At 43.9% G+C, this 144,179-nt stretch overlaps 1 protein-coding gene across 1 annotated transcript; it reads left to right on the plus strand.

The window, feature by feature from the left end:
- Positions 1–2,438: 2,438 nt before the first annotated feature.
- Positions 2,439–112,103, plus strand: LOC149329874 (uncharacterized). Its single transcript, XM_089559672.1, has 7 exons — positions 2,439–2,765; positions 28,696–28,858; positions 90,516–90,964; positions 92,149–92,429; positions 97,300–97,457; positions 107,861–108,576; positions 110,770–112,103. Exons 3-6 carry the CDS (start codon positions 90,596–90,598, stop codon positions 108,367–108,369), a joined length of 1,317 nt encoding a protein of 438 aa, XP_089415798.1. The 5' UTR covers positions 2,439–2,765; positions 28,696–28,858; positions 90,516–90,595; the 3' UTR covers positions 108,370–108,576; positions 110,770–112,103.
- The last annotated feature ends 32,076 nt before the right edge of the window (positions 112,104–144,179 follow it).

Genomic DNA, 144,179 nt, shown 5'->3' on the forward strand with positions numbered 1-144,179 from the left:
TTTACGCCAAATTATACGCTTTGAAGCCATTAGCCCGAAGCCCACCATATTTTCCGCGTGCCTTATGTTTCGGCATCCTTATTAAACAGCAGCGCGGTCGATTCGAACCCATAGTCGGCCACCGCAATTCGGAGGAAGCGGCTCTGACCCACACTTCTGTGCTAGGTCTGGTAAAGATTAAAAACAGTGCGGAAGCGTTCAAGACTTGAGCGCAGATGAAAAAAAAATAAGAAACCATGTTGTTGTGTGACAGATTTTGGCGCACACTGAAAGAAACCTAGTTGGTGGAAATTCATTGTAGCCCTTCACCAAGGACCGCCCAATTGAAAATGCGTAGTCTTTGTCTATGATGCTGAGTAAATGTTTAAAAAGGATTTTATGAGTGTAACATATAGCATGAATGTGAGAGTTACAAACCAGGAATGTTATCCATAAGGCATAACATAAATTCCTAAAACATCTCATTTAGGGTACCTAAATATATCAGCAGTTACCTTCATTACGTCGATTTCAAGATGGGGACACAATTCAAAATACCCTTCTTTAAATTTTTGCAGCAAATCTTGATCCCCAGCAATAAACGGGAATTGTGACAAATTCTTAAGTGCAGAGAGGTTAATGAAGATGAACGGCTTTCACGTCATCGTGTTTCTGGGCTGCTGTTGGTGGGGCCATGAAGGTGGCGTTGCGCTTTTAGCACTCAGTAAAGCATGAAAAACAAAGAAGTTTCTTGGAAACTTTTGGGTAACGCTTGTCCTGGTAGCTTCTGTGCAGTGCCAGGCTATTCCTAGAACTTAACAGTACAGCTCACCGGCCTGTTAATAGCACAGTACCAGGCCTTCGCGCTCACGGTAAAGCGAACTCTATTTCATCTTTAACGGTTCTGTGCAGGCACCAATTCGTGTCTTATTGAATTCATCGTGCCTTTATAACGAACAGTCGTTTCCTTGTCTCTTCCAGGTCCTGCAATCACAGTTAATGCTTAGCTTAAGGAAGGATCCGTAGCAAATACCTAATTGGGCGTGCAGAGTCCCAGATTCACACTTCAGGTAAACGGTGCAGAAACCACAAACGGGACAAGAAAGACGATGACCGAAGACCATCAGGACGTTTATTTGAAAGAAACTGCTTTTTGAAAAATGGAAAGCCTCTCCAGCTCACTCCACTGTCCGTGGCTACTTCAAATGGGACGCCAGGAAAGAGAGAGAGAAGAAGTGAAGGACAGAAGAGAGTGAAAGTAGAAGACGGCAGACAGAAAGAAGCACAGTAGCGGAAGACTATTGATTATTTTCTTCCACGTGGTGTTATTTGTTATTTCACGCACATGGACATCGTGCAGCAGACAAGCCCATACATTTCGCTTCCAGCGAAACGCGGCTGCCAGGGGGGCTGTCGCGCTGTCAGAGGAGCTGTCGAACGGTCAGAGTTTTCAGTCAGGCAACAAATGGTTTTTAGTTTCTGCAGCTTGCGCTAAACATATAACTGCCATCAAGTGGTTTATCAAACGGAAGTTTTGCTCACGCTACACGTTTTAGATGTAATTTTATATCTTCTAATTGCAGCATCTAAATACCAATGAGGGAAGCTTAATGCAGTTCGCATAGAAACCAGACGAAACAGAATACCCCGGTAACAAGGATAACTCTACCGTCGGCAGTGAACTGAAGGCGGGATTTCCTAACCTCCTACAACGAGAAAGGGTGATTCAAAATGAAGTTATTGAATGGGTCACGTTGCCAAAAGCCACCGATAGCCTAAGTGAAGAGTGAAAAAGCTGCTGAAAACGTTCACCACTGCGCGCGCTGTCTCGTTGCCAAAAGATGAACTCAGATATTCAACGGCGGCTCTAGGGAACAAAAAATAAGGAAGAAAGGAGAACCACAGAAGAAAAGGCATCTGCAAAAACAACCACGCCAATATGTAGTAAAGGGAACCTGAATCGCTTATCCCATCGGCTCATAACATACGGAGGGTATCAAGCTATTCAACAGTCGGCGCGCTGAGGAAACGCTGCGCTTTGCCGAGAAACCTAATCAGAATCAAAGATATATCAAAGTTCAGTCACCTTATTATGGTTCGTACAGTGAATGATAGATCGCTTTTCCGAACCCAAAGGCTAAGATCTTCAGCCGCCAGCGCGATGAACACCTTCAAGAAAAGGCGTCCGCTTTTTCCCGGAACACGAGTGTCGAACGCGACTGGCGCTGGCGCGTCGTTCGACTGGCGTGGAACCGGCAGAAGTGTTGCTTTGCCGCTCCGCGCACCGGCACTGAGGGATACGGAAAGAGAGAGGAGACAGAGGGCGCCACGGTAGCGGCGAGCGCGGCGCCCCCGAGGAGCTCTTCCCGATTCGGGACGTATCGGTGCGGCGAGAGAGGGAAAGAGGGAAAGGCGTACTCATGCCCTCCAGCCAGTTGTTCGCTGGCGCTAGAACGGATAAGTCGGCGGCCTTGCGCGGCCTAACTGTTCGGAGAGCCCTCATCACACGCGCTCGCGCGCGCAGGGCAGCGACGCAAAGTTTCGACGCCGCGCACTCGCAGACAGTGAGCATCAAACATTTTGCGGGAAAGCTTCCTCCTGTCATCAGGGGCTACGGTGGCTTTTACCGAATACTTGTTGCTGGTTGTTGCGCTCGGGAACTGGATTGTGCGTTTGGATTTAGGGCCTGTGAGATAGTGACGTGAATTATGTCATCTGTTCCGTGACACATGTGCATCAATGTACCGGTGATAAATGTAAGCCACTTGTGGAGACTGCAGCGTCAGGTGAGTTGCTCGATATCGGGTGGTATTGAAATATCGAATGCAATCAGTCGTCTTCCTAGTCAAACCGCGGACAGAGCACATTAATCTTTTTCACTTGCCAATCCGTACGTTAATATTATCTCTAGAGTGTTCAGCAATTTTTTTAGCGGTCATGGTGTGGCCGCTTTCTTTGTTGTAGCAGAAAAAAGTGCAGATAATCTTTACAACATTCGAATAAGTGGAAAACACAGATTTTTGGCACGTAGAAGACGACGATGAGCGGGCAGTGCAGAAGGACGGAGCGCTCCCGCTATGTGAACAGACAACGCGAGATTGGGCGCTCCGACATTGGATTTTGCTCAGGGTTGCTACCCGTCGGATAAGTGCTTTTATTCCTGAATGATAGTTTCTGGTTGCTGTTTTTATTCTCATGAAATTGAAGTCCAGTGAAATTGGAATGCAGAAGCAATCCCTCGCTGTGAAAGGCGCCACAATTCCTTGCATGCCCTGGCTCGAGCTTGCACTAAGAGTTTAATTATAGCTCGCTGGCGATGAGCACTTTTTCAACTATACTTGTTTAAAGAGCAATCTTTAGTTTATCGGTTTGGAAAGAAAGTAGACACCAGATGAAAACCGAATTTTTCTTTCGCGGTTAGACTTTTTAAATCTGGAATCTGATCGTGCCACTTGTGTCAGACAGATATTGTAACTTTTTGCGCTAACCAACCGCCCTAAACATTTGTGACATTGAGAAAAGTCATTGAATTCTCAAGAATTTCTTTTTTAAGCTCGAGCTTGCACTGCCAGTTTAATTATAGCTTGCTAGTGATGCGCACCATTTGAACTATACTTGTTTAAAGAGCAGTCTTGAGTCTATCGGTTTCGGAAAAACGTACACACCGGATGAAAACTGAATTTTGCTTTCGCTGTTAAACTATTTAGATCTGGAATCTGATCCTGCCACTTGTGTCAGATAGATATTGTAACTTCTCGCGCTAAGCACTGGACCTAAATATCTGCGACTTGAGCTAATTCATTGCATTCTAAAGAATTTCTGTTTCAAGAGTTTAAAAGAATTTAATTTTCCAAATGTTAGAAATTGCTATGTGAGGCGCAGAGAACGATTGTTGCACTAATTACGATTGTGCAGGGTACTCATCATCTACCATGTCTGGTAATTACTTACGTTGAAAAATAAATCATTGTGTTTCTATACTAGAGACCGACGAGAATGCAATGTGCTGCACGTGGCTAAACTAGCAACGTTGCATCTCTAGTCAAATATCTATACAACTATTTTTTTTTCTGTAATTAACTTTTCTTGGATGAAAATTTTCCTCGGATTGACTTTATATTTGCGCAGCACTGACTGTCTTGTAAATATTGAGGTATTGAAAATAGTACGAAAACTAAATCGGCCTATCCCAACTAGTGACCTGAGACCAGAAGCATTAGAAGAAATTAGCTACGAGTATTCTAATGAGGCAGAACGCATTTGGCAGGTAATTTAGGGTCATGAGTAAAAGCTCGCAAATATTGCTCAGAGAGGAAGATATGCAACTGTTGCATCGTGCTGGGAGGCCCCTCCGGTTCGAAAACTTTGGGTCAACGAAAAAACAGTGAATTGAAATGGAGTACGGAGCAGCAAACCAAATTGAATCGAATATCGAAGGGGTGACGTTGTGAGGACCGGAAGAGGGCAGAGTTTGTTTATGAACCAAAGCGTGTTACGACACTCGTGTTGAAATAAAGAAAAGGAAAAAAAACATGGCCCGGAGATGCAATGGTCGGGCGGATGACTGCTGTTCCTATAGGGTAACGGAGTGTATTTTGAGAGGGAGAACGTACGAAGAGTGCAGTGGCTGGATGAAGGAAGGAAGAATTCGGGGAGAAGGCTGGCGCAAGTGGCGTAGGACAGAGGACAGGTCAATGCCAGAAGCGTTTGCCCTGCAGCGAAAGTAGTTGTGATGATGATTATGATGATTGCTGTTGTCATATTCGCGCTTCTATCCATATCCAGAAAGCTTGGACAAGAGCATTTCGCAACAAGGAATACTTCATGAACGAAATTTTTTTCAACATATACGATTTCCCAATAAGAATAAATTTATAAGCAGATCTTCAATAGTGTTGCTTACAATTTTATTCCTTATTAACGTCATTGTTGCCGTCACAAACATCCCCTACGCATCCTCTAGGGCACCGTTAACTACTCGATGCGAACAATGTACAAACTTTAAAAGAAAGATTTTGCCACTCATCGCAAGAATGGATCAATACCTTCAATATTTCCACAACAGTACCCTACAACATTCAAAATTTTAGTCCAAGACATTTGGACTTGTGCTTGGGAAGGAGAAGGTTTCCAAACTCATTTCTTATTTATTTATTTATTAAGCATGAAATGCTTTTAGCTCCCGTTGTCGGCATTGTGGTGACGTCACGCCGAGACCGAGAGCCATCATCCGGGCACTGAATTCCACTCATCCGGGCTCTGAAACGAGAACATCCGGGCACCGTACGAGACTTAACGAGATTTAACGAGACTCTCTAAGCCCTCCTACAGGGCCGGCATACAAGCGCCGGTTGCTCTCCAAACGAGTCACAAAAAATAACTGCTGCCAGTTTCTTCTCAATGTTTATCAAGATATCAGTCGAGCTGTGCATTTGATAATGCACGGAATTGTAATTTTCGATTTGTAATAACGCGTGGAAAAAGCACATACATGCCACAATACACTTCGTTGTCATACCTGATCTCTTAGGGGCTTTGAGAGAAGGCCGCTTAGAGAAAGAGGGCGAGAAGGGCTTTCGGTGGAAAACTTTCGCTCCCTCCCCAAGGTTTGGCGCTGCGGTCCCACACTCACGCATGTAAAAGACCGGCCGCTTGGCCTTCAAGCCCTTTCCCCCTCTGGCAGGCAGATGTATACACGCTCGCGGAGTATTCGAACGCGCTGCATATACATTCTTGTCAGGCCTGCGTCTCGTCGTGTCCGCGTACGCTTCTGCATCGTCCTGGACTTCAATGCCGCCACCGTCACAGCTGCTTAAGCCGAGCAATGGAGCCTGTGTTAGGCCCGTAAACATTTCATGCTTACTCTACTCCCGGTTACGGGAGAGGCGCATTTTTTTATTCAAGGTACCTACAGCGCCTTGAGAGGCATTATTGTAGGGGGGGGGGAGGTAAGTACATTAACAGTAAAATTCAATACAGCACAAGAGAACAAAACAGAAAGAAAAGTTACAGAAAAATGTTAAGAAATTCCAAAAAGATAAAAGCATTCTGATTGCACCCGAGACGCAGAACCAACACTGATAACAGCATAATCACAATACCGCATGGTCAATTGCGGCCTGGAAATTCTCGCTCTCAAACATTTCATTAGGCAGCAGGTTCCAGTCACTTATTGTGTTGGGAAAAAATGAATATTTAAATGTATTATTCCAGCAGTTATACCCTCTAATTTTCATGGTATTGTCCCTTGTACTCGAAACGTAGTGAGGTTGCCTTAAATAGAAGCTTTTATTAATTCCTGTTTTATTATTGTGAATGTCGTACGAAACTTTATTCTAAAAACTTTTTTTCGGTGGGATATTAACTTCCAACCAAGAGCTTCCCGAAGTTCATAACTTCTAACCTTAAAGTTATAATTCCCAGTTACGAACCTTGCTGCCCGCTTTTGAACTCGTTCTAGCTTGTCTTTTATAATATTTGTGAACGGGTCCCAACATACGCATCCATATTCGAGAATTGGCCTGACATTCGTAACGTACAATGTTTCTTTTAGGCGTAGAGTTGTATGTGTAAAGTTTCTTTTAAAAAGGTTGAGAACGCGGGAAGCTTTGGCAGTTATCGCATCGACGTGTGCGGTCCAATCCAACTTCGCTGTAAATGTGATACCGAGATAATTTACTCTGTCCTTTGTCTGTACAACAGATTGATTTAGATTATAGTTGCCCCATATCTTCTTTTTTTGTTTGTGAACTGCATGAGCGAACATTTACTGGCGTTGAGAGTCATCTTCCATTTGTCACACCACGCACATACCTTGTCAAGGTCAGACTGCAACAGAATGGTATCATTTGCGCACGTGACAGAACGGTAAACAACACAGTCATCGGCGTACAGCCTTACACGGGAGCACAGTTCAATCGGCAAATCATTTACAAAAACAAGAAATAACAAAGGCCCAAGTACCGAGCCTTGCGGCACACCCGATAAAACCTGAACAGACTGCGAAGTGACACCGTTTATAAGTACCCGCTGTTGCCATGCATACAAAAAATCTTGAATCCATCCAAGAAGTCTACAAGGTATACCTAAATATGACACCTTTGTTAAGAGCAGAGAATGCGAAACCACGTCAAAACCCTTGCGGAAATCAAGAAAAACTGCGTCCATTTGAACACCCCTATCTATACCTTCCGCGACATCATGGATGAACTCAGTGAGCTGAGTTGTACACGATAGGCCCGAACGGAAACCATGTTGAGCGGTAGTGAAGAAATCATTACCATTAAGGTGCTTCATAAGACCAGAATATATCATATGCTCCAGTGTTTTACAAGAAACAGAGGTGAGGGACACCGGTCTGTAATTACATATATTTGCGCGATCACCATCTGTATGTATTGGCGTTACATTCGCAAGTTTCCAGTCATTTAGGAGTTTTTTATAATCCAGGGATTTATTGAATATTGTGACAAAAAATGGAGCTATTTCTATTGCACATAGCTTCAAAATATGATTAGATATATCGTCTGGCCCGTGAGCAGAATGGGAATTTAGATTAGACAGTAGCGCCATCACACCCGTCTCAGTTATCATTACATCTTCCATTTCCGGCAAGTGTGTGAAATTTTGCGTGACTAGATTGAGATCTGCTTGATCACTGACAAATACTGAGTGAAAATACGCATTAAAAATTTCAGCTTTACTCAAGTCGTCTGCTACAACGCTGTTATTGTGCACCAAAGACGGAATTCCAATGTTATCTTTTTTAGTATTTTTAATATGCTTCCACACTTGTTTTGGATTAACTCTTATCTTTTCCGATGAAGACGATAGATAAAGACGCTTAGCACTTTTAAGTTATGTCTTAAGCGAACACGTCAATAACTTCAGTTTTGTGAATAAGGAGGGGCTCTTAGTTTTACGATATTTCTTATACAGTGTGTCCTTTCTTCTGATGGATCTACGTAACTTCCTTGAAATCCAAGGCTTGTCAGCCCGTAGCTTCACTGATACAGTCTTAGAAGGAACGTACGCTGTAATCAAGTAGAGAAGCTTGTCTTAAATGCGATCCACAAGCCATCCACGTCACACGTTTCGCTATAACTGAGAAACAAAGGGAAGTAATTTACTAAAGCATTATTTACAGCATCGTAGTTCCCTCTCTCGTACAGAAATATTTTTCTTGAACGCCCTTTCTGAAATTCGGGTTTCTTGCAAAAAACAGTGGCGGCAACAGCTTCATGATCGCTTATTCCCGGTGCCACTGTAACAGATTCAACTGTACCATTTTGGTTGCTAAAAAGCAAATCCAAGACATTTGCACTAGTTGTGCATAAGCGAGTCGGAAAATCCACAAATTGAAAGAGCCCATAGTTCCGGATCATCTCATAAAAGGCTGAGTGTAGCGCTGATCTACTTTGTTCGACAGGAAGCCGGTTGATCCATACTACATCAGGCATGTTAAAATCGCCTCCCAGAATAATCATATCTGATGATAAGCTTGACAGCGATCTCGATACACTGCGAAATATTTCCGGGTTGTTTGAACTAGGTGGCCTGTAGAATGATCCTACGGCAAGGCTCTTCCCATTTGACAAAATTATTTTGCAACACACAGATTCTGCACCATCATGAACACACCTGATTGGTACACTTTGGATGTACAATGCATGCTTATGTGCAGTGAGGGCGCATAAGTGATACCAACGATTCTGCATTTGGGATTTTGCAAAAATTACTAGAATTAATATGGCATGGTCAGTACTGTGGTCAGTAATTTCGGCATAGCAGGGAATCAGTCGATTCACAGTGATTTAGAACAAATGAAAAACCTCAAGGTTTCCTTAGCTCTCATGGGCCTTGATTGCACTCAGTGAGCGAGCAGGCAACTTTTAGTGAACGTTCCCGCACCGAAGCAGTGGTTTAATTATTCAGCAGGGAACAACTTTATCGTCCAATAATGCCACGTGCACTGCCACTCACATGATCATTTGTGTTTACAGTATGAGGTTGTTAGACTGAGTTCAGTCTTTTTATCCCATCTCTCCAAACTTTGCACGTATCAAGTTTCCAGGTCATGGCTATTTCGCCAATCTCTTCTCAGCCTTCTTCGACTGGGTTTTTTCAGTTCGCGTAAGTTTCCCAACTAGCACTTCTCCCAAAGCCTAGGCTTGACGAAACTTATGGCTTGGAATGAAAAAAAAAACACTTTCGATCAAAAGCGATGCCGCAGGCAAATGACACGAACTAGCGGCTTCTACGATTGAAAACGCCTCCGCCACACAATCCCCGCAAATTGCAAAACTAGCAGTGATACTGCCGAGACCTTTTTGACGTTCTCTAGATCAAATTACTTTCACCGTGCCACCTCTTTGCTCATAGTGTTATTGATTTTCGAAGGAGGGCTTTACAAAATGAGAATACTAGCCAGCCTCAAAAGCCGGTTCAGATGAAAAGCCGGGTTGTCGAATAGGAGCTCTTTTAGAAACAGCAAAATAAATTCAATACGTCCAGGACATTGACTGTTTTGCGGCGCAAACTTCTTGCGTGTGGCTTTTCTGTTTTCCTTAGCTGCAGAGACCAAGAAAAAATTCTGATAGTCCCGTCATGCTTTCTAGTTCGTCCTGGTATTGCACAAATGGAAACCTTTCCGTCACGCTCCGTATATATAAAAAAAACGACCTGTTTTCGTGCGCACGGTCTGGCTCTTCATCTTCACTGCTTGTTGTCCTAAGGTCGATCACTTGCTCTTGTATTTGCTCCCGCGGGAATCGACGAAAGGAGAATTCAATTAGGCGACCCTTAGTGTGCTTACCAAACTTACGTCGTCAGGTTTTTAACCTCCGATTCCTTTTGCTATCCCTCCCCGATTGTTGTTCCTTTCATCCAGCGCATTTTGCTGACAAGTTCAATGAGCGAAACTGGCAGAGTATTCGGACGTTTAGCGTTTGTAGCGTAGTTTATTGCTTTCTGCTTCTTTCAGGTCATAGTAGAGAAAAACAAATCCTGCGTTGCCAAGGAGACCTTCGTAACTTAGCGTGTAAAAAGCGGGAGAGCTGACAGAGGCATTCCGAAATCATATCTTGGCATCGCCATTCATCAGAATAGTTACGCAATATGTCGGAATTGTGCTGGGCACGCCCTGTGTCCGCTTACCACGTCTTAGTCCATAACTTTGTGATTTTTTTTTGCTGTTCAGTTTACGCTCTTTACTGTAATATTGCTACAAATATGAACATAGCTTAGTTCTGTGGCAAGTATAGTGTGACAGATAGTTTTCAGACTTACTTATGTGCTATAGACTTTTACGTTTCATTCCGACCACATATGCACGCACATTATATACATAAAGCTAAATTCACGTTCCTGAAATCTGCGAGATCCTCTTCATCGAATATCCCGAGGAGTAGACGGCATCTGTACTGCGCCTTCTTCGATATTTGGTAGCCTGAAACGCATGAGCAGCATTACGGTTACTCACCGTGCGTTCCAGAGCTACTTATTATTGTGAAAACATTTGATCTCCCATCTGCGCGAAAGCCGGCGTCCGACACCTTCCGGGGCAGGAAATTCCATGCTTTGCATGATGTCGGCAGTAGATTATGAGATAGCTACGGCTACAGCAAATAAAAATAAAATTTCTTCCGAAAGTGTGGAGATTTCAACAAAGGACATTCACATTGCAAGGCAAGCACGCTACACATAGACTATAAAATCTCGTTAGTGCATCGCGAATAAAGATGAGGATAGCGTATGGGTTTCCTTACGACTGTATGCTAACCAGTAGGTGTGTCATTGGATTCAGTTTTTGTTTTATGGGGTTTAACGTCCCGTAGCACAGGCTATGAGGAACACCATAGTGAAGGGCTCGGCAAATTTCGACCACCTGGGTTTCTTAGTGTGCACTAATAAGGGAGTAGTTACTCATTGACATCCACCCGAGGAAAGCTATACAGCTTTCTCATAAACTTCGCACTTAAAGAAAAATTCGTCCTAGGCCGGGGTTCGAACCCGGGACCACCGCTTCACCGGAGCAGTCGCTCTACCAATTGAGCTAACCTGGACGGCAAGCTTATGGTAGGGCGAGAGCGAATTGATCAATAACTCGAAGTGGGAACAGTGTTGACCAAATATTTAGGGGAATCCCCCAAGGTGGAGTAGATTTGTAATAGGGAGTAATTACTCATTACTCATAGTGTGCACTAACATCGCACAGCACACGGGCCTCCAGGATTTCGCCTCCTACGAAATTCGACCGCAGCGGCCGTAATCGAACACGTGTCTTTCGGGTCAGCAGTCGAGCGCCATAACAACTGAGCCACTGCGGTGGCTCCAGGTGGTTCCAGGTGTGTCATTAAAAAGGAAATTTCATTGATCCATGCAACAGAGCTCACAACGACACGGAGCTTTTGTATTCAAAGCACTTAACAAATTTTAAGTGCTCTCCGTACTTTTTTTATACCTTTCCTTGCAAGTAGAGAATGATTCAGGTGTACATCCAGAAGGTTGCATCGTTGGAACCGGGAGAGCTCGGGTAATTTGTTAACGGTGTTCTAACTAGGTTTCCGCGCAAAATTTTTGCTTCGACGCCTAGCCACTCGGCATGCTTTGACGGCAAACTACTGGAAAATAGGTGACAAATATTTTAAATTAACCTTTCGCGGAACGAAACAGCGCTCTGACAGATATTACATTCCGTTCTAAGAATGCAGGGCGTTAAGCTGCCGATTACCGTTTACGCCATTGATCACTATACAAAGGTGGCTAAGTGGGCATAGAAGAAATGGATGGTAATATTGTCAGTTGTCTAAACCGCAACCTGTCTCTCACAAACAGAGAATAGTAGTGTTCAACATCTACGCCAAGCGACTAATCTGACAGTTGATACAATAAAGCGAATATATGCGCGACCGGGGAACCGATTTCATTGTCTTTTACGGCAGCCGATGCTTTAACTTCTGAATTTTTAAACGATAAGGCTTCGCACCACACTATGATGAACGCTGAGGCTACTTTACTACTTATTCTGGATGCATCCTGCGAATTCACGCTGCAGTGCTCCCATTGATCGCTTTCATTTCTTTCTTTCTCATTTGCCTCTTTTAACCACCTTCCTACTTGTGCGGCAGCCAACCCAGCACTGCCTGTTTAACCTCCCTGCCTTTTCTTTCTTCTGTCCACCCCACAATGGATGGTGGCTCAGTGCTAAGAGCGCTCCGCTCCTCAATCCGAGGACGCATGTTTAATCCCTGCTGCTGTTGACGCGTGTCGACGATGAAGAAATGCCTCAACATCGTGAAACATTGTGATGTTAGCTCAAGCTGAAATCCTTGGGTGGTCGACATCACTCCGAAGCTCTCCACTATGTCATCCTTGAGAGGCCGTATGTCTCCTTGTGACATAAGATTACATAGCGCACAACAAAGAAGGGACACAAGACGAGCACTAATGTGCCACTCCGACCGAAGAATCTTGCAGACCCGTTTCGCCTGACTAGTAGAAAAAGGAAATACCCCAAAACAGCGCATGGACATCATAAAGTGCCGGGCCTGCAAGTCTCTTCGATCGGAGAGGCAGATTAGCGCTCGTGTTGTGTCCCTTCTTTGTTGTGCGCTATGGAACCTCCTATCGATTACTCACTAACCCGAACCCTAACCCTTCTCTTTGTGACGTTAACCCCACGTAATCATGACGGCCATCGTCTGCCTCATTACGCCACTGCAGAACAAAAGCTTCTCTCATATCGCTTCAGTTAACCTTGATCCTGCGTCGGCTGCAGCCACGCTATCCCAGCGAATTTGTCGCATCCGCCAATTTAACTTTATGCCGCCTCCTGCTGCTCTTGCATTGTCTAGGTATTCACTCCGTTACCCTTAACGACCATCGCTTATCTCGCCTTCGCATTACAGGCCCTGCCCCAGCCCTTTTCTTCTTTATTTCCATCCACCATTTCATATACATGATTGTTTCTCTGTCTGTCTCTAACCCCTTTCAAGACTGTTTATTCGCGTGCCTTGTGCGGTCCCTAGGTTAACTCCGCAAAATGCACCGCTCACCAATGCTGCAGACAACGGACAATTTGCCGGTCCCAGTTGAATCGTAACTTCTGGAGTACGGAAAGCTGGGTTATGGTTCTGAACTGCCATACTGAAAAAACAAACAGCGCGAATTGCGACAGACGAGAAGAGGCGAGACAAGCACCGCGCTGACTAACAACTCTTAATCAGCGTTAGTTGTTACTCAGCGCTCTGTGTTTCTCGCCTCTCCTCGTACGTCATCTTTCGCGCTGTTTTTTTTTTTGTTTTTTCAATATGGAATCGAAAGTTTGTGAGGCAGGGGCACAAAAAGAATTTCGTGACATCGTCATTTCCAGCTTTGCACGTTATCGCAGCACCTGTAGCGCAGAATTCTTGTTGAAGCTGTGAAAAAATTTCCCTAATCTGGTGCCCTTTCGCCGGGCATCTACGTGGGCTGCACTTGACGTCAAATGCATCATGACACAGTCCAAGAATAGCTGTGGCTCTGTAGGTGAGAGCAGGTAATAAGAGTATTACAAAAACGTGCCGGTTTGCGAAGTGCTTCCGGTCTCAATAAAGGTGTCCCGTATGACATCGGTGCCACACAGATACAAGAATCATAAGTAGGTGGATGCTTCAACATTTACCCTCTTGATACGCGGCTGCCGGGGGCAGTGTGGAACCCGCGAATTTGTGCTAAGCACCAGATTATCACACCTACTCAGTGGTAACCAATTGTAATTTCTGGCCAGTTGGTGAGCGATGACGTGAGAAACTTCGCGCAAACCATGATGCCCAATCCATCTCACGGTCTTGGATGATCACTCTCTACAGAATGGTGCTTCCATTAAAGTTTATTTTTTTTTAGTTGTAGACCGGTGGCTTCCCGCCTTTGTGTACGACAAAAAGGATGCGCTTTATGCTGGAAGGACGCGCTGCACTCTCTCCTCGCTTGTGGAGTGCGTGTCCGGTCTGGGCACCCTGAATATTTGAGATCGACAGGGACTTTCTTCTGATTAACAGGAGGAACTCTGAAACTACAGAGCTTTAAATAAAACATCACACTACGCCCTGAAATAAATAGAATAGCGCAAGCGCACCCGGTAGCGGACCTTGGCGAGATGACACAAAGATAGGGCAACAATTGTAGGGAGAAGGTACTTTAGCGAGACTGGTCTCTGCTTATTCTCGGATGAACGCTTTTCAGCTTGTTGAAACGTAGAGTCCTTATTATCGCTTCCTCCCGTGTTTTGCGCTGTGGTTAATTTCGGTTTATCCATTAAAGATATCTACTGTTATCGGATGAGGATATGGTTATAGCAAGTGATAAACATCGAATTTCGATACCCGGGGTAACACCGCAAGCACCAGCAATGTCAATGAGGCAAAACAAAATATTAGCTGTTTTTACATTTAATTCAAAGCGTCCACCTAGTTACCGGTTCGTTAGCCATTGCCGACTGCCCAGAAAACGATAGGCGGAGAGCCTTTCAGTATTAGCCTGAAGGCTAAAATAACTAACTTTGCGATAAAGCTTTACATAAGATTCAGAATTACGTGGCTTCATAGGGGGCTCTATACTCGGCCCGTTGCTACTCAATGCGTACATAAATGACATCGTTAACATTTCGACAGCGGGCGAGGCGTTGCTGTACGCTGACGATAAAAGTATTTTTTTTAGGATAGCGCCTTGAAGAACTTGAGGCCACATCAAGCATGTGGCTGCATAAGCTTAGTTTATGGGTACCTGCAAACAAGCTTGAAATTAATAAAAACAAAGGAAAATACATCGCCTTTTCTGCAGAAAAGAAGCCTGTTGTCGTCAGTGTAAATATCCCCTATACTAATGCATAGCTTGAGCGTGTAGGTAGTCATTAATACTAGGATACTACTTTTCAGACGAACCTAACATGGTCTTACCATAGGGAAGGCATAAGATTGGTTTGGTTTATGGGGTTTAACGTCCCAAAGCGACTCAGGCTATGAGGGACGTCGTAGTGAAGGGCTGCGGAAATTTTGACCACCTGGCGTTTTTTAATGTGCAGTGACATCGCACAGTGCACGGCCCTCTAGGATTTCGCCTCCATCAAAATTCGACCTCCACGGCAGCGATTGAACCGCGTCCTTCGAGACAGCAGCCGAGCTCCAAAACCACACAGCCATGGCGGCGGCGGAAGGCATAAAAATTAAAGCAGAGAGGTGCATTTGAAAGTTAAGCTGCCTTCGAAACCTGTCAATCTCAAAAAACAGCTTTTTTTCGTAACCTGCACATTCACACTTTAATTTCTGTTCCTAAGTTGGTGAACTGGATTTAAGACTGATAACGACCGACCATCAGCAATGCATTGAAGGGAAATAGAGCATTATATAAAGGATATTTAGGCTCTGTAACGCTCATGGCAACATATAGTGTCCTAACTTTTCACGATATATACGGACAAAAACTATCTGTGTACATATTTTCTCAGCAATCAAGCATTTCCATCATACTTGTTACTCATTATATAGTAGAGATAGTGACCATAATTTGCGTAGTACTTCCTTAGCGGTAAAAAACCATGAATAAATTATGCTTAACAGATGCTTGATTAACAACCATGAAATTATGCAATAATTTCCCAGTTATCCTCGAGATCGCTAGAATATGTGGAAACTTGTGAACTTTCAAATGCAGATTAACCTCTTTTCACTTCAAACAAAGAGGCAAATACAAATCACTGGCCAAGATATGTACTTGCAATGTTGTTGTGTTCTGATTTTTTTGCTTTGTATACAGTGTCAAAAATAACACGTATTTATTTTTACACGTGCTTCATGTTTATATTTTGTACGGTGATGATTATTTTTCCTACTTGCACACGCAGTTCCTATATGTATTTTGTACCCGCTGCTGTTACGCCCAGTGGGGCCAGGGCCTCGTCAGGAGACTAATTTCCTCCTTTTAGATTGCCCGACGGACAGTACCATGCATTTTACATAAAATAAATAAATAAATACATGATAGGGGCAACTTTCAGTTGATCAACGAACTAAGTTAACGGCAGCAGAGCTAATATCAAGAGAAAACAATTGACTCGTGAGGCCTGTGTAAATAAGTGATAAGCTAACAGTAGGTCTCTTAAGGAAAAAAGAGCATTTTACGGGGAGAGAACATAGCAAGGCTGGCCGAAAGTTAACTACGAAGATTTGATTTGAAATTTATGTTTGAATCAAGCCCTCCACCGTGCTGTCACCACCTGCCACTCCGTAACTCACCTCCTGCGGCGCGTGGTCACTCGGCGTTCAGGTCTCCACGAGGCTCATGCGTGCCGAGTTGCCCGCGCGCTGGCCCTCAACAAGGTCTTGTACTTTGCACCCTACGTTTCCTTCACTCAGACTCAACTTAACGCTCTTGAGACTGCCCTTGTGTGCCTCTACAAGGCAGCTCTCAACCTCCCTATCACTACCTCTACTGCAAAGATCTTTGCAACAGGCCTCTTTCATCCTCTCCGTTCTCTGCTCTCTCTCCATCATGACTCGCAGATTGCCCGGCTTTCTCTTACCCGTCAGGGTCAGTGGTTACTGACTCAAGCGGGTATCTCGCCCATTCCCTGCGCCCCGTTTACCTCTCCTATTCCCACCCCGGCTCCCAATCTTCGGATCCTCCCCCTTCCGTCCAACATGTCCCCCGTTCTGCACGCCGGCCGTCGTCATGCGGCCGCACAGCACCATTCCCCTCTCTTTGATACCCAGGGTGTAGCTTACACGGATGCCTCCTTCGTGGCTCCTCGAGGTTCCTGCGGCTACGCCCTGTACCACCCCCACCTCCCCGCTCCTGAAACTCACACCAGCCGGCCGTTTCTACGCCCTCCGGATGCATTGTCCCTCGAGGTCCTCGCCATTGCGCATGCCCTCCAGTCATTTGCCCTCCTTCCCTCTCTTCAAGAGTACACAGTCTATTCAGACTCACAAGCCGCTATACACCACATACAGAAACGCACCCTAACCCCTTCTCTTCAACAGGAGGTCGAACGAGCGGTCTCCGCTTTGCAGCCTTCCATCGTTTTCCTCCGCTGGGTCCCTGGGCATTCAGGGATTGACGGCAATGAGCTGGCTCATCAGCTCGCCCGTGACACACTTTTCCGGGCACCGTTGATCCCCTGGCCCAAGCCCTCGGAGGGCGGTGGGAGACTCACCCTTCGCCGCACCATAAAAGAGGTCTACCTCGAGCTCCGCCTCGACAAACGCCTTTACCCTCCCCCTCATCCATCACTCACAGTGCCGGAGGCTCGCCTTCTTCGGCACGTTCAAATGAATGCAATCATCACCCCGTCTCGCCTCTTTCTCTATCGCTATCGATCGGACCCTTCCTGTCCCAACTGCCCCTGTATCTATGCGGACCTTGCCCATTGCCTCTTCTATTGCCCGGCTACTCAGCAGTCGGGTTCCTACCCCCCACCTTCTTTATCTATCACCACCTGGCTCGACTGGCTTGGCGCTGAAGGGGAGGAAGAACAGCGACTTCTGGTCGCCCAGGCGGTCGATATGCTCGGCCTGTAAATTTTGGCCGAATAAACGTCTTCTACTACTACTACTACTATGTTTGAATAGCGGGTCCGTGGCTGGCAAAGGGTAAATTGAAGAGCATTATGAGAGGTCCTAGCCCTACACACGCATCAATCGATATGATCATATTAATGATGGCAATGGCTTGAAAACACGCGAAACTGCAATTCGGTTTTTGGGATGTGATTGAACCTGCAGTGTTCGATACGCTTTTCAGTACTATCTTTTTGTCTTAGAGTGGTCGATTTCCAGCTCATGTGGCGATCGAAGACCACCACACATTGACTCTTTTGCTCTTTTTATTTTGCTAAGTAATTCTTCCCTTTTGCGCCACGGGCGAAAAGGAAGTTCATCCTCATCGACTTCTTTATCAAGCTCTTTTAACTCGCAGTTTGGAAATGATGGATGTCTTTCGTCTTCGATTCAGCAACCTTGCACATTTGTTCTAAAGCACAAAGAGCCGGACCGAACGGGGTTTCTTAAAGGGGCGCTTCAGAAGTAATGATGAGAAATTTAAGGCGTTCGGTTGGGCCTCAGGCCTCAGATTAAGTGGTGGTTCGTTCCAAAGAGGGGCTGAAACAAAAAAATAAACACTCAATTCTTTTGACGAAAGTTAAACAGACCACCGAATGACAGAAATTGTAGGGAGGGGTGCCCAAAGTCTATCGCGTACTCCTGTTCGTACTCATTGTCTCTCTCTTGCAGGAGTTTAAAACTTTTCTAAATGCACTTCGTGCTCTGCCGCCAGCATTACAGCCAGCGCCATAGGTGCGGTGGTGCTCACCGGCTTAGAGCTCTGTGAGTACATTTAGAAAAGCATTTACTGAATGGAAGCCCGCAATGGGAAGGTTATGATCTCTTCTTTGTCCGCGCTGTTAGGTTTCGGCCCTTCAGTAACCTATACTGGACGGTGTTCTTGAAGAGCTGTGGCGATACACGATACATGCAGCTTCGCTCATGTATAATCCACTTTCTTGTGGTCCCGATACAGTCTTCAAAAAGATGAGTTAATCGTGACCTATGGTAACGTAGATGAACAATATGGCCAGGTTTGGCGCTCTAGACAAGTCGTAAATGACGTGATTGTCCATAACATAAGAGTAGCGTAAAACCAGGATGACGGCCAAAAGAGGAGAGAACACACACCCACAACACAGGCGCTAACTTCCGACTGACAAAGAAAGCCAAAACCAACCAAGTGAACGGAACCTGAGCAAAAGTAGCGCATGCGTTGACCTAATAGAAAAAAATAAATCGAAAAAAGATGCGACAAAAAATGGGAGATCACGGATGTTTTCAAACCAAGAAGGCCAGCTCTCGTTTAGACAAGGAAATTGACGGTGCACAAACACAGTTGTCTTGTAAGGCAGCAATCTGGGAAGCTTCCACAATTTCGCGAGTTAGCTTATCTCTACTCTTGGCAACGACTCAGCATTTATCCAAAAAAGGCACGCACTTGCAATATTTGCAATGGAAAGCTAGATTGCTGCCGGTATATAATAACAACATGAAGACATAAACCTGCAGCAATCTAGCTTTCTATTGCAAAGATTGCAAGTGCGTGCCTTTTTTGGATAAATTCTCAGTCGTTGCCGTTCTCAGTCGCAGAGATAAGCTAACTCGCGAAATTGTGGAAGCTGCACAGATTGCTGCCTTACAAAATAACTGTGTTAGTACACCGTCCATTTCCTCGTTTAAACGAGAGCTTGCCTTCTTCGGTTCAAAACATCCGTGATCTCCCATTTTTTATCGCATCTTTTTAGGATCTATTTTTTCTCTTAGGTCAGCGCATGCGCTATTTTTGCTCAGGTTCCGTTCACTTGGTTGGTCTTGGCTTTCTTCATCAGTCGGAAGTTAGCGCCTTTGTTGTGGGTGTGTGTTCTCTCCCCTTTTGTCCGTCGTTCTGGTTTTGCGCTACCCTTGTGTAATGGATCATTACCGACTTGCCCAAATTTCCACCCTGGAGACGTAATTGTGCTGTCCGGTGCCCGGTTCGAGCGGTCTAGACGAGTCTGTGGACTACTCCACAGCGGACTATAATGCATTACAACAAAGGGTCACTAAAGTGACGGGTAAAAAATTAAATAGAAGGAACAGTATACACAAAGAAAAAATAGGATTAAAAAGCCAAATGAGAGTTTACTAATTATAAGAAGTTGTAAAAATTAAACTGTAAGGAAGCTAAGGAAAGGTGATTAGTTTGAACACGCAATCAATCAAGTGGAGATTTTGTGATTAAAATCATTCTAACGACGACACTACTCATTATTAAAATGTATTTACCAGGTCACTGCTCGTCTGATGCATGACTTGAGCAAAATGGCGACTTGGCTGTCAAATGTGCCATTCTCACATTTCTTGCTGTGGAAAGCATTCTTTTAAGCCAACGCTCTAATATTTAACTGAATGTTTCCCGTTGGTGGTGAGGTTAACTTTAGCCACAGCGGGGGTCTTGTGAGTGATCACCATGCCGGTCGGAGTGTTGCGTACCTCTCGGGGCTGAACACACACCATTCACAACCGTTGACTTAATAAATGCCTTGTCAATCATAAAATGCGATCATTGGCTGGAGGGTAGTGACGTTGTCACAAAGGAACATTTCCGCTGGCTGAATGGAAGAGGCGTATCCAGAGCAAACCAATCCCACTGGCTTGATAAAGTGACGTCATCATGCTGGAGCATTTCCATTGGCTGGAGGAAAGCGACGTCACCTCCGGCAATGACACCAAGAGCCACTAATGATATCCCATTGCCAAGGCATAATGAAAATAGAAGTGCCCGTGAAATTTTTATTCATTATATCCCTCCATAAAGACATGGATGGATGGACACGGTGATGTCACTAGAAACTTCATTGTCTTACCGCCTATCAGTGATTGGCATTCTGTATAATCAGCGTGGTGCGAAGTTGTGAGATCATACGTGGCGTCACCCTAAAAAAAAAACTAAAGAAACAGTCCTATGGATTCCTCCGCCGTACCTTAAAAGCTACAGCGGTTATTCTCTTCGCTACTGAATCTCAAAACTTTTAGCCTAAAACAACAAGCGGAGAAAACAAAGGTTACAAGAAAGCCGGGGAAAGGAAAGTTGTAAACAGCCAACTGGTACCTTTAGCAGTTAAGTCACTAAAACTCTGTCTTTTTATTTTTAACAACCAGCCCCGACAGGCGCCTCAGAGTTCTTCAAGAAAATAATGTGGAGCGTTTGACGCTTATGTAACCTTGGCGCTGAGGATTTTATCGTGTAATTAAGGTCAGGAGCGGCTCAAGCTGGCAGCGCTTAAATTAAATATGTGAAGCTGCATGTAATGAAACACCTGCAAATAACCTCATTTCTCCATAATCACGTGCGCTACTTGAAAGGTTTTTTTATGTTGTCAAGTGTTTCATCGCTCTTGCTGGGCCAATGTCATGCCGACCTGTCTTTCTTATGTGTATTTTGCGCATTACGTAACTAACCGTTCCAGAAGGTTATGCAGAGAATGGAAGGGGTGTATGAATCAATCAATCAAACTTTATTATCAAAAAGATTAAGAATGACATTTGCGTGCAGTAAAACCAGACAACTCAAACTCAAAAGGTTTTTTTTACTTAATGCGGTAACTACAAAATACTGCAAATTAAGACACTCTGAGGAAAAGAATTTCAACTCAACAGTAAAAAATGTAAGCAGTCCTACCCAGCGATGAGAGGATTTAACAATAAAAAAAAAATAATGGAGAAGAAGCTGTGTAATGAAATGCTTGCAATACCACGAGCGTAGTATGCGTATCCCATGACTTCCGCATAGGCCAACTGGTAATTCTAAAGCGCCGAATTTAGTAAATTAGAACATGTCACAAACGCGTCAAAAAGCGAAAAATAAAATTTATGCTATAAAGAAATTATGCTCTTCTTTGAGGCACTTCGGGTAGAACAAGAGGTTTTTTTAGTAAGGATTTTTTGGGGAGGCAAGTTTTTCGATTCTGAGTAATTTTTCTATTCGCGAAAGACATGAGAGCGCAAAACGGGGACACGGACGAGGAAGGGAACAGGACGAGCGCTTTGTATACTTTTTTTTAGTTCTAGGTGTTAACAGTTCCTACATTCGCCGCTGGCTGACGCAAAATACCAGCAACATTAAGTTGATGAAACCAACTTTCTCTGCTGAGGAAATAAAAAAACGGTAAAAAAAATATACCTTGAACTATGTATGCTAAATATTGACAAAGAAAAGACATCTGAAAAAAGCAACGTGGTATTGTGCAAGGAAACCATTTGTGCCAGTGAAAACAGAAATACAGAAACTAGTTGAGGAGCCGTCAAACCAAAAAACACAAATTTCGTGGTGAAGAACAATGTTGATAACTCTGAAAGGGAAGGGAGAAGTTCACGAAATCATCAAGACAATGGAACAGAATTTCTCTGCGGAAATTAACCCCAAGATAAAGTAGTGAACATCTAATTTCCTCGCAGTAACTTCCCTTCTAGTTTCCTGATTTAACCTGAAACTTTTAATCCGTTTTGATCCGCTTCTGTCTCCTTTCAGTTTCCGGTACCCGCTCCGTTTCGGACAGACAGTCTCCCTTCATTTGTGAAAGGCCTAACTCCCAAAGTCGTAAAACCAGACGCGCATGGCTCAAACACGAACACAAAAGACGGGAAGCATAGGTCCGCACAATTCAGCCCCAACTGCGCAGAGAGCGTGAGAGCAGCTTGGTGCAATCAAGCATGGTCCACGCTTTCGTAGTTCGCTAAATTGGATTCACGTTGACGAAGCCATGTCGCCGGCACATAGAAGCTACCAAGTTTCGTGAATAGTACTCATCTAACTATGCGATAAAAGGTTGGCTGAACATTTTGATGCCAGAACAAATGAGAGCACTTTGAAAAGGACCAGGTCGCCTCTCAGCTACTTGCGTGAATGTATTTGGAGCATGTCCTTGTTTATCTTATGTTCTGCATCTATCCTGCCTGTTTGAGTCTTTGCTATCCAGACAGGAACTCTCTCCGGGGGCACCGGTGAACAAAAGTTTGAAATGCATTAAAAAAAAAGAAAGGAGAACAGGGCCGGAAGCAAGTCTTCTTATCTCCCTGGAATACAGTGCACTCTCTAGAGGGATTCAGGCAACCTATGGGGGTTCAAGTTGCGTGGGTGTGCCCTGCAAGTCCTGCAGGGAAAAAAAAATATTCGCGAAGAGGTTTTCTAGCGAAGGGAATTCATTATTCAAATACTGAAAGCCCAGTTGCTTCCAGTGCTTTTAGTGCCATTTCCTGAGCCGCGCCTTTTTTTTCGCTTATGTTTTATCAGCTACCGACATAGCTGAAAGCACAAAGGAGCGGCTCGATATGTGACGATCACTTCTGAAATCTAAATGGCATGCTGTCCCAATAAAACAAGAAAATTATATAAATCAATGTGGCTGGCATCTTGCAGCCCGTACCTGTCCTCCAAAAATAGTACGATCAAAACTTTAAGAGATATGTACCTGTGACATGTAATCATTCATAGGATCGTTAGTGCAGCATTGCCATTTCAGGAGCGCTAAAATTGGGACAAAGACTGAAGGACGATGAACATAAACGAGCGCTACTTGAAAAAAAAAATTGTGTTGTGACCCTAAAGCTGTTTTGACAAATCCCACATTGTGAGTAGGCTAACATAACTGCATCAGCAAGACCTTAAATTCCGATCTAAGACTCATACTCAACCTTAAAACAAAGACGCAGTCTCAGCATATGGTGTTGAAATTGCCAGCTATGTTATTCTCTCCTCGTAGCCACGGAAATTTAAAACGGTCCTCACAACCATTCCTCTACGGTATATAACACATTTACAGCATTGACAGTATTCCCAGAAGCAGGTGGAAGATATCTGTGGAACATTCCCACCATACCGTACGCTGGTAGAGTGAGAAAATTGTTCACGGTTCAAAACCTCTCAAGTGCTTCGTAATTGCTTGTTATGCGTGCACATCGTTTTTGCATTAATCTTGCAAGCGTACGAATAAAAAAGAATCGACTACTAAATGCTCCAAGAACGACATATGGACGCCGAATATTATTTTTCTTTATAAACAGTGGAATCCACATGTAGGAGAAGTCCAATACCCTTTCTAATGTTTCCATGGAATTTTTGGTATGCGGGATTCCAGAAACATTTATTGCCTAATCTACTATCGGTGGGCAACACCTGGCAGCCACAGTAAGCACTTTACTAACCTAGTGTAGTGAAGTAGTGACGACAGCAGGCATAATAAAGACCGATGATGGCTTGGCAGCCAAATTGCTGCTTCGTCTGATCTTATCCTTGAAAGAAAAAAGAAAACAAACTATCCGACCATAATACCAGCACGTACAGCATTGCGGTCGTCCGGACTAAAATGGTCGAAGCAGTCAGCCACGCATCTCTTAACATAACTCCGAAGTTTCCGCACAAGGCGTTAGCATCATCGTAAAATTACGAACATTTAAGAAAACGCGCTGCCTAAGCCCAAACATTCGTAAACGACGTTAGTACTGTGTGTTCAGCACCTAGTGTCAGCAAACACCGTTTTCACTTCAAGTTGTTCAACTAGACCTCGCATTCTACCCTTGTAGCCATTCTTGTTAGCTTAACTGGCAGACCGACCTCGCTTGATAGGTAATGGTTCCGGATGCAGTCTCTGAAAAAGGAAGAATATTTCTCCATCTACAAAGTATTCGCGAAGCCCCATAGATTTTCTTTTTACCCCATTTCGTCATTTGGGAGGACGGTAAAGATTAATTGCTCCATTATTCTAAAAGAGTGTGCTACGTTAAGGAAACATAACCTAGATAACTAATTTGAATCGAAGAGAGAAGGACCAGGCCCTATGCTGACCACAGTAAAGGAAGGAAAGTATTTTTTTCAAATTAAAGACAACAGGCTATGCGTCAGTGTTGTTCTTTTTGCGCAAGTTTAGCTAGATGTCTTCTGGCAACTCTTTCGCCAAAGGCGGGATTAAATACGCCAACACAGTGCCCTAGGTTCCTGAGTTTTGTAATTTTGTTGGAAAGCTGTGATTGCTTAGATCAATCGTAACGATAGAAGCAGAATTTGGTCCCTTTGCATAGTTTTTTTAAAACTTTTTTATCTATATTTACAATCAAAAAATCATTTCATGGTCGAAAAGAGCGGTGAACAGTGGCCTAGAGAAAATTGTAGGGAGTTCAGAAATATTTCAACGAGAACTGTGGAACCAAACCTGAAACGGCACGCCTTACGTGATGTAGACTTCAACCTACAGATTCCGGGCGCAGTGTGACAGCTGTTTCGGCGAAAGTTGGCCCTTTCGTTAACGATAACAAAGCGTTTCTCGCGAAGCCTATACAAGCTTAAAGATCCGAACCCATATCTCTAATTCTTCAAGTCTCTCATACCATGTTTGCGTCGAGCTGTCGAGCCCAGTACGCTTCATGCGTTAGATGGACGGACGACTACTCTACGAGTCCCCTTCGAATCATGGTTGCGGGTTCCGGTTGCTCTTGCTGGAGCAGCAACGCCATCCCGTAGCGGCGTTCGGAGTCGATTCACTTCCAAAGCTTCGAAATGCTACATCGGCGGCAAAACTGTTCCGCTGCCACTAGAACTTCCGTTTCGTGCCTAATTCGCGCCTTTTTTTAACTTTAGTACTATGTCACTGGAACTTACATCAGCGCTCGCTTTCTATGCACAATTTGGTCTTAATAAAGACTAAGGACATGTTTAATTGTACGTCTTTTACAGGATTTTACGATGTCTACCCCACCGCTCCCCCAATTTATCGAAAAAAGAAAAATGCGTGGGCAGTTACATGGACGTTTTAGGGCCTTGATAGGAGTGGAGTGAAACACTACAGTGTTATTTCATGGTCGCCGGTTGCGACGAGCGACGTTGTGCTGGTTTTTCTTTTCCCTTGGCGCGGAAGTGTTGCGTCAATGGCAGAGCAGCATTTTTTTAGGTACTAGGCTTAATACTTCTTTGAGTTGATCTTTCTGAATTTTTGCCATCTTTTGCTTATACTAAGGTTTTTCAACTACAGCAGCGCTTTCTTTTCAAAGTTCTCAGTTTTAAAATTACTATATTTTTTTTTGCCTAAAGTAGCAATTCGAATACACCGCGCAAGGGATTCCGTTTATATATGGAAAGCTGTCTTGTGCGTTTAGTCTGATTAATTCTACTGTCCGCTTGTTAAGCAGTCAAGATGCATGCACAAAAACCGCACACGTATGAAAAATGGACAATAAACTTGAGGTGTAAGAAAACAGTGCGTTCACCGCTGAAATAAAGCATTATAAATTCAAAGTTTAACTACTTCTTTGGAATCGCTAAGTGGTATATTACGCGAATGAAATGAAATTAAGATGAAAATTCTATTTTGCGTGTGCAGGCCATCTTTGACAACTACAGAACTTTGAGTCAGGACCTTAATAAGTTATACGTGGTTGAAATTTTAGGCTAACTGCGGAGCGGTTTATTGTAAACAAATTAATGTTCTTGGACGATGTAGCAGCGTCATAATACTGAAATCCTCGCAGCGTATCTTTCAAGACCAAATGCTCGAAAGAGAGAATATATTGCCCAATTTATGACACTTCCTTCATATTATATGCCAAAGAAGTGCACTAAGTAGTGAGGAGTAAATGCTGCCCTGAAGGCTAAACATTTTGAACGAAGTCTGAATGTATCGCACCTTATTATTAGTTGTTACTTTAGGATTCACAATTTCCAGCTTACTGCCAACTTCGTACTCTATCTTTTAGGCGCATGCTCACACTAAAAAGACACATATAAATCAGAAAATCTTGTTTTCTTTTGTGATGTTCAGTTGAAACGACGTCCTTTTCCTTAGACTGCATGAATCTTCTAATGTGTATGTGTACGGTGTGCCTGATTCCTAGCTTAAATGATTCCAAACGGCAGCAATAAATTGAAACAACACTCAGTAGCCTGCGGCGCAAGCTGGGTTTCGCGACGGTCCCAATAGACTTCGTATGCCCTCTATTGTTTGGCACCCATTCTCAAATCGTTAAGCTCCATGACTTTCAACGACCGCCGCGGTGGCTCAGTGGTTATGGTGCTCGGCTGGTGACCCGAAAGACGCGGGTTCGATCCCGGTCGTGGCGGCCGAATTTCGATGAAGGCGAAATTCTAGAGGCCCGTGTGCCGTGCGATGTCAGTGTACGTTAATGAACTCCAGGTGATCAAAATTTCCAGAGCCCTTCACTACGGCGTCCCTCATAGCCTGAGTCGCTTTGGGACGTTAAACCACACAAACCAAACCAAACCAAACCAAACCAAATCGTTAAGGTGGCTGCGGCGAGCCTGAGTGCCAGCTGTTCGCATTTTTATTCCCTGCCCAACAATAAGCCAGAAGGCCTTTTTTCCATTGGGTCAATTTTCAGAAAATAATATTTAACAATTGTTTCTGTAGAGAACTGTCATGAAAGTTCAGATTGCTTGTCCGCAAACATTCGGATATGTGCACGTTGAGAACGAATTTCTCGTCCTGTTTGTTTCTGATACAAAACAATGTAAGCCACTACTTCCCATTCCAGTGCCTAAACTACAAAAGTCAGAAAAAAAGCAGTAAACAAGTATTTTTCGAAAATAATGATTTTCCTTTAATAAATATATGTAAAGAATGAAAAGTTTTAAAAGTCATGTAATAATTATGCACCGAGAGCCAGAGGCCTTTTAGCCGCCGCGATGGCTCAGTGGTTATGGTGCTCGGCTGCTGACCCGAAAGACGCGGGTTCGATCCCGGCCACGGCGGTTGAATTTCTTTGAAGGAGAAATTCTACAGGCCCGTGTACTGTGCGATGTCAGTGCACGTTAAAGAACCCCAGGCGGTCGAAATTTCCGGAGCCCTCCACTACGGCGTCTCTCATAGCCTTAGTCGCTTTGGGACGTTAAACTCCATAAACCATAAACCAAACCAGAGGCCTTAAAATGGGGAGTAGTTACAAGTAAGTCAAACCGTTGATGCAGTAGTACGCATTGTTGTTTTTCTTGCCTCAAACTCCGAGTAAACACTTCAATGCAAGCAGACATAGCTTCACAGTGTCCCTAAGGCCAGCGTTAAAAGAACGTGTGCCTTCTTTCAAAACTGCGTTCCTCTCATTCTGACAACTCCAGTCTGTGCGACATCTTTAAACGACGCAAGCTAACAAGACACAAAAATGGCATTCCAAGTATTCTATTCTGAGCCTAAAGTTGCCGCTCAGGGTATCGACGCCACTCCGAAAGCGACTTGGTACTGACGTGTGCGTCCTTCTGAAAACACACAAATGTCGAACTACAACGGACATATAGAAAAATGCCAACAAGAAGCCCTTGCAGAGCTATTTCAGGACGCTGTCTCCTTTTCCTGGCATTTTCCTTACAGGCTGCAACTGTAGTCTGAACGTTCCCTGAGGCCTCGTACCAGAAAGGTTGTCCACTTCTGTTGTTTGGTGGGCGACATCTGTTCTTGGCAGTCGTGACGGGTGACAGCGAGCTAGTAGTAGAAGAGGGACGTGAGAACCTTACGCTCCTTAAAAGCACTGAACCGTTACCACTTCCCGAGAAAGGTTTCTGAGGAAGAAAACTGAGAACTAGAGTGGTGTAACGCCTCGTTTGCCGATACTTGAAATGGTTCCTTTGGGGAAGTGTCATTCTGTCCAAAGTGCTATGGTCCGAGTGTTCGTTGCTCTCGAAAGCACGACTCCTTGAGAAAGTTATTACCAAGGACCGTGGAAATCGAGGCAAAATATTTTCTCATCGTAATCATCAACGGCGCTGAAGGAAATTAGAGGACTGATGCAATAGCGAAATTTCGCATCGAAAGCTACGAGAAGGTTGTGCGAAAGAAATAAAAGGGAGGGGGGGGGGGCGAATTAAACAGAAGTTTAATCTTGGAGTGATACTTTTTATTACAATAGGCAGCCCTTTGCAGCAAGCTAACATCGATGGCGATGAAATCAACATTCTTAGAGAAAATAAACATAACAAACCATCTCCGTCCAACAGCAGGGTACAATGCCAGATTTCTTCATTGAAAAAAACAAAACAAAACAATCCTCTAACATGCGGACAAGGTTTCTCTGATTACGAGAAAATGTACCAATGGTCTTAACATTCAGTGCAGGAATAGAAATAAACAGCCTCTTCTCTCTGTGCATTATTCGCCCCCAGAACCTGTTGGGGACCTGCTGAAGCAAACCCAGCTCGGCTGACATGCCGGAGGTGACGTACTCAAGCCATCATCGCACACATTCGCCCACTGCTTCCAGATCTGCACACAGGCGCCGGCCGGTGAAGCTCTCAGGGACCACTCAAGAGTAAAGGAGTCCTTAAGGTGAATTTTCGCTTTGACTGTGCCTTAGTGTTTATTTGTGGAAATTATTAAGCATTTGACAATGCTGCTCCTATTCTTTTTTCGCAGCGATAACACTGGCTGCTAGCTAGGCATGTTACCCCTCTCCCGATTCTCAACTTGGGGCGATAGCTTTGAGAGGGTAGCTCGACAAATCAAGAGTGAAAACCTCTCAGTGAGAAATCATAGTATTTTATGGATTCTTACATCGAAATCATCGCTATAGGCTATTCCACCTTATTTTATTATTGCACAAACGCCACCTGACAGTACAGATGGCGACCTGTATCACCGTAGAGTCCCGCCGCTACCAGTGATATTTTTGGTTCTGCTACCAGTTGTGTTACCATTTATGCTGCCTGTGGCCGCACGACTGCTAGTGCTTGTAAAGGTACACAATTTATCTGCACTGTCAGTGTTAAACAACGAACACTGGTACTTGTATTGTCTGTTGCGCTGATGCTCTTACTTAATCTAAAACTGCTCATCTTTTTTTGTGCGCATATTACTTGTATTAATAATTTTCTTACGACAACTGGCGCTAAAATTTAGTCGCATTGTTGGCACAGCTGTTTTGAGCCGTACTATTACTACCGCTACTAAAGTTCAATTTTCTCGGCCTTGCTCTATCGAAACTATTGCGGTATTTGAAAGCAGAGCAAAGACATAACGAAAGTCTACTGGAAAGGCCTTAAACGTCATCTGAAAACTACTGCAGGTATTCTAAACGCGAGGGTGTTGAGGATCTCGTGTCGAACAAAATCCGGCGCCAATGTGAGCGTCGTTGACCGAGAGCGAAGAACCCACAAAAAATCTGCAGAGAACCAACCTAGGAGGTAGGTGGCCCACCCAGGTCACGTGACCGTTCGGCGCCATTACAACCTGCCAACCGGATTATGAGAAAGCTGGCCGCCGTGTCAGGTGGGAGTTAAATTAATGGTTGGTCGGTCGGGAAGAGCAACCTTGAGAAGAGCAACGCTGTGCCCTCCCAGACAGCAGCATGAACTCTCAGTCCAGTCCTTGAAAATCGAGGAACCTATCAATATGTAGAAAGCATTGTTTATTTTTCAACCATTACACCGGAGAGACATTGCTCTGTACACTGCTTCAACAACACACATGATATCCATACAACAGATGTTTAAAGGTGCAGTGAAGAGGAATCTGAACTCGTCTTTTTGCCGCGGGAACTCAATCCACACGTTCCGAGCACTCTTAGAAGCATCGACTAATTGCCCTGCGTGGTCGATTTCCCTAATTAAATCAGATTAACGTCCGACTCCCGCCTTTATTTTTTGAATTCTCCCCGTACAGTGGGCGGAGTCGACCAATGCGTGGAGTGCCTTTCAGCCAGCTCTGTGGAGGCTTTGCTTTCGCTTTATTTTGTTCTTTAGGTTTCCGGGAATAAATAGCTTCATTCGCAGATAATATAGCCGCAAAATAAGCGCGCAGAAATAAAAATACGCGCGAACTAATTGCTACTATGGGTCACTACGTATTACTCCGCCGATGGCAGAGCGGCAAGCCGCCTCAGGACTGGGCGAAAGGCACTCCACGCGTTGGTTGACTCCGCCCATCGTACGGGGAGAATTCAAATAAAAAAACGGGAGCCGAACGTTAATTTAATTTAATCAGGAAAATCGGCCACAGAGGACAGTAAATCGAAGTTTCTAAGAATGCTAGGAACGTGTAGATCGAGTTCCCGCGGCAAAAAGACGAGTTCAGATTCCTCTTCAGTGCACCTTTAAGAGTCACTTGAGATTCGTTGTCAAGCCGCGCAGCAGCGATTCACATTGAGCACCAATGGTCTTAAAGGCGGAATCGAAGGCCACAAATGGCGGCCGTTCTAGTGCCGCCACCTGAAGTGAACAGATTGAACGGCACTCTGTTAACAGTATATAAACGTAGAGGCATTTCTTTTATCCTGAATAGTATCTAACATCAACATTTGCTCGTCCTTGCTGTAAGCGGTATTGGATGAACTACATCGTTAGGCACTTCGAGATAGTGTTTTGAATGAGGGACCTCATATCTTACATACCACTTTCTCGGAAATAGCACTTGTATAACGATCGTGCCACCCCATTCCATAGTTCAATCAATAAAAACATGAAACATGCTTTTTTCTGCTTGAAATTTTGAGTTGTTCGGTTTGACCAAGCCAACAAAAAAATATGTTGACGATCCTCTTATTTTTCGCGGCAGTGCTGAGGCTCAAAGGCTTCAATTCTTCGAAGCAGGTTTGCTGCAGATTTCGATCCAATTCTCGAAAGTGACTTAGTGGGCTGCCTGATATAAAGGTATAAAATCAATAATCTGGCTTCTCCTACGCTTCCTCGATTTCTGTAGAGCAGTTTCACGAGAAGACATGCTTCGGAAGGTTTTCCTTTGGCTTCGTCACTCAAGAACAAGGACCGATGTGTCAAACAGTGAAGCCTCACACGGGGCTTCACTCTGCGTTGGTGTAGCAGCTTAAGGAGTGTTGCAGAGAACGTATGCCTCGTGTCGTTGCCGAGGAAAGGCGTTTGCCCTGCTTTCTGCCATTCGCATTATGTGTTTACTCCCGGCGGCGGCTTAATCAAGGAGGTGGTGTAATGTCAAACGGTGTCATGTCAGGCGGTGTCACGTCAAACACGAACCTGTCAGATTTTCGCACTCACCGAGGGTGGCAAATGGTACACCTGACACCTAAGTATGAATATGCTGTTCGTAATCAAGGGAACTGAATAGACTGATCAGTTGAAGTACTTGCATTCATGTTTCTCAAAATGAAGTCATTTTACGCCCCAAGTAAAGTGCGGGTAATTTTCTTACGCCTAAACTTTGCGCGAAAGTAAGTATTCTTTCAGAGTACTTGAGGATAGTTAGATTTTAAATAAGGTGTTCCTCCTTGTTTTTCCGAGAAAAATTTCTTCTTTGTTCTTTTCCTGGGTACTATACATTTTTTAGACCAGGTGGTAACGAAATACCTTCGGCAACATACAGTTTGTTTACACCGTTACCAAAGTAATCAGTCCACCCTGCAATATTGTTGAGAGAATAAGTTGCCTTCGGTAAGTCGCTGCGCGCTGACAGAGGTCACCAACAGGCCTGAGGTAGCAGTTAAGCTCTCCAAATATACCTATGTAGCTGCTTCATGAAAGAGGAATATCCAGCCATTTTCACGAATCCAATATGAGGAAGGCTTTCATTGGAAGCGCTCACATTCCTACCGGGCCAGGACGGGATCCATTTACCGATCACAAAAAAGGCAGACCTCAATCGCCCCCGAACGGAACGCGGAAGCACTGCGAATGGTTCCGCTCATGCCGGAAGCAGTGAGGTGATGACGAGCAAAAATTACCCAGGAAGAGAGCTGCACCGATAGCACGATTGTATCGCCGGAGAGCAGACACCCTCATCCCATGAGAGATTGGTGGCTCCGCTGCTTACTCAGTGTTTACAACGGCAATTTTTGCTCTTTTGAGAGAGAGTATTATTTCGGGTCCGTCTCGTCGTGTCTGTTCTTTCATTTCTTTAATGCAGTTGTCTCTGGACAGGGTTGCCAACAACGCTTCAGCGTGGCTCGTCTTATCGAAATTCCATTCCTTCTTCAATATGTCTTCATTACTTTTGATGTTCCTGCCTGCGCCAATGCATTTGCCATTCTTGAGTTAGAAACAACTTTCTGGAACACTGATTGCGAAACGTACCTAGCCACATGCATCTGGCTTTAGTTCTTAACTTTTGCTGTTTTCATCCTAATTTCGGCTTTTGAGCCCGCAATTTCTATTATTACAGATTAATTTTACTGTGGAGATCATGACTCAGCTATTACCACCGACTAAGCGCAGAAACAAAAGGCAGAATCATCGGAAGTTGCACACCTTTTGTAGGTACGAATTGCGCACAAAAGACACACACAGGAAAACACACGAGAGAGACTGAAAGAGCGCAAACTATCAACTGGTGTTTATTAGATTCAGTGCCGCTTTATAGGCAGTGTGCACACGTGCCTACAAAGAGGGGAAGGAGAGGATAAGGAGGCAAATCAAACCCTGCGCGACAAACCATCAGAAACGCTCCAAAAAATTCCTTTCCGCGTTGTACAGTGAAACGGATGTGTCACTCACACAGTTATCACCTCTTGCCTTGATATGATATGCCTCTAGAAGTTCACGGGAAACTTTGTCCTTGCTCTTGCCCAGAATTCTGATACTTTTTAGCAGTGGCTCACAACCGTTGCATGCAATGCAATGAGCAGGCAAATTAGCTCCTTCTTTGTTCCTAATTGAACGCTGATGCTCCCCTGCGCGTTCATTCACGCAGCGTCCTGTCTGGCCCACATACACGCGACCACACTTGAGCGGGATGAGATACACAACGCCCGTGGCGCATTTCACAAATTGTGCCGCATGCTTTATCTCGCATGCTCTTCGTCGAGCGCCTTCCGCGCTGATCCTTGGGCACAACCCGGCGAGCACAACCCGCCGAAAACACCACAGGGACGCCATGCCTATTCGCCACTTTTTTTATGTTTTGGGCCACCTTGTGTATATACGGGACGACCGTAGTCTTTCTTCGTGGTAATCGCTCGTCGTTGTTGGCGCGGTTTCCTTTTTTTACCTTCCGAAGAAGGTTCTCGGCCACAGCTGAGATGACCTCGCAGGGGAAGCCGGCTGAAAGCAGCCTTTTTATCTGATTATGGAAGCTGATTATGGAAGCTAGCTATTCGTACCTACAACAGTATGCAACAACTCGCCCAACAAGAAGTTCTTCTTAATTGCACACCTTTGTGACAGTAGAAAAAAAATTGGCTGGAGGCTTAGCTTGGTTAAGCCTGGCTGATTGCGAAAGCAGTAACACGTGGCTGCGCTTGGTTCTGCTGGTCGTTTCGTTTCTCGAATTCACGCGTAGCAGACTCGAAGTCGCCAACTCTTATCTCTTGTTCTTCACGTCTCTGAGCCTCGATGTCACCGTCTCGAATCACCACAATGCTCTGCTCTTTCTTCTTGGCTGTATGCTGCAATCTTCTTTTAGCAAGCCGCTCTTCTTTCTGTTCCGGCGTTTCTTCCGCACGGCGTTTTCTTCTCGTGTGATTATATCGCTTCGCACTACTCATAGATTCTTCATCGGCATTAAGTAAATTATTTAATTATTTAATTAATTAATTAAATTAATGAGCCTCCATCGATGAGACGAGTTGGGCCCCCAGCTCTCCTCTTGTCGTGACGTCACGCGGTCACGTGGTAGTGCGCCGCAGCTGCGCCGGAGCGAAGGATGAACCTCCATCGATGGCAGAAAAGCGCAAGCAGTATTGCTTTCACAATAAAAATAAAGTTAGACTAAAGTTTTAGGAGAGATGATGGCTTTGTGATGGTTAGTGCTGGGAAGCATTTAATTGTTATTGCTCTGTTACGATTTCCACCCACCTCAACGCTATGTACCACTGTGAATATCTGGCTGCTGCCGTGGCATTTGTTGAGAATTCGCAGGTACATTGAGGTGTGCACATGTGAACTCAACATTTATACTCGCTTATGACTTTTAAGGCTTATCTAAAAGAGCTGGAAAATGTTTGTCTCGGCTGCAGAGCGACTGTAACCGTCCACAGGGTAACCGATAAAATCCCTGTGGGGAAGGATATCAGGCAGGAAGACACTCCTTGTCGCTGCGATTAGCACTGTGTTTCTAGGGGATATTCGGACAACTGCGCTCGGTAAGGTTGGCAGTAATAGTTAGTGAGAATACGTCAGTAATCTCTGACCTGCTGGTGGCTTTTGGCTGCAAGGTAACTCGGGAGATAAATTGCACAACTCAATTGAAGTCCTAGCCATGAAGAAGAAAACTCTGTGTCTAAGTATTAAACTAAAAGAACTAATCATCAGCAGCCTGGCAAAGGAAGAGCGGTTTACGACAGGCGGTGTAGCTTTGAGGACATTATGTTAATCAGCTACTCAAGGTAGGCACATCTGAAGTGTTATGAAAGAGATTTTCTCGCTATAGTAAGTTAATGTGGTTTCGCAAAGAACACCCGCAGTGCCCAGATATTCACTGTAATTTATTCATTGCATTATCATTATCAGCCTGACTGCTCCCACTGCAGAGCAAAGGGCCTCTCCAATATCTCACCAAATAACTCTGTCCTGTCAGGGTTATGGCCATTCTATCCCCGCAAACTTTTCTAGCGAAAGCTACACTACTATAGCTGCGAAGCATTTCTCCGTGAGCCCCCGAATGACCTTGAAACCACCTTGAGATGAGACATGGCTAGTGTTGCTATGCACCTGACCATGTGTGGTCCACTTAGTGGGCCACCTTTGCCCTTTAACTTTGGCAGTGAATTCTGACCATAAACTTTGAAAAACGACACACATTATGCCGCGAGCGTCAGAGCGACCTTGAAAAGGCCTTGAGATAAATTATGGTTGCACATCGGCCTTGTCATGTGTGGTGAACGTTGCTAGAAGGGTGCTAGAAAAATTGACATTCGAATTTGACCATGATGGTGCCCTTTGACCTTGACCTCTGACTTTTCAAGTTTTTGGTAGAGGGCGGTAGGAATCCACCTGGAAATCATGCGGTGTCACGTGTTTCAATTTATAGTAGTGACGTCAGGGTATGACTATATAAACCGGAGCTGTGCGCTCTGGTTTCGTTCCTTAAAAAATCGGTAAGCAGAGTTTAAGTACTTGTATTTTTAAGTCTCATCCACCCACCAAACTTTCTGTCGCCCTGTGCTATGGTTGATGGCTCTTATAATCCAGTCCTTTACTCGTAAGGACCAGCAATTATCATGCCTTCGCATTAAATGCCCTGCCGAAGCCGATTCCTTCTTCTTGACTTCGACAAGGATATTATTAACTCCTGTTTTATCCCTAACCAAATCTGCACCGTTCCTGTCGCCTAACGTTATACCTCTCAATTTCGTTTCCATAGCTTGCTGCGCTGAACTCAACTTCGCTTAAACCCTTTCCGTTATCCTGCACGTTTCTGCCCCGTAGACGAGACGTTTCCCCGTAGACGTTTCTGCCCCGTAGACGGAAGATACAGGTGTTGTATCCTTTTTTCTTGGGTGATATTAGAGGGAATGCAATGGAAAGATATTCATTCCATCGAATGCTAAATGCGCCAATTTTGAGCATTACCTGGTTCCAATTTTTCGTGAACTGAACTTCTTGCATAGCTCGTGCGTTGCTGCTCATATTGAGCGCTACATTACTGTCCGCAGATGCAGGCTACAGGTGTAAAATAGGTCAGCGTTACAAATGGGGTGGACCCAACTTGCAGGTACTCACAGGTCATTAACCGCAACTTACCAGTGTTCGTGAAGAGTAAAGAAAAATGCATGAATCTCGCCGCTACTTAAGTAAGCGGAAGAAATTTGGAGGCGAGCGAAGATCGTAGAAACTGAATTGACGAAAGAAGCGGACAACGGAGAGGAAAATGACAGATAATACATCAACATACAAGAAGAGTGACGACAGGGTTAGAGTAAACATGTTAGAACGACGTTCTAGTTTAAATCTCAGTGAGAAAATGGGCACCGGGTGGGCATGTAACGGTAAGGGTAGATAATCGATCATGTCTTATGGTAAAAGGTGGGTTCCTAGCGAAAGAAAAATGTAGAAGCTGGCGGGATATAGTAAGGCGGGTTGATGAGATGAGGTAGCGTGCGATGTTAAGCTGGGTACTGGGATCGCAGGATATATTTAATTGTAGGAATGAGCAAGATTTCTTTATTCTGCAGTAAACCTAGTTACGCTGGTTATGATGATGACTTTTTTCCAGTTGCTTTACTGCTCATTTTTGGACGTGAGCGCAGATTGCGACTTGCAACTCCTGGCCGCTAACAATAAAGGTAGATTTCGTTGGGCGAGAAAGAAGTTTTATTCTTTTCCTGTTGTCGGAATCTGAATCCGCTTACTATACGCTGCATGGGCACGTCGCTGCCTTGCAGTGGCCAGATATAGTTTCCTGCGCAAGAGTCGTAATAATTACAAACGGTTGCACTAAAAGCATAAGCTAGCTCGGTTCTTCGGAGACGCATCCATCATCTATGGGCCGCTTGCGCTTAGTGAGAGGAGGACGCGACTGCAACACTCCATCATCGGCTAGCTTTGACGTCGATGGGCCAGACACGACTGCAGAGTCCGCCCACGGTTCTTTTTGATGCTCGCGGGCATAGACTTCTGTTACCTGCGGTAATGCTCGGTCGTGCCCTAGTGACAAGCAGGTGTACGTGTTCGCACGGCTGTCTCTTTCTTTCTGCAAAGACGGGGATTGGCTCAATTCAACGCCCACGAACGCCGGCAACTTGCAGGGAGCTATCTGTCTAATACGAGCTACTCCCCTTCGCTTTTCAGTGTTACACCTCGTCCTTCTCACCTCCATCTCTTCCTTTTTCCTGCTCATCTTCTTTCGGGCTTCGACGGTATGAAAGGAGCGGCGACTAGTTCAAACGGCAGTCCGGTTTCTGTAGTTTACGGTGCAGGCCTTTTGATATTAGTGGCAGCAGCTTTCACGCTGGCTAACATTCGTTTTCGGAACTGCTCGTCTGAGGCGCGCACATATTTGCAATCTGTGGGAAACAAACCTTGTGTACCGACGTGCAGAGTTAGCGTTGGTCGTTGTGCTTTCTGTCTTAGTTCAGCGTGGTCACCCAGGGGGTGCGTCTAAAGGAGGGGCTTTTAAGCACGACCCTGCTTTTTTTCGCATCTGCTGCTTTGTGGTAACAACTTGGATGTCTCTGGCACTTGCCGTACGCCGGCAAATACAGCCGGCTGTTGATTATTGACGGCCTTAACGGATGAGCTGCGTATAGAAGCTTTGCCAACTAGCAAGCTAAATATCGGTCTGCTCCTTTACGCTCTTTTTGTGAATGCCATGACGTGTCTGTGAGAATGACACGATATCCATGCAGGCGTTTGTATCGGTGGTTATTGCAACTTTTCTGTCCAGACTGCCGGCTAGCCACTAGTCAATTAAACCAATGTGAATGTATTTCCGGTTGCGAACATTATAGGCTGTTATCGGCAAAGTTTTCTTTAGGAGAACCGCAAAACTGACTAAAAAGCGAACAGCAATCGCCGGCCTATTCTGATCTGCTGGTTGTAAATGTACAAAATGAGTTTAGGGTTGCATCTGTGTGTAATGTTCCGAAAAAAATTGTTTCGGGGGCTTTTAGAATTTAATTTGAGGGTCAGTTTGCGGCAATAACGAGAACCAGCACTTCAGAATTGTGCCAGCGCGGGACATTCAGTGGGAGTGCGATTCTATGGAGTTTACCACAAAAATATATACATATAAATGTCGACTTCGTTACAGGCTTTCGGATTTTAAAATGAGGCCAAACTTTTTGAAGCACCAATTTGACAGCGCCGACTTCAAAATAGTTCTGTTAGCTATTCTTGCTGCGCTCCTTCTATAACCACTTCTTTGCAAGTAAATTTGGAAGAAACATTTATGACCGAAATATTGGCACATATACATCAGCCTTCTAGAAGCACTTGCAGGGAGGATATTTTCTGCATGCAAAGCTTTACAGGCGAAATGGTTCGAGCGAAAAACACTTCCGCTACGGCGTTTCATTAGGCGAGGTTTGCTCGGCCCTTTCGTAAGTTAGGCTTTTGTCAAAGTTAGTACATTCGCCAAAGTAGTTCGTTGCAGCATTCCCCATGCTCCAAAGCAATCAAACTCGAACTTCCAAGCTTCATCTCGTTTCTTTCCGCACCCACTTCCGACAACCGCAGGAAACCAAATCGCTCAGCTTTTTACATTCGGTCCGTGAACAATTTTCAGGCTCAAACCATGCGCAGAACTGAGACCCAAACTCAGCGCACGCAATACAAGGCCGTGTGAATTTTCTTCGTTCAAATACCGCGCAGAACTTGTGCCGGAGCAATCTTCTAAAAACTGTTGCTATAATAAACATACGCACAATCTACAGACAGGCTTCCTGTTCATAGACTATTCGGCTTTCTGGCGCCTTTAACCCCGAGTGAGACTGCAAAAGTTTCAAGCTTTGCAGGGAAAACAACTTTTTCGTAAGTTAAGTTGTTTTTCAGAGCGCGGAAAATAAATGGAAAACAGAAAAAAGCACCTGTTCACATCCTCAAATACTTCAAATTTATCTCAGCATTGGGAGAAGCCGCGGTGGAAGGAAATAAGGAAGTGGTCGGGAAAAAATTACGTTAGCTCAGCTTGAGAGCAAGCAGGTCTTACGTGAAAGTACGCTACGTCGTTGCAGAGGTATGCTTATAATATTCTTCTATGTACCAAGCGTGCCCCTAGCAACAACCCACCACTAAATAAGACACCCCCCCACACACACTTTCCCCATTCACTAAATCGGTGGGGAATAGTACAGTGGTTACAAAGATCTCTTAGTTGAGCGTAACTTACAGCGAGTCGAATGAAAAAAGTAAGGATCCTGAAAAAAATGATGGGACCTAGCACGTACAGTTGAAGGAACTACTTCTGAAGAAAATGAGGTAAAACTAAGTTGCACTAAGCTTTCAGGATATTTTATTAGCGTATGCCGTACAGGCGCAGGCGCTTCAAAACGCTGCCTGCTCAACACTTTGGTGAGAAAATATAACGTTAAGCTTTTGGGCGCCTTTATTACACCAGTATTTGAAGCCAACAAAGAACTTTCATTTCACTTGTCAAAGTGATCAAACCTTTTCTGTCATTCTCATTTGTGTACACTAACCATTTCAACAGAACAGAACATGACATCGTACAGTCTACTCGTGATATGCCTGAACCCAAGAAGCTGCGCAGTATTGCGTGTTTCACAACCTGCGTAGTAATAAAATTCTCGCGAAGAGCAGCGAATTACACCATTGTGCACACCCTCAGGTTGAATCGACCCCGTATGTTTTAGGAGATGCTGACTGTTGAAGGTTTTCATCCGGACCTGATTGAGAATAACGTTATAATGATTAGTGTGGTCGTTAGTAGTTATTAGTAATTATGTATTTATTGCTGAACACATCTCATAGATTTCAAACGCCCGCGAATAGATGCACAGCACTGCACCTACCAGCCTCTGTAACAGCTCCCACATAAAGACTCACGTGAAGCTGGCCAACTGGTAAGCTGTTCTCTCGACAGCAGGTGCATACGACAGTTTTTATTCACGGCACATTGCGCCGACGTGGCAGCTATTCGCTAAAGAAAAAAAAAACAAGAAACTACGCGCATCGTGAATTAATGGTGTTTCAGAAAACGAAATTTGATCCCTGCATATGCGCAAGACTTCAACGTGAAAAAAGTTAAATCACCGAAATCTTTCGCTAGCGTTCAAATAGCGTCTGTCGTCGGCAGGCGCACATCTGCTGAAAACTGTTTCTCAACTGCTCTTAGGTGTGTTTACGCAACACAAAGTTAGTCTTAGGCTTGGTTGAAAAAAAAAAGTGAAAAGAGCGAACTCCTGTCCAGCTTCGTTTCATCCATGGGATCTGCGACAACCTCGGAACCTTTACTTCCAACTGTCACCGGCATCTGTATTAGCGGGCGCACCTTTCGTATTGCGAATGATTTTATACCTGCTGTCGCTGACAGGGGCTCGAACACTTACTTACATACACACGAAAAATACACAACTCTTGCAAAAGTACTTCTCTTTGAACCTCCTGTTAGGGCTTAAGGTGGCTAAATTCAAAAGTTACGAAACAGGGGAAATGATGTTTATTCATATCTCTTATATATATTGTAGTGTGTTCTGTTCTGTTAACATTCACAGCTTTTATGTTCGCTCATTAATATTACTTCTCTGGACGCTTGTGGTTTCTTTTGTATGTTGTGTACTGCTTGTGTTTGTGTTATGTATGTTGAACTGTATATCGCCAGACGAAGCGGTTTCTATGAACTGGTGAAAATGAGTAGCCAGTTTATGTAAATAAACAAAGAAGTTGAGGAATGGCGCCTTGACAAAACAGCTTTTGGTTGGTATCTGTGAAGACAGTTGTTAGTGCATGGAACTCGTACAGCTTCTAGGAAATGCTCCTTCAAGAGAAACGGCCGGACGAGGTTGTGAATAAATTAAGCGCGCGCTCAGATTTTTCCACACCTTAACAGCACAGTGAGGGAACGGACGAAGAGAAAAAAAAAAAACGAAAGCTTGAGAGAGGCAGTGCGTAATATAAAGATAGATGTGCAGCATTCGCCCTTATATTACTCACTCCCTCTCTCAAGCTTTCGTTTTTTTTTTCTCTCTCTGTCGTAGCATTCTCTGCTTCTGGAGTGACGCCTGGAAAAAGGCCATCGCGGTGGCTCAGTGGTTATGGTGCTTGGCTGCTGACCCGAAAGAAGCGGGGTCGATCCCGGCCGCGCCGGTCGAATTTCGATGGAGGCGAAAGTCTAGAGACCCGTGTACTGTGGATGTCAGTGACCCTTCACTACGGCGTCCCTCATAGCCTGAGTCGCTTTGGGACGTTAAACCCCCATAAACCAAACCATACCAATAGCATTCACGATCCAAGTCGTGAATACAAAGCGCAAAGCTGATAGCAAATACAGTAGTCAAAAGAACCGAAGGAATAAAGGGAAGTCCATGCATTAACATACCCAAAAAAACTGTACAAAAGCATTTTTGAGCAGGAAACCTTATATGAATGCAATTTTTCATATAATGTAAGGTTTCACTGCAACAATCATAATTTGTACCATAATCCACACCTTCGTTTTTTTTTTCAACCCGCGACTGCCATTCTTCCGCGTCAAGACCATCGAGCAAAGTTAAACGCGTCATCTGTCGTACTTGTCACTTTGCGAGATCATTCATTACCCGCACTATCAAAGACTGGAACGACTTAACTTCACAGACTGCAACCGAAACTAATTTACCTACATTCCAAGAGCATTTTCGTTCATCCGTTGCCATCTGGGATTTTTCATTTTGATTTTTTTCCCTCCAAACCATCTTGCGCTGCCTGTAATGCGCCCTAATACTGTTGAGCCATTGATGTATATTATTTCTTCTTGACGTTTTCGATCGATGTCCGTATTTCTATTTTTATGTTCGCCCTTTTTGTGTATCATTTCATGCCTTTTTTCCCCGTTGTTTCTTCATTTCTTTTTCTTTCTGCAATATCAATTTTCATTTCCTTTTGTGAATATGCTTGCACTTTTATTCTGCGCAGTTTATCTCCATTCCTCTTTGCCTTTTGTAATCCCTATTATGTATTCGTGTTTTACGCCTCAAGCAATACCCTCTAACGGATGGCCCTTCCTGAAAGAATAAATAAACAAATAAATAAATCCGCAACTCACCCAACGGCAGTCGTGCATTTTTTATTAACGTATTTGCCATCGTCAAAAGCGTTCCCTATTGGTTTTCTATGGCAGTCTTAACTGTTAGATGCGTCCGATGGAAACATTTTAAAAGAAAGTCTCTGCTACATATCAGATGAATGGATCATTACCATCAGTATTTCCATAACGGTACCTTACAATCTGCCAAATTTTGAAATTTTTGTGCGAGAATCTTGGACATGTTCGCGCGACATAACAAACTCTCTACAAAAGTTTTCATTGAAACTTGAAGTAAACTTTAGTGACACAAATGCCTACGAACTACAGAAATAAAGAATGATGGCGACATAGACGACAGTGGTGCATTTCCTGTTCCAGAAGTCAAAGCTGCGCAGTCATTTTTAAATCAAGTGACTCCTCGTTAATTTATATGCATACAAGTTTTTTTCGACTGGGAAATTGTTTGCCGCTCTATTTTTTGTTGGCTTATACCCGACATTACTTTTTACATGTGCCGGAAGGGCCCCAACCGTGAGACAATTATAGAGTTCCAAGGCAGCCTACGTCCCGGTGTATTTTTTTGCTAATGTGCTATTTTAGCCCGCTCTGCAATATCAGCACGAAATGAGAGGCTGACAAGCTCCGTTTGAGTTTCTCCTCAGAGACTTTGCACAGGAAATATTTGTCTGCATAAGTGAGCAAGAAGACCATTGCTACCTTTCAAAGAAATCACAATAATGAAAAAGTTATTCAGGCCAGCTCCACTGAACATTTCTCAGGCAGAATTAACTTCTATAACGCCGGCTTCTAATCCGCATTTTCCACGAAAATTGGAACCTCTTAATTCACGAAGTCGGCCTCATTGAAATAGCTTTTCGAAGCTCTTTTTTCTTCCTATATAGAAAAGAGCAGCGAAATTTGAAATTGAATAAGTCCCCATTTCGTGTTTTTAATGTCATTTTTTTCTTTCCTGCCACGGTAGAATAAAGAAAGAAAAAGTTTTAATGCAAAAACAATAATCAGAAGCTGTTTACCGAGTTCTTCGGCCAGAGCTTTATAAAAGCTGTTATCGTCATCCCTATTATCACAACGTCACTTATTTTAAAAGCGCTATTATAAACCACCTAGGTACGTGCTCCTGGCAGCATTTTTTTACTGAGCTTCTGCGGCAGATTAAATTGCTTTAGGCTCCAAAGCAGTCTCAAGTTGCGGTTATGATGTGGGCGGCTCATGGGGAATTTGAAAGCCGGAGTAACTTACGTAGCTTAAATATTTCTCTGCCCTGTCAAGATTAATTGAGAAAAAGAGGTAAAGGGGGCTAGCTTCGGTGTCATGCGTGCACTTGCACGTGTTATGATTGACTAAATTACGGAGGTGTCTTGTATGCAGGGTGTCATGCCAGCCGTGACCTAGCGTTAAAAGAAGAAAACAGTAAAGTGCGTCTAGTTCATAACCGGAAGGGTATGCGTTGAAAGTTTACTTGATGGCACTAAACACGTAAACAGGAACTCTTAATGGTTAAAGACATTACCTTTTTAGACGGCAACCTTGATGTATACGTGGTTTGCACCCTCAAGAAGCTGAAACAATTGTAAACATTCCTTTTTGTAACCGGTGCTTAGGACACACAGAGCATTATTGGTGACTGGCGCTTTTGATCTAGTTTCTGTGGCCCTATTCGACCACCAGGATCCTCACAGACTTCTCCTCACAGATAATCAGGCTTTCCTAGGCTCACGGGAGACAAAAAACTCATATTACGCAATGTTGAAATGAGTTGTATAGTTACAATGGTCTTTTAATGCGTGAAACGTTGGTTAAAAACTTTTGTCCAGTCACTCTTGAAGAAAAGTTTTAGCTCGTCGTCGTCTGGGTGAAGCTTAATGTTGATATCTTACTGCGGATTATGTTTATTTCCCCGTAAAAACTTAAACCTTCTCATACATCTAATATAAAGCCCTTTACAAAACCGCATTAGAAACTGTCGAGCAAGACCTACTGATTTTTTCGAATATTTCTTTCTCTTACATCCAAGAGTCACTCTATCCCTATATATGACGGCGCGACAACAGTGCTTTCAAGCAGTTTACAGAGTGTAAAAAAACTTTTCTCGCTCGTCGTCGGGAGTTAGTGAGGGCATAAAATGCTTTGCAGTACTGCTGCTGCTTGTCTAAGATTCGTTATGAATGGATTAGTTACAAATTCATTACGGTGCGAGATGCAATGCGGAATGAGTCTCGTCCAGGTCACGCTGTGCCAAAACAAACTGCGATGTCCTTCTGCCGCCCACCTCGTAAAAGAGCGGAACCAGCTACAGGTGCGGGTACTCATGATTCAATGGCTGAAGCACGTAGTCAAGCGTAACCACATCATCCGCAAGCACTGCTCGGGCGTGAGAGTAGGCACTCCCAGGAGCAACCCTATGCACCACCCCAACCCTCTTTTTTTATGAGTGTTCTGTGTGTTACTGTTCGCTTGTAATAAACAAAGCAGCGATGATGACGTGAAATCTCTGTAGCACACAGACTCTTCCAGCCCTACAGCAATCAACCCGATCTAAACCTTGATAACAGCTTTCATAAGCTCGTGCCTGCGCGCTTCCGCTCAAGGCTCACCTCTTTCTTTCGCGTGTGCTAAGCTCATAACCATCCCAGCTGAAAGTTTCGAAATGGTCGTTTAATGTGTTCTCTCCGGTTCGCCGCGGTTCCAGGATGATGGCCAAGTAGGTTTGTTCATAATGGGAGCTAAAAGCATTAAATATTTGAGTCCCGACACTGATTAGACATCCTTGCCATATTTTCTCGCCTTCCACGTGGATTGAAAACACTCGCAACAGCAGTTTGTTTCCGTTAGTTCCTTCATAATAACGTACCTCATCGATACTTATATCTCGAAGTGGCTTGCTCTTGTTTTTTCTGACACAGAGGCTCTGTGAGGAAGACGTGCATTGAATACGGTCACAAAAATATATCTAGAGATATAGTTCGATAGAACTGAACTCCGATAAGATTATCTTCAAGAAGACGGTTGCATTAGCAAAGGAGTTTTCACGCAGCCAAAATGACAGGAGAGGATGGCGCACTACGCGATGCATTTTTGTCTTCATAAATGTCAAAAATAAACCTTTCTAAAAAACATTCTTTTCCGTAAAGCTATTAGACATTGGAACGATTTGCTGAGGATTGTACTTGCATTGAGCATAATTTAAAAAAACGCCCTTTTTTTTTGCAGCCGACGGCCCTTTCAGTAGTTTTTGGAAAATCTTTCTTGGTCGCTTTAGTTTAACAGTTCAGTAAGATCTTCTCTTTTACATTTTTTTAACGCTGCAGAAATGACCACTATATTTGGCCAGAAAGCTTCCTCCATAAAATAGTTATTTTATTGTAACTGTTCATGAAAATTTATGAATCAATGAATGAATCAATTAGTGAATTAATGAATCAATGAATCAATCAGTGAATCAATCAATCAATGTCGCGTTTTGCAAGAATTTCTTCCATAAATTTATTGTGCTTGAGTTTTGTACCGATTTTGTCCCCATTCGACAATAGCTAAATAGTCACCAACCGCTAGAGAGCGGTCGGAGCTTGATTATAGTTAGGAGCAACTTGATGAGACAAAAGTTTATATAAACCTCAACACCTGGGAGCGCTTTGTACAAAAGAACAGGTGGTAGCTCAGGGCTTTCATATGAAGAATTTTGCCTAATATCACGGAGGTACCTCTCTCATATTCAGCCGCCGCGGTGGCTCAGCGGTTATGGTGCTCGGCTGCTGTCCCAAAAGACGCGGGTTCGATCCCGGCCGCGGCGGCTAGAATTTCTTTGGAGGAGAAATTCTAGAGGCCCGTGTACTGTGCGATGTCAGTGCACGTGAAAGAACCCCAGGTGGTCGAAATTTCCGGAGCCCTCCACTACGGCGTCTCTCATAGCCTTAGTCGCTTTGGGACGTCAAACCCCATAAACCAAACCAAACCATCTCTCATATTCAAAAAACGTTATTGAACAAACAATATCTATCCCGTAGTACGTCAACGTTTTATTCAATCCAGGCTGTTCGGTGAGTGCGCATGTCACCTCACATCTTTCTTTTTGTTTTCCATCTGGCGTTAAGCACCTGAAAGCAAGCGATATAAGTCGATAAGGTGGAATCCGTTTCGCAGATGACTCCACGGCCGCCATGTATGACATAAAATCCTATCGACTTCAGCAAAAGAAGAACAGAACTTAAGACATGTTCGTTTCAGAAAGCCCGTATATTAAGTTGCTTGCCCATTCTGAATGGTCAACAAATAAGCCTGGAGAAGCCTGGAGAAACGCAGCGAATTAACAAGGACACAAAGGAGAGAGGTCAGTTATTGTGGCCGGCTTTGTTTTTCTCACAATTACCACACCTTTTTTAATTGCTTTATGCCTGAAGTTAGATTTCTCCGTGAAAAAATACTCAACAAAGTATCTACAGTACACTGCTAGAAAAAACAAAAGTCCTAGTAATATGTGGCCTGTCGTCTTTCTTCGGGTCTTCTATTTAGAGCGGTCGTACTGAGCCCATGTCCTTTTCTAACCCTCGCTTTGGGAGTGCATCTACTCGTCTCAAGTCCGCTAATCTGTGGATACAATGTGTGGCAATATTTTTTTTATATATGTTGTTTTGTCAAAGGCAGACTATCTATAGTTCCCATTGAGCAGCAGGGATATGGCGCGTAAAGATGCGTGACTTGCTTTTTATTTCAATGGGACCTCAAGTTATACGCTGGCAATATTGAACCTGTCGCTCTGCTTGGAAAGAAACGCGAGGTAACGGCAATCGAGCATAATGTTACATATATTTATTCCCACTTTTTAATTCACTATCGTTGTAGAGTTTCTTTATGCACTTCGTCGTTACTTTATTTTTGTACTTTCATTTTAAGCGAAGGTCAACACCTATGTCACTGCCTTAGGGTCCACGCGTCGACATGAACGCTTTCAATCAATATGTTCGATCGTTACTGTCGTCGCCAGACAATGCTGCACAACAGCAGCAATAATAGCAATTATCTTTCATGAAAGGCCATCCTGAAAGGCTTGCTTGAAATCCTGATGAATGGAGACAAAATTAGCTCTTTTTTCTCCGAAAGAACTTCTCTGCGTCGCAATCTCAGGACAGCCTTGCGTATATTTCAGCACCACGCCTTAGTAGTGACCTTTAGGTAGTGTATTTCTCTTTCTGTTTCCTCCCAGCTAGCAGGAAAGTGCAAAGCTTATATGTTGGCGCTAAAATTTAATTTTTGACGTAGACAGAACAAAACGAAAAGAATAAGTGTTTGTGAGAGATAAGGGGAGCAACTTATTATTGCTGTACTAAACATTCCAACTCTTAGCCCGTACTCGAGAACCTGTAACCACTTTGTACACCTTTTTCTGCTTCACAGCACCCCAACAAAAAGGAAAGTGGTGCACTTCAACAGACGCTGGCGCATTATCTATTCAAGTGCGCAACTACTGAGTAGGCTATTTTGTGCTTCATCGCACGTGGTTTTCGATGAATAAATGAAGCAAAGAATTGGCATCTTGGTTCTGGGCAAATGCTTAATCTTTTTCAAACTTGATCTCGGATGTAAATCAAATATTCTATAACGTTTCCTCGAGCCATAGTTTGCCTAGACAAAGGAATTATCAAAGTGCCACGAAATAAGTGTAAGACTTTAAACCGCGGACTACTTCTTTTCCGCGCTTTGCTTTTACTCTCCCGCCATGTTATTACTAATGTTTTCTTGCTTTAATCGCCGAGACAATGCGTTCTGACCTTTAATATTCTAGCTAGTGCTTTAACATTCCCGAATGAACACGCGACTCTCTTTCCCATCTCTTCTCTCCAACCTGTTCACGTAACATACATGTGGATAATGAGTGCGCTGTTGCCCATCAGTTCGCAAAGCTAGAAAAGAAGCAGTTCTTTCTCATACGCTTCTTGAGACGTCGAATTTGCTGTTATTGTCCAATGTAGGTAATGCATACATTGAGAAGAGTAAAGAACATGGGCATAGAAACGCACCATATAAATCGTTATCGGAGCGAATATACGTTTAACGAAAGCGCAAGTCAATATTTACGTTAGCTACATTTCGACGACCTCCATGCTCGTGGTGATGTTCTTCCAGCGCTCATTTTCCTTTTTATGCAACGTCTTATATTGCGGAAGCTGCTGCTGATCGACGCACTGTAATACCTCGGTCGCCTGAACTCAGAAATGGCCTACCTCTTTAACCCGCGTAAAATAAAATAGAGGAACGCTTAAGGCAATTACTGCGCTGTGGCGAAGAACTTTTGGGGAGAATATAGTGCTGGCGGAGTCGTCTCCATATTTTGCTCATGGCTTCCTTGCTTATGTCAACGTAACGCTCCTGTCATCTGGAGCAGTGGTTTAAGTCGTACCTCGTGTGACATGCGTGCCTTGTTTGAGAGAGTATGCGGACATATTAAGACGAAAAAAAATGAGCTGTAGGGTTCTATTTGTAGGCTCTCGCTATGGTTGTAGCATCTATCTTCGTTCACTTTTTTATACCTCCGTTCTCCTTGTGCTTATACCAAGTATTATAATTCCATGTAGTGCACAATAAAATAAAAAAGGTCTAAATATTTTCAAGCACTTCTAGGATGAGCAATGGACAGCGTTTGTGCAGTGCTAATTCGTGAGAGCTCCAACATTGTGCCCATTTGTTAAAATTACCACTGGCGGCCACGACGTTTTCAGTTGTGATGTACCGTACTCTAAGAAACAAGAAACAAAGTAGAACAGCGGTTAGCCTTTTGAGGGCAACAGGGGCTGCAGGACGCATAGCCTTATAGAATACCAACCAATACTGCCCTGGGCAGCAATTAAAAGGGATATCCAGCACAGGGTTTCTTCACCGGATTAACTTCTTGTCGCACGGAGTAAGTGCTGCAGTCGGTACCATTTTCACATTGTTTGCAATCAGAGTAATACTTCACACTTTATGACACAGTTTACATCAGAAAATGGCCTATATTCGACTGCGACTTAGATGAAAATTCTCGCCGCAAGATGAAACCATCTGGGCGATTTTCGCATTAACGCTACTTGTATCACCATGCTGGAGGAGCCATGATCGTGCAAACCTGAAGTTTCGCGCATCTATACTCCGTTTCAAAGATTGCAGGCAAGCTGCGAAGGCTACGAAAGCAGTACGCCTGCAAAACTATTTTGCTCCGCCATGATCATCCGTTCATCTCAAACCTGAGCATTCATTGCAGCCAGGAAGTCATTACACATGGATATACCCGTAAGAGCTAAAGTAGAATCCCAAGCTGTATTTTGAGAATGCCCCTTAAGCTATGTTTTTTTTTCCTGCCCAGAAAAATCTTGAAAGTCCTAAGTGTCACGTCGTTTCGATTCTTGTATGCTTCCTGCGTCTTGTTTTACGTTCCAAACCGGACAATCTTTTCTAAGGTTGCTGCATACGAAAATTGCAAGTGATGTATTCGCAGTGACTTTATGTAGGTGTATTAATTAAGGTACTTGGCATAGGCAATCGTCTACTGAACGCAAGGTCTTGGGTTCGTTCCCGGCCACGGCTGTCGTATTTGAATGGAGGCAAAATATAGAGACCCTTGTGTTGCGCGATTACAACGACCGTTCATGAGCTCTAGGTTGTCCAAATTAACATTGAGCCCTCCACTACGGCGTCCCTCTTAGTGTGGGTAGCTGTGGGACATTAAAACCCCACAATCCACAATCCAAAATGCATGATCCTTACCCAATTAAAAATAAAGAAAAAGTACAAAAACCAGTTCTGTTTCCTTCCTTCTTTCTTTATTTTAGAATGCTTCCCTTACATTCGCTGCTTTGATTTTTCCAGTTTCATGCATCCTTCCTGCCCCTCTGCTGCGGCATGCCACCGCGTATAGTGCCACATAAGAAGTGCATGTTTTTCCAGTGAGGTGGAAAATAACTCCCCAATGCTCGTGTTTCCTTTGCAACAAAAACCTCCATTTTGTTTATGCAATTTGCAGCTTATTTCATTTTCATCGGTATTAGCCCATCAGTCTCAAAAACAAAAAAGAAATAATAGGAACGGACAACACAGCATGTACTAACGCGCCGCCCTCAGAAACAGGGCTTCTAGTAAAACTAAAGAGAACAAAAATTCATTTTCGGCTACACAGCTTTATACGACACATTACCTAATGGATGCAAACTGGGTCAACACAACTGCAGCATACAATAGCGCCTAGCAATCTGACATTTAAAGAAAGCTCCGGGGCCCTAGCTGTCGCGTAACACGAGGATTCTCCTTTCATTCGCGACTGTGGCAATGCAAGTCCAGACCTCGCTGACATTCAGAAATGAATAGCGAGACGTTTCAGTGCTGGTGGCAAGACCATGGGAACAAAAGAAGAATCGCATTTCTCCAGTATTCCTCATACTGGGCAGTCAGTTCTTTACCCTTCTATTTCCAAGATGCCTGACAAGCTAAACCGCGTGAAAGCGGCAAAAGAGCTAGAAATCTTTTACCCGCATGTGGCAATGCAAGTTCAGACCTCGCTGACATTCAGATGAGGATATAGGATTTCTAGCTCTTCTGTCGCTTTCACACAGTTTTTTTTGTCAGGCATCTTGGAAATTGAAGGGTAAAGAGCTGGATGCCCAGTATAAGGAATTATTGGAGAAATAAGATTCTTCTTTTGTTCCCTTGATTTTGCCACCGGCGCTGAAACGTCTCGTTATTCATTTACTCAGCGGTAGCGTTTTAGGTAATTGGTTAGCCATGTTTGGATCGTGAAAGCGCTCAAAAGGACAAGGACGCAGAAAGAGACGGGCGCACAGGTGTGCTGTGTACCCGTCTCTTTCTGTGTCCTTCTCTTCTGGAGCGTTGTCACTATCTGTTCAATGGCATTTAGGCCTGAAATTAGTCTCATTAAACGTTCACCCATCAGAAGCTGATCTTCGGGTGCACTCTAGTCTTTGCTCCCGGTACCAAGTGCTCAAAACACATCGCCAGAATTCTGGCACTTATTTGAAAGCACCTTCAACATTGGGAAATACTCACACCCATCAGAAATTTAAATTCAGCCCTCAAACATTGGGCTTATGATAAATTATTAAGGAATGGGACACCCGCTCCCTCCTGCCGCCTGCTCGCCTATCACTCAGCCCTCAATAAGGGACCAAGTTGGGCTTGAAACGTTGGCTTACAATAAATTATTGGTTGCTGTGAGTACTGCTCACCTTTTATTTCAAATCAACCCGAAGGACTTGCGGTGTTCAAAAATTTTGTCGTTCAGAGCACCTTCAAAATTCAATATACGCTGGAAATGTCACTTACCAAGCTCTCAGCACATTCAGAGGAAAGGAAACGGCGCAGTATCTGTCTCGCATATCTCGGCGGACACCTGAACCGTGCCAAAAGGGAAGAGAGGAAGGTTGGAGTGAAAAACAAATAGAGAAAGAGGTGGCGTAGTGGAGGGCTCCTGAATAATTTTGACCACCTGGGGATCTTTAACGTGCACTGACATCGCACAGCACACCGGTGCTTTTGCGTTCCGCCTCCATCAAAACTCGGCCGCCGCGGCAAAACGCATCTGCAGGAATCACCCCCCCCCCCCCCCGCTCTCCCCTCTTTAAAGAGAAAATGAAATGTCCTGATTGGTGCCACTTTTTTCATCCGAAATTTCTACAGCGCAAATCTATCTGACTCGTTACTTTTTAGCGTCAACCAATTCAGCACTTTTTGAAAATTTCGCGATATTCAAGGATTCAAATCTATATAGGCTGTAGTAAAGCATGCCAAGTGTTTTATGCGAAGCATATTAACGTAGGTTTCGGGCCTTCGCGCGACGCCCGGCGGTAGCCACCATTGACCTTGAAGTGAGATCACATGATGTGACGTCACGTGATGACGTCACACCGGCTGCAGATGGGGCCTCGTATCGCGCCGTCGGACGTCGCCCGGCGGAGGCCTCCACGCTTCGGTTCGCGCCATCGCGCGCGAGGCGGCGGCGGCGCCACCATCGCTGCATCACGTGATATGTGACGTCACGCCAGGGATGAAGCGGCGCGCGCCCGCCGTCGCGTCAGTCTCTGTGCCCGCAACCGCGCCAGCGTCTTTGCGCCGGGCGTGTATGCGGTCAAGATGCCTCCAAACGCTAAGGACGTTAAACGTGCAAACCAAGAGTCATGCATTTACGGACCATAAGAGTGTGTTTGTCGGGCTGCAAAGAATAAAGTACGGCGATTAACCTAAAACCACGTCTCCGTTACTTAGCCCCATCCACACTGAGGCAGCTGCTTAACATGCTTCGCATCCACTGGGCTTAACCTTGATAAGCCTCCAATTTTTGCACTAGCATTTAAAATAGCGACGTAATCGACGATTGAATTTAGCGCTTCTCCTCCATGCACCGGAAACGTGCAGGAAAACTCAGCGTGACGTCACGGAAGGTATGACTTCAAATTACCGCTGTCATCAACCACACCCTGCCCTGACTCGTTAGACGCTGCCAAACAACTCTCGGCAGGGTTCGCCTTTGGTGGCGTTGGTTTTTTTTCTTTCAAAGCTGGCGTTTGTGCGTTGGAAATGCACCGATATCTTCGATGACGTCATCATGCGCCCCCCACTTGGTGTTTTGCGCTGCGGAGAAGCTTGAAGGTCGTTCGAATTTTAATCGGTGATTACTTCACCATTTCAAGTGCTAGCTCAAAAAGACTTCGCATGCTTTACCTGCAGTTTTCACACATTCAACCCTCTTAAGCTCGTTGATTTCTAAAACCTATGCAGTTTCCCTTTAAGCGAAATTCCTTCTGTGACCACCTAAGCCGGCCTCATTTTATCTACTTAGAAGTGCTTGTTCCATAATCGCGCACCGTTATAGAGCACACAAACACCCTCTATTCATTCTGCATCATCACTCTACACATTAAGGTAAATGAACGTTTACCCCTTCAATTTTCTTCTACTTTCTACCAGTGCAAGCGAGGCCCTACCTTCGTTCAGCGCGCCACCATTGGCTGAGGCGCACAAAAGAAGCTTTTAGGTTTCAGCGTTGCGCTTCAAAAGAAGAGCAGTGCCGGCTTTGAAATGCGCCTGAAACAAGACCAGCTTTGTGGAAGATGCGTCTGCTGCGCAGACTGGCCTTTCAGCGGCTGTTTTTTTTTTGTTTTGTTAACATACCTAGAGCAAAGGAGGAAGGCGGATCGGTCTACTCTGTGTGCAGGGCAACCCTGTATTTCAATTTGTGGATGCGTGCACACGCTTTTGAAAATCGTCCAGGTGTTCACGCTGTGCTCGCATCGTGTTTGCGCTCCCGCATGTTTTCGCCCGACGTCTAAAAGCCCTGACGGCCCCCCGGGCTCAAAGTTTACAGACCAGAGGAAAATACACTGCTCCTTATGTATATTTGCAGGTCCACGTACAGGCGCCAGCGTTGGGCCGTAACCTGAGTGTAGCTTATTTTATTAGCGCATTTCCTTTTGTTGAGAGGTGCTTCGGCACGCCAGCGCACTCTGTGTGCGGCAGGAATGTTCTACCTTCTCGCATAAAATTTTTTAAAATTAAAAAAAATTAAGATACTTCTAAGGAAATGTTGAAGATATTGGTCCATTCGTAGGAGTGTAGGAAAATGATTCTTTAAAAGTGTTTCCATCGATTGCATAGAACAGCCAAGACTGCGGTAAAGAACCAACGGGGAACGCCTTTAATAAGAGCAAAAAACGTTATTAAAAAATTTTTCAAGAGTGCCGTGGAGTAATCTGCGGATATAATAATCGTTATAGTGAAATCTTATATTATATGAAAAGAATTGACTTCATAAAGGGGTTGTCGCTCAAAAAGTGCTTTTGTTCAGAATTGTTGGGTATGGCGCCCTTAACAGAACGGTTTTAAACAACTCAAGCAGCGCAAATTGCTACAGTTATGTTCTCTGAGGTCGCTTTCATGTAACTTCGTTGATGGGCCCGTTACGTCACCACACTGGCGCTCTCGTTTTGGCGGACATAAAGGGTCTTTCTTCGGCGTCCTCGCGTTAGCAGCCTTGAATGCGCTACATATTTTACTTATAAGAGACGCTTGTTGGTTTCGCAATAACTATTTTATCCAATTAGCATGCTCTAAGCTCTTCTACTCATCTTGAGGCTCTACCTTACCCTCTATATGCGCATGAGTTAATGTAAACTGCACTCTCCGAGAGCTTAATGTTGGCACTGCAAACTCCGGATACTTTCAACGCTTTTAAAAATAATTATATTGGAACATAATCGCGAGTAAGCCGCTAAAGCAAGTCATCAGAGGTGTCTGATTACTGTCAGAGAGGTCTTCAGTGGCCCTTTAATGGAACGGGCAACGAACAGTACAAAATTAACAACGCAGGAGAGGACAAACTTAAGAAACAAATCTCGTAAAAAAGACGAAACGCAAGTCAAACAAAGTAAAAACAACAGAACAGCGTCTAAATATATTAGCATTTCACCTGTTTTTACCAAGAGTTGACGTCAGAACGGGTTACGCAGCAACCTATTCTCCACTTTTTTTCATAGCGGAAACTTCAGATAATCCGCACCACTTGCACTTCTGTCACGAAAAGAAAGTTTTGCCGGTCTTTCATTAACGTTAACTACGTCTGACATTCTTCTAAGCTCTAGGGTTACTTGCCGTAGTTTTGCACGCTTTGATTGTAATTGCGTGCGTTTTGTAGCCACCCTTTTTCTCCATCTAAGCTCATTTTTTTTTCATTCCTTCGCGCGTGCAGACACCTGCCAACTTTCATCGTCATCTTTGCCTGTCTGTTGTTGCTTTAGTAAGTTCGCTTTCGTTATCGCATATATGCATAATCTAATTTCGCACCGTGTTTACGTGATGTTTTAATCTCACAACGATCAAATGATCACTTCAAGTGCTCAGGACAGAAATTCCTTACGGCGTTTTCCGGAAAACATAATTCAAAATTCGTTGATGGTGAAAGACGGCCTTTACCAAGTGCCTTGTGTGGAGTCCACACTGGCCACATTGTTCCCGTACCAGCATGTGCACAAGCCCTGGCGCTATCATCTTCACCCTACTTGCATCGTCCCACTCGCGCTTTCAAGTACCCCTGTTGGTCACCATACTGGCGATCAGATCCTAATCAATGTATAGGCCTTGTAGCGTTCCCAGTTAATCCGACGAGTATGGGCGCAAGCGATAATGGCGCTGAGAACCTAAGCGAATGGCGTTGAAAGATAGCCGGAATCTTGCACTGGGGCAGGTTTGTTATCTCGACTCCCTCTAGAGTCCATTTTTTTTTTCTTCCATTTCACTCACTCATCCGAAAGTATAGGTCGATATGGCTGGGCATTTCGCTAATGACGAATAGGGGACAGGGAGAATTCCGTCACTTGAGCCAGTCACGAAGGTCAGAAAAAGAAAAATACAACACAATTGTGAAGGAGTCCTAGTGCATGAGCCCCGAAGTTGTCAAATTGCGCAAGCCTTCACGACTATGTCGTAAGGCGCCTCAAACCACGCTGAAACGTTGGCGCCAGCTTTCGACACAGCTTGAACATGTCCCAGACACACAGATAGCTTTGTCCCGCGGTAAACTTCGGGGTCATTATGAAGCCGCGGTCCAGAAGAAAAGCTGAAGTCTTCTTTCTGCGTACTTTTGAGCTTCCTGACAGCAAACGATGCGATTTCTGCACAGAACATTGCATTGAAATATTTTTCTTCTACTAAAATAAAGCTTTTAACGACAACAGCGAAAAGGTATCCGTGGTCCCCGTATTGAAATAAATGGCACTCTAGCCTAGACGCTGGGGTCCGAGTCTAGTTTGTTCTTAACGATGTTTTCCCTTTTACCACTTCTGTTGCCCCTGGTTGCTTTTTTTTTTTCTCATGTTCGTGTTTCGCTTTTTTTTCTCTATTTTCGTGTCTGATGTTATTTTAACTCCGTTTTGTATAAATTTCGTGTTCCTTTCTTGTATTTGACTTGTAGCGCGTTCTTGTACCGATATTACGGTTTTTTCCATCTGTATATACCTTTTTTTTCGATTTGCCCCCCTCACCCAATGCTCTTCGGGGCCTGTGAGGTACAAATAAATAAATAAATCAATAAAAGAACTAGCAACTCTACGCAGTTTCCTTGCGAAATAGGCCGGTCAGAGTGGTACCTGCGTTCTCGTTGTTAATGTTTTCTTTCTTATAATAGCTTCGATTTCACTATAGACCTCCATTATTAGAACGGGCCTATTTAAAGATATGGGGCTACTTCAACTTAACATCGGTGTGCTTACGGTGTCACAAAGAACGAGGGGTGTAATTTCCGAAGGTAGTTACTCTCTCGTTTCTATCACTATCTATTATCTTTCAGCTCAATAATCCCCTTTGGCTGCCCCAGTTGGAGGTGGCCGCCTAGAAGTCTTCTCAACCTCCTCGTCTTTTCATTTTTTATCCTTTTTTTATCCTTTCCTTTTTACCTGTCCTGTCCTCTGTGGTCTACTTGAATTTCGCAACGCAGAATAAACGTCAGTTCCAACTTCGTGTTCGTGTTGAGTTATTGTCTTGGGACGATCTCTTACTGTACTAGAGTTTTAAACACTGTGTAGCACCTAATAACCAAACTCGACACTGTATAATACTACAGACTACTAAAGACTTATCCGACACGAATTTCGGGCGGGAAAATAACAGAAAAATCTTAACTCCGCCACCGCAATACAAAAAAGTCTGCATACCGTTGTCCATTTAATAAAAACAAAAGAAAAAATGAAATGTTTGAAGCCCTGGCCGCATTAATAAATCTTGTTGCGTGCAGTTATTGTGCATCGATCTCTAAAGGGCCTTACGAACCGTAATATCAATTACCAGAGGCAGCAATCCGTGCCACAGCTGGAAAAACGGTTTTGCGCAATCAGCGTTACGCTCGCGATAAATCGGGCGATTGTATTAAAATGATAAAAATAAATGAGCAGGCAAAATTGCCGCTGGCGGGATTTCCTGGAGCCGATCAAGAACACACGTTCGAAGCTGCGGAGAGTAATGATATGAATAACGAAGAAAGTTGTATGGAGATAATATTCATAAAAGGGAAACGTACGGCTGCTTTGAAAAATGACCCAGAGAAACATAGAGAGGGCTCTTTTATAGATACCCCAATGCGTCACACCTGCTGGGTTGAATCGGGTTCATAGCTGCGAATTTTTTTAGCAATTAAATACCATCTCAGAGCCAACTGCCCGTATTATACTAAAAAAGATGACAAAAACAAGCCTGTCCGGAATCATGCTAGCCTTTTTCGCATTACGTATTTCTTTTCCCTGAGCCTTAACATGCACTCTCTCATGCGTGGCAAGAAGCTCCAGCAAAGTACACCATGCGTTTAGGTGCATAAAGACTTAATTATTAAGCCTTGCAAGTGCAGCAATCTCGTTATCCACGCTGCGCGCGAAATGAAATACCTGGTGATTTTTTGCGCAGTTAGTTGCCGCGAGACGCTAATGACCTTAACAGAGCATAAGGCAGACGTGCAGTCTTCTTTGATCGCTCTCTTCTCGTTGCGAATTCAGTAATTACTTCCTTAGGATGTGTCGAAATCTTGTCACAGGTTGCCGTCAGCGTTTGTGTAACGAAAAACTGCTTTTTTTGCTTTTTAAAAGTTTCCTTCTTCGAGGACGCATACCAGCGGGAACGAGTGGTTATTACGGCATGTAGTGCAAAAGACACGCTTAGAATGAAGTTGACTCTGCGAAGTTTTTTCTCAAAACGGCGAGGTCTGCTAAGGTACTCTTTCAAGTGGAAATACAACAAAAGCAGAAATTGAGACAACGCCATTGTTCAGTGTTTTTTTTTTATTTTTGAAGACACAGCTAACTCTCAACATCGGGGACTAAGATGTATAGTTGAGCATCAATAAATTGCATATGTTAAGGACCGTCGCATTATGAATTGCAGTCACACTGCCAACAAACTTTCAGAGGGACGAGCTCGAAAGTAAAATTGGAGTGTTCACCACACAATGTTTCGCGTACGCCCTTTCAAAATCCGCTCGTAAGTGTACGGCGCTACACTTTCAAAATGTAAACTCAGTGCCTCATGAAAGACGGATTTGCAAAGACGCTTGTTCTTGATAACAGCAAAGGCCCACTTGGATGAACGAGAAAGACAGACTGGTGCCTCGTGAATGGAAGAAGAATACAGAATTTCGCAGTTAACCACTCCATAAAGAGAGCATTAAGGATAAACGCCAGAGTTCTATTCCCTGTCCTGGAGAAGATGGAGAAGCTTTGCATGGTGGCAAAGTGCTTTTATCGAGGCCACACGTCTGAAAAAAAGGAGGCATTGTGACCCTGTGGCAGCATGCGTAAAGGCAGCATGTGAAGAGTCCTCTTCCGGCTGTGGTACGGTAGTGTTTGATACGATGCGGTATCATAAAGTGGCGTATGGTATGGTGCGATGGGGTTTGGTATGGCATCGCATGATATCGTATTAAGACGAAAGCCTTTAATAGCTCATCGTTGTCCGTCCGTCCCTCCGCGAAAACTGTCACTATATCTGTCAATCATCCTGATGACGTCCTCAGCGGTGTTATACGCCGTAACCAAAAATCACTGAATTCATCGTGCCATAGTATATCGTAACAATTAATTAGTAATTAACCATTAATAAGTGATCACTCATTAGTCATTCCCAAGACGTCACTTGATGGAATTCAGCGAAGATACACCAGCAGAATGATTCAGCCAAATGCATCAGTAGAATTATTCAGCCAGTAACGTGAGCAGAAGAACTGGCAACAAAAGCGTGGTCCTTCATTCGCAAACAGCGTGCAATCAGCAACAGAGGCAGTAAAACCGGCGCGAAAAGGCTTTCGCTTCACGCACTTTAGATCGTCAATGTGCCCCCTTAATTTTTGTATTGTATGATATGGTATGGTATGGTATGGTATGGTATGGTATGGTATGGTATGGTATGGTATGGTATGGTAGGATATGGTAGTGTATGGTAGGGTATGGAAGGGTATGGTAGGGTATGGTAGGGTATGGTAGGGTATGGTAGGGTATGGTAGGGTATGGTATGATATGGTATGGTATGGTATGGTATGATATGGTATTGTACTGTTCGCTAAAGTATGATAAGATATAATATGTGGAGTCTGAAGTTCTGGAGATGCACAGGGGTTTCTTGAGACACATAGTGAAGGGTTCCGGATTAATTTACGTCCGTCAGGTTTTTTTAATGCCAGTAGACATCGCTCAGTACACAGCTCTTTTTGCTTTACGTCACCGTTAGCATTCAGTCGCCGCGGCGAGGGCCCGCTTCCATGAACGCGAGCCTCTAAGTCCAGTTGAACGCCATGTCGACTAAGCCACGTCGCTTGGTAACAATTTCCTTTTGTGCAGGAACAAATAAACCAGCAAGATGATCATCCTCTGAGTCACAGAGAGTGCGAGTGCAGGTAGAATACAAATAATTTCAGTAACAGGCGCCTGCTTGTACGTTTTCCCCTGTGCTGTCGGAAGCCGATGGTCTTAATGTAAAATCGTCCACAGACCTTTTTAGAGTTCAAAAACTCTATGCCACCTGCGCTCCGTAGCGTGAAGAGCGACGTCTAGTGGACGCGCCTGGTTCGATATAACGGATCCTTTAGCATCGTCTGAGCATGTGACATGCGCTATCTCGAACCAGGCGCCGCCGCTTGACGTCGCTCTGCGCGCTGCGGAGCGCAGACGGCACGCAGTTCCAGCGCACTAGACAGCAATGTGGACTAGTGCACGAGGAAATTAACAGCAACATAAAACAACCGTAGTGGCAAAGGAAACCGCCGAACCATATATAATCAACACAAGAAGAAAACGGCGCTTTTGACCCTTGTGTTTGTTTTTATCATGCAAAAAAATTAATCTTTCAAAAATAGCCAGAATGCTTCCACAAAGTAATTTACTAAACTCTGGTCTTCAAATTTTTGACTGCTGCTTTCAAATATGATAAATAGTAGCTGAAGTAAGGGCCTAGCGAACACGGAATAGAAAGAGACGGTAATGTGCCACATGGACTTTAATTATTCGCAGCGATGGAGAAATGTCGTTTCTGCCAAGTGGACAAATCGAAAATTTATTGAGTTTTAGATAACAGAGCAGTGAAAGCATACACAGGCAAAGAAATACACAGCCATTAGTAGCAGCTCTCGGCGAGGCATACTGGTGCAGTACCGGTTTTCAGATGACACGCGTATTTGGTGCCTACCCCAGGACAAGGTGACGGTGACGGACCAGGTGGCCTCGGTTAAGGTGGCGCAGTGCACCCTCAACGCTTAATGCTCCGTCGTAACAAAGTTACTTTACACTCTCTCTCTTTCCAATTTAGGTAACTCTGTTTTCTATTTGTTGAAAAGATAAGCTTTGTGCTACGGGTTCTTCTGGGTTTCCAAGCGACCGCTTTTAAACAGCCCACTTACACGTAAATATTGCATTGTAGCACTTCACATTAGTGAAACATCGGGATTATCACAGAAGCAGCGCAGCCTTTAACAGGAGTAGAGACTGACCGGAAGTGAAGCTGAAATTGTTTTCATACAGCTTGGCTTGTAAAGCCAAGAGCTGCGTTGAATATCTTTATAAAAAAACTGCAGAATGGTGGCACGACAAAAATACGTTTTGGGTCGGAGGTTTAGTAATGATAACAACGTTTGAAACAACCTTAACACTAGCCAGAAAAGCTACGAGAGTTCCTGGCCATGGCTTAGCGCCCCTACTGAAAGAGCCTTGGACTGCAAATTAGGCAGTGTTTACATGTACTCCTCACGTACGTGGGATATTTTCAAGCCTCTTGATTAGTTTTATCAAGCACGGAAGCATAGTAACCTTTAACTCTGTGACAGATAAAATGATACAGCTCTGAAGGGTACGTGCCTAAAAGACTCATTGGTTGAGGAATTAAGCAAACAAGGGAAGGGGTATGAGGGGCTCGTTATAAATATGAAAGAATGCCAACAGCCACAGAAACCAAGGTTAGGTTACTTGTAAACATAAATACCCCCGAAAGCAGAAGACTTGACGGCCGTCGCCGTAGCTCAGAGGTAGAGCACCGGACGCGTAATTCGGAGGTCGTGGGTTCGGATCCCACCGGCGGCAGTGGTTGTTTTTTCTTCTGCTTTTCTAATCAATTAGTTTTAAGCGATAACATGTTCAGTAATATTCTAAATTGATCAACACCACAAAATAAATAAATAGATTAAAAATCCCCTGTGCCCCTTGGTTTCTGCGGCTGTTGGCTTCTTTCATATTTATAACGAGCCCCTCATACCCCTTCCCTTGTTTGCTTAATTGCTCAGCGAGGGCCTCGGTTCTGGCAGCCTTGACGCCATAGGAAGCATAAAGAGGGTTCTCACGCAGCTTCCACCCTCTCCGTTCGATGACGTTCTACGTCACACCTGCGGTATCTCAGGACGTTCTACGTCCGCCGCTTATGAACGTGGGTGGCGCTGATGAACTCTCTCAAGGTTAGGTTACTTGTAAACATAAATACCCCCGAAAGCAGAAGACTTGACGGCCGTCGCCGTAGCTCAGAGGTAGAGCACCGGACGCGTAATTCGGAGGTCGTGGGTTCGGATCCCACCGGCGGCAGTGGTTGTTTTTTCTTCTGCTTTTCTAATCAATTAGCTTTAAGCGATAACATGTTCAGTAATATTCTAAATTGATCAACACCACAAAATAAATAAATAGATTAAAAATCCCCTGTGCCCCTTGGTTTCTGTGGCTGTTGGCTTCTTTCACATTGGTTGAGGAAGTTTCTTTGCTCTGGACAGCAGAAATGTTTGCCATCGCAAGCATGAAAGCAACAATTTATCCTATGTTTACCATTTTGTTTATCTGACAGCCAAAGTCAGATACGAGCTTAAGTGAAGGAAACCGAACTGGCCTTGCTGTGTCTGTTTTATTCTGCCCGGTAAGGCTTCACTCCATCTAGGCGCGGTGTATTGCATCAAGCTTGGTCGCAATCCCAGTCGTAGGTCAGATCGTGCTGACATAGCTTCGAGTAGCAGATTAGGCTCCTCTCAATGGGAACACAGGCGAGAATGTGGGTCTCGACAGGAATGCGTCTTCCTGATCCCATCGTTGCAGAGAAGTCCTGACAGTCGTATTTGATACAAACCAAGCTATTCCATCTGATTTATTTCTTTTCCTCAAAGCGTCACATTTCATGTTTCTCTTTCTCTTAGTATATTTTATTGCTTCTTTTTTATTTTCACTTCGTGACACGTCTGGGTGTGCTTTATTTGTTGTCGCGCGAAATCGGAATCTTTCATTTTAGGTGTCCCGGTGGTCACTTTCTGCGTCGTTCAGCGCCGCAAAACAGGAAGTTAGAGAGATCCCCGGGTGGTCGCAGTAATGCTTCCGACGACCAATTTCACACTTCAAGAGTTTCGCACCTGAGCGTAATGATGAATGGCTTGCGAGGCCGAGGATGTGTTCTGTTTTAAGGGGATGTCCACGCCATGTCAGGGTTTTTACTGACAGCTACAGCTCCGCCTCGCCGAAACAAACAATAAATTTGGCGACAGCAATAAATCAAGGTATCTTCCTGTTGCAGACAGATTTGTACTCTTGGTTGTTTTTAACTAGCTGGAGTTTTTTTTTTTTTTTTTGAACACCTAAAAGTGACAGGCGTAACTCGCTAGAAACTCTTCAAATTTTTGAAGTTCCTTCGATAGTTTGTAAGGTGACAGGAATACCAGGGAACTGTTAGACACTGGGCGTTTCGTTTTTATTTTAACTAACTCGAGTTTTTTTTTTTTGAACGCTTAAAAGTCACAGCCGTAACTCGCTAGAAACACTTCAAATGCTTGAAGTTTCTTCGACAGTTTTTAAGGTGACACGAATCCAGAGAAGTGCTAGACAATGGGAGTTTCGTTTTTACAAGACATTCTTGAGAAAACTGAGAGGTAGAGCTATCAGCGCTGTGCTAGCACGCAAGAGGAAAGTAAATTGGACGGCGAGTTACACAAGACGCTTGTAGGAAAGGAACCGGAAGAATCGTCTCTAGACAGTCCATGCATTGCGAGACCGCATGCTTACTCTCTGTGTCAGTAGAGTTTCTAGTTTTGAATTATGTTCATCGGTTGATTTGTGTGTTGGTCCAAAATTAACTGGTCTGCCTCAACTCGTCTAAATTGGGACTGTGGTACTGATTGGTCGCCCGCATGCACGAATGTAACCTTGCAAATTACGAAGAACAAAAAACTGCTGTAACACAATCAGCACAAGTAATCGGCCCAATGTTGTAAATGGATGGCTTCACTCTGGTTCTTGGTTGGACCGGCCTTTGTCAGTACGTTTCCAATAATGGGCTAATTACCTGTACTGCTTGGGAACTGACGGGGTGTGGCAGGAGACTGTTATAAAAAGTAAGTATTTTTTTCATCTAATCGGGTCGCCTTATAATAAAATTTCGAGAAATAAGCCTGCGTACACGTGTACTGTGCGATGTCAGTGCACGTTAAAGAACCCCAGGTGGTCGACATTTCCGGAGCCCTTCACTACGGCGTCTCTCATAGCCTTAGTCGCTTTGGGACGTTAAACCCCATAAACCAACCAACCAACCAACTTCCTGCCTCTTGATCGCTTTTGTTTGCCTACATCATTTCTCAGCCGTCTAGTATAGTCAATAGTCAATAGTCAATAAGTTTATTTTACGCACCGTAGTACGCACCATTCTGCCAGCGCTAGGCTTGTGTCGAAGATTCCCTATACTCTAGTCAGAGTACCATCGATCACGAGTCCAGAATGAAACTGCCGGTGGGCTTTTGATATTGAATTTACAATGGGTAGCATAAATTCTAGAGGCGCATTGAATGCCTCAGGACCCTTTATTATAAGCGACAACTTCAGCTTTTATAAACGGCAGGCTTAATTACAAAACTCTTTCCAAAGATATTATGAAAGAGTGAGGAACTCGGTCAGTACACAGAATACGTGTAAGCATAGTACATACCCAAGGCTCTCGACGCTCATGAAAACCGATTAAACTGCGCTAACAGACAGGGCGGAAGAGAATAACATGAATGCAAGCGCTGACTAGCATCGAATGATATATTTCTACAGGGAGGGCAGGAATATAAAAGAAACATATCTGTAAAGAAGAGATCGCAAAAGCCTTAAAGGGAAGGCAAGATTGGCATTCAGCACAAAGTAAAAAAGGTTTACACAGGTCAAAATTTTGTGATCAAAATATCTGCTCTAAATAGATTGTTTTCAAACTATGTACAACGGATATTGTGCCAAGCAGCGAATACAGCAGTTATATTTTGTGATTCGAGAAAAAGAACAGCCCATCATCGCGGAAAACTTAGAAGGTATTAGGGATTTCCTGAATCACATTGCAATGGGAGCTATTGGTCGTGACTTCTGACAAAGCCAGTACTGTGTTTATTTTTTATTTTTATAAGGCTGCTTTGAAAAGATGCTTTGTGGTCTGGGCGGGATGACTTACGACGAAAGGAAATACATTTCGAAATAGGTGGAGGAATTTCTGCCCAGAAATTAATAAATAGTGTGCTTGGACCAATGCGTTTTCTTTTAGTAGGTTGCAGCTGATCAGGAACCTAGGTGTTTACGCCCAAAAAGGAAAGTGTGACTACCAAGCGTAAACTACAAATATGGAATGGCTGCTTAAACACTTCGCTCGGAATTACTCATGTGACCCTGCTAGCAATATTAGTTTACTTTGGAAAGTACGCTCCAGTCTTGCTCCAGTCTTGGAACGCACATCTACGACTCACTCTTTCGCTAAGTGTGCAGGTAATCTCAAAAATTACGTCTTCGAGGAGAAGCGCTAGGGCTGGTACGTAAGGAAGTGGTTCTGACACCATATATTTTAACTTTTTTTTCTTTTTAACATAACAAACAATTCTGCACAAAATCATTTTTGAGCGGGAAGCCGTTTATGAACGCATTTTTTTTTCACATAATGCAAGGTTCCACTCTAATAATCAATATATCCACTAATCTTCCGACTACAGACTTGCATTTTTTTTCTATTAACGCCATTCCTTTCGCGAAAGGCGTTCCCGATTGGCTTCCTATGCCAGCCTGAACTGTTCGATGCGATCGATGGAAGCACTTTAATAGAAAAATTTTGCTACATGCTAGAAGAATGGATCTTTAGCTTCAATATTTCTATAACAATATATTACAGTTGAAAGCTATGGAAAGAAAAATTATAGGTGTAAAATTAAGAGACAGGAAACGGGTAGAGTGGGCGAGGAAGACAGCGCGGATTAATGAGCAGCCGAAATGAAGAGGAAGAAATGGGCTTGGACAGGGCATGTAATGCGAAGGCAAGACAACCGCTGGTCCCAAGGCTAAAGGAGTGGATTCCGAAAGAAGGCAAGTGTAGCAGGGGGCGGCAGAAAGTCTGGGGGGCGATAGAGATTTAGAAGTTTTGCGGAGTTCCGGTGGGGCCGCACTTGGCAAAAGACAGGGTTAATTAGAGAGACGTAGGAAAGGCCTTTGCCCTGCAGTAGGCGTGGGCAAGCTGATGATGATCATCTTACCATTTTATAATTTTTCAAATTTTCGTTCCAGAATGTTGCCCATGAATAGCTGCCAAATCCGTTCTCTGCGTATTCTGTGCATATGTAAAAAAGCGAGATAAATAAATAAATTACCTTGCATAGTTGCAGAATATGCTCTCTCGAGACCGAGAATATATGTAATTTATATTCCGGTGATATGCGAGAGGTTAAAGATACATCTGAGTTAACAATAGCATGACTATTCAAGCATAATTTGAAATAAAATGAGCCAATAATCAGAGAAAGGTGAAAACCTTGACTAAGAAAGAAAGCGTATACAATGCGACAACAAGGAAGCTCAGGCCGTGGTATAATGAGCGTAGAGCGTGAATGAGGCCAGGAATTTGAGCACATAACAATGCGCAACCGCACAAAGCAATAGGAAACACGAACACCATAAAAAAGAAAGGTCAACAGGCTGCAGTAGGCACAGAACTCATCATTTATTTATGTTTTCGTAACAGGTACACAAGCTCCCTCAATAGCGGGCGGTACCTACCTTTTCCCAACAATGTTTTTTACTAAAATCCTCTTGCGGCACAGCCGTTAAATAAACGGCGCTCATAATGCAAAAACCAACTTTTAACGCAAGTGCACTCAACCAACACCGCAGTCAGTGAAACAGCAGCTTAAGAACTTGTCGTTAAGAGCCTGGAAAACGTTCACTAACTAGGATTCAGGGTGAAAGCTAGTGATTTTTATGGTTCCTTCACTGTGCGTGTTTTAAGATCGTCGTAAGAAGGCAACCAGAAGCCGGGCTTCATCAAACAGCGGCTTTAATAATTATTTGCATGTTTTACACAATAAAGAGATATCTGATGTACTTTTCATAACGCTGCAGGTATGCTAAAGAGCTTATGCCCTTTAAATGAGATCTACTCCGACGATAATGCAATATGAAGCCACTTCTTTACCTTGCGCAAACATTTCAGCAGCACGCAAGACTAACAGCGGATCAGGCATAAAGGCACAATGCTGTTTCAGCGGCCGTCAGGGATTTATGCAACCACCCGCAATGCAAAGCCTGTTGAGCACGCATTATCCAGCCGCAATGTACGCGTAATGACGGGCTCCATGTTCTTCCTCAGTAGGAGCGTTTGTTGCTGCTTGATGGGTGCCCCTGCTTTACCTGGGCAAACATGCGTTCAGACTAAGATTGCTTCGGCGGTGAGGCCATGGAAGATGGTCGGCTTTGGTTTCGCAGCGAATTCCCGTACGACGCACGTATTAGCTCTCTGCGCTGGATAGTATCTGCTTGCCTTTTGTTTCGCTTCCTTTGCTTGCACTAGCAACGCAACGGTTCCTTATCACGACTTGCGTACGTTTCCTTGAGTAAGGAGTTCCGCAAAAGCAGCTTTAGGTAGTGTTTGTGCTCTACTGGCGGCTGCGTTGTGCGTGAGTCAAACGAGCTTTCGGGAGCAGCAACCCATTTTGCCATGTTAGACATTTATGGTTGTGCAGTCGTGCGCCCTTCTGTGACCCCGCCGTTAAACAGCGCAATAGTCTTGCATGCAAGGCTGGCTACTTTCGCCGCAACTAAATGGCATGTTGAAATGCTGCTGCCTGCTTTGTTATCAGAGAATGCCTGGACATGTGCGCCGAAGCTTCCAGACTATTAGATTTTATGAGCCGAAATTAGCGTACCTCGTCCAATCATGTGACGAAACCTGCCTGTCTAATACTTATTCGCTGCCCGCTGGAATCTGCGTTATTGGCGTGGAGTCTATATCTAAAAGAATTAAACAGCATGCAAGAATCCTTAGCGAACAGACCTGCTCGCTTCATTTCTCGTAACTACAGTTCCCATTCTAGCATAACTAAGGTAAAACTTGACATCTCTTTCAAGCTGTTAGATATCCGACGTTTCTTTTCTATTTTATGAATATTTCATAAATACTTTTACAGCGCCAGGCCATCTGTCTTAACTGCCCAAGCCTCTTCACCCATAGTACTCCGAATTAATAATCAATAAAACATCAAACGGGTCAAGCGAAGACTTTTTGCCTCTCTTTCATTCGACCTTCAACGTGTTGTCGTTCTCTGGAATGGTCTTTACAATATCTTATCCACCCCCGCCATCGAGCAGTCAATGATCAGATGCGCAAGCATGAACTAAAGTGACATCGTGCTAGGACGTTTTTTTTTATTCATTTTTTCCGCATAAAAGTTTTATTTAGGCTACTGTACGTTACGTATTCCTTTTCGTGCGCTATCTAGTGGTTCACGTTTGTACAACAAATGCTTTTTCTTCAGTCGTGTATGTTTATTATTTTTGGTTAAAATAATCTTAAAACTATTGCTGATCATCCAGTACATGCCTTTTAATTTGAATTTATCCTTCATGTGAATTTTGACCTGCGCTAACGCTTCTTATTTTCTTGCCCAGAATTTCATGTTGTATTTTTGCACTTACTGTTTTGGTAGTTACGTATATCGTTCTTAACCACCCTAACTCGAAGCCCTTGGCCCTGTAAGGTATTTGACATACATAGGTAAATAAAGAGATACAGGGCAACGGCGACGTTTTGCTCTGTACTCATGCTTTACAAGCCGAGTTTATTCACTTCCTACTGAGTGTAAGCTGCACGTTTCACTGCTCTGTTTTTCTGTTAACTTTTTTTTCTTCTTTCGAACATTTACTTCTTTTTCATTCATCTTGAATTGGCGTTAAGCCTGGCAAAGCTTTGCTGGTCAGGGCACCCTCTCTCTTTCTTTTTCTTTTTACCTTTTCTCAGAGAATCAATAAAAAGGTAAGAAGGGATTCGCAGCAGTAGGCCCTAGTCGACCCTGGCTCGTACGTCTCCACTCCTTTAGAGCACAGGGTATGCCCTATACTCCCTATGTATGTTGACGCATAATTTTAACTCCTCTTTTTTAGCAACTACAACACCTAGCTAACTGGACTATATTTCATTTTCTTCCCCATTTCACCTTTGTTTAACTAAAAGCGGAATTATGTTTTTTTTTTTAACAGATATTCAATGAGCGCAACATTTGATGTTTTCCCAGAAAAATATTTTTCCTTCTTCACGGGATTCAAATGGTCAGAAAAAATATATATTTAGAAGATGCGTACTGTTCATCGTCAGTAGCATAGCATATCCCTGTGTATATAATGCTGCCTTGAACCAAGCCTTGAAACTTTTCATATTTCCTTAAAATCGATCGAAAGTTAGAATTTTTTTTTCAGCACAGCCTTTACCCGCATAATAAACACACTCACACAGTGAAGGTACCCATTCCTTTAGCTGTCAGATAGTGCTATTTTCTTCCCCTCCTGCAGTAAACGCACCCCTTATTGTTTTTGGTGGGCTGTTGGCTGGTGATTATAGGAAATTCTAGCCGGCGTCCTTTTTCGAACTCCGAAACAACTGAGGAATTATAAAAAGCACCATTGGACGAGGGTCAGGAGAACTACATTTCAATTTAGAGAGCAACAATGCAATGTAATGTTCTGCGAGGAAGCCTGGAGCAAAAAAAAAAAAAACGCGTCTGGTCAGGGAGGATGAACAACTTAACCACTACGCAGGGCAAGCATGCTGCTTTAGGATAAAAGCTGCTGGCTCTCCCCTCGAGCGCGGGAACCATCCTGATGAGTGCGTTTTATTTTTGCAACAATGTACTTCCTGCAAGATGAAGGTCTTATTCCAGCAGGTTTTTCTTGTCTCGTTTTTGTCCCTTCAATTTTTTTCTTTATACACCTCTTAAACACAACTTCTTAAATGCACCTCTTAAACTTTCAGATGATATTTATTTATTCAATTTATTTATTTATTCAATAAACCCCTAAAGGCCCTCAATCGAGGGTATTACATAGGGGGGAGCAATGACACACAACGCAAAATAATATTGAGCAAGCGCCAATGTGCAATACATAAGAACAGAAAGCACATGTAGAAAACAAAAGAAATAAACAAAAACCTGTAGTATACATTGTAATTTACACGAAAAAAAGAACAGATAGTGTTTTAGAGGCATAACAACCGCAGGAACAAAACAAAATAACAAAAAAGCTGAATGCAGCATGTGGTACAATCAATTAGTGAAGCTAAACAGACATTTGGGTAAGAAGGTCCTGAAACTTATTAAGATCCCGTTCAGAAGCTATGTGTGATGGAAGATTATTCCAGTCGACTATAGTACGTGGTATGAAAGAGTTATGGAAAAGGGCGTTAATGGTGAGGAAAAGGGCATTAATTTCTGTTTTTTTTTGGCAAGAACTTGCCCTGAATCTCTTATTTAGCAGCCACTAGCCATTCAATCAGAACTAGTCTCGGTTTCAAGCCGTACTTGCTAGTTTTCTTCACTGTCCTACTTTGCGATCGCTTGTCGCTCGATGTCGGTCTTTCCCGCGAAAATCCTTTCACCGGAATTCCATTTCACGCAACCACACCATGATCTGGCACCCATGGGATGCCTCGAATTATTTCAGGCATCATTAATGATATCACAGCATATTAATTCCGGTAATACCACCGCCACTCGATCTTATAACTGGTTGGTTTGGTTTATGGGGTTTAACGTCCCAAAGCGACTAAGGCTATGAGAGACGCCGTAGTGGAGGGCTCCGGAAATTTCGACCACCTGGGGTTCTTTTACGTGCACTGACATCGCACAGTACACGGGCCTCTAGAATTTCTCCTCCAAAGAAATTCTAGCCGCCGCGGCCGGGATCGAACCCGCGTCTTTTGGGACAGCAGCCGAGCACCATAACTGCTGAGCCACCGCGGCGGCTCGATCTTATAACTTACCGCAGCGGTGACCCACTGGTTGATCATCCACCTCACATGCGCGAGGTGCGAGGTTCGATACCCAGTGCCACTGGTTACCCACCGGTGATACAATGGGTACAAGCTTTCCCCTGCCTCGTGCTCGGCTTATTCAGGGAGAAATGCTTGGGAAATGGGTTTTTGACCCCACCTTGAGCAAACGAAAATACCTTGTGCCATGGCGCTCTTTGGCCGCAGTTGTCCTTGCGTCGTAAAAAATCCACTATCATCATCATCATATTATAACTGCGTCTTATGTGGCAGTGCGAAGGAGTGCGTTCCAAGCAAGACATCCGTTATTGTGAACGTTCATTAGCCTTTAGAGCAGAAGCCCTACTCCTCCCAAGAAAAACTTCAAGGTCAGGTCGCTCCGAAGAATGACCTTCAAGCGGCAGAGTGGTGGCGTGGTTGTGACGTCATAACACGTGACTCCTTATGCAACAGCGAAACGGCACAAGGCCAGAGGACAAGAAGGGACGATACACAGCGCTGACTAACAACAGAAGTTTATTCAGGAAGCCATGCTTATAAAGGCGCCAGCGACACTGAAAAACACAAAAACACAAAGAACCGTGACAGATCTCCCTCCTACCGGGCACGGTTTTGATACCACAAGGTTAACACGTGCGCAAAAATTCATGTTATTTCTGCAAGACAGCGACAGAAGGGGTGCTTACACACCTCTGACCCAACTTCATGATCTCAGACGCTTCGGTAACTTCTTTAGTCACCTGATCTTTTTGTTTATCAACAATCCTACTTTTTTCATATAAAGGCTGGCAAGACTGTCTACACAGTTTAGCATAAGAAACGCAACTGACGGAAAACTTAGCAAAAAAAAAACAGTTTGCCGTACGACCACTTAATTTTGAAATCCTCGCTGTTCTGCATATGCTAAAGGCAGAAAATTGCGTCAGTAAATAATGTTCACAAGAGTTTCACATTAAAGACTAGAAAATAACCAAATATGGATATTTTCTTCAATTTTAACTTACTCTGTGCACCTAATGCCACAGTACTTTTGCTGGAGTCTATGTCCTTGTATATCTTACGACTATCGGAGTGCTTGCGACGCGAGTGCAGCCGCCAATTCGCGTCCGCAATAGGCACACGGTCTTAGCAGTGTACTGGAAACATGTACAACAGCACGTATCCGTTGTGATTTATCTCACTAGTTCAAGCTGCAAGCAGTTGGACATATATCTACAAGGCAGGCAGGCCTCTTCTTGTGTCTGACAGACAAACTTTAAGAACCGGAGCTTAGGATTTTAGACAAGAATAGTCGTCATGACATTGTATAGCACATCGGCAACACATAATATGCAACGTACCAAGTCATGAAAGCAGAAAATAAAAGTAATATATGCACCAACGTACAACTTGTTCAGTGTAAATTACGAGCGTGGAGCTACAGGAAAGCACATATCAGTAGGCTGTATTGAAAGTGATAAAAAGTTGGCATATTTTCTCATTATCTAATATGTATTTCAAATTGTACTCATTTGTATAGTAAAAGTTCTATAAAACCGATTCATTTTTCGCAGGAAACTTACGAATACTTCGTGAGTGACTAATATATCATTTTCAACTAATATAACCTAAGGGTTCCAAGGAGAACCTGCTGGGCGTCATGGAGTTTTTGACGAAGAAATGAGGCGGGGTGTCGAACACCCAGAGAAGGCTAATCATATTTTACAGAGAGCATAACACTGACAAGAGGAATGTGCGTAGAAAATTTAGGGAGCCTGAACCAAAAATAACAGACAAACCGTGCCGTGGCAGAAAATAAACTGCGACCACAGACACGATTCATCATCAGCTGAATACGAATTGGTGCTAGCACAAATGTACCGCTTGGGATGGAAACTGCATTGAGCAGTACCTTTGTATAGAAAATGAGTTGCTGTATAAGCATGCAGAAATTGAAGGCCATATATCACTTTATATACTGCTGTACCAACTTTTGCAATACTTTCGGTACAATCAGTAGAAAAGCTCAAACACTTCAACGATATTTCCTTTGTTTAGATCAACTTTTTTCCGTATTTCCCATTCGGTTTCTTTATGTTCTCATCAGCCTGCGCAGCAGTATATATGAGCTCTGGCATGAGTTATGCAAAACAGCCCTACGCAGGCAAAACAGAATTGTTGGTCGAATGAAAGAAAAGTGTCGTAAAATGTATTAAACCTTTACAGGGTATAAATGTTGCGTAAGGAGACATTCATACTGTGAAGCGGCATGAGTATGCTACGAAAGAGCAGATCCTTTTTCAGGATTTTATGCCTCGTTTCTATCCTTATAACATCATGTAGTGTGCCATCTTTTTCACATCGTATAATGACGTAGGCATGCCAAAATAAAGAACATTGCAGCAGTCTTTCCGAGCGAGTAGGAGTTAGCGTTCGCTCGAGTATTATAACCCCAGAGAAGAGCGTACGCAAGCTCCCTTCAGAATGCTGACCTTGTGAGCCCTGGCTCATTTTTATAGGAAGGCCTATTGCGTAATCCACTTGGAAGAAGAGGGAAGACAATACGGATCTCGCCGTCTACATGCGAGTGTATTTAAAGAACGCACAAGCTGAAATGAAAGAATGAAGGAGCCGTTGTGTATCTGGTACTTCAAAGCAGACTACGGCTCTCTAATGGTGCCTAACTATATGACAACGACGCGTATATTATTCGGAGACCGTTCCCTAAGAGTCTCCCCCGGGGATATTGCTTGGAGCGGCCGTGTTAGTTTACGGGCTCAGTAGAGCCCTGGAATAAAGGAAGCAGTAAATCCTTCAAGGGAATCGTAAAGCATTTTTATACGAAAGCATTATATGTCCCTTTTGCACAAAAGCATTAGGATCATATGTCTCTTTAGCACGCAGTTCTTCACTGACGTCACCATGCTCTCACATGACGCTAGCAGTAGATCATAAGATATTGGCGTCTGCAGCGGTGAAGAAGAAATCAGATTTCTGCTGAAGCCGGGGAGAATGGAACAAATGATCTTCACATTGTGAGGCGAGTAGGCAACTCATAGCCCACAAAACCACGTTATTTCTTTGCGAACAAAGATGAACCTAGTGTATACGTTTCTTTACAACTGTATGATAATCAGTAGGTGTGTCATTACAAAGGAAGGAATCGTTAATGAACCTCGCAACAGAGTGCACGATGAGACAATACTTTCGCATTAAAAGCACATAGGCAGCCTTAAGCGCCCTCTGCAATTTTTTTCGGCCGGCACCAAAATGACCAAATATGACAGGCATTGATCTAGAAGGTCAGTTTTATGCATATTCGGTTATTGCTATTAAGCGAGCCATATCTCTGATTTAACGATTTCAAGTTTTCATCTAATTTTTGTTTGTACTTTGCCATCAGCATCATCAGCCTGACTATGTCTACTGGGGGAGAAATGCCCCTCCAATATCTTTCAAATTAACCCTGTCCTATGCCAGCTGCGGCCCTCTTAATCCCTCAAACCTAATTATCTCAACTGCCCACCTAACTTTCTACTTACACTCTGCTTTCCTTCCTGTCTTTCTACTTACAGAGCAGCTATTACATAATTTATTTATTTACTTATTTGTACCTCAAAGGCCCCATTGAAAGGGTATTACATGAGGGGGTGGAATACTCAGCAGTAAATTTCTTCGACGGACGATTTGAATGATGATGAGTCGATCTGATCCACCATAATGAACTGTGCTGAGGGATATCAGGGTACAGCAGTAGCAAAACGCGTCTGAAATAAACGATGGCTTTTAGGCAGCTAACCTCTTGTGTGTGTACACGTGCCTGATTCTTTGTTCCCAGGTCCTAAAGTCGACGTTAAAAAGCGAGGACTTCAAAAGATTACATAGCTTGGCAGGCATTTTCAGGGCACGTTTTTTGCCCAGTCACTCGGATTTGATCGAACAGGCAATGTTGCACAAAATTTACAACAATACGTATCTAGTGCCGAACAAAATTGAAGAGAACATCCATGCATGATATAATTTTGGCGGAAGAAAATAAAAGGTTTTGAGCTGCACGGCTTACTCTTCATTTGAGAGCAGCATCATTCAAGTCGACTGTAATTTGTATCTCTGAAAAAATTGTAAAAGAATGGGGCCCTGAGTGAGATTTCAGGGCGGTAACTGTACTTTTCTTTTCAGTCGAAAAAAATGCGAAGATAAATTCTAACAATTACTCGACACATTCGTTAATTCCGTCGCGATGGCTCAGTGATTACGGCGCACGGCTGCTGGCCCGAAAGAGGCTGGTTCGATCCCGGCCGCGGCGGCCGAATTTTTATAGAGGCGAAATTCTAGAGCCCCGTGTGCTGTGCGATGTCAGAGCACGTTAAAGAAACCTAGGTGGTCCAAAGTTCCAGAGCCCTTCACTACGGCGTCCCTCGTAGCCTGAGTCGCTTCGGGACGTTAAACCCCAATAAACCTAAACCATTCGTTAATGGAAGTCAGCACGAAAATGAGCAGTCTGTTCACAATACCTGTCATGACGACGCGAAACTGGGAGCATCTGAAACAACTTAGCTCCAAATAAATATCAAATTGTTTGCAGATACAGTTTTCATTTCTTTTTTAGGGCCCAAAGAAACAAAGGTGCATAAAAAGCATAAAACAATGGTCTGGAATACTGTTCTCTCTAATCCTCTTAATGCCTAGTGAAGGCACAAAGTATTCCGATTCGCAGACTTTGAATTCGCTTAAAGTGAAACAATGGTTGAGGCAAGCAATGTGCCTCGTTCTTTGTATAGCACTGGCCCGCAGATGAAAAAGTTGAACGTGAATTGATGTCTTTTTTGTTTATTTTTGACTACATGTTCTGTCTAGGCAGCGGTTCCGCTAAGCCCAACATATAAGAAAAGAAAACAAACAACAAGTTCGAATTTCCTTTATAGAGAAAGAAAAATAATAATAAACAAAAGGGAGTTAACGATAATAGCGAGTGTTGAGGGGTTTTACTTAACTTGAGGAGTTCAAGAAACCTATCGTTTCCATCTACTTCTCGATTTGTACTCGGTTGCCGGTACTCATTATTGCTGCTATTACGTAGCGGAATAATTGAAAGAGGGCCGCTGAGCATCGCGAATGCGGGCAGCAGACCGATAGGCTTCTTCTAATGTAACGAAATAGCATGTGCCAAAGGAGGAAATCAATTATGTGCTTCTGTGAGCCGGTTTTAGAGGTAAGTTCTTTCAATGAAACCAAAACAGGATCTAGGTTCTCGAGTTTCAGTTACGAACGATGAGGCTTCCTATTCTTGATGATGGGCTTGTCTTTATTTATTTTATGATCTTCGCGGCAACCTTAATTTGCGGGAAATTGTGTTTTCCGAGATAAGTATTCTTGGCGTCGGACTCCGAAAAGAAATAATCTTTTTACGTGCTCTCCGCCTTGTCATTATAATGATTACAGATTGGACCTGCAAACGCTTTGCCTCTGCTGTGCAACGGATGCGGAAAAAGAAAAATTTAGGATTAGATTGATCTACCGGCCGTCTTTTGAAGTTAAACCGAAACAACAATTGGCGTACAATTTGTGCTCATCGCCTTTATTGAATTAGGACATGAGAGGAGGGTAGCGCATTGTACCATTTATTATGAGCACTAGAAAAAGACAAGCATTTAGACCCCGTACCCGACATTTCTTAAGCTTTTTGTTGGTGCATAAAGTTCCCCAATCGCCAAGAATGTAGTGAAACTGAGACTCACAGAATCACATATATTCCTCTAAGCGAGGTAGTGAAATAATGACATAAAGTTTCTATCTCCTTCTTGCTCTCTTTGTGCTTTTCACCGAAACTTCTCACCTGCTGGGACTAGCTTTTCATAAATTGTTACCAGTTAAAAAGATCGTTGTGTGTTTATTCGGCAATGGTAGTTCGCAATTAACGCGAAAATTTCACCTTTTTTTTTTTTTTGCCTGGAGTACTTCGTAACTGGCATTACTTACCTGTCATATAAAACATCATTCAGAATAAAACTTTGCCATTTCCACTTCCTATCTACCCGTTTCCAGCAGTAGTATGAAAACTAAGCTTAGTTCGTGAATCGAGCGATAGGTGGTGAATTTAGGTTCCCTAGTTGAAGTTTATTTTGGTGCTATAATATTGTGAGCAGCGCCGATCGCAGACGTGCAAAAAGAAGACGAGTTTTTGGTTTCGTATGTAAAATTGAATTGAACTGATATGAATTTTTTAAGGCAGACAAGCAAGGCTTCAGAATCAAAAGGCAGTATTTCTTCCTGAGAGGAGCCTACATGCCCATTCGTCTTAATACAGAATACGTAAACGTATTTCCTCAGCTCGACATATGTGTTCACATACATGCAAAAAAGATAAAAAGTAATTTTTATAACCAACAAAATCTATTCATATGACAAATATACCGCGTAGGCAAAGGCAAGGGATAGGAACAATAAAACGTACACATGGCCGCTGTTCTGTCACTGTTCCCGTCTCTAGTTTCTGGCTTGCGCTATATATTCAACATGTAGAGCCAACAATCCCGTCAACTTGCACTTGTAAAAAAGAATTCCAGTGCGCCAAAACGTAAAGCGAATTGATTACCACTTAATAATCAGGTTATTAGTCAAATTCCTCCACCACCCTTCACTAAGACAGGCCCCGTAGGAGACGGCGTCTCTTTGCACACAGAACTCGTTTCATCTATCAACGTGTTAAAGATGCGTGTTAAAGATGCAGAAGGAAACAAGTTGCAAAATAGCTTAAAGGGACAATGAGGGAAACTCCGTCTATATAATATGCTCACTAAAAAACGAGACTGATAGAAGCAGCAAATGGCGAGATAGTGAGATATGCTGCCGCTCAAGGTTTGAAAAAAAGGAGCTTTAAAACGACAAAAAATACGTGACCAAATGACTGCTCATAGTTAAATGTTTATTAGCTGGTTCTTTCTGGGTATGTTAACGGTAACAACATACACTGATAGGTGACAAAGCCAAATTTAAACATTTTTCCCGCACTCGATTATAAACTGCCACACCTACACCAGGATGGAGTGATTGCCGCCTTTTTTTAGCGAATAGCGGTGTGCCATAAACTACGAGAACTGCGTCGAAAATTCGGTGTCGACGCTCACAGTTAGCTACGAAACTCTAGTGAAAACGAAACATGTGTTTCGTTTTTAGGTCCATTTTTGTTTATTAAAATATCCGTTTTAATGAGAACATTCTCTTCATAGTTAAGATACCGTAGTCTATCGATACATCCGAACATCGATTTCTCCCCAGGGTCCGTTTAAAAAAAAATGGCGTACAATTCTGAGAGAAACCCGCGACACCATGGCTTCCCTAGATGTTCTTGGTTGTGAATTCAGAAAGGATTGTTCCCGTTGAAATGTTGGCTAATTATCTATTCTCTAATTACTGCAGCCGTGCATTTGAAGTCCGTTACTCTCTCCTCTTTAGGACCCGGCCGACCCCAGGGAGGTTCAGAATCCCGCTTGAGTTGCTGTAATCGAACCTGAAGATTCTCTGTTTTAACACCTCCTACGCAGCTTTACATCGATCGTGCATGAGAAATATAGGATTAGCATAATCAGTACAGAGAGGAAAGCATGCACAAAATTATGTGGTAAAAGTAAAGTTTCCACTTCTGCACAATGCATTCGTTAACGCTGCTGATTACTTATGCATCCTAACTTTTGATTTTACCCGAAGTTCCCTCTTCGGTGCTGTCTGCATAATTAAGAGCTGCCAGGCGGAGATTTGGAACGGATTCTTTTCTTCAACTAGAGCGCTCTCGTGTCAGCGTGGTAGTAGTTGCTCTTTGACGGCTGTCTGTTCAGCGCTGTGGTTAAGAAACGCACAAGTATAAGCGAAGTTTTCGCACGCGAACTTTGTCGGCAGTGCTGAAGTTAAGCTTAAGTTTACGAATACTAACATCGACAGCTCGAATCTTCCTACCCGACAGTAGCTGCCCATCTGCGTTCAGAGGATGAAGTAATAGTAAAAATAATGCTTTTCTGGCTAGAAGCTTATCTTGGTTTCTTCTCAGCTAAGGACTTAGGACAATGTGTGCTTAGTTAAGCGTGCTCCTCTGTATCACCCAAGTGCGTGAAACAGCTTCGCATAATACAGTAGCACACAGTGGAGTGGGGCGGGAATTTTTGGAGTGGGAAATAAAGCTTCCAGTAGGAATTCACTTTACTTACTTTATGTTGGAAAGAATACGCCTCCACCGTTTTCTTACATCGAAGTCGTCACTCCACTGCTTGAATGTTATCGCTTTCGTGCCAGCCGAGGAAAATTCATATATATATATATCAGATAAAGTCACCAGAAATTGAAAACATAACAAGGTTTAATTCACGATGTTTCGGCTGGAGGACCAGCCTTTTTGGAGCGTATTACTTTAATACACTCGAAAAAGGCTGGCCCTCCAGCCGAAACGTCGTGAATTAAATCTTGTTATATCTTTCAATTTCTGGTGACTTTATCTTATATTAATCAATCAGCTGCCAAGAAATAATTTAAAAACAATACATATATGTACATAATGTAACGTGGCGGCAGCCGAAGAATGAGGCGTGATGAACTATCAAGAGATGATTTTAATGGCCGCTGGCCTAGAGCGAGCGCTCCGTCCCGCGCCACTGCCAGCTTCGTCTTCGTCACAATATATATATATATATATATATATATATATATATATATATATATATATATATATATATACTGACAAAGTAAGCCTTCAGTTTTTTTTTTAAAGAGTTCAAGGATACGAGGGCTAAGAAGAGAACGAACCTCAAATGTCTTCTTGCGCCGTTTTGCAGATGTAAACTTCTGTAGTGCCCTTTATCCAAGTGGGTTCACCCTAAACTCATCGCCTTCAAAAATGAAGGGAGAAGTATCCATTTCGGCAGTTGCGAGCGTTTACATAAAGTGGCATTTTCCTCCTTCCGAATCTCTGGGCGCGATCAGAAGTGCGCGGAAGTGCCATTTACCAGAAAGCACTGTACCCGCAGGTACGGGAGACAGCTGTGCTGGCTCCCACGCATTTCTACTTGGCTCGGCGGGCGGTAACAAAGGTTTCGGGTCCGGATGAGTCCCACCGCTCTATCGCTATGGCAAAGTCGATGTGCGCAAAGTGAATGCTGGAGAGGAAGGAGCACATGTTTTGTACGAAAGATTTTCTAAGAGATTCTCTCTAATGCACGCATAACCACCACCCTTATGTGGGTATTGAAGAGGCGTAGTTTGCTAAGAAAGTTGGGGCATGGTTAAGGGAAAAAGCAGCAGAAAAGGACGAGTTCACAATAAGAAGGATTAGATAAAATGACACTAAAGGCTTACAGCTCTTTCTGTATGCTTTTTCTTGCGAACGCGTGCTTTGCTGCTGTTTTTTTTCTTAATCTTTCAGCGTAAAACGCATGAAGCCACGTTCCTCGAACGCCATGTACGACGGCCTGTGTCGTGACCTACCGCTGCTGCTGGTTGACCCGTAAGAAGAGGCAATTGTTTGACGATGCAAAGATGCTTTTTGAGTTCTTTCTTACCTTTTCCCACCGTTTTCAGTGCTTGTCTTTTCCCAATGCGTCTGTACTCCATACAAGTATCTGCAGAGAATAAATGGGATCAATATTAGTCATCATTGCCAGGCTAGCTATGTCGGCTGGAGAGCAAAGACCCCTCCAACTGATCTGCAGTTCGCCCTGCGCTGAGCCGGGGGGGGGGGGGGGGGGGGGGGCGAAGGGCAGCGGCTTTATTCCCGTAAACTTCACAGCCTCATCTTGCAACCATGCTCTCTAGAGATTCCAATGTTTTTTCCCTCCTAGATTCTACTCTGTCAACATAGCAGAGCATTGGTAATCTGTCCTCTGTACATTACCCTAGCAAGAACATTTCTTTCACAACTTCTAAATACTACTGAGGCTAGCTTTCTACAAATATATGGTTGGAGCAATCAGACTATCACTTCACTGCCGAAAAGCATGCATGACTATGTAAACCAGCCTTTAATACAATGCGGTATTCAGTTAGTGTTACTTGTGTGCAAGTGCAAAAAGGAGGCGATATCTTGGAGGGAATAGGCGTGCTTTGGAAAACAAATTAGTAATGTGGTTATTCGAAAATGAACAACAGATGGGTCGCAAAGAAAAAAACCGAACAAAAAAAAAAACAAAGTGAACAATGTATCGTCACAGCAAGAGTAATATGGACCAGGCTTCGGCAGCCAAATTCGTGCGAAGTGCTACCTCGCTATGGCTGTTTGATATTTTTCATTGTAAGTCCCACTTATGACCGTGTGCATAAATGCAGCGAACTTTTTCATTTCAATTACGCAACATGAAGGGCCAGTTGGAACTGCCAACACCAGATCATAACATTCTGTCCGCATATGGCCGTGTGCATAAAGGCAGTGAACTTTTTTATTTGCATTACGCGACGCGAAGGGGCAGTTGGAACTGCGAACAGCAGTTCGTAACATTTTTTCCGCGACCCTGTATGTGGAAGAGTTATCGGTGTACCGAAACGCTTGTCGACAGTCGCAGTAACTGTATCCTAAACTGGGGGGTGTCTTTTGAAGCCTGAACAGAGAACCTTGAGATAAAGAAGCCCAGTGCTGACAAGATTTCGTTTACCTCGCGAAACGAAATGCCAGTGAAACAAAAGACGAAGACGCACACATTTTGTTTCTCAGCACGCCCTGTTCTGCGTAGCCAGGCCGGAATGAAATGCGAACATGCATATGCAGTACTTTTCTACTTTGCCGTGAGATATTCCTTTATATCCAGTTTATGAATACGTCCTTCGACCGACCCTTGACCCAGAGACATAAATCAGACTACTTTCACACTGCAGCTGAAAGTACACTTGTAAAAAACTTTGCTCTGTTGATATGCGCTGCTCGCGTTTCATTCCGGCCTGACTACACCATACTTTCTGCAGAATGGGCTACAGGTTTAAGGAAAAGGTGAAAACATTCCGCACAGCCTAGGAAACGGTGTCCTGCATTCAAATTTCACCACGACCTGGAGCTCTTAGCCGAGAATTTCCTGAGGAGCACGTCATGACGAAAATGACTAGCTCATGCGACCGCGCATCCAAACAGCTCCCTGAGGGAAGCAATGAAGCGAGCGGAAACCCGGATGACAGAGAGGCATACACGAGAGACGCGCTCAAGGTGTAAGTGTGTGCATGGGTCGGAAGAACCTAGATGTTTTCGAGTGCACGACGCCGCAAAACACCATGGGTCTACGTCAACTGCATGCATAGAGCACTGCGGAGGCGGTTTAGAAGAGCGCACATAGCCACCTAGCGGCAAAAATGTGCTTCTGAACCAATTGAGGCAGTGGCAAAATGTCAATGCTCAGCGCTCTGACAGAATCCCAGAGGCCACTAGTTTTTTTTTTTTTTTTTTTCAAACCATAAAATGGTTTCAGCTCCAATTCTTAGCACATTCATGCATACATACTCTGGAAACAGCGGGGAGACTGCAAGGGTAGAAAGGGCGCGCACACTCAATAACCTCACCGGCAAACATTTCATGCCTTAAGGAACCTCGATTCAGGAAGTGACATAGTGGCATTTCTGTGCGCGCCAGCGCATCCCGCAAGTAGTAAGGCTTTTCAAAATGACAAAACGCTTTTCGATCCCATTCTCGGGAAATGCGGCAGACAGTCCGGAAGCTGCAGCGAAGCTGAAGCCATGCAGGAAGCCGAACTTCCCGGAAACCTTTAGAATTTTTTCGTCTTAATGGAACCAAGCAGATAAACACTCCATGCTCGAGTCGCATTCCAAGCACGGCAGGCGGTAACGAGCGAGCTTCGTTTCTTGTTATCTTAAACCGATCGGCCATCGCTGCAGCCTCTCTGTGTGTTTGGGCTGGTGATTGTTGTTGGACTGACAACAGATGGCACACATTCACATTGAAGTATACGCCAAGAATCGAGAAGCATTGATTGCTATTAACATGTACGTTTACATGGGGGAAAATAAAGAAAATAAATAGAGACCGATTAAAGCCACGTGGTCTCTGTGGCTCCTGCTTCAATTCCTTTGTCTTCTTGCTCTTCCATCGCTAAGCTTTTCGCTTCTAAATTCGAATCCTTACGCTGGTCTGCTTGGTTGCAAAAGAAGGGATGGATGGAAGTGGCTCTCGAAAGCACCTATGGAGGGCACACGGTACTAGGATAGAAGAACAGAAGCTGAGTGAAGGGTACATCTCCTTTAGCACCCAAGCAATATTGCTAAAAACGAGAGCGGCTACCGTGTATGACGTGTGCCTTATTTTCTACGATATTTCTGCAACGAATGCAGTGCTTATGTCTAACCTCGAAGACGATATAGTCGTCAAATAGCTTTAGGGTACCGGAGTGATGAAGATGATGCGAGTCAAGTGGAGGTGCTATTTATTACACACGTACGTTCATACCTATAACGCGTCCAGCTGCCTCTTTCATTGGGCCTCAAGGAGCGACGTTTTTCAGGGTTGTGTCGCAAGCCTTTAAAACAAGTTTATTTTCAATGGTCTGTTTTGTAATCTCCACTGTGTTATGCACATCAATAAACACGTACTCAGTGCACGTGGTGTAGATGCTACACAGCAACAGTTGCGCGGCACTCGTGTATTATACTGGATGCGTCACGAGTTGCTGCTGTCGACATTGCGCCTCCTTTGATCACGTGGTACGACTACAAGATCCCAGTTCATGTGGTACTAAAATAGGCTCCCAAAAGTAGGAACCTATTCGAGAAAGCAATCGCTATCTCTTTTTGCGATATTTCACTGGATTAACAATGAATGTTTTCTTTAATGCCTCACTGGAAAACAAGTTGGGGCTGTGTGGAAAGTCTCAAGGAAAAGTGGGGGAGCGCACTAGCTCTGTTTAATTTTTTTTTACGGAAATTTTTCAAGCACCGACCACTCGTTCTAACAATGACGTTTAGGCCCCGCTACGGGGGCCTTGCTCGCAATGAAAGAAATGAAATTAAGGTAGGTTATCTATGTTTCATGGTATGACGTAAGCAGCTGGAGTATATCGGGGGTAGATTGCCATCGTTGGGATTAAGCGTGTGTGCCGTCTTTTGAATATGAAGATTCCATGTAAAGCCTTGCCGTCTTGCTCTTTTCCTTCACAATTATTTTCGCGCCATCCCAGTTGATGTCATGACCCTCCCTCGCAGAAAGCATCATCAGCCACTGCGTTGGTTGTCACACACTTGGGGTTGGCATCTATGGCAGTAACACCTAGAATACAAGGCTCTGGCGTGTGTGTGGGTGGGAACAGTAATTTTTTGGTACTTTACGAGATGAACTCACAGCACACGCGTAGAAATTTTGGTCGACGCTCACTTAAAGCAAAATTTATACACCAACGCAACCCTTGGGGTTCATAAAATGTGCGGTTTTTATCAATGGAAAAACCTTATCGGTACCTTATTTTCTTCACTCAAAGATGTGCTTTGAGTTTGTGTTCTTGAGTTCTCCGGAACTGTTTTCTTTCTTAACAAAACAAAAGTGTCTATTGACCAGATGTTCAAGAGTCCGCAGAAAGAATCGTTGGTCCCATTACTACACCACCGAAAGACCAGATTTTTGTTGCTAGTCAACGTTCTAGGGGGACCCTTGAAGGTGGATTCACACTAAGGACAATTCGCCCGCGGAGACCAGGCCTTACATGACGCCTCCTTCCGCTCCGTGAGGTCCAGGCCAGGATCGCGGGAAAAAAAAAAGCCGCCCTCATGTCTAATGCGATTAACGACTCCTCTTCTGACCTTGCCTTCGCAGGCAGCAGTAAGTGAATTAAGCTTGCGCATGGTCTTTCGCCAGCCAACATTCGCCGGATTAACGGGCCAAGCGCCAACCTCGCGAAGCGGATGTTGAATGTCCCGTGACGCCTAGTCCTCGGCGCTCCCTGGACCGGTGGTCTCTCGTGTGAATCCTCATTAGCCGAAGATGGCAAATGTCCGAATCAATATCACTTTTCTCTTTTCGGCGACTTTCAGTCTTTGAAAAACGCCTTTACCAGCTGAACGCTATTAAGTACGTTGCACGTGAAAACGAAAAGCAATTAAGCTAGTGACGAAAGTCGTTTGGCGGAAGAATGTTGGAACGTGGAGAAACATTTGCACAATTTGTTCAGATCGCCTTCACTCATACCATCTAAGCATTACAGAGAACCATTAAAGTTCGATGTGTGAAAGAGATCCACGTTCCCGCAACCAAAGATCCTATTTGGAAGACTCCGAATCGAGTTTTCAATTAGCTCATTAGGCTAGCTGCGTAAAGAAGTGCGAACGTTCCAGCTGCATGATGCATAAACCATCAACGAATGGACTTCAATGCACGAGAAGCCTATATATTTATAAGCTGGCTGTCGAATCTCACCTTTAATATTTCAGCCACGTTCAAGGTTGCATTCGCGGCTTCAGGAGCTGGTAACGGTTTCACTGTATTTGTGCTCCTTTAATGTTCCCCTTGGGAGTAATCGAGTCGTGGTATTCAATGGAACGCAAGCCGTTGAGCCGCCAATAAACAAAATAACTACCCAGTTGGGAGCAAGTCAAGCAAAACCTAGCCGCCTTCGTCAAAAAGTTTAATTTTTATTTCTTGATCATTATCCCCGGCTCTTGGCCAATGATGATTTAATTGTCATCTATGTATTTTATCAAGGACACTTTAGAGCAAGTGACTAGGGCTCTTCATGGTTACTTGCCTTGGCGATTATAAAGATATAAATTCAGTCTGACTTCTTGATATCTTTAGCCCGTTCAGTCAGGAGCGCAGTGCATATGAAAAAGAAAAAGAAATTACTTTCTAGATAGTTCTGTTGAAGGGCTGCCACGCAGTGTAGCTTAGTGGTCATTGCGTTCTGAAAAAAAAACGCATTCTCGTAAACATTTTCTCCAGTCCGAGTAGAATCTGCTGTGGTCTGATCAATTTCCTATTACCGCTTTCTGTTGAGAAATTTTCCATTTTCTTTCAGCCTAAAAGGTCGACTGTTTTTCAGCCAAGCAAAGTTTTAAACCACCCCTGAATAGCAGCATATAGCTATTTTAGGCTGTTACAAGCTTTTGCGACAAGAATGCCTCCAAAATAAATATTATTAAAACTGCCAAGAAGCAAAAGGGTACTCAAATGTGTGAGGAGGACGAACAAGATAAGACATAAATGTAGACTTTGCTGCTTGCCTTATTCAATTAGGTGCGCATGAAGGCATGAGAATGAGTGCGCTTTATAGCCTTAACACTTTTTTTTACAGAACACAGATTTCTTTGCGTTAGTAGTCAAGGCTAGCACCAGCCCAAAAGACTAGCCATTTCCCGCATAGCCTAAATACTGATAGCGACCAGTCCAGGAAAAATACAATGCGCGTCATCCTAAAATGTCTGTCAAAATCTTATTGAAGTATTGCAAAGTGGTTATTTACTTTTACGCTCATAATATATCCGCCTTCGACGCAAAGACTTGCAAACCCGGTTGTTTGAAGTTATTTTTTTCTTGCAGGCATCTTGCAGTCTTAGTGAAAGGCGTTTCGTTCAGCTTCTGTTTGATCCACCAGTGAAAATAAAACTTTACTATTAACCGTGTTCACTGTGGGAGAAGAAAGCACACTGTGCCGTCTTCAGGGTAAATAACAAAAATAGAATACATCGACGCTTTAATAGGGAAGCGTTGAGTGCTGTGCGCGTATGAGGCTTGCCTAGGCACCGTTTTTCTTCGCACACTACAGTAGCAGCTATCAGAAGGGGAATGTCGGAGACCCATGAATTCCAGTGCAGTCGTGATGTTAATAATAGCGTCCCCTCATTAAGATGTCTTAGATGTTCAAGTGCGTATAAAAAATGTTCACTATTCTAATACTGTTTGTGTAGGAGTAATGCTAATGGCCTTTCTGCCCCACCTGCAGACAGATATGTGCCATCGATCAGATACGCAAAGGAAGAGAAATACATGCTTCATTGTGTACGCCTCTTTAAACCGAACTTCGCCCTTCATACTACTTCTCCAAGTTCTGTTAAATATTTTCTTACCTTCTCAGGCTGATCTTCCTAGTCATCAGTTAACATTGCTTTCAAGAGCCTAAAGACTTCCAATTTCCTCTATAAACCATAATAACCTTTGTTACGAACTCATAGTGATATAAAATTTCTCTCTAAATGTGCACGAAAAAACTTGCAAAGACAATTTTACCTGCAGTAAAACCAACGAGTTGTCGTAATCATCATCACCATCAGCCTGGCTACGCCCACTGCAGGGCAAAGGCCTCTCCCACGTCTGTCCAATTAATTCTGTTCTTTACCAGCTGCGCCCATCGTATCCCCGCGAACATCTTAACCGCATCCTCCCTCCTAACTTTCTATCGCCCGCCCGCTACGCTTGCCTTCTCTCGGAATCCAGTCCGTTACCCTTAATGAGCAGCGGTTATCTCTCCTTCGCATTACATGCCTTGCACAAGCCCATTTCTTCCTTTTCATTTCGACAAGGATGTCATTAATCCGCTCTCGTTCCCTCACCCGCTCTGCCATCTTTCAGTCTCTTAGCATTGCACCTAGCACTTTCATTTCAATAACTCGCTGCGTTGTCCTTAAAGCTGAATAATTTTCGTTAGCCTCCACATTTCTGCCCCGTGGGTGAGTACCGGCAAAGTACAGCGGTTGCATGCCTTCTTCTTGAGGTATGTTGGTGAACTGCCATTCCAGATTTGAGAGAACCTGCCAAATGCGCTTCACCCTATTTTATTATTCTGGCTATTTTGCTTCGGGATTCGCATCTGCGGATTGTATGGCAATGACTTGTACAGCTCATAAATTTTGCGGCGTAAAAGCCTCAGCATGTTATATGCAGGTGTGCATAATATTTACTTGCACTTGGGCACATATCAATAGATGCAAATTGCATATATTCCCGTGTACACATATGTAGCATACTTTCGAAAACTTGATAAGAATTTCAGTTGCAAATATTGATGCGAGCAAAATTTATTCATTTTATCTACCACATATTATGGAACAATGAGTACCGGCCAATTAATCCACTGATCGGGGCTCCAAACGCTTTAAAATTGCTGTTTTGTTAAACTGCTTAGTTATCTTTCTCCACACTGCTTAAATCCCGACACCGGGATTGCCGTATAAGTAAATAAATAAATAAATAAAAACCAGTGCCTTAAAAAAGTGTATTATTTTGGTAGAAAACCTGGCTCATGCTGAAGACGTTTTCCGACAATGGATACGAATTTGTTCGTTCCTGCCAAATATTGCGTAGATACGCGATTTGTTTCTTTGTCCTTGTGCGGTTTTCCTTACGAGCGCTTTACATAGCTGTCGATGAAACAGCATGAAAGTATGCGGAGTTTTCAGAAAGAAAAGTGTGCTCAAACACTTCGCGTATTTTCGTCTTGTTTACCGGCCGCTTTTTTCTCCTTCACTGTGTATAATTTCGTTAGAAGCATACATCTTTCTTGGCCACTGAATACACTCCAGCAACCCTATATTAAAACAAAAATCGATCCATCATCCGCAATTATCTCATCTCAGAGCAGAATAAATGCGGGCAGCAACATAGTGGATTTCAAGCTCAATATAGGACAAGAGCATCGTTTTCAATCAGCTTATTATACGTGGTAAAAATCCGCAGATAACCCGCCATTCTTGACTCGCCAAAACGTTGATAACATTTTCGAACCATTTTCGATCTGCTGTGCCTTTGGTCATGACGTTGGGCAATTAGGCTCTCAAAGCGAAAGCTAGCGTTAACGAAGCGGTAGCTTAACTGCTAACTATCGCGTTTTTCTCTCATCAGGTGAATGTTTGCTCAAACCATGTCTTCTCCACCCAAAATAATGAGCCAAATAGTTTCTTGAGTGCTCAGGCAAAAAAGCAAACTAACATACCTGTACAAGGTAAACGAAGGCAGCGACGCAATCGAAAAGCGCAAGTATGCGATGTTGTATTTTTGATTACTTCGAAACGCGTAGTTTAAAATATGTGCCACCGGTTATTGCAGAAGTACAAACGTCTCATCTTCAATGCACGGCCCTCCAGAGGCTTCGATAGCTCAGGACTGTTAGAAAAATTCATTACAAAAAAGAGACGGGCATCGTCGTGTCCCCTCTCTCCTCAGTCTTGTGATAGCGCTGCTTCTTGCCACAGGATAATCAGATTTCGTTTAATTCATCACTGATCATTCAGGTGGTTAAAAGCAAACAGGAACGCACACACACAAGTCCACCCACACAAGTCCATAAAATGAAATGAAAAGCAGTGTTGAGGGGTTAACTCTATGGCTGTTAATTAAACGCTAGTGCGGAGAAAACAAGCCAAGAGGCGAAGGAAACTAGGTAACGATAATCGTGTTTTTCTGCCGGGGTTAGAAAGATCAGGTGGCTAGGAGAGGTGAAATTGCAAGCGGCTTCCGAGAACTTGGGCGCAAACCGCACTTAGGCGGTTTCCTGTTGCTTCGCCATAATTTGCGTAGTGTTTCGACGAAGGCGTTGTTCGCCTAGGGTGAAAAATAGAAACTTTAGAGCGAACAGTTGTAAATATGCACCCACCATTTCCTTGGAAGGACACCTGGCCATGAAGCTGCGAAAAGGAAGAGAGAGTGAGAATGAAGAGAGAAGGAGAAGACAGACAGAGAGACTAGAGTGTTATGAAGCGAAGAAAAAATAATGAAGACGTCAGGAACAGGAACTTTACGGCTTGATGCTTCTTTGAGTTGTTTGAATCTCGCGCATAGAATGGCCCTTAATAACTGTTTACTTGCGACCGTTCGAAAATAGGGAGTTATTAAATGCAATTTTTCTTTTACGTTCGGAGTACACCCTTCTTCAAATTTCATGTTTTCGTATACTGTACAAATATTGTGCAAAACATCGCAACCACAATATTTATTGTCAGCTTATTTGTATAAGTTGAATTATAACATCCAAATCAATGTATTTGGGGCCTTGTCACAGCCGAGTGTTTTTGAAACCCTTTCGGTTTAAAAAAAACATTTAATATCAACGAACCAGAACAAGCGCAATGAAAAATAGTTGGCAATTTCGTAAACGAAAACTAATAAGCTAAAGCCTCTGTCTGTTTCACTAGCAGTGAATTTCATGCGAATGTTTCATTTCTGGAAGGTTCGCGTGTGGCAATAGCAGAATTTAAAAACAGGCGACATTCCTACCTTAAGGTTTCCGGTGTTCAGTGGTGGTCACAAGGGGGGGGGAGGAGGAGTCGCCCCCCCCCCCCCCCCCAAAAGTCCTTTGCACATCTTCCCGAAAGCACGTTTTCGGGCTCTCACAGAGCTACATGTGATTTGTGATGTAGAACTGGAAAGCTTTTGCGTCTGTGATGGGTCAAGTAGTTCCCTGCTTTGTACGTTCACCGTGTTAGCACCTGTCTTATTTCACACAATTCTACGTTCTAAAGGTTATGCGAGTAAAATTCGTAGTTATTGCCGAGGTATCAGGGTCCTGCCGTGCCCACAGTTTTGTTCACCAAAGAGCAGAAACAAAAACGCCTTGCTGAAGCCATGCGGGGATTTAGTTCATAACCATTCTCATGTGCAAGGATTTAGCGATATCTTGAGGTTATGTGTGTCAACAGGAGAAAGTGCGCCTGAAGGATAATTCAAGAATGCCAAACAATAACGGGGCAGAAACATGAAATGATTTCGCTAGTTGACAACAAAAATCTTGCAGAGGAGGAAGGGGTTCAGGGAGGCTAACCTGAAGAAAAAGCCGGTTTTCTACCCTGCCAGGGGGAAAGGTGTGTGTGTGTGGGGGGGGGGGGGGGTAAAAGATGCAGAAGATTCTGTTTTTAGTCGTCACGTGAAGAAACTCCTCGTTGCTACCGTACTTCAGCTATAACATCGCCCGCTGCAGTTAACCAAAGCATTTAACCGTTAATACCGGAAATCACGTTCTTGCATACACTTCCAGATCATATACGAGCTACGTTTCAATCTATTCACGTTAACTTTAGGATGTATTTTTGTCTCGCGGGATGAGACAAGGAGCTTTTTTGGGTGCGAGCGTGTTCTACATCTGTTTAGTATTATGAGTACATTAGGAAAGCATTTCTTTTCTCGAATGCAACCTTCATGAAGCACTTTTCTGTGTTTTTGTACATGCAGTGATAACCGGAGCTGGTGAGGAAGCAGGATCCACGCTTCGACCCTCTGGACACCCCAGCGTGACATCGCCATCTTTCTGGATGACCGACGAACCGTACGGGATGGTAGCAATAGCTCCGTCATCGGTTGCGGCGACCACGGACTATAACCTCACCGACGTCGACATCCCGCTGCATGCCGATGAAGGGTGGCCCGAAGAAGGCATCTTCGAAGAAGAGTTTTCAGAGAACTTCCAACGGGCCGTGACTGTGCTGGGCTACCTGTACACTTTCTTCATCCCTCTCCTCATCGTGCTCGGCCTGGTCGGCAATGGCCTATCCTTCGTCACATTCCTTTTCACGAGACTCAAGGTGCGAGCATCGAGCTTCTATCTGGGAACCTTGGCGCTCTCCGACTTCGGCTATCTTTTTCTAATGGCCTTCGTCTGGCTCGACAAACAGGGCGTCAAGGTTTGTCGCCATCAAACCTTTGAATCCTCGTGTAATAGCAAAGCAGGCAGCATAAAAAAGTAGGGCGTGTGTGTTGCACGGTCCACCCCGACTTTGAAGTAAACAGAACGCAAGAACATTACACCTGACGGCACGCAAATCCCAATTTATCGCCGGGGCTTAGGATCAAGCTGGAGTAGAGCGAATATTTTCTTGTTCGTAGCTCGGATGACAATATTTCTCACTGAACAGAACACCTGAACGCAAATGGTGTAGTTCCTGTTTGCCACATAGCCACACGATATTTTCCGGGCCAAAGGTCGATTAAAACAATGACGAAGGTCATTGAAGGTCACTGGCACGCATTTTATCATCTTTCTAGCTACAGTTCAATAGAACTTGCCAAGCATCCTTTCGTGACAGCCCAAAATATGATTACTATTTCATATTCGACTTTTGTGCCTGCTATTAGTGATATTCGATACGCGCGTTCAGGTCCAGCGCGAAGTAAGCAGCCACATACCAGTACATTAAACCTCGAAGGTCTGAAAGGATCTCACATACTTCTGCATACACAAAATATTAACGTGGCCAGAAAGTGGGGACATAACTCTTTCTGGAACAGCTCAAAACCTTATCCCGCCCGCTTTGTAGTTTTCTGTTGTTCAAATAAAGTTGTAATGTGGAAGTGTGAAACAAAGGCGCCCAATAATGTTCGTTATTTTTTTCGAATGTTGCCCCGACATAGGACACTGGTAACAGGCAATCGTTAAAAACTGGTTTGGTTTGGTTTATGGGGTTTAACGTACCAAAGCGACTAAGGCTATGAGAGACGCTGTAGTGAAAGGCTCCGGAAATTTCGACCACTTGGGGTTCTTTAACGTGCACTGACATCGCACAGCACACGGGCCTCTAGAATTTCTCCTCCAAAGAAATTCAACCGCCGCGGCCGGGATGGAACCCGCATCTTTCGGGTCAGTAGCCGAGCACCATAACCACTGAGCCAACGCCGCTATATATGTCAAAAACAATTATTTGAGTAAACAAAGATTCCTTGTCTTATTTTCTGCTTTAGCTCCTTTTCAGAACACCACAAACCTTTTAGAAAGGCAGCACACTGCACCTCATTCTTAAGGAGGCCCATAGGAACCGTAGGTGCCGATAATGATTTCTCGCATATTCTCCGGTACGCTTTCTGGATGCAGATGCTGAATAAGCGGGGCGTGTGCCAGGGAATCCTGTACCTGTCATCGGCGTTCAGCTTCTGGTCCGTGTGGCTGACGGTGACATTCACGGCGGAGCGCTGCTTCGCCGTTCAGTGCCCCCTCTGGCGGCTGCAGTTAGGCACCCGGTGCCGAGCCCGGGTCACCGTGGGAGCCACGGCCGCCGCTTCTCTGCTGCTCAACTCCTACCTGCTTCTGCTCACTGACGTCATTGTCGAAGAAGACGGCGCTTCGGCGTGTCACCACAGGCCTCAGTTTGAGCAGTGAGTTGTCCACGTGTGAAGATATTGTGCGTCAAGCGCGAACACGTAGCCGTTGCGATCGTCCGCGTCAAGCTTGACTCCAACTGTACGCTGTGCGAGAGCGTTTGCCGAGCCGGCAAATTCCATTTGCGGCCGTAGTGTCGGCTTTATGGGTATCCTTTAAATTATGCTGACACACTCGGGCCCCTCACATCATTCCACTGGTGTATACTAATGTAAAACGGCAGTTTTTCGACTGTCAGGTCAGAGGAGGGGTCCGGAGCTGCGAAAAGAATTAAGCAACGCCAACGAGGAATTTGCCATCCAATGTTTAGTTTCATTTTCCTTAGGTTTGCTCGCGACGACAGTCGTTACGAGGACTGGAGGACAGGGTGGGGAAGTGAGCAATCAGTTATAGGCGCGGCTTGTTTGGATGAGGTCGCATCTCTAACACACTTCTAGCGCTGCATCCAGTTCGGTCGTGCGACAGGTTCATTGATCCGCCGGTTCGTTGCACAGCTAACGCAACAAATAAAGTGCCGCGGAAAAAGCTCGTGAAGCATGTCGAAACAGTTATCGTTTTCTGTTATACGTTGCCGTCACCGGCGGCCCGCCAGAGTGGCGTGGGGCGGGGCGTTGTCATGAATTAAAGTGAAACTATTGAATTAATTCTCCCAATATTTCGTTGGATGGCGGGACGGGCAGCAGCGGTAAAAAGCCGAGTTGCAAACAAGATGAAATTGAAATGCAGCGAAATGCAACCCCCGCAAACGGTTCTGGAAATTCATTCCTACAAGTTTCAGTGTCCTGAGTTCAAAAAGCTGTAAGGTGATAACATAAAAAAAATTGTCACTTGGCAGACTTGAGCCCAGACGCTTGGATTGGATTTTTTGATGTTATAATTAGTCGAGCGCATGCAGGAAAAAGTTCCGGTACTTTTGAAACAACAGCAATAAATTAGCACCTACACCTATTGTTACGGAACCTACCGAGTTTCGTTTGAGACATTTGGTGCCCACGACATTCATGTCTGCGATTGAGTATCATGCCATTTACAACAACCTCTATATAAGCGAGAAGGGTAATGAGGGGCTCGTTATACGTATGAGAGAAGCGAACAGCCACAGACACCAAGGAACACAGGGGATTTTTTGTAGATTTATTTTCTGATGTTCATCAAAAGATAATATTACTGAATATAAAATATTCAGTAATATCTGCATTCAACACCACAAAAGAAATAAAAATATTCCCTTTGTTTCGTGGTTTTTGTGGTTGTTCGATTCTCTCATCAATATATATATATATATATATATATATATATATATATATATATATATATATATATATATATATATCCAGGAATCTAAAAACATAACACGATTTAATTCACGAAGTTTCGGCTGAGGGACGAGCTTTTTCTAGCGTACTAACGTATTCGAAACACGCAGCTTTTAAAGCACGCGCCAGGTACAGGAATAGCGTGAAGCACAAATGCAAAAAATGGGGAGGGCGGAAATGATAAAAAACGAGAAAGGAAAAAGCAAATCAGTGACAACATGAAAAGAGCGAGCGCCTAACTTGGATGCGCTGTTTTTGGAAGGCGGCAACAACAGAAAATAAAAACAAGGAGGCCCCTCATGGTTTGCTTAGAAAAACAGGGCAGTGACGCTCGAGGTGTCGCTCCTTACCGCATTTAGGTGACAAGCGTGAAGCGCTTGACCCCTGCGCAACTTTTTCTTCCTTTTTCTTTCCTTCTTTATTTTTTCGTTATTATTTTTTCCTTCTTGTCTTTTTCGCTTTTTTTCTTCTTTTTTCTCTTTTTTTCTGAGGTGTTTCGTTGGTGCTCCTCCTGACCCCCATCAATAATAGTTCCTCTTGAAATGTTGCCTTCTCGTTCCGCAGGAGTCAAGCTCTTCACGCGTGTCACAGAAATGCAGTAATGAGCAACAGCTCGAGGGTCACTCCCTTGCTTTTCTTAGAAAGTCATCTGGTGGTTGGGAAAGGAATTTCTTCCACCTTTTTTATTTTTTGTCGTTCCCTCCTTCCGAACACCTGCATCCACTTTAGGGGATCGCCCTTTTCGAGTTGTCACCGATTTCTTTTTCCTCTCGCCTCTTTTTTCGCCCCCCCCCCCCCCCTCCCTATTACTTGCATTTGTGCTTCACGCTGTTCCTGTACATCGCGCCTGCTTTAAAAGCTGCGTGTTTCGAATAGATTTGCACACTACAAAAGGCTGGTTCTCCAACCGAAACAACGTCAATGAATACCTGTTATATTTTTAAATTTCCATTGACTATATCATATACTGAGCAATTAGCGGCCAAGAAGTCACTTTTCAATATATATATATATAAAGTGAGCGCGATCCTTGGAAAATAATATATGGGAATCGGTGAAATATATTCAGGTCACTCCGTGCTCTGCGGCGCAAAATGAAGTACCAATGCCTTGGGCACATAACGGTAATCAAAGTGACCTGTTTCAGAAAGTCAACCAAACTAAATATCACCCGAGTATACAGAGATAGTGATTTACTTTTATATACCTGCAAACAGCCAGTGCCCTAAAAGAGCTTTCCTGCCTGAGCTGTAGTACTTTATTATACACAATATGTAAACATGAATGGTGTCAGGCATGCGTGAGGTGCTACCGAACTCCATCTAATATTTTAAGCTAGACGAAACGAGCATGCAGGTTGAAACTATTAGAAAGAGAGATACCCTAAGCTCAGGGGCTGAACAAAGCATTCCTATTTAGCTTGTAATAAGGAAAACTTCTCTCACCTGAGATACATTGTATAAATCGGAGAAAAACCTCCGCTTTTAACGTGGGCCTATTGCAGTCCACCATTTGCTTATTTTTGGCTTCTAAGGAGCCTGTCCACTGTCTGATTCTGTGCGCGGGTAAATGAAAAATACTTTCTAAATCAATCTACATGACAGGATAACTAAAATGCAGGGTTGACAGGGTTGAAATATTAAAACAGTAAAAAATGCAAACGTTCTCGAGGGGTGTGTACGGGACATTTTATTCATGAAAAGTTACGTACTATGATGATGCATTACTGTCTATGGTTTTCTATTGTCATATATGGAGTGTCGTAGGCCAAGGGAGGGCCAACACCTGCGACTAAATCTAATGTTTCTCTAGGTTTCCTGAAAATTCGCTTTCCCATTAAGGGCTATCTCCCACACAGAAAGAAAATAAGCTTTGAACTTCGCTTTTAGTAGCCAATGGGAGTGCCTAAATAAGCCTCTCCTGTATGCTAGTCTTATGAACCGGAGAACCACTCGTAGATATAAGGTGTCAGTTACCGCTAACAGCAAGACATTCCAAGTCTCCCCACGAAGCCTAACCACGTTCCATTTTTCCTGTGTCGCATCAGCCAGCACTGCTCCCGATAATTTGATGATGGGGTGCCGCCACTGAATTCTGAAATTTCAGACTGTGCTTTTCCCTCTCAGAAAAAAAAAGCTGCTCGCTTCAGAAGTATAGCGTTACGTTTTTCGAGGCCTGTACACTTTGAACTGTCTCTATAACGACAATGATCAGCCTTCACTGTGAATATATCATTAAAACATCATGGCTTGAACTGCACAGACACATTAAATGATCAGACTCATTGCACACTTCGCTGGCGAAAAATGAGCGCGTAAAAAGAATATATTTACATTTATTTAGAGAGCTCACAAAGAACCGTTCCATTGGAGAGAACTTTTCGAAACCTAAGTTGGGAAAATGTGATAGATATGGTAGCGTACACTCTCTAGTTTTCACCTCTTATTCTCTCTCCTCTCTATCCTTATTGTATCTTTCTCCATTTCTTAAACCTTCAAACTTTTTTTCATTGTTTCCTTCACTCCTCTCGTTTATTCCGCATTTCAGTTTCTTGCTCTTTTCTATTTATGCGTTGGCAATTTATCTGCGACTTGCAATCTTCTCTTTCATTTCAGGATAGCTTATTTCTGCATATATGCTCAGCCGGCATCTCTTATCTTGTTCCTTCCGATACATCAGCGTCCCCTGATAAAGTGTCTGCAGTCGTTCGCTTCTTCTTCGCCTGTTGAGGAAAAATCAAATCAGTAAATGAACTCGCGTTGTTACACATGAACACTTTACAATACAATTCGCAGCTCTTAAACTTTGTTGACAATTTTCCTCAGTTTTGCTATGTATTAGTTTACAAAATAATTAACAAAACGACTGTTTTTCTGCTTAATAAGGAAAAAATATTGCTTCTAAGCATGTTCGTTGCTTTAGCAGGTAAAAAATCAGGCTTAATGAACTTGAGTGTCAATAAGTAGAGTACCAGTGTAAGAATGACCCTCATTTTTTTTGAAAAACCATTCCAGATTCTGGTTGCACTAAACACATACTTTAGTATATGTGTGCATTGCACCAGCCCCAAACAATAAAAAGGCGATCAACGAAACAGTCTTGCTTTGCCATACTAGGGGGCACTTACAGTTATGAGTAAGACGTTTCCTAATGGCTAATGGGCCCGGAATCATCATGCTGGGAAGCACGTCGGCTCGGAAACAGGATACGCGTAAAAAAAAAAACAGTACGAAGCGATGCACAGAACTCACGAAACGCCTGCCCTATTTGTCGTTTTGTGTTCATTCTGTGTTCAGAGTTAGCCTCATTTTTTCCTGCGCACTTCATGATATTGCTACTACGGGTCGATGCATTGGAAGCATGCTTGGTAGCATAGCTCTGCGTGTTTACCATCCGCCATCGAAACTTGACGCTTAGTCAGGCATGTTACCGTCTTTTCGTCCACATCCTTGAGAAGTGTTTTGTTGTGCGCGTATAAAAGCGGAGTTCAACCATGAAATGCTTTCTTCCCTCTCTTTTTTTCTCTCCCCCCCCCCCCTCCTCACCTAAGAATCCTGCACTACACGAACATCATGGACACGGTGGTGACGCTCATTGTGCCGTTCATCCTGATCGTCATCATGAACTTCATGATTGGGCGCGCCCTGTACCTGTTCAACGCACGGAGGAGACTGCAGCGCGCAAACAGCGCTCAAATGGACTCCGCAGGTAAGAAAAGCCTGGTAAGGCCATGGTAAGAAAAACTGGTCACCTTTGCTCTTCATGCACTCGCTCAAAAAACAGCCACTACGAAAAGAAGTGGGCGGAGGTCTCAGATACTTAGTGGCGCATTGCACTTGAAAGCGCTGCAAAGTCTCTGCCGAGTACCAAATTAATCGATGGAAAGGTTAAGATTGTTTCTAGATACGATATTGCACCTCAATAGACTAGTTTAATACTTAGTGGGCGATAGCTTGCACAGTTTATTGATTCGTTCGTTCGCCTCGTGTCAGTGTTCTGTATAGAGCTACGCTGATGGTGTCACAAATTATATAGTGTTTTTTGTTGCCCGTGAGAGCAACACTGTGGCAGCCTGATGGTTTTCTACATGCGGTAACTTGGACCAGGAATGGTTTGCTGATTCCTCGATGGCAGCTCACCGCGGCAAACGAGCATGTTTGATATTTTCCCTACATCAAAACTGGCTTACGTGGCAGTGATTTCATTGGGCGACCTTCGGTACACAACCCTTTGCCATAGCCACTGATACACAGCGTTAAGTTGCACCAATGGTCGGTAAGAGTCAGCCAACACGCGCGAAGAAGAAGGACGCATTATACCAAGTGTGTCTGGTGAAAATGAGAGCCGCAGCCGATGTTACAAGGATCGCCCACTCAGAGACCCTGCAGATGATGACCAACCCCGGAAATGACGTCATGACATGCACACTGGCAAAGAAAGAAGAATGCAAAAGGTGCCTTGCTCAAGAAGCACCTGCCGATCTCGCTTTATTAGAGTCCACAGCGGCGATACAATTACGTTGGTAACGCTAGACTTCCGCTTTCACCTCCTATTTTTATCGACTATGTGCGTGACAGGTACCGTTTAGGGCGGAACACGCTTCCATGGACGATATGGCAGCGCTCGCTCAAAACAGTACGTCGGTGGTGGGCTATTGTTCCAGTGCTTAGAAAAATAGCGGTTACACCAAAGAAAAAGCTCTTTCGGGACGGGTTATTATCGTAATCTGGGGTGTTGTTATCATCGTGTTTGCGCAATGATTAAGGGGGACGGCTCCGTGAATTCCCATTATCACTCTGAGTTCCATAAAATAGCTGTAAGTGACACTATTGGGTCATTGTGATCTATTTCAAAGCCGTCTTGTTCTTGCGTATCGCTGAGATGCACCGTCTTTAGCAAAAGTAGCCGGACAACTTTATTTGCTTATCAGCCGTATAGTGATCCCTGACAGCAACCCTATAATTCAAAAGGGCCCTGCTTGCATTAGGATATACAGGTGAAGGAGTGGTTCATAACTGCTCCGCTACAGGGCTGGGTAACAAACAGCATTTCTTGGTTACCTCTAACATAGACGGTACAGAACCACCTCTCAGATCGAATGCCGTTTCCGTCAGCAACATTTCTAGCGTGCTAGTAGATCGCATCTGATTTTCTTTCTAGTGGCTGTAGTCTGAGGGATGAGCCAGAATCGCATGTTCCTCACGAAACTGATATAGACAGTTTGTAATTAAGAAATGGCGTATATTGCAACAAATAGAACAAATATATCCTGGCATTAGATGTTTTAACAAATTGTGTCCTTCCGTGAGCTATCATGGTAAGAGCGCGAAAAGTAGAAACGCTCAGAAAAAAATTTACCACTTAAATCCATTGAATTACGCACGCAATGTACTGCAGTACCTGTTCAGGTGTATTCTTTATCAAAATCAATGCTTCTGGGCTAGTGTAATAATGGGCGATTCTAAAAAGTTCTAGAAACTGTACAATAAATTTAACCAACTTAAGCTCATATAGTTATAGTGCGGTGCCTCTAACGAGACGCTGTAAACATTAACGCACAATTGAGTGCTGCTCCTCCAAATTTACGGCAACGCAATGTACATCATGCCTGAAAACGAAGAGCGAAATATATTGTTTTTCTTGCCTACCGAGAATTGCATGCTTCACACGCATGAACTTATCATAATTCCTGCCATCTTGATTTCAAAATTCCGAAAATGTGCTTAATCCCGAGCACCTGTATTGCAGTTCCTGTTTTAAACATATCAGTATACTTTTCAAGAATCGATAACAGTTGCCACCCGCCGCGGTGGCTTTGTGGCTTCGGGATCTGGCTGGTGATTCCGAATTCGTGGTTTGATCCCAGCCATGGCAGCTGTCATGGTGTAGTCATTACAGCTGCATATTTATGGAGGCGAAGTAGAAGAACTCCAGTGTGTTATGCGATGTCTGCGCAAGTTAAGGAACCATTGATGGTCTGAGTTATGCCGTAGCCCTCCAGTAAGGCATCCTTCATAAGTTACAAAGGGTGATATGACAATAGCGCAAAAAAAAACGGACAATAGAGAATAGCCATACAAGAAAAGTTCCTCCCCTTGTCTAAACTCAATCGATTTTTTTGCGCTGCTGTCATTAACTCTAAGTACGTGTCAACGGGCCCGACTCGCAGCTTTAAGCAAGTTTAAACAAATGTGTGACTTCGGAAGACCTCATAATTAACTAATCTTCTGGACAACGCCAGCGTCTTCTGAGCGAAAAGACGTCGATGAGAGGAGGTGAATTCGTGTTGCGGTGCAACAGTTCCATTCTCTTGGAGCTCCATCGCAACGGCATGCGCCCTCGCCAAGCGTAGGCATGTCCCCATCGCACTACTTCATATTGCTATCGCATTCCTGTCTCACGTTCCCTATAAATCGATCTGCAGACTATACCGCTATATTGTCACGTTGTAGTGACGGCAGTCCAGCGGTCAGGAAGACACCAGAAAGACTTGCAAACGAAGCTCTTTATTTGGGCTGACTTGCGCCCGCAAAATAACTGAATCACTCGGTGGCGGCGTAAGCAACAAGCGTGCTTGTCAATCGTCGAACTACGAATGTCCGCCGCTCGCGGCATCGCTCAATTTAAAGCCGGCAAGGAAACTTCCAGATAACAGGTCAAGATCATCTACGCTAATCTGGAAAAACCTAGATGCAGCCTTTCATGGCTGCGAACAATCGAGATTGGTCTGGTCGCTTCTCGCGCCACGAACAAAAGTGATAACGACCCTTTCCTGCTGCCTTGAGCGTGAACGAACACACACTGTAATGATACGTGGCAATATTGTAGCAAAAAAAGAGAATCATGTATTGTACCGCAACCCTGCGATAGCGGGTGGAAACGGTATTGGCAACAACATGGCGTTCACAACGCAGGTAATATAAGACGGAAAAAATATAAGCAACAACGATTATGCAACGACCACCTTTCCTTGACGACCCAAAGATACAGGGGCGAAACACCGTTAATAATAAAGGGAGTGGAATAATAACGTGCATTTCACAACCCAACGGTACAGGGAGGAAATAACATCAACAGCAATGACTGGGCAACAACAGGAACGTGTGTTCCATAATGCAGCTGAAGAGAGAGGAAGGATCGTAAACAACATGCAGAATGCAATAAGAAAGTTTTTTTCAGTATCCAGTGGTAGAGGGACTAGGAAGCATATAGAATATGAGAGTACATCAGCAACGAATGGTTGGAAAACTAACAAAAGAAACAAAATGACGTTGTAAAACTTATAGCGCCTGAAAATTTTGTTGAAAACCCAGTAATACAAGGAGAAAACATCAACAACAATGGCAGCGCAGCACATCAGCGATAGAAAGAGGCTATAACATCATCAACAACAACAACAGGCAAGCACAACATGTAGCTTGCTTATTTCCGGTGAAGGGACTGCCAGGCTCGAACTAAACTCATGCATTGACAATGAGTTCTAATGAATCCTGCTTTACTTTCCAGATCCTCCATAGTGACTGAACTTGGTGCATCTCAAACAAGCGAATTCGGAGCAGGCAGCAGATAAGCCGGAAATCTGCTTAAAGCACACGTGCTGATTGTTTCAATCAGAAGCTGCTACTGAGTATGTCCCGGCTTATATGAAAGTCAAATTTTTGCGCATACTGACAACGAAGGCATGCTGGAAAGATAGTGTCGCCGTGTCCGAGGAATCGATTAGCTGGTTCGGCCGAACATCTACACCACGCGGAAACCGCGGATCAATATCGCTGCAGCCTGAACCGAGGGTGCCTGGGAGTGACATCTCGAGCGACGTCATAAGACGCGAAGGAGTTCTGAGTGGCAGAAAGTCTTCCACAAGCAAAAAACTTGCTGTTAGTCTTGGTGGCATGTTTCCATGGTATCCAGTAACACTACTCAGACCCGCAGAGATATATCAGCCCAAGCTCGGTTGGAATGCTTTTTTTTTTTACTTAGTATATGTAGCGGTTCAGCACTTCCGATTATCTATAAGAGGCCGACCACTGACCAAAACATGTCAGGAGTTTATGGCGTAAATAGAAAGATCGCGCGTCACATTCTCAGATTTGTGCACAGCAATATCGAAGAAACGAGTATTCAGAATTTATTTTGGCATTGAAATTGAATAAAGTGTGATCTTGTGGTGGCAGCCTGCCATCATTACTGTAGAGCATCACGCGACCATATCTCGGTAAAATATCATTGATTTGCTTTAGGTGGAGTTATTTTTTTTCTTTCCACAGTATTCCTTGCGTTTTATTAAAATTTATGTTCTCTGCAGTGCGACCTTCGATGAAAAGCAAAACACCCTTCGCACCACCACAAATGTGCTTTTAGCTTAAGTCACTAGAAGGTGCCACTGTGTATTGTATTTCTTTGATGAAGCGTTAGCCACGTCCCCTAAAACTTTCGCTGATGACATGTACGTTACTGTGCCATAATATTTTTGGGTGTCGAAACCATAGTGGATGCTGCTCTATGTTAAAAATATCTAATTACTGCGTGTGGGGTGATATTTATATTGTTCTTTGGTACATCGTGGTACATCGTGCCGTGGTTTTCGCGGATCACGATTTCCAGCATGAAAAATGGACTCGGGTACTGTTCGAAAACTTCTCGGTAAAATCGCTTACACCGTTGCTAACAAAGCCGTTGAAAAATCGAGCATGACAACATTGATAACACTCAGGCATAAAACTAACAAAAAAAGGCCACTGCTCTTGCCACTTCTATGTGAGAAGCTTAATCCAATCAGAAAATAAAAGAACTCGTAGAAAGGAGGACAACTGTTCATTTTGTACTCGCCGGCCAAAAATAAAATATTGACAGAAAATACTACGTACAGCAGCAAAGCACTTGCCGGGGAGCGGGCCAGAGTAGACTTCCCTGGTCTGCTCTAGAAAAGGCTGTATAGATTTGGATGTGGAAACGGAATGTGGGCTATCAGTGTGGAGCTGGGGGCTTTTGACGGTGATGAGAACAGCGTGGTTTTTTTTCCAAATGATCCTCATTAAGTCCAGCTCTTTTACAGGCCTCCGTGGAGGGCATCAAGACAGCAAGGTTTTGCGTTGCGCCAAAGAGATACTGGGGGCTGGCTTAAAGTTCTTTCTGCTAATCCTTTAAATCTGATTAATGAGCCGTTATTTCCACGTATTGCACTTGAAGCACAGCGCAGAAAAGCGGGGAAATAACTATGGGCATGCGGCAGCAGTACGCTGTTGAAGATAAAAACTTTATTCAGTAGGGAGATTTGTGCCTCAGAACTGGAGGCACCCTTAGTGCAGGGCTCATACGAACTTATTTCTTTGCTGCGCCCGATGAACCAGCTCTCATTGGTCCTCAAGGCCTTAGCTGGACAGTGAGGCCTCCGACTTTTCCGATTTAGGGTTTCTGATATTCAAGGCTGCCTGCATGCTTCCGCGGTACAGTGTAGAGCCTTCCCTACTCGGCAGGACACCTGGCAAGTTGTGTTCAGAAACAATGTTCTCCTGCTTCCTCCTAGCAAAAAAAAGGGATGCCTGATGCTGCTCCTTCGGCGCCCTAATCTCCTACTGGCGTGAGCAACTCTTGCCATGTCGCAGATAAAAGAAACTTTGTCGTTAGAGCTGCAAAACACCATCACTTTGACCGATAGTTTTGTCTTGATGGTGGGGATGATGTCTGCGGCCTCATTGGTGGAAAATGATTTCTTCTGTTATTACATTACTGTTGAAGTCCATTCGCTTCTTAGAATTAAGAAAATGATTCTTAGTTGAAATCATGTTTCAACTAGCCAAACCGCAAGTACGAGTACCTAATTTAACGGACTGGGAGACGGTTTACCGATCATAAAATGCTTTGCTCGCTTAAGGCAGCATCTCCTATGCAAATTGACAACGTCGCCTGTTCATGTCATGCCCCGCGTAATACATATATAAAATGGCCCGCAAGTTTTTTACATCCTAGTGTCAATAATTGCATTTTATACCTGCTGTGCTTTAATAATAGCAGCAACAAAAGTCCGCAAAAAAACGAGCATAAGCTGCTGCCAGAATACTGTTATATGATTCTTCTATAAAGCTAAACATTAAAGTGCAGAAATGTCGGCAACATAAAGGCAGGCTAAATATCAACTCTTCCGCAAAGTAAAATACGGACGCGGGAATTTGTTGACGTCCTTAATATTACAGTGAGCGGAGACAGAGTGAACACTTCCGGGCTAAGTTAGAAACGTACGTAAACACTTTGTACGATACTCCAGCCTCGAACAGGGAGCGATAATCTCAGAAATGGATATAACCCTTCTTTAACCGCGCGAATTTTAATATTATTTTAAAGATTTTTGTTATCTGTAGTTTTTCATTTTCAATATTTTCAGGCAGTCGTGATTGCAAGCAAAAAGAAAAATCAGAAGCAGCATCTGTGTTGTTTTTGTGATTAGTCCCTCATTCTCGCCCGCCCCTTTTGCGCATCTGAAATAGTCGTCTTCCCAAAATTATCTGAACAGAGAGGGAAAGGGGTGTCTTTGACCGGCCTACTTGACCGCTGTGTAAACTTACAAATGACGAGAGGAACGAAGCCTTTCCTTCAAAACTAGCAATTCTCTATGCTTGTACCTACTAAAGAGCCGATGGCGTCCGTTGCACATTCAGAGATGTATTAGTAGTGAATTATTAGTGGCAGCTTAGTTTCGGGCAGCATGTTTGGTCGATAAGAAGGCAGGCGAGCAACTTTCCATTGCAAAAGGGACTCATCGGGCAAGTCTCATATGCCGGAACTGTTCCACCAATTTAAAATGTTGGGTTCCTTGCGCCACATGCTGCGGCGAGCAATCGGAATCTATCATGTGTTGAAACCTAATTGCACGAGAAGCGTGCTTAATTGTTACATTCGTTCGTTCCTTAACACCATGTAACTTGTTTTTCGATGTTGTCTGCCTACTCCCAATTAAGGGTGGTGACATAAGTGTGCCCATTAAGAGCCTGATTGTTAGCGGCAATCTGGCTCACAGTTTTTGCCACAAATTCAATGAAAAAAATGCCTTCTTGTCGCATCATTAGACGTGAATTTTAAAAAAAATGCGTCGATTTATTAATTTAAGCTGTGCGCTTTTGATAGGTGCGAAGGCAGTCGTTTGGGCCAGTCATAAACGCCTCAGAATAATAATTTAGGTAATGACGTAAGGGTCATGTGTTCCAATCTACTAAGTGCGTGGTGCGCAGTGTCATGCATTGCAAACAACGTGGATCAGTTTCATTAATGAAGCGCTTCAAGATCGTTGATAGCAATGCACTTTTGCAGATGCATTAACATTTCATAAGCTTACAAAGGGCCGGTAAAAGAGTAAGTGCCTATGAGAGCTGTCTACACGTTCTCAAGAAAATGAATGCGGCGAACGCGTGCTTAGAGATTACATGACCAAGCCCTACAACTGACGCGTATTGGTGGTGATGTTTACTACCACCGCTAACAATGTAAATCAGAAAAGCGGTCTAATTGTTAGACACATTCATATGCATGTCTCGCCAGGCTCACACAGTAGATACGGCGTTCGATTACTGATACAAAGGTGGTAGGACCAAGGTCGGCCATGGCGCCCGTCTTTGCATGCTGGAGAAATGCGAAAACGCCCATGTACTTTAGCGTCGACACAGGTTCATGAAACACAGAGAAGTCGGAAATATTCTGCATCTCTTAACTTCGGCATGCCTCATGATCCAAACTGTGGCTTTGGAACTCGATATTACATTAATGAAAAATGACCACATCTGTTCGTGCTTCTAAATCTGAATTTAAATGTCGACCAAATATTCGGTGAGGTGAAACACAGAAAGTTTACTTGCGAAATTCTAGACCCTTCGCTACACAACGTGCATGACTAATCGCAACTTGGCAGTAATATAACTTATTGCAAATGCTCCTAATGCCCGAATTTGAAGCTTCAAGAAGAACAATTCTCTAATGCATATATTGCCTAAAAGATGGTAAGATTGTGACAGTTCTTTTTTTTTTTTTCACTTGCATGTATAAGTATTTACGGCCTGTTTGTACCATCGTAAAAGTAATTTCTCTCACACACACGAGCGCTCCTGTGTGTGCTCTCGTCTTTGTGCTTGTCTGTTTTAAGCTGCGCCCTATATTTTTATTCATGGATTACCAACTAGCCCGCACCGTTACCCTAGCGAGTAATTTCTCTCAGTCGACAGCACGAAAACCAAACTGAGCGCTAATTGAAGCTCGCCTGTATCGACTGAATACCGCACTCGACGCCCAGGATGCTAGTTTCGCTGAAACGGGACCTGTTATAACTGCAAGTTAAAAAAAGCCTAAATACCTGTGGCGCAACCACAAACCGCTTTCGCAAGTAAATGCGTGAACACTGTTCGCCGCGTGTCCTAGAAATTAAGCTTCAGCGCCACTCACTGCAATATTACAACCATTGACTCCAGCCTCAGCTGGACGTTGAAAGCTTGAATCGAAGGGCCGGAACACATTTAGGAATGCAATTTGCTCAGCAGTGATGTCTCTCTTTACTGCCGCCGGCAAAACACCAACCTACTCACCAAAACCACAAAATAAATGTTTAAAAGCAAAATTGCTTGCGGGTTTTCCTAATGTCTCCCCAAGACTGAGACTTAATGAACCCAGTTAAACAGCCCTTACTTAATTCAGAAGGGAAATTCCCAGCTCGTGCTTTACTTAACTGGGCACGCCTGCGTATTCTCGGCATTCCCTGCAGTGCTTCATAACCTGGAGTGTCGATTAGGTTTCAGAAGTGAAGTGCAGTCGACCCGCCGCAGTGGCTGAGTGGTAAGGCGCTCGTCTACCGAGCCGGAGTACCCGGGTTCGAACCCGACCGCGGCGGCCGCGTTTCGATGGAGGCGAAACGCAAGAGGCGCCCGTGTGCTGTGCGATGTCAGTGCACGTTAAAGATCCCCAGGTGGTCCAAATTATTCCGGAGACCTCCACTACGGCACTTCTTTCTCTCTTTCTTCTTTCACTCCCACCTCCCTCCCTCCCTTCCTTACGGCGCGGTTCAGGTGTCCGCCGAGATATGTGAGACAGTTACTGCGCCATTTCCTTTCCTCAAAAAACCAATTTACAATTTATCAATTTACAATTTTACAGTCGACCTTTTACAAGCAGACGACGCGATAGCGTGATGTGGTTGAAAAAAATAAAATAAATTTAAAATTTATGAAAATTATAAATTAAGGACCGCTGCGTGCGCACCACCCAATAGACGGGCAAGTTCAGAAACTACGTCTTTTCTTAAGAAAATTTTGCTTCAGCACAAAAACGTTGGCCTGAAAGTAACTTGCACAAGTATTCCTTTCCAGGTACTCTGAGATTATTCTTTGCAGTAGCGCAAGAGAACGCCATGTTAAGATGTTGAATGTAAGGGCAAAAATGACGGTCTTGTAGGCAGGAAGAATGCAGCTAAGAGGACAGCAAGAGCGCTACCTTCGAATGAGTAGCTACAATTTTGACTTCCGGCCAGTCTCGCTCTAGCATTTTAGGGAAAAAAAAATTGTTTTATAGAAATCTAAATATTCAAGAAGTGCATAATATGCCAGCATGCTCTAACACTAATAATGTCGCACCACTCTAACGTTTAGTCTTCAGTATTTCACATTCCTTTCAGCGTAAACAATTCAACCTGCAAAAAAATTTCCCACAGTGCTCTCCGAAACCACAAATTACCCCTCTATTTCTTACAACAGCCTTGTCCTACTCATCTTGTCAGACTGGGAGAAGCGTTGAATATAATGCCAATACCAAAAAGTGTCTCCAGAGAAATATCCTAATGGTGCTTTGGTTTCACGAGGTGAGCCCTCAGGTTAGCTCGGACATGCCTTGCAAATTTTGTTCTTCATAGTTACAGTGTGTTTGAAATCTTCTAGCAGGCATAATAGCATGCAGTCAACGCTTGAGACAAACCTAGCTAACTGGAAGGAAAGTAAGTAGTTTGGCATAAGACGGAATCAAGAGCCATGAAGGAAAATAAAAAGACATGGTCTTGTTATTAACGCCATTACCTTCTCTGGAGAACGCACCTAAAACCGTTTCGAATGTCCACTGGCCAACTAGTCTCTCTCTTCCCGCAGACAACCGCAACACATCCAGCGGCTGCTCTCCAACGGCCAGTAACAAGGCCATCCCCACAACGGTGTCGGCCAACGGCAGCACCCATGTGCAGCACCAGCATCCTGAGCGGCTGCTGATGCACCCGAGCCAGATCAGCGTGTCCCGCATGCTGTTTCTGGTGTGCACCGTGTTCATCATCCTCAACTTGCCAAGCTACGTCGTGCGAATCCACGTGTTCGTGCTGTCCATCAGCAATCAGCCAGTTCCGGACCACGTGTTGCTGTTACAGCGATACTTCATGCTGCTCTACTACACTAACTTCGCCGTCAACTTCATCCTCTACAACTTGGGTAGCCGCATCTTCAGACGCATGATGAAGCAGTACGTGTCCAGGAAGTGGAACGCCATCAGCTCAATCTGTCGCGTTTCGGAGAGCTTCGAGTCGAGCGGTGCCATAGGCGTGGACGTGGCTTCCCTGAAGGCCAATGACAACGCGCTGCCCAGGCAGAAGGCAGCGCCGAAGACGTGATGCCGGGACGGCGGACGCGGCGGCTGCTGCCCACTGGGCGCAGCAGGCAGGATAGGTGGCGGCTGTCGCGATGCCCGTCGGAACGAGCGATACTCGAAGAGCCACACAAAAGAAATGCACCAGTGCTGCTACCGGTTCCCGGTGGTTAAGTCAAGCTCCGAGTCGGACTTTCGCTTCTGCCACAGGGAGTGCCGTCACAACGACAAGGTGAGGCCCCTACCAATTTTTCGCGTTTATGGCATTAGTGCGTAATGGGGGAGCGAATGAAACTAGCCTACAGCTGTCAGGGCATATGCGACATGAATGGCTTCCAGAGGCATGGGCCGTTTGCTTCACAACTTTTCTTTTAACCCTATAATTACGAGCGTCTCAGTTAAACTATATGGCACCATCTTAGATTTCTGCATAGTATAGCGCACCCTAAACCCCCATTTTCCACTCTGAAGAAAAGTATCATTATTGAGGTGGTATGCCACGATTTGCGCGTGGGGCTCACCTGACGTTCTCAATAGGGCGTGGTACAATCTGGTGTGAGATGTTCAGTGCGATGACGTTCTGGTTCTAGAAGACAACTTCTAGCGCAAGTTGTGTCAAGGTAGTCTCACTGAAGGCGATGAAACGGTACAGTTACCACATGCACCATATGCCTTCATTTAAAACGGAAAACATGGTAAACACAAACATTTGTGCGTCTGTTCTATAAAAAGTTTACTGCACTGTTTAGCTCAAGATTGAGACGCCTCTGTGCCAACCTGCAAGTTAGAAAGCCTCGCCACTGGGCATGCAGGTAACCTTAGTTCACTGCCTAACTGTTGCCCAAGTATGAAATTCAGTTTCCAAACACAAGGGCGCTCAAAAAAGCTGTATTCTGACACTGCTGCAATGACTGCGCATTCGCGCTAGAAGCTGACGGCTGCCATATTTTCAACTGCATTGCTCGCTTTCATGACCGTTCCCCTCATGCATGATTGGTCAGTTCCAAAATATTTCACAGCTGGCTGTAGAGTACCTCTTTCTGAAAATTTTCTTCCTCGCCAACATGGAGGAGTAGATTTTACTGGTTACGTTGCCAAATAGAGATGCTGGTGTGATCTCGGTCCCGGCGGTTTTATTTCGTTGGTAGATTATTTAGATGGTATCATTAGGAAGCATGAGTGACTACCGCGGCTCTCGATGAAACACAAGGGCGTTGAAGAAGTGGACATATTGTGATACGAGGTACGTTTCGTGTATGCCGAGCCTGGACACGCCTAGTGTGGACAGTTGTTCAGGCTGTGGTTGGAGTAAAGCAGAAAATTTTTACCCCTGAGATACGGCTAGCGGCGTTTGAGCAGGGTTACTTCTAGAATAGTTGAGTTTGTAACAGCGGAGCCTTACAGAAGGCCCTTCAACTCAAAATGAGACTCTCTTGCCCGCTGCGTTTGAGCGAAATTGATTCATTTCCTCTTGTTTGGATATTTATTCTAACAGCAGATTGGTTGACAACCGGTGAACTTTTTGCCGAGCTTTGAAGACCTGGTTGCTAAATTAGTAATCATTTTTTAGTTTTCTTGATTAACAATGATCGAATCTTTCTCTGTATGTCATTCACATTATAAAACATCTTAGTGTTGAAAAATGCGCTTTCGACGCCACCGGTTAAATGCACTGAGTGCTGCGTTGCTCAGAAAATATATAAACAAAAATTCTCTTGCCCAAACGACTGGTTTCTTCTCGCTGAAAATTCCCACTGAAGTTGTATTTTTCGGTAAGCTTTGTTTTCTGCAGTTTTGGAATAGGTGAAACCATTAGGAATAGTTCAATATCTGCACGGTGTACTGCGTGGCTGGACTGAAGAATGCGGTTTTGCAGCAGTTGCACTCATAGGTTCACCTTTTGTCGGCAATAGAGTTATAAAAGCCGATGAACGCGAAGCGCAGAAACGACCAAAGTAGCACAAGTAATCGGCCCAGTATTGGAATAAGATGGTTGCATTGTGTTCATTTGTAGTACAATGCATTTCCAGTATTGGCCCTATAACACGTGCTGCTCGGGGAAGAGCCCACTGAAACCTATCGCGGGCCAGAGGTGGCGTTGCCGGTGCAACTGCGTCGAAACAGTCAGTTTTAGTTCGTCATCATCGCATACGATGCAGACTACTTTTTCTCATCGATTCGGCCATGCACTGGGCGCAAATGTGGCGTAAACAAAACTTGCTGAAAAATACCACCTCTGCGCGAAAGTTCAGCCCGAACAGGCGAGCGGTTAAGGAGCGAATATTTATTTTGTACATTTTTGCTGAGCAAAGCTACAATCAGTATTTTCGTGCTTTCTTTAAACTTGGGAGATTACTTCGAAAACTGGTGGGCAGAGATCGCGGCAATATCTGTATTGTACCTATTTTCCTTTCTTGCATTGCAGGTGGTGCCGTGGAGTTACACTTACTTCGACACCTCGTCCTCTCTACTGAGCACTTTGAGTAAAAAGGACCGCTCTACCCTCTTCGACTAAAGCACGAGGGAGAAGGACTCCAGAGCACACGCACCGTTGTGATGAAACGCTTGCTAAGGAAGTGAACTGGAAGAACTTACTTGGACTTGCTCTTGTTACAAAAGCTGGCGTGCTGCAAAGAAGCATATCCACCTTTTATCAGGTGGCTGTGCCGCCGACCTGGTGACTGCTACCAAAGACGGACGCTTTCGCGAGTACGTCTACGCTTATTGCACACGGACGTGACCAAGTCTGAATTGTTTCGCATTTCGTGCTTTTACGACACCTGCTGCTTCTTAGTGGCTAAACTGTGAATAATGGTGCTCACAACTGCTGCTCAGCAACTTGTCGAAGTGCTAACAATGACGGTGACGAGTATATAATCTAGGAGGGGTGCTGAATAAGTTTTGTTCGCACTGCTGAAAGATACTAAAGTACAGAGTAGAAAGGTGTCACATCAGAATGAAACTTTAAGGATCTCCATTGCTCTGAAAGAGATCTGTGTTTTCTTTTCTCATCTACTCGTATTGTGTGGTAGGGGACGTGGCCCAGCCGCGCACCTAATGCAGCTGCTTTCCATCGCCAAAGATTTCATTAAGGCTGCCTTGCTTCTTTAGCTTCACGTCCTGAACTTAGCTCCATTGAACTGCTGGCTGCTGCCTAAGATCAAAGAATAAGACATCCATGGGGAACGCACATCGGGTGTGATGAATAATTCAGCAACAATTTTCATAATTGGTGCCTTTGACTTCAAGAGCTCTCTTTTTTTTCCTAGAATTTCTCGCGGGCGTCTACTGCACATTGCGTCAGCTGTGATGGCGATTACACGAAGCAGTTATGTGCTTCTAGGGCGAAGGATATTCAAGGCTTTCGACTGACTGGAACATTTTTTTCATTCAATGGCTAGAGGAAAATTTAGAAGCGGAATAATATGTTACACTGAATGAAAACACATTGAATACCCCTCGTTCATCCCTGTGTTCACTGAAATGACGTAACATCTTCATTGTTTCACACTTGCTCATCGTTGTGTGATATTTTTTACGAACAGATGGTTCTTTCTTGCACGTGCTTTTAAGTGTTTTGAATATTGCTGGTCATGTTGCCCTGAGTTTGTATATATGTCAGTGCATGTGTGACGTCCTCGTATTGTGTAGCGTTTTCAGCGGCTTGCGCGTGTGTGCCTAAGCGGCCGATGTTGTTACCAACTTATATTTAACGGTACCCCTTGTACATAAAGCTGCATGTTACCTGTCGCACGTGGTTTCTTATATTCTAGGGGTTGGAAACGATAGGGATGGAAGGGGGGGCGGGGGGGGGGGGGGCAGAATAAACAAATTCTGTCAACGTTCATAGAACTGCGCTAGTCGATTGCACTGGAGTTTTATCTTTGTTATACGTTTCAATCGCACGGCGCATCTACTTCCCTAGACACATTAAAAAGCCGATGTTTTTTAAAACAATATACCTTTAATGAATAAACAAAACTCTAAGATGGTTCCCATTTTTAAGGAAGCAATGCGATGCTGCTAAATGCATTAGCTTCATGAAACTACACCGTTTTAATGAGATAAAATTAGGAGGGCCAATTAGGCGAAAACTGTTCGATGTCGGTGTCGGCTTCAGTGTGAAGCCTACACATCACAACCGTAGTAGGTCGTGTTATGAGAATTTATCTGTCAGCCTGACACCTACAAGCCGCCCCCTTCTTCCCATCTCCCTCGCTTCTTTTGCACAAGAAACAAGGGGCACCCCAGGCTAAGATGGACTGATAAAAAATTAAAATGACTGAACATTTCAGGCAAAGTGAACAAAAGAAATTCTCATGAAAATATATGAAATAGGAATAGATTTAGAATCATTATAAGATCAGAATTCGAATAAATTTGTCACTGAAAGACAAATGCACAGTACAACGCAATAAGAATTAAAACGGGTTCAGAATTGCAATGCTTAGAGTATTAAAAGAGACTGGAAAGTGAAACGAAAATGCTACTTACTTTTCGCCGCAGCTGTGCGATTTATCGCTTCTAAATATTTATACACAAGGAAGCTAACCCAGCCGTAAATAGATACAGTCGGGGAAAAGAGTTTACGAACTGCATGATACACAAAAGACGCCAATGACTTTATTATTATCCGCAGTTTGGAGATCACAGTTGCCGAGGTGAGAGTCAAATTCCTGTTTCTTCACCTCAACAAATGTGAACACCAGCCGACAAACAATTGTAAAGTTATTGGTTTTGTTTGCGGATCCCTCGGCCCAGAGACTTTTGTTCTTGACTGTACGTCTTGCTGTCGCGAATAAAGCTGTATGGTAGCAAGTATCCGCCCTTGAACACTTAAATGCCGACTCGAGAACCTGGAAAGCTTGAACACAATGTTTAAGCATACTGTACACAACTTTTACATCGCACGATTATTTTCAACGGGAGACTGGCAACCGAGCTTCTAGAAAAAAAAAGGGCACGTGTCTCAAGCAATGTTCTCGAACGTTAAATGGCACAGATTTCGTTCGATATGAATGTGCTCGCTGGGAAGTTTCTTTTTTAATATATCTTATTCACCGCCACATTGAGGAGTTTCTGCTTGGCCCGTGCATAAAAATTGCGAACATCCCTCCTTCGTCCTTTTCATCTAAATGTAATAAGCGCTTTATGCCATTTCAAGCCTTTTGTTTGGTTTTTGGGAATTATTTACAAAAAAGTTAATGAGGGGGGTCAGCTAAACAAAAAGGTGCTCAGAAGCGACTGTAGGCCTAAGTGGACTTGTATTATTCAACAAAAAGATGAAGGAAGGAATCTGTACGGTTATCAGAATGTATACTGGGATGCGGTAGAAAAAGCAGTCTTTCCTATGCCTTTGACTGCAATTTGTACATTGTTAGGTTTTCCAGTTAGGTCCTTAAGTTCGTGCTTGTCTAAGCGCCCGTTAAAACTTTTCTGCGGCACTGCTATGGCTATGACTATCCACACGTGTTAGGGATCTGCGAAGGTAATTTAAACCAGTTGCTTGTTCCAAGAGCACAGATCTCACACAGTACGCTGGCAGCTCTAATTTTTTAAAACGAGAACTGAAGTTCACCTCAAAACTTCTTAAATGCATAGTGCATAAGAAAGCGCGTACAGCTGTTTCCCGTCGCACAAGAACTGGGCTATAAAAATTTGTACCTCATAGTGAGAGACCGTGCAGTATAATATTCCTACAAGTGGCTTTCCAGAATAATGTCAAATTGTATGTTGAGCCTTCGATGTGCAAGTATTTGTGGTAAACGCTATTCCAATTGAGTACTGACTTATGAGTGAAATATAACTGGCGCCAAAAATTTTCTTTCGCGGCCTAGAATTGATGGCCAGCCACTGAAACTTTATAGGCATTGATTCCTTCGAATTATTTTCGGCTTCAGACATTACATCGTTTGCTATCTGTCTGTCATTGGCTACAGGCAGAGTGGCCCATATCAAGAAAACACGAATTTTCAAACCAACTCCAGAGCTTGAACACTTTGTTGTGTTACTCCATTTACTTTGATTCCGTCCAAGCACCTTTGAGTGCTAACATTGTTGCTTCAAGCATGGGCTATACGGGCCGAAACATTTGTGATGTAATGTGTTTTTGAGGCCACAAGTTCGCAGCACAGTCGAGTCGAGTGGTGTCGCTTGAGTACAAGGAAGCACGCTTAATGACATCTATTTGAAATCCCGAACTTCCGCAGCTATCTTTAAATATTTATCACTCATTCAGACATACATAAAAAACTTCGGTATTGTATAGACGAATATACATTCACTATTGTAACTTGACCCCCTGTATACGTTTCCCTCTTGGTACTCGAATTCAGCCAACCATAGAACCGGAGAGTTTGTGCAAAAATAACTGAAAATTACTCCGCATACGCTTGTTGCATTTGTTGTACCGGAGTGCTTAACGGCGCAGTTTGCAGCGATTTCGATAGAGTGCGCCTTGTTGGTGTGACAACTAAAGTCGCATTCGCTCCTTTCTTTTGGTATATAATAGAGAGCGCGCGCAACGAGCACGAAGGAGGTGCAATGTTGGGTGCTGGCTGACATGACATGACATGGCAGACATAAGGCTTGCGGGCCTTATGTCTACGATCGTCGCCTAAAAATATATTTGTTTATAAAAGGCTTTAATCACCAGGACCTCTTTTAACGTTGCTAAAGAGTGAAAATCAGAGTAGAGAAAAATTGAGACCAAAAATAAAAGGTTAAAGCATGCTTTTTGAAGCTCCGCAACTAACTTGGCGTGCGTTAAACTGGAAGTTACAGCGCTTGACGATTGCGGTTTAGGAGCATCTTACAAGAAAAATTTTTTCACCGACAACATAAGAATGCGAACTCCTCTCCGCACAATTTTTTACTGAGGCAAAAAATTTAAAAAATTTTACATTTTTCGAAAACCAGATTTAGCATTCAGCTCATTTCCTTCAATCAATAATTGTTATCTGCCTCTGCAGTTTCACTGGAAGTAAGCGCTCTTATCTTTTTTTATATATATATGCATGCAAAGTGCGAATCTTTCAAGAGATGACAGGGCTTGGTGCCAAGTAGTCGTAATGCCTACTTATGTTGTCCTGCTTACAACCTTTCAATATAAAAATATTCTAGGCTAGAGCGTAAACTATGTATCTTCGCTTCAGTATTTCTCTCTAACGACATGTCGTAAACAATGCCAATAGTTTCGCCCCTAAAATATTTGCTTCCTCAGCCTTTCTCAAACACTGACTTAATCTGCACAGTATTTCTGCAAAACAAGCTGGTGGTGGTCGCACACAATTCACTTAGCTGGACCCCATAATACGCTTGATAAAAAGCAGTGCTCTTAAATCAAATAATTTCAGAAAACTTCAAAACCTCGCAGTTATAGGCGCTGAAAAGGCACGTGTGGCTATTCCAGACACATTCAGGGTGAAACCGCAATTATATGAATAATTTTAGCGGCCGGGCTTTCTTTAAAACAAGGATAAGTGCATTAGGCGTAGGCGGTTTCGGCAGTATCAAAAGCCCTGAGTTTACAGGGCTTTAATACTCGACCGCCATGTAGAATAAGTAGAAGAAGAATTCGCCTTAAGCGGGGAAAAAAAACTCGAATTTACAGTGGGTGTTGTTATTTCTGCCCATTCCACAACTCACATGAGGCGCAACTTGTTTAACCTGCCTTACAAATCAGCACAGTTATGTGAACACAATCTATGAAAGTTAGAAGAATATGCTAACGCATGGATGTAACACAAAAAAAAATGTGTTTCGGTTGGCAAAAGTTGGCAACATTTTATTTTTGGTGAACTGCCTAGGCGCCTACATCCATACAATTTTTTTTATTTTGACTGCTAGCTGCGCCACAATTTTGTTATGCGGGACCATAGAGAGCTAGTTAATATTCGCAGTGTATTGTTGTTCATGCGCGAGTGGTATACTCTCAAGATGCTGTAAATGTGTGAACCGGTATCGTGTTCTGTGATCCAACATCTTTTTTACTGAAAAATGTTGATGCTACACTGGAGTATAATGCTAATAAGTATGAGGGCTTAGGAGCTGCGAATAATAAAGTTGTTTCTTGCATAAATATCCCACGTGCGCCCAGTGGTATGTCAATTGTTTTCGTGTCCGTAGTCTTAGTGTATCGAGTTTCCAGGGTGTCCGAAAGTGATCTTATCTGTATGTGCCTCTCTTTTCATCTCATATGAGAATAAAATATTGTGCTCATTTTCTATCTAAGGCTAATCACTGCACGCGTTTTTCCTGCATGCGGCTGCCTGAAAGAGAAGCGTCGGGTTGATCCAGCCCAATTTATTTGCTCAGTCATTTACTCTCAAGGCCAAAGAAGCAATATGATGAGGTCAGTGCAGCTATTGAGAGTAAATTATTTGTTAAAAATTTGAAGGAAACAAAGGTAAACGCAACACTCCTCGCTGAAAATATAATACCTGGCGTTAAATTCCGGTTGCAAAGAAAACGCAAAATATAGAGAAGCCTATGACAAAAAACCTCGCCCCAATGTTGTTAAAGGCGTTTGAAGCTTCGCTGCAGGCACTGGTCAAAGGAAGGGGGGGGGGTTGCGGGGTGAGTGCGCTGATGGTTCCTTTTCCCTTTTATTTTTGGAAAACCAAAATCAATAAATAATTCGTGCTTCAAAACGTCGGCCAAATTTGATATATGTGACCGGCGCGTGTTGAATCCTAAGATTTTGGATAAATTAATTAAATTTTCACTTCAGAAAACAGAACCAGGAGAGTTTTTTTTTTGCAGGTGTTTGTTCGAGACAAGCTGCAACCGAATTGTGATGATGCTTGTTCAAACATTCTCTATTGGGTTGGATACCAGAGAAGCTTTAAAAAATTTCGGTCTCTACCTCACCCCTGCAGCCGTGATGTCATAGATGAAGGCCTCTGACACCCAAGCCTCCATGGTTTGAATATTCTGGGGCCGCCTGCAACTTTAAGTTCCCTTAGCGCGCTGCGATTACACCAGCCCATCGTAAAAAAAATAGTTTTAGTAGAATGTCAGCGACGTATCTCACCTAAGGTAAATTACGCTAGCATGTTGTAAGCAACTTATGCCCATTGTGAGATTTTATTATATCACTCCGGAAGCGTTAAACGTTATCTACAATACACGGAGGTTAAATGCGCTTTCAAAATACTGGCCAGAGCCGCTAATTTGCGAAAGAATATATATCGGAGTCTTTATATCGAAGTAGATCAGAGTATATCGGGGTTGGCAAAAGAGCCTGCGAAACAGTTGATATGAATGGACCATGAGACCTTAGCCGCGCCATATTTCTTGACCCTAAAGACAACGGCAGTAGGCAACACAAACAGAAAATAATGGTGAACTTCAACAAACAGGATATGTAAGAATTCGACATGGTGTAGCTACATACAATGCGCAGATACTCCCCTCGTTGACGTACATTTTAAAGTAATGGCTCTTTGGGTATATATAAGCGATATTCTCAATACAAGAAGCGACATCAGCTGATACTAGAAAACAATACAATATAGAATAAAATATACAATATGAAGTGCCGAGAAAAGGCATGGAGTAGACTAAAAATAATAAGAAGAACAGCCAAGTTTCCAAGTTGGGATGGTAAGTAAATGGAGACGAGTGTTTCTTGGAAATTATTTTGCAAACAGTGTACCATAGCTCATGCTGAATTCTTTGTTGTTTGTAATTCGGTCCACGGTCACGGATGTCTCACAGCAGAATGTGGCGCAGTAGTCTTACTTTTACGTTAAAACAGCGCTATATAGCTTGCCTTCATTCATGTACTCCACTACAAGCAAGTATTCACAGAATATTTGGCCTAGATTAAAGGAACTGTATTGAAAAATTTTCAAGCAGGCAAGTTGTGTGCAGAATAAGGTATATTTTCAAATATCTGTACCTTTCTTATATCACTAGATGTGGTCGTGCGCGATGCTATACGACCTAGGTTACATGCCTAACAAAATTGAGGCATGCATCTGCAGTTAAACTTCTTGAGCACTAAAGTTGCGAAGTCTGTGCATATTATGAAGGTTTGTCTTTCAGTTTCTCAAAGATGCCTCCGTTTAAAGACCCGAAACCTTAACCTCAGAGTGCTAGTGTCGGCGTTACCCTGTTGGTTTTGGTTTTCTGGGGTCTAACATCCCAAAGCGACTCATGCTATGAGTGACGCCGTAGCGGAGGGCTCCAGATAATTCGGCCACATGAAGTTGTTCAACGTGCACTGACATCGTACAGTACACGGGCGGCCTGCAATTCGCCAGCATCGAAATGCGACAGCCACGGCCGGGATCGAGCCCCCGTCTCTCGGATCAGCACTCGAGCACCATAGCTACTTAGCCGCAGCGGCGGCTTGGCATTATGGTGTTTGAAGGTTTGAAGGTTTATTTCCGCAACTGGGTGTTGCAAGGACAGCCAGGGAAAAAGCTGTATAGACAGCTTGAGAGGTCCTGGCTTCCTCTTACAGTGCAGCATTGACGGTAGCGGAGTACGACATCAAACAAAATGTGAGTAAAGTATGTTCGGTACAGAGAAATGGTGTGTTTCGTGGTGTGTTTCGTGCTACCAATAAAACCGGTCTATAAAGTTCAGTGCAGATTGAGCAGTTATTTTAGGTCTTAGCACAGTGACGTTAGTCTTATTTTTTTCACTGATTACTCAGCTAGCTATGGCCCATTCATACACTTAATTTAATGCATGGTTGCCACGGTGGCTTAACTCTTGAAATATGGATGGCATGCTACGATGGTCAGCGTCATTGGCGCTTATAATAAATAATAAGGGTGGGTTTACCATTCTAACGTCATTAATAATTAGGGTGAATTATGGCAATCGCCCAAGTTTGCTGCCATGTGGGGTAGCTCTTTTTACTGGGACAAAGGCAAGTTTTGTGCTGTTTGTGACAAGCCAGTGCAGGTAGCATATTAAGTAACTCAGGCTTTGTTGAGGGCAGTACATCGGATACCACCTTACCGTTTTACTTTTATTTCCAGTGTCACGAAAGTCGATGAAAATCCAGAGTAAACAGTTTTTTTTTATCAGGACCATGTCGCAATATCTCTTTTAATGGCTGCAGTGCATTGATTATGAATCTACCAAGGGGATGTTTGTGCTCCGCGTCGAACACAATGGTGGAAGCTTCGAAAATACTATGACAACAGGCGTGTGAAAAGGAGTAAATGCATGAGGCGGCCTGCGACTGAGTGAAACAGATATCATGGTGCTCGACTAATCACACAACTGCTGGAATTTTTCGGTGCAGTGTCTAGGGTTGAGCTTATGGTGTTGGATGGGGATTGTCCTCAGCACAGCTGAGATTCAGCATAGTGCATAGCGAAGCGATGTGGCAGGGTCTGCACTTTTGTAATCTCTGCCCGTTTGAAGTCGCCTTCAGCTGGGACAATTTATCAGGACGCCGTTTGAATGAAATGCATGTGCCAAGAACGGGGATTGCTTTCCAAAAACTTAATGGACGTTTGTAGTAGAGAAGCCCTACGCTTTACTCGCGGCCGGCTGAATATAGCATCACTGTAAATCTGGCTCCCCATAGCGTATCTCTTGCGACACACTATGGGCTTTTACCGACAGTGACAGATGCGCGGTATTGCATCACTGTCCGCACAGGACAAAATGCTTCCGGTTCATTCATGTGCACGCACGCGAATGATATTTCCAGTTACGAAACATGCAATTCCTGTAAGGAGGGCTTAAAATAGCCATTTTTCGAATGTTTTTTTAACACGACAGCCGGAGGCGAATGTAGGTATCTATCTTAAAATGACATTTAAAGCACTCCTCTATTGCATTTCACGCTTGAAAAAACACCCGCTTTAGGTTATGTTATTTCTCTGACCTCAGAGAATTATCGTTCTTCTTTGGCTGTCACAAACATGTTTCCTTCCTCAGCCTGTAAAATACATTTTTGAAATAGGTAGGGCTATAAGCCATTAATAAAAACGATAAATAGGAGAAGCTCTAAAATGAATCCTTGAGGGAGAGCAAACGCAGTAGGTATTGCTGCCGGTTTAATAGATAACGGTGAATCAATTTGACCCGGATCCCTCGTATACCATATATATGCAAACTTTTTAGAAGAAATTGGTGGTTTAATAAATAAATGCTTTTGTGAGGCCTACAAATATCAGTAGTTTGCTAAATACGTTACCACGGGTTTTCTCCGTGCGGTTTAACACTAAAGTCATGGTTTATTAAAAGCATACAAATAGAAGTTCGTTAGCCTTTTTTGGCCTCTAGTACGCATCTGCTTAAGCCTGCGGCAAGGGACGCGTACAAACCTCTACGTGGAGTTTATTTGGGCCTGAGTACATACATACCCTTTTACTGGTCCTCTCGGTCCTGCTTCGTCCGCTTCTTTAGTTTAAAAATGTTGACGCGCGCCACTGTGTTATGGCGGCCTGCCGCTATTTTAAAATCAGTGCAGCATCGACCACATCCATTTTCTCCTATAGTAAAATATTTACTGCTTGTATATATATAATGTGTTCAAATATTGTACGATAAAAAATGCGTGTTTCCGACATGTCTGCCGCACAAGGACACATGCTGCTCCTTGAATCATCGCCAAGATTATCAAGTGAGTCGAGTGACGTAGCCAGAAAATGTTTTCAAGTGTGGCTAGAGACAAGTGACGCTAAGTGTGCGTGTAGGAGCGGGGGTAGCATTATCACATGAAAAACCAAAGCAAAATTGCTAGGGCAAAGTGAGTAGGAAGGCTCTCTTAAAATTGCAAAAGCAAATGTAGTAGCAAGGTCTCTTGTTGAGGGTACAGTACGAAGGAATTCGGAGCAGTTCCTGATTACTGTGACAATCTGGCACTTTTTCAAACCAGTGCGACATCAGGCGGCATTTAGGTCTGGCCGAAATTCTGGATTTGTTGGCCAGAGTGCCTTCCAGTTGGGGCTCTTTGCGGAAGGAAACTGAATTAAGCTCTCTTATGATGAAAACATTTTGGCTGAAATTGAGCATTCACAGTATATGGAGAGGTACTGCCATTCCGGAGTTTGAACGCAATCATTTTAGTCGGACTTGTTCAGCACATGGGCACAACGAACAAGTGCTCCTAAAATGATACTATAGTGGGTGGAGAAGTTGCGCGCATATCGCAGAACGTGTCAGCACTTTCCGCTGGCACTATAATCTTTGAATGGCTTGCAAACACACTTTTTTAGCGTTCCCGACATTAAGAAACAAGAAGCAACCGACACCTATGCATTTCTTCGTTTGTGAACAGCGCATTTCACGTCTTAACAACCCAACAGCACTGAGGAACGTAATCTGCAGCACGACGCAGCCAGCAGCAAAACTCTTCAGTATCAGAAATTAATCCCGATCGTAACCGTAGTATACCTTTTTAGAGCATGGCGAATAACAGCGATCCTGTCATGCACAGTTGCCACAAATAAAGATGGTAATTTAGCTTTTCCACTTGAGGGACGGAACTATATCTACTCCTTCACCTTTTCTTGCGGTTCTGCAGCTCTGGAGTCAAGGTTGCAGAATCCAAGAGCAAGTGTAATTCTACGGAAGATTAGAGTCCTGAAGACGACTGTGACAAGACCATCACGCTTAGATAAAAGATTCAATCCCTACTTCACGCACCACGAGAGAACAACCCCGCCAGTGCCCCTGACTATTATAGATTTTATGGCAGGGATGAAAGCGCCAGTCAAGACATTGTGTACATGACCGATGCTCCTACCTTTGGTTTCGGGAGGAAACAACCTGAATTAACTAGTCAGACTATTTCGTGCCATGACACTGCTCCGGGACAGAGACCTGTCTCCTACTCAGTATAGAGCACAGAATTTAGAGTACTGGCAGACAAAGACAAAATCTCAACCACGTGCCATATGTTGTTCTTCTAAGCGTCTAAGGAGCTCGGTTAAGCTATTTTACGCATCTCGTACAAGGTTATCGTGCATCGTAAAACCAGCCGTTGAGCACCGAAGAAGTAAAAATAGTACTATGAACACTGTCAAGAAAATTAAGAACGTTACACAATCTCCCGTAACGCGCTACAGTCAAATGGGTCTGGGCTGCATAAGCTAACTGTAGAGCTTTTCGTGGGTTCGCGTAAAATTTCCAAACACCAGCTGCGGCAGAATGATGACTGGACAACCTTACTCCCGCCTCTCAGGTTCCACCATGTAAGAGCGAAGCGTGGTAGCTCTGCATGTTCCTCTCCCAGTCTCCACCTTGTTCTCTCCTACGCTTGCGCCCAACAGAAGCATCCCCTGTGTTCCTCCACCTTCCAGTTTCATTCCTCCAGATTCAGCCTTTCCCCTCATGCGATTTCCCTCCCCACGCAGAAGGGAGCCACGTTTGCCACTCCCAAAAGGCGTCTCACAAACAGCTCTCGCTCTTGAAGGGAAACCCATGAGAGCATCTTACAGAGTGCGGGAAGTGGAATCTGACGTACGTGAAACAACGCCTATTCTAATGGCGCAGTTCTAGTCGCTGGCTGGGAATGTTGTCGCTTCTAATAACTCGCAACCATGACTCTAAACCCCATTTGGGAACGCATTCCTGTTCATGTGTTGCCAGATGCGTTCTGGGGCCTTATGCCATAGTATATGCTATTTTAACGTGAAGCTATATTGAGAAAATATAGATGACTACGCAGTGAAACACCTGGCCCAGGCCCTGCCTAGGATGTAGGTCAAGCGGAGCAATTTTCGAGCCTACAGTTCTTCCACGCCTATATCCTTAACAGTGTTTTCAATACGTTTCATTCCTTGTGTGTGTTTTTTTCTATGCCTATCCTAATTGCACTAATTTTGCCTTTTTCACACTAGTAGCGCACCAAATTCTCTTCGCGAGACAGGCTTCAGCCCCGGGAAAAGAGGAGAAGGGGAGATAGAAAGACAGCGAGATGCAAATAGAAAGGCACGCGACCTTTCCTTAGTCGACGCTTCAACCCCTCCTAGTGACGTTCCTGTGAATATATTGTTACCTGACGGCAAGCAGCAGAACTGGATTCTATGACCGATGGCGATGATATGATTTAATGGCTTCGGGCCTAGTACCAGCAATCCTGCTCACGCCACAGCCAGCTTCATCGTCTTCTAGTCCGTCACATAATTCGGGGTCAACGAGCGATCATCCCGGTCGAGCGAACTTAAATGATAGGGACGATGAAATGCAGGACGTGACGATGGGCGTGGCAGAACAGATGAACCGGGAAGCGAAGATGAAGGACTTGCCGTCACGATGAAAGACATCAGCAGATGAAAAACGGGTGAAGCCAGGTCTACGAGGGTTGAGGAGCTACCGGTCCCCTGAAGTCAACGCCGAGGCCCGTGGACGCACCCAATGGCAGGGGCTGTGGTACTGCGTTCTCATGTGTGGTTGGTCATGTGTGGCTCATGTGTGGCTGGTGGTTGGTCACTGGGGCCTCTGGTCAGCGGGGTCTTTGGCCAGTAGCGGTGGTCTCGGTTCAGTTTGGTCGTAGGCCGTTGTGTCTTCTAGGTTCTCATGTGCGGGCGGTCAGTGCGATCTCAGGTCAGTGGCGGCGTTCGTCGTGTCTTCTGGTCGGGGCTTGGGGCGGGCCGGAGGAGATCGGTGGCCTCGGTGCACACCAGGCAGGCTGGGGAAACGCCGGGAGGTGTGAAGCCACGAGCACTCCAGAGAACACCTCGGTGGATAGCATGCTCCTAAGTTTCGGGACGGGGAGGGTAAAGGTACCCAGCCCCTCACGGCAAATATTACATGACGGCAAGCCGAAGAACTGGACGCGATTACAGATGGCGATGATATGATTTATTGATGAGGATAATGATGCTGTCCTCAGGCTTAATGGCACATACCCACGGCGGGGGATAGGCCAGGGTGCACTGCAGCGGGCCTGCCCACGACACTGCCAGCTTCATCGTCTTCTCATCATCATCGTCATCATGAGCCAGATTACGCCCCCTAAAGGACAAAGGCCTCTCTCAGGTCTCCCAAATTAACCCTGTCCTTTGCCAGCTGTAGCCACCATATCCGCGAAAAGTTCTTAATCTCATCCACCCACCTAACTTTCTGCCACCTCCTGTGCTACGCATGCCTTCTCTTGGAACCCATCCCATCGTCTTCTAGTCCGTCACAATGTGAGAACCAGAAAGCTGGTGGAGACGGGTGGGAGTGGGATGGGCTTAACGAGTAGTAAAAAAACTATCAACGCTCTGTGGTCGTTCCGTGACAAATTGTGTTTCTTGCACTTGCAACGCCCCTCCTAGCGATATCCTTTTGTAACATTCAAAAACTGTACTTAAGACATACTGCCTTGAAAACCTCAGTAGATTAGATTAGGAGTTTATGTTCATTTGTTGGCAATAGTTTGTTCCACCTGCGGAACTGACTGCCGGGTTCAACCCGACAAGGCCCGAACAATTCATATGCTCTTTGATATGCGGCAAAAAAAGCTTCTATATCTTTTATTGATTGTTTTTTTTTAGTTGCGCAAGTATGCTCTGATGCATCAGGGAGTTAGAGATCCATATGCAAACCTATGTAGGCTACAATTGTCAGCAAGGAACGGTATTGGGGCCCATGAGTCCAGATTCGTGTGTCTGGTGGTCGGCTGGGGTGGAAACCCCGGATGCCGAGGTGTCGCTTGTGTGGCTCCCGTAGTCCGAGGCAAGGTAGAAGAAAGTTGTCTAACGTTTCGTTCGTAGCAGAAGCGTGGCGTTGTTTTATCGTTTGCACGCAGACAATTTATGCGCTGCGCTGAGCTGATGTTTACACGAGGGAAGGATTATTTCGAAAGAACTTAAACTTTCCCCTCTATAACGCCTCTGGCCCTGAATGTACACGAAATGAATAAAAAAATAAACAGAAAAACACCTCCCTTTTCAAGTAATGAGAAAAAGCGCTCTTTGCTCGTGGAAAATGGAGTAACTCCACAGAAGTTTCTATGGCACAAATTTGCCAGATGTGTCGCTTGATTTTTTATTTATATCACTTTCATTCTATGATTTTCTACCTAGCAGCACAAAGTTACCTCTTGTGGACGAGTCAGCGATCTGGTGTTTACCTGGGCCGCATAACAGGCACGTCGCAGCAAGTTTTTTTTCCAAAGTTCGTCCGTTTTTGCCGCAACTCGGCACTCTCTGTTATTGCGCTACCAAGTTCACTCAGCACCGGTATTTTCAACTCTTGCGAGTCTTTGTTTACTCGGCTGAAGGTAAACAAACTGTGCGACAAGTGCTCGCATTATATTGTGATTTTGTACATCTTTACAACCATCCGCTGAATGTGTACTCTCCAATCGGTTATTCACAAATATAAAAAAAGTATAAAGCCAACGACAGGCTGGAAGTTTTTCTGAGATAATGCTTAGAAGGCTTTTGAATTTTTATACACTGGAAAGATTTGAAACTCGGGTCTGTGGCTACTTGCACTTGCGTGTATCATGCACAGTAAACAATGTGAAAGTTCTACAGGAAGCCGGCTCCGTTGTTTTAGGACGCCTGATATCATTTCATGGAAGCTTTCTAAATATACTTCGCGAATTTTTCAAGACGACATTGCCTGGACACTCGTTTCTTGAAGTCGATGCTGTGGGCGTTTTTTTTTCACAGTTTTAACACAAACTTGTACGAGTCCATTCTGGAGGAGTGCCTACCCTCTAAACATGAATTACGCATGAATTACGAATTACGCGTCGAGTGCACTCCTTAATGGGATTAGTTTATGCTATCCTAGCACTTAGTTATATTTCGGTGAATAAAGTTGCAGCGTATGTACGGTTGGCTATAAAAACAGGTTATCCCTTCAAACCACGCGAAGCTGTTGAAGTTACGAAGATTTTACCTGAGTTGCTTGTATTTTCTGAACTCAAAATCTCGGTGCCCCGTTTTTACGGCTGAATGAAGTTATTACGCTTTGATGTGGAAATGTGCCTGCGCTGCCATTATTGAGCATTCTGAATATTTAGTGATCGCAATCCACCCCGCTACTTCGGCAGCATACGCTGCCCCTAAAAGGGACAGCGCCGGAGGACTGCATACTCCTCTTTCCTCCCCTATTGGGCAATTCGTGTTTAGAGTATAGCAGTCTCCAGGGAGCCTTGCGGCGCATAATGTCTTGAAACGTTTTTCCTAAGTGCACAAACGAAACATTTCGCACATTTTTTTTAACCTCGAATGAAAACGTTTTCCTTGAATCCTTTACTTTCACTCGGATTGCATCCAAGCGTCTGTCGCCTCGTTCACCGAAACCTCGCCCGTTGTTATTGGCCACGACAGCCCTCATTTGAGCGGTAGCCCTGGCGGTGCGTTCACTGCCTCTCTCACCTGCGAACACAACCACTGGCTCCGCACTTAAGTCATAAGGTAGCCATAGTGCAGCTGGACGAAAGGGGACATTACATTTTCCCTTCATGTCCAAGTGCTTTATGTCCGAGGTTGAGATGACCGCCCATAATTAGTATGCAAGATGAGCTGTTAAGCGTGCCAAGCTTGGAGGGTTACCCGTTTCAGTGTTGACTAACGAAGAATTACGTTCAGGCTGTAATTATTTATTGCCAGAGCAAGCATACTTGAAGGGGGCCACTACTAGCCGCTAATAAAGCTGAGTCAAATATTTTCTACTTCATTTTAAAAGGCGGTAACGGCAGCCTGCGTAACCTAATTTCCTGCTGCCATCACTCAGTTTAGTGGGCGTCCGAGCAAAAGTATCGTCTATTAGGAGACAGAAATATGCACCGCTGCGCCATTCTCGGCACCAGGCGCCCATCGCAAGGGGGGCACTCGCCTGCAGTGGAGAAAGATTTGGAACTTATAGACGCGTCCGCCGCTATTATGGCCGATGATACGTTAAAAAAGCAGCCTCCAGACGCCGCCCCTGCGGGGCACGACACCGCATTCAGAATGGTGCACTCGCCTCGCCTCTTCTTCCAGGTCAGTTACCTAAACGCTTGCCGTTGCGTTAGAACCAGCAATCGTTGTTGCTTTGCGGTGTCGTGCCCTGAGGTGTTGTGGGTTGTGTTAGGATTGCTTGACGCCAAAGCCGCACACGGCGGTCGTAACCTGCCCTTGATGCTCTGCGTCGACGTGGAGACAAACCCTGGTACCAACCCCGGAAACGAGGATGTACTGTCAACTGTGCTCGCTACGGTACAAAGAAAAGAATTGGGTCAAAACGACATTCGTAGCGAACTGACTGCGCTTAAACACTGGCGTGCCTGTGTCGACGTCGAGCTGAAGCAACTATCAGAAAGGATTCGCACAGTCGAAGTTGATATGGCGGAATGTAAGATTTAGCAGGTTTAGGCAGCGTCCGAGTCCAGACAGAATATGTCGGGTACTATTGGCGCACAGCTTCGAAAAATCGAATCGAGATGTGAAGACGCGGAAAACAGACTTAAACGATCAAATCTGCTGTTTTTTGGCATTCTGGACGAGACGTCTGAAACCTGGTCGATGGCAGAAAATGAAGCTATAAATCTCTGTTTCGAAAAACTAGGGGTTAATCTTCAATCTACACAAACTGAAAGATCGCATCGTCTAGGGAAGTATCAGACAGAAAAATGCAGGCCAATCATAGCAAAACTTACATATTTTAAGGACAAACAACTTATTCTCGAAAACGGTAAGAAGTTTAAGGACATCGATTATGCAGTGCGTGAGGACTTTTCACTACAAACGCGGCTGGCCAGGAAAAAGCTATTGGAATTTGTCAAAATCTAAAAAAACGGCCTACAAGCTCAGCGTAGACAAACTGCGCATGGGGGATTCAGTATACATGTACGACTCTGACACTGACCAAGTAATAGAAGTCTCACGATAGCTAAGATGCCGAAGCAATGCATGTGTTCCCAAAAACCCGGTCCAGTCGCCTATAGATAGCATTACAAGCCCACCTCTCCGTTTGACATTCACTAACATACGCAGCCTTCTTCCTGAACGCACCGAACTCTGCTCATATCTTGATAATAGCAACTGTAATATAAGCAGATGATACAGTACTACCAACGACGACGAAGCGCTAGCGCCGAGGTGAAGAAGAAGAAGAAGTCCGTAGAAGGCTCGTGCTGGAGAACTGCCGCTTGTGTGCCGGTCCCTCGCCTCGCTGGTTCCCGGACTTCTTGCGCCAGGGTCTTTATCGCTGGTGCTTCAACGTGTCAATAAACCGCTCTACATATACTACTTTTAACGGAAACGTGGTTGCGTCCAGATATCGCTGACGAGGAACTTCTGCCTGATAGCAACGGTTTTAAAATTTATCGGATAGAATAAGATAGAATAAGCAAAAGGGGCGGCGGAGTAATAATTGCAGGTAATAATAACATTTTGTCTTTCCTTGTGGATATCCCATGTGAACTGGAAATCATATGGGTAGTAATAACATCCCGCCTCGGTAACACTGTCTTAGGCATCTGCTACAGGCACCCGGACTCCCCTGCCACGTTCGTCGCTGACCTACACGACAATATCACAGCTATTAGAACGCCGCGGTGGCTCAGTGGCTATGGTGCTCGGCTGCTGACCCAAAAGACGCGGGTTCGATCCCGGCCGCGGCGGCTAGAATCTCTTTGGAGGAGAAATTCTAGAGACCCGTGTACTGTGCGATGTCAGTGCACGTTAAAGATCCCCAGGTGGTCGAAATTTCCGGAGCCCTCCACTACGGCGGCTCTCATAGCCTTACTCGCTTTGGGACGTTAAACCCCACAAAAAAAGAAAAAAAAAGAACTAGATTGCCTAAATCTGACATTTTCCAGTTCGGCGGTTTTAATTATCCAGATATTGACTGGCTGAACTTATCTTCACACTCATCTGCCTCCAATGAGTTCATGGAGCTAACACTCGACTTTTCTTTTGTCCAACTAGTCAACGCTCCAACACGCGATGCTAATATTTTAGACCTTATTGTATCATCTGCTCCAGAGAGGGTTAGCGATGTATCTTATAATGGCGGGTTCAGTGATCGTCAGCTTCTGCAGTTATCGATTAATGTCCCTTATTACTCACGCCGCACCCAACCAAAACAGGTAGTAAATTACAGGAAAGCTGACTTTAACGCTATTAATCGTTGTCTCGAGCATTTCTCCGAATTTTTTGTTCGTGATTTTTCATCCCGGTCCGTTAACGAAAACTGGACTTTGTACAAAGAAAATATAGCGGAACTGGTGCACAAACAAATTCCGAGAATAACATTACGGGTCAGCATATCTAAGCCTTCGTATAACAATTGCTTACGAACATTGAAAAACAAGAAAAAACGCCTTTTCAGAGCCGCGAAACGATTGCGCATTGATTCTGCGCATGCTGAGCACAGAGTGTGTGAAGTATCATACTGTCATGCCATCCGGAAGGCCAAACATAAATTTTTATCACAGGACCTTCAAGCGCTCGTAAAAAATAACCCCACAAAATTTTGGAAAACAATTTCCCCGTTAGGCACGTCGGCACATAAAACTACGAATCGGTGGCTATAGCTTTTTTGCATAAATAAGGGAATAAAGCATAGCTCAGAAACTCCAGGGGTGCATTTCTCCTCCGCACTCTGCCGTCTATCTGAACAATAGCGTGAGGCTATTTAGGAATAATGTAGTCCACAAGAACGATAATATTACTCTCGTTGTTAGGTCCCTAGAAGGTGTATTCCTCCGTGAGAAGAAATATGCCAGCCTTTTAATCACCGTATATTGCTCGTTCCTTTTGAAGAACGCTATTTGTATGTATCCCAATCATCCTGCCTTGGTTTCCTTCGAATGAATCGAATACTTTTCGACACGATAAAAAACTTTACGCAGAATTAAAAGGCTTAGGTTCCTCATTATCTTGGATAGCAATACAAGTTCTAATTTGTTTTCTTTTTTTAATACGAAGAGGCCTTCCTCTGCACTTCCCCCTAAATGGTGGCAGCACTCGATCAGCGCGGACTTTGTGCACAATAACTCGAAGGTCGGAAACGAGATTGCCGTGCAAAAGTCTGGCACAAAAACGTTCTCGTAATAATTACAATCTGCAGCAGCTCATCAGTCTTCCCGGTCGAATCCCGGAAGACCTCATGAATGCTAATCTCGGAAAAGTTATGGAATTAGATTCTTTGCTGGTAGTAAGAATCACGATTTTTTGCCATAATCTTTGTGACTTGAGACGCAGTGCGATGTTCGAATTATAATCCCCACTGCAATCTTGAATACGGGATTTTGGCAGGCTCAATTTTCATGGACTTTTCGAAGCCTTTTAAGACGTCTCAAACGTACTTCTTTTCACAAAAGCTAGCGATCTTTAACCTAAGGTACTTTCGTATCCATAATCTTTTCAAACTTCAAAGCGCCGCCTCTGCCACGACATCGTTTCTCAATTTTTTGCTGGTTAGATGAGTCAGCGACATTTCCACTCAGTCCTCCTTTTCAGAGTTGTGATAGTCTATAATAGCACACAGTCGTAGCTATTTCTTTAATTAATGTCTTTCTCTGTCATATTTTTGTCCCCTGCTGCAATTCGCTCAAAAACAATGTTGTGCTTGTTTAGGTATAGCCGAAGCAAATATATTCTCTACAAGCTCACTTTCATACGCCGGTTCTCTAACACTTTTGCCTCTTCCCCGGCTGCTTATGAGCACCTTTAAGAGCGAACGTACGACTTAAAGAGGTTAACCTTACTTACCGGATGCGTGTGAAGCAATACTTGTAGGTCACCTTATGCAAACCATAAATAATAAATAGATAAAATATTGCCGCGAACGGAATTCGAACTCGGAGTGGTGCAAAGAGATCACCTTCGCTGGCCGCTGCATGAGAGCAGTAGGGTATCGCTGCAGTCGGTCTCTTCTCGGGTTAAACTGCTAAACAGTCTTGCGGTGTGCACGGCGCGTCGTCTTCTTCATCAACTAAAACTTTTATCACGTTAATAGTCGCGCTTTGAGTTCTGTGGCGGTAGAGCGCTGCGCAAATGCGCCACAAATCCTGGCAGCATTACGAAGAGGAACTTTCCAAACAAAAAGTTGTGCGCTGCATGCGTTGGTGCGGAAAACGTTGTTGCAGAAACAATGCACTAGAGTAACACGCATTGGGCTTGACAACACTGCACCAGAAACGCAGCACTGGAGCAAATATCGCCGGCATACATTAGATAAATTGGCATAGATGAAAAAGTTGAAGACTCGCATAACTGGGTCCTGTGGTCAGTGGATACCTCAATCACGCGTTCAGCTACATAGCGGTGGTGCCCACCTGCAAAAAGCAGTGCTTTCGAACATTATTTTCTGCCTGGCAATGCTAAACCGCCAGCCAGTGTCTTTCTCTGTAAAGCTAGGTTCCCTAGAACTTTTCAGAAAGGTTTGGCCACGAAGAATCCTGGTATTCCTGGAGCGGCGGAACGAGACATAAGACAATGGCTAAGGTTTGAACGAAACTTGTTCAAAACACGGAGGCGAAAGTTAAAGTACAGTCGCCGTCAAAAGTAAAGGGAAGGCGACTTTGTCAAAAAAATTTAATTTCTTTAAATTTAAACATAATGGTCCATGTTTGTTGGTGCACAGTGGCATTCGCACAATAACAATTAGTCTGCCCATATGTATTCAAGGATGCATGAATTGAGCGGACAATGATTAATTTTTTTCGTTAATATTGCCTTCCATTTACTTTTTACGTCACCTGTATATGAGCAAATTCAGGAGCGCGCGAAAATCGTAGAGAGAGAAAAAAGATTGCTTGCAAAGTTCCACATTGTAATGATGCCAGGATTTTTGGCGCACTTGTTATTGCGGAAAAATGCATAACGTGCGCACTAAAATTGGCACTGGCATGGGTTAGGTGAAGGAGTTGGAGCGGCCGAGATTTAGCAGAAATAAGAAACGTGGAGTGAAATGATATGATTTGGGAGACATAGTGGGATGACTCGTAGACATCTGGAAAGAAATTATATGCGTTGGTGGGCTGCGGATAGAGGATAGGTGGTTGCTACTTTTAATTTTTAATTGAGTCTTTGATGTTTCGTGTAGGACTAGCAGCGTTTATGACTCCAAAACCAATGACAGAGATTACATACAATTATCACTTCACTTTGTACAAAGAATAAATATGTATTTATGGAGAAACGAAAGAAAAGAACAACGACTACATAACATATGTCGAGAAGTTACATGGCAGTTGTGATTCGTTGCAATAAACCGTCTAAAAAAAACTAGCTGTCCAACAACACTCCCTAACGAACACGACGAAAATTCTGCAAAACTTGGGGAAGTTACAGGTGAAGTCCAAGTTTCTTTCACTAAAAGCCAGCTATGTGGACGATGTGTCCTTTCGTATACAAGCCCATCATCGGCGCTATTAAACGAAATCTTTAGCCGTATGAAAAGGGTTCTCTCAGAAAAACAAAGGCGTATGCAAGGCGTCCTGCCTCCTATGGTAAGGTAAGTGTACAGATATCACCGCGCGATGTTTTGAGAAATACTGCGTTTTGAGAGAGCCATTCAGAACATTTCACTACGCTTTAATTAACGCACAGGGAGATTATGAAACATTAAGCATCTTGGGTTACCTGGGGTTATCTCCACGGGGTACATCAATGAATTATCTCTAAGTGGTGCTCATGTGAATGCTCTACCTTGGGGTAGCAGCCCGTGTTGGGTGCCCCCTGTCCCCCGTTACATTTTCTCAGGAAGCCACTAAACCCGCAAGTGGGCGAGAAACATCTATGCTGTAAAAGATACCTCTCGCATTCTTCAACTGACACTGCATTAATTAGATAAAAGGCAGCGTGTCTTTCGGCTGCAGTGGCTGGTTCTCAGTAAGATATTTTGTTTCCATAAAACATATAATGTTATGTTATCCACGCAGCCAAGATATCTGCACTCTTGTAACCGCATATGGAAAAGTGCGCGGAGTGCGCGCACATGCTCATTTGCTTAAGTGAAAATGCTGAAAGAAATGCGCGCATTGTATGGTGGCAGTGAAAGCTCTTTCGATGTGGCAGAAGTGTCCTGAAAAGCCGCTGTAGCAACGTCGGTAAGGAAGACAATGTCTCAAGAATAATGACCACTGCACTATGCGTGATATACTCATGCGGGAACTTATGCTTAGTAGTGTACTTATGCGTCGCCCAGCCTAACACGCGTACAAATGACGACGGAGTAGGCTAATGGCCGTAAACGGGATATCTTCCAATGCTAATTCAGTATTTTTTGGAGTTTCCCTATTTTCTTCGGAGTTCCTCTATCGTTGCAAACCCAAAAAGCCTTTCTTTGAATGAAAGTTAATGGACAGCGGCGGGTCTGAAGCTGCCGGCAAATCCTGGTTTCCTCAACCGTACACGATCTACATGTTAATGCACTAAATGGAACTTTTCTCACCCAATTAGTTTTGTGATTTTTTGTTGAACAGAATAAACGCAGACTGAGGGGTTACTGGATTGTACTACCGACGACTTTCTTTGCACTGTGGCTGTATTTTTTCCTATGTCAACTGCAATTCTTAATCAGCGTTACTTACCTTTACAAAGCGTCAGACGCATAACAACAGGACTGGTGGCAGTGACGGGGCCAGAATATGGCAAGGAATTCAACATTTCCAACTGAGCTCAAAACACTCCAGCTAGCTCCGTGAGCCGCGACGAGGTCTTGCGAATCACATCAGAGCTTGAAAAGTCGAAATCAAACCGATTTTCAAGCAGCACGCTTATACCAACGATATTCAAGGAATTATTTCTTTATTTTCGAGCATACACTGCATGGTTTATTGAAGGAAAAAATACAATGAAAGCACTGTCTGGCTGCTGCCGTCACAAAGAACAGGGAACTCCTCATGAAACTCACCTTGCAGATCTTGCAACTTAGCCTAGAAATGTAGTTAACTTCTGGTCCTAAATGACAGTTCGTTCCGATTGCATCGATAATTTCTGTCTCCTTCATCTAATGATGGCTTTATATGGTTTCCCTTACATGTCATTCTATCAAGTCTCACGTAACTTTTTTTTTTCTGCTGTGAGATTACAGCAAAATAAACATGGTGCGTGTTTTAGTGTGTGTATTGTGTATATTATGTTTTACATGACATGCCAAATGCTTGGGTACCATTGCAGTGTGTAACATACGCACTAATGTCCAATAGTCTTATTAGTTGTGTCTTATTGCTTGTATTATTTTCCGATGTACGCCTGTGAATAGTAAGCTTGATTGTGTCCAATGAGAATGTCTACAAGATATGTACAAGTGATCTACTCTGCTTTTAATCCATACATCTTTAATTGTTTCAATGAAAAGCTGTATGTTCACGCCCTTCAACCTGCCAAATATAGGGGCAGCAACCTTCGTCAAGCTGCTAATCAGCAGCTTTTTTGTTGCTTGCCCTCGCATTTTTGTACTGTTGTAAAAAATGCGAAATAAACTGAATTGAATTGAATTGAATTAGTACTTTGTTTTCTCTGACCCTTATTCGCATTCAGCATATGAAGGCAGCACGCCGGCAATGCAGTCTTAGAATTTTCTCTTTCCTTCCTTTGGTACTTTTATCAGACGGCATCATGAATAAATGCCGGCTCTCCCGATAGTTGAAGAGGAAGCCTACGACAAGTGACGCGACCTCATCGAAAACGGGGCGCCCTTACCGTTCTAATGCCTGCAGTCGGTGTTGTTGCTGGTAGCAGGCAAACCTCTGGGGTCAGTCAAAACAATCTCTTTATGAAACTCACAATCTCATTTCTTCCTGAACAGAAGAAACGTACCCGCTCATCTGCCTGTTGCTGAGGGTGTTGTCCTGACTTCTCGCCGCTGCTGAGTGTGTGTGGTTCATTTAATGCGAAACTCTCTCTTTTTAGCTTAGAAGTGCTCATTGTTTGGTGTCTTGCAACTACAGAAAGAATAACTGCATGACACGTAAACAAACTTATTGGGTCAGAAGACACATGTCGCATAAATGAATATGCTTAGGGGTGCATGCCTCGAATTCAGATGCGCAGTTTGTGTGAATCAGCTTTTATTGCTTATTTTTTTTTTCAAATTCGCCTTTCTGCTCCAGTCCTGTACGATCAACAAAGCGGTATTCCGAAGTTCAAACCTTTGGAACGAAAGGTATATATAAAGGTAGTCACGAATTACGTCTGAGACTAAATATAAGCTGTGGAGCATTGCCTCTGCAAGATATTGATTTAATTTCTAAGGCCAGCCACTAAACCGGCGGGACTCTGTCAGCTTATTTAAATTGAATGTATCTATCAATAGTAGTTTGAAGTTTATACGAGCAGGGTAAATACATCCGCGGCAGCAAGGGCCGATGCAAAAGGCTACAGGGTTGAAAAAAGCATCTTTCCTCTACAGTTTTTAAGAGTGCAGTTCCAATTAAAAAATAAATAAGCAAAATTAACCACCCCACATTGTGAACTATGTTTAGGTAATTAATAGGCGAATATCTGTGGTTGTAATACTATGCGCAACGATGAGGATATTTACCAGGGAGGTAAGATTTCGGTTTCGCTTTGGTGGCTCGATATATTTCATAAACGCTGTCACCACTTCCAGCCGCTTGATCAGAGCATAGGAATGCTACGCGACATTAACTGTGAGCTTTATGTTGAAGCCACCGAAACTATCGCTCTCGCGGAAAGTGTTTGGTGTTAGAACTTTCTTATTTTGCTCAATGTCTTCAAATACAAAATTTCTTTAGCTGGGGGAAGTGACGAATGAAAATTAGCGGCATAGTTATGTCAGAAACCCAAGAAACAACAATTTAAAAGTGGGGCTGAAAAGAGAAAATTAGGGGTTGTTGTGTTCCTGCTCTTTTATTTCGCAAAAAGAACACACAATTGTAGACAACTATTGCAAACATAGAGTTAGGGGTCAATACAAAAGCTTTTTAGGTGGGAGAAGTAGGCAATGAAAATTAGAGACATAATTATGTTAAAAAGCTAAGAAACAACACTTTCAAATCATGGCTGAAAGTGGAAAATTATGGGTTGTTGTGCTCCTGCTCTCGTACTTCGCAAAAGGAACACACAATTACAGACAACTATTGCAAACAATTAGGGGTAATATTGTCGAGTAGTGGTGTCTGCATTATCATCTGCCGCGAAGCTTCATCATCTAATCAGCTTATACATGCACACAGAATTTCAATGTTCGTAACAGAAAACACCCCGCTTCGAGACGGATCCCCAAACTCTCACGACCATTTTTACCATGAGGATTACTTGCCGCTGCCCAAGGGATAGCGGCAGTTGTTTAAGCGTGGGGCGACTTCGGGTCGCTCCTCTATATCCGCTGGAAATAAAGTTTCACTACCACCGCCACGAGGATTAATTTCTCTGCGGCCGAGCTTCTACTCTAACAGATTCTTCATCTAGGCAGCTAGAACAACATTAATGCGTACACAAAGATAAAAATTGTATATCACGGCTTTTCCTGTCCAGTTTAAAGGGAAGTTATCGGGCTCATTTCAAACATGTTGGCAATTAAGCCCTTTTTGCTCACTGTGATACGAAAGGAAAGATAGCTGCTAATTACTAGAATGCGCCTAGCAAGACAATCATACCCAAAATTTATAAATGTAGCACTCAGAGCAGTGCACTGAACGAGACGACAAACCTTCGCTCCTGGATTCAAATTGACTTCAGCTCACCAAGTATGTGGCATGCATTAGATTATCACCAGTGACCAATCCAGAAGGACAACACACCAGTTCGGTGCAACTAAACCGGGGAAGCAATAAGCCCGTGTGAGTATCGCCTGCACCTGCGTAATTATAATTACCCATTCCAGCGTGCAGGGGTATATGCACCGACGTATCTACTCTACGTTATGGGATGTCCGGGTAATTCTTTAACTGTTTTATTATTATTTATTGATACTGTTGACCCTCGCTTGAGGGTCGTTACAGGGAGGGTATACAATGCAATGCACAACAGACAAATTCAGACATAACGTCATGTTGGACGCCCCCGACACAAAATACCGATAGAACATTCGAACTTGTGCCCGTCGGATTGCTCGACAACTTCAACAGGCAAAGCATTGCAAATTTCGATCACATCAGGAAAAAAGGAGTAAAGAAAAACATCTACATCTTGATTGATCGAGTGTGGTTTGTTCGCGCGCTCCGTATTCACGGGTACTGAACATATCTGTTTTTATCTTAAAGTGCCCTTGAATTATTTGAAAGAAATGATTTAGTCTGGATTTTTGCCTTCGATTTTCAAGGGATTCGAGCCCACATGAGTTTAGAATTTCCGTCACTGAGTCCCTTCTTCTGTATCCTGACCACTGAACGTTGTACCGCTGAGTGAAGACATGATGAGTGATGACAGTGATGATTTTATCGCGGTAACACGTTACGAGCTTGCCACTCTGGCATCCCCGATCGTCAGCCCTCGTATCTTGCAAGGCACTGCTCCACGTCTGAAGGCGTCGTGCTTGCTCGATTAGTTATGAGTTCGCCGCAGACGCATTTTTAATGCACATCCTCGGTTACTTTTTTGCTTCTTTTTTCTCCTTTAACGCTACATCTTCCTTTTCCGACGGTCGAGGTAGGCATGCACGGTACTTTATATGGCGTTCTTGTTTATCTTTCTCCCAATGTAACTGACACCTGCACGAAAAACTTTGGTGTTTGCTTTTTTCAGCCCTACTTAAAAAATAAATATTCCAATTCACGAAAAAAAAATTTTTTGCTCTTATGCTTTTCATGAAAAAGTATTTCCTTGAATGCTTGACCTTGTCAGCGGTTTTGGAGCTGTTTCTTTAACCTCGCGTTTTGCTTTTCCACAAGACTTTTCAGGTGTCTTATTGAGATGAAGGAGGCACTACGGGAGAGAACGAAACTGGTTTCACGAGAGTGGATTTAGATTAAGAGGCAGGCGGAAATAATATATCCTTCCTAGCAGCTCGAAGAAGAAAAATTTGACCAGATACTTCTTCTCCGCAGTGCACTAACTCATAAATTAATGCGTCACAAGTCCTTTTCGAGTCTAGTAAGACTGGGTTGATTCTCGACTGACAAGGTCATACGAGAAACATTTGAAAATGTTTATTTTATAGGCTAGTAACTATTTTAATTCATCTTTGTCTCTATATCTTACTTGACTTTATTGCATAGTTCGTGTTTGATATGTTCTGCTATTTCCGCAGCGGTGGCTTTTTGTTATAATGAAACGACTTTTAGAGGTTAATTATGAGGCGACTGCCCGGCTAAGTAAGCCTCATTTGGTGTTTACTCTGTGTTGTTTCTGAATAGATTTAAATGGCTTAAAAATTGCTTTCCTTAGAACTGTGAACAACACGGAAAGTATGGTTTAATAATTCAGTTCTCGACTTCCATCGCTTTAAGAGACTAGGAATAAAAGGAAACAAAGCCTCAGAACCAAAGGCAGGTACCACGCCTGAACAGCTCTCGAGGGGAACTTCTCGTAACCAGGAAGACGTCCAATTTATTTGCTTCTGGCGCACTGTGCTCTTCTCATATTCTGAAAGCTCAGTACGGGCTCCTTGGAATTTTTCTTGATGCGTACGTTTTCAAAATGCTGAAATCAGTCATCATCATATTATCATGATAAGCCTGACTACTCTTACTGCAGGGCAAATGCCTCTCCCATGTCTGGCCAATTAACCCTGTCTTTGGCCAGCCGCGGCAACCGTATCCCCGCTAACTTCTTGATCTCATCCGCCCAACTAACTTTCTGCCACCCCCTGCTACGTTTGCCTTCTCTTGGAATCCACTCCGTTACCCTTAAAGGTGCACTGAAGAGGATTCGGAACTTGTCTTTTTGCCGCGGGAACTCGATCTACACGTTCCTAGCATTCTTAGAAACTGCAACTTATTGCCCTGTATGGCCGATTTCCCTAATTAAATCGAATTAACGTCCGGCTCCCGCCCTTTTTTTTTAATTCTCCCTCTTACGATGGGCGGAGTCGACCAACGCGTGAAGTTCCTTTCAGCCAGCTCCGTGGAGGCTTTGCTTTCGCTTTATTTTGTTTTTTAGGTTTCCTTGAATAAATAGTTTCATTCTTAGATAATATAGCCGCAAAATAAGCCCGCAGAAATAAAAATACGCGCGGACTATTTGCTACTACGGACTACTACGTATTACTCCGCCGATGGCAGAGCGGCAAGCCGCTACGGGACTGGGTGAAAGGCACTCCACGCGTTTATCGACTTCGCCCACCGTACGAGGGAGAATTCAAAAACAAGGGCGGGAGCCGGACGTTAATTCGATTTAATTTGGGAAATCGGCCATACAGGGCAATTAGTCGCAGTTTGTAAGAATGCTAGGAACGTGTAGATCGAGTTCCCACAGCAAAAAGAAGTTCAGATTCCTCTTCAGTGCACCTTTAAGGACAATCGGTTATCTTGACTTCACATTACATGCCCTGCCCAAGTCCACTTCTTCCTCTTGATTTCGACTAGGATATCATTAACACGCGTTTTTTCTCTCACCCAATCCGTCCGCTTGCGATTTCTTAACGTTACATCTATCATTTTTCTTTCCATAGCTCGCTGCGTTGTCCTTAACATAAGCTGAACCCTCTTTGTTAGCCTCCAGTACCATGCACTAATCTTGCCAGTTTTCTCGGTACTGCTTTGATTTTTCCTTTAACTTTGCTACACTGGTAAATTTGAGCAATTGCGCCCACGAATGTTTTTCGCAGAAATATTCTAGAACTATCTTTGTTTTCGTGAAATTCCAGCCTTGTATTTATGTTATTCTAAACGAGCTTATTTACGGTGACCTGGTTTGAAAGCGTTCCGTTTTAAACACTTGGTGTCCTAAGAGATATTCTTGTCTTATTTTTTTATTCCTTTGAACTTGGTGTAGAGTTGTTCATTATATGCTGCTGCAGCCTTGCCAAGGACCAGGAATAGTTAAACCGGTGTTCGAGCTTTCTGCCTCGTCACCTCCATAGTACATTGCAATCGCTAAATAAAGTAGCAACTTACCTTCAAACTATATTTTCTGCTTCATTCTCTTCAACCTACGTCACCACAATACCTGTTACTTTTTCTTGCACTACAGTAGTAGTAGTTCTTTAATAAAAAATACAAAAGAGAAAGAAAATACGTTGACAGCAGCTACATTTTCTTTCTGGCATCGTAAGAACTCGTGCTGTGGCAGTAGCAAACAAAATGATTGGGAGGGGATTACAAGGATAAGTACAAAGGAGAACAATAGCGAGAAAGGAGAGGAACGTTAAAGGGTTGGGGACGAGCTCTACCGCAATGGCAAGTATAAAGTCATGTCTCATGCAAAGTGGAAAAAAGGTATGCAAATTTCTCCAGTCCTCCTCAAGAAACGATACGCCATTTATGAGCATAAAGTGCATTTAAATTAAAGAATAGAGCCGCCTTTCGACACAGCGTCTTGGCGATCACTATCAGCACCATCAGCATTCCTGAATATTTGTACCATCATCGTGATTTATACTATCGTATAAGGTAGACTGAGGGCTCATAACGTTTCCAACAGCTATATCATGATGTTTCCAACAGTGAGATAGCCTGGGCTGTTCAGTGCACTGCAGAGATTTAGCTGTTGTCGCGCATTAGACAGAACGCTAAACTGGACATGCTTCTAAGGGGATCTGGGATTAGGATGTAGCGTCGACAAATAGTATGATGAAAGAATTTGGCCAATCCGAACAGAAAGCAACACCAATGTGTACCAATGGCTGGAGAATAAAAGCGTGACGTTTTTTTTTCGTTTTCAAGAGAGCAAAGGTGGTCACTGGAGTAATGGATGGAGGTCGACCAACCCCTGTTGCCCTCCGACGTGATCTGGACCTCTGCCAAATAAATAGGCCATCACACACATATACGAGCATATATATATATATATATATATATATATATATATATATATATATATATATATATATATATATATATATATATATATATATATATATATATCAAAAACCAGAGATTGAAAAACATAACAAGATTTAATTCACGACGTTTCGGCTGGAGGACCAGCCTTTTTCGAGTGTATTACAGTATTTGAAACAAGCAGCTTTTATAGGCACCCTGCACCCGCCAGGCACCGCCACCGTCGAGGCTGCGTTCAGCTCCCCCGCGCGGCCAGTTTCTCGTCCCTGTCAGGAAGGCTCGGCCCGCGACTGCGAAGGGATGGCGTCTGCTAGCGGCTGCCGCTGTTCGTGGAGGCGGGATTTCGACCTATCCATTCATGAGGGTGAAAAATTCTTTCGAGGAGCGAAGGTCAGGAAAGGAACGAAGCTTTTTGAAGCAGGCCGTGTACACTATGTGAAAGAGGTGGTGTCGTGCGACGGCAGCGAAGTAGCAGCTCGGTGCATTGCGCAGACAAGCATCACTGCGCCACCGAAAACGATCAAATTAACGCTAAGAAATATTTCCATATAATGGCTGTCAGCGCTGCACTCTCACTGAGTTTTTTTTTATGTAGCTATCTTCCAGTAGATAGCTTGTTGCCGCGAATTGCAGTTGCAAGGCAGGCAAATGTAAACCCGCTGCTGCCGTTGCTGTGTTTTTGGAGCGGTACGAAACGCTCTCCAAAACGAGCCGCCAGCAAGCCTGGGGTGTTCCTGCATTTAAAAAGGCTTGCCCTAAACTTTCAAAGACGGCCAGGCGGCATAGCATTGGAGGTAATTAGGAAACTCCAGTTTTTGAGCGAACGACGCAAACCTGACTTCATAACATTCTCTTTTGCCGCACCTTCGGTGTGCGCACTGAAAGTCATGCGGATAACGTCAAACTGTTTGATTTGGATTCTGCAAAAAAAGGAGTATCCCAGCTAATTCATGCAGGATTCCTGCCGAAAGCTTGTGCTCAAGAAGCGGAATTTCATTTCAAGCTTCGTTTAATGTCAAGTGTCCTGAATATTCGACATTTAGATATATGTTTATTGTAGAAAATTATCACCCAGTCCTTCAGATGTGGAGCAAATATTTATCAGGAACATGTTGGCATTGCCCCTTAAAAAGTGTCTTTAACTGTCGAAAAAGACGCTGGACGACAAGGCGCAGTGGAAGCGAGCAAGGATTCCGCGCATAACTGGAACTAAGGGAAACGATTCTTTACTGCGCAAAGTTTGGGCTCCTTCAGGTGTGACTGCGGGCGAGTTTCGGCGTGGCTTTTTAAGCTTACATATTGTTGACAGCCAAATCACTGACCGGAAATCGTGGGTGCAAGAAGAGGGAAGGGTTCCCAGAGAGCCATTAGCATTCCTCCGAGTCTGCTGAATTTGCCATGACGCAAAAACCTGTCTAGGAGGTAATGCACGAGTCAAGCAAGCGCATTCCGCACGGGTTTGACCGTTGTTTGACCAGAAACCGCGCGCGCGTGTTGCCCGTCGCGAAGGGTGGGCCGTCTCAAATGTCAAGCTGGAAAATCCATAAAATCTTGTCCGAGGCGAATTTATATATGTATTATTGCATCCTACAACACAGCAATGTGTCCTGCTGTTGTTATGTGCCATTTTGTGCTCGAGAAGGAGGCGTACAACTGCTTCGCGACAGCGCGCGCAACACAGCGGGAGCTGTCGGACTGCCCCCGCCTTCCTGACAGGGACGCGCGCGCCGCCGCCACTGGGGCGCGCGTCGTGCTTGAGTTAGATGCGCAGGGTGCCTATAGCAACCGCGAGGCACAGAAAAAGGTGTCAAAACAAAAACACAAACAGTAGTGAGGGGAGAGGTATAGAGAAAAAATAAAAAAAATAAAAATAAAAAAAAATAAAAAAAATGTTGATTACAACTTGAAACGGCGGCAGGTGTTCGGAGGGAGGTAACGACAGAGAAGTCGATGACAAGCACGAACCTCTACAGCGTACAGCTGCCACAGGGTTGTGACAAAAAAAAAAACCTTTAGTGCACAGGACTTTACAAAATGGCACTCAAACGCATTGTGGCGACACGCGCGAAGCGCCTGGCAGCCGCCCAGCGAGAAGGCAACATTCCAGGAGAAAGTTCTAGGCATGGGGGTCCGCAGGAATGTGAAAAAAAAAGAAAAAAAACGCTACTACACAAGAATATGAAAAATCCCACTCAGAGAAGGGTCTGGGCAGCACAACACTATACAAGATAGGTCATTAGGAAAAAACACAAGTTTCTAATGACTAATGAATCCTTACACAACCACTGTGCAGTAAAGTCCTGTGCAGTAAAGGTTATTTTTTTTTGTCACAACCCTGTGGCAGCTGTACGCTGTAGAGGTTCGCGCTTGTCATCGACGTTTCTGTTGTTACCTCCCTCCGAACACCTGCCGCCGTTTCAAGTTGTATATTATTTATTTATTTTTTCTAAACCTCTCCCCTCACTACTGTTTGTGTTTTTGATTTGACACTTTTTTCTGTGCCTCGCGGATGCTATAAAAGCTGCTTGTTTAAATAGTGTAATACACTCGAAAGAGGCTGGTCCTCCAGCCGAAACGTCGTGAATTAAATCTTGTTCTGTTTTTCAAGTTCTGGTGACTTTAACTTATATATATATATATATATATATATATATATGAATGAAGCCAACAGCCACAGAAACCAAGGGGCACAGGGGATTTTTTTTTTTTTTTTTTGTGGTGTTGATCAATTTAGAATATTACTGAACATGTTATCGCTTAAAGCTAATTGATTAGAAAAGCAGAAGAAAAAACAACCACTGCCGCCGGTGGGATCCGAACCCACGACCTCCGAATTACGCGTCCGGTGCTCTACCTCTGAGCTACGGCGACGGCTGTCAAATCTTCTGCTCTCGGGGGTATTTATGTTTACAAGTAACCTAACCTTGAGAGTGTTCATCAGCGCCACCCGCGTTCATAAGCGGCGGACGTAGAACGTCCTGAGTTACCGCAGGTAGGACGTTCTACGTCCGCCGCTTATGAACGCGGGTGGCGCTGATGAACACTCTCAAGGTTAGGTTACTTGTAAACAT

This window comes from Amblyomma mixtum, chromosome 9, assembly GCF_055824585.1.
Source record: "Amblyomma mixtum isolate Tamu chromosome 9, ASM5582458v1, whole genome shotgun sequence".
In the NCBI taxonomy this organism is placed as follows: Eukaryota; Metazoa; Arthropoda; class Arachnida; order Ixodida; family Ixodidae; genus Amblyomma; species Amblyomma mixtum.

Coding starts and splice junctions, on each gene's coding strand:
- LOC149329874 (XM_089559672.1), top strand. CDS start 90,596: ATGACCGACGAACCGTACGGGATGGTAGCAATAGCTCCGTCATCGGTT. Junction 90,965..92,148: donor TCGACAAACAGGGCGTCAAG/GTTTGTCGCCAT, acceptor TTCTGGATGCAG/ATGCTGAATAAGCGGGGCGT. Junction 97,458..107,860: donor CGCTCAAATGGACTCCGCAG/GTAAGAAAAGCC, acceptor CTCTTCCCGCAG/ACAACCGCAACACATCCAGC.